The 144,179-nt window shown below is 45.9% G+C and overlaps 1 protein-coding gene across 2 annotated transcripts; it reads right to left on the bottom strand.

Annotated features, from left to right (window-relative positions):
• Window positions 1-38,293: 38,293 nt before the first annotated feature.
• DICER1 (dicer 1, ribonuclease III) lies at window positions 38,294-110,984 on the bottom strand. 2 transcript variants are annotated; one of them, XM_040641480.1, is made up of 29 exons: window positions 109,340-110,984; window positions 88,142-88,205; window positions 87,129-87,229; window positions 83,077-83,265; window positions 82,016-82,178; window positions 81,136-81,266; window positions 79,832-79,966; window positions 79,234-79,394; window positions 77,224-77,392; window positions 75,579-76,051; window positions 69,360-69,492; window positions 67,652-67,894; window positions 66,920-67,074; window positions 64,144-64,276; window positions 63,319-63,394; window positions 62,351-62,490; window positions 60,459-60,638; window positions 60,007-60,220; window positions 59,650-59,803; window positions 58,556-58,738; window positions 58,203-58,308; window positions 57,638-57,813; window positions 55,943-56,726; window positions 51,980-52,135; window positions 48,002-48,890; window positions 45,958-46,226; window positions 43,315-43,477; window positions 43,149-43,224; window positions 38,294-42,795 (listed from the first exon to the last, which is right to left on the bottom strand). In XM_040641480.1, exons 4-29 carry the CDS (start codon window positions 83,218-83,220, stop codon window positions 42,630-42,632), a joined length of 5,772 nt encoding a protein of 1,923 aa, XP_040497414.1. In that variant the 5' UTR covers window positions 83,221-83,265; window positions 87,129-87,229; window positions 88,142-88,205; window positions 109,340-110,984; the 3' UTR covers window positions 38,294-42,629. The 2 variants fall into 2 exon arrangements, with proteins under 2 accessions (XP_040497414.1, XP_040497415.1); XM_040641481.1 differs by lacking the exon at window positions 51,980-52,135.
• Window positions 110,985-144,179: the final 33,195 nt, after the last annotated feature.

The raw sequence follows: 144,179 nt of genomic DNA, 5'->3' as shown, positions 1-144,179 counted from the left end.
CTGCTTCATTGTCCCAGCAAAATATCTGCCTCCATTTGCTTGCTCCAAAAGCAGACCCTAAGGTAGGACTTGGGTGCAACTGTTCATTTGGAGATTGTGCCGTGAAGAACAAGTAAGGGGCTAAGGAGCAGAGGGTGTGCTAATGAGTTAGTCACTCCTGCGGGGCATTGGGCTTCACAAATGATTGAATGCCCCTTGGAACTGTCCCATCGGAGGACGTGGAGGCTGGTGCATTCATCCACTGACCCCTGTCTCCGTTGGTGGAGGGTTTCCCCCAGGGCAGTAATTCCCCTGCCATTCTGAGTTGCAATGTCCAGCTGGGAACAAACCCTCACTGTGACCTGCAGACAGAGAATGTCCTCAGGCAGAGCGGCCAAAAGACCCAGGCCCTTGAGAAGGGGAACCGTCCTGCACTGGAAATGGTCCACCGCAGCTGCAAGCAAACTCCGAGATGGGCCCAGGAGGTAGGGGGCCCGGCATGCACAGACTCTGCGCAACGCTCCTGGGGTAAGGGGTTTTCACTAACCCCACTTGCCATAGATAAAACTGACGCACAGAGACGTGGCCACATCTTGTGCAAGTGTGTCGGCTAGGAAATGTCCCCAAACCTCAGCAAGATATTTACTCACCATCTATGACGTGTCTGCTGTGGTCTGAATGCCAGGCCACAGATACGATTAAGACACGGTTCCCAGGGTTGTCCCTAAGGACCTCCTGCAGGATGTAAGCAAGCAAACCCCCCGTCCTGAGTGATGAAAGTAAGCCCAGAAGGACCATGGGGGAGGGGGGGCTCCTAACCCTGCCTATGGGGGCAGGAAAAGCTCCCTGAAGAGCTGACTCCTGTTTGGGGGGTGGATTTTTCTAGTTTTTCTAGTCTTAGCAGAACGAAGCGGGTACCGTGTCATGCGTGCCCTGACTTGTGCGCAGAGCCTACTGAAGTGCCCGCACCCTCCCTGCCTCAGGCCAGAGTCAGCCTTGGGCCATCCAAGAAGGGCAGCCGAGATGGCTCAGATCACTGAGGGCCCTCCATGGTCCTGTACCGTTCTGAACTCTCCAAGAGAGCCCACGCAGCCTGACAGGCTGGCAAGAGGTCCCCAAAGGGAACCGACGGAGGAAGAGAAAGGACTTGGAGCAGCGAGTCTGGGCTTCCAGTTCTGGGCTCCACGATTTCAAGCAGCCAGGTGACCCCCTTCCCACTAAGCCTCACCACGCAGCTCTGCCTCCACCCCAAAGTCCTCGGGGCGGGCACTACCTCAATATGAGCCCGCCCCCCCCTCACTGCTCCACATGCCTTTGGGTGCAAGGAACCCAAACCAATTTGTACAAAAAGAGGGTTGACCGGGGCCTGTGAGGGAGTTCAGGGATGGCTTCCCCCCCAAGCACAGGCTGACCCAGGAGCACCCGGGGGGTTAGAAGAACTTACCCTTCATTCTGGACTCTGCTTCCCCCGTGGGGGTTCACTGCATGCAGCTCTGGACTCTCAGTCTAACCAGTGCCCCCAAGGGGACAGCTTCCCTCTGGAAAGTTCTAGCCTAGTGCTCCCACTGGCCAGATTGGGTCTGGTACTCATCCTGCACTGTGGTTGAGACCAGAAGGAGGCTGGCCTCCGCATTCCCGTGCCTGACTCACTCCCTGGGGTCCAGAGTGGGGTCGGCCCCAGCTGAACCCTGTTCGCGGAGGCCAGAGAGGGGCAGGTCCCCAGAAGAAATTCAGGCTGCTGACGTCGGAGAAGCACCGTTGTGTGTGCTGGGCCGGAAAGGGGACAGGCAGCTCCGCAGGTGAAATGGTGCTCTCAGGTGGGAGCGTGCACCCTACCCCTCCCTGGGGAGGAAAGCAGTGAGGGGCAAGCTTGTGGAGGGCTGTGTGTGCGCGTGTGTGCGTGTGCACGTGTGTGCGTGTTCGCGCATGCACCTATGAACAAGGGGAGTGTGCGGGACCGTGCACAAGACTGCGCGTGTTGGGGAGCATGGGGGCCTGTGAGTGAGCACCTGGCAGTGGGCGGAGCATGGGGGGGCGTGTGGGAGCGGGGTGGGTGGGGACTTCAGAGGGGGCTGGCTCTGAGTGGGGCTGCGGGGTGAGAATGGGGGGCTGCCCACCCAGGAAGACACCACAAGGGGGTCCTGCTGCTGCCTTTCCCTGAGGGTTCTCGAAGCCCCAAGGGATGGGGAACAGCAAGTGGAATCAGTGTGGAGACCGACAGGCCACCCAAATGGTCCCCATGAGATAGGCCACATAGGGAAGGACCTGAGCCACGCCGGCCTAGGGGCCCAAGGATGGAGATGTGGCCCCGCTCAAGATGCAGCCGCAGGACAATGGCCCTGGGCGTGGAAACAGGCCATCACGCACCCCTTCCCAAAAAGGGACCGCGCGCAGCGCTTGGTCTCAGGCTCTGGGCCGGGCCCTCTTCTGGGGCCCCGAGGTCAGTCAGCGCCGCCACTTCGCTTCGCCCACAACCCTCGCTTTTTCTGGGGAAGGTTTCAGCCTCTGCGGGGAGGGCCAGCTCCAGTCAACCCACTCCTGAGCCGAAGACTCAGCCTTCGCTTCTCTTTAAACAGCTCTTACCATGCCCTCGGGCTCCTCCAGTGTTTACAGGGCAGAAGAAAAATCAAACAAACATTCTAGGAAAGGAATTTGGCCCAGGCTGGGGCCGGGGTCCAGGAGCCTTTGGCCTCCCAGAGAGTTTAGGCCTAGGGAGTGGGCACCGGCCTGGGGGAGCCCGGCTGCCAAACGTGAGGCGTGTGTGTGTCAGGACGTGCGGCGGGAAGTGGAGGGGGTGAGGGGGTGCTCGGGACCATCCCCCAGCTGCTCGCACCCTGACCAGCGTCTCACAGCCCCGGTCCCCTCACAGGACAGCGACATAGAGGAGACAGGGCACGCACTGCGTTGGTCAGCCCGACCATTTATCCTGCCTGGCCCAAAGACCAAAAAGAACTTGGGGCAGCAGGAAAAGATACATACCATGTAAACAGAAACGATGTGAAGAAACCATCCAGAGGGGAACAGGGCAGGAGGAGCAAGGGGAGGCCCAGAGTCAGATCGGCAGTGACCTGCTGAGGCCCCCACCCTGGCCCTGGAGGATGGCAGGTTAGCTTGCTCTTTCCAAGGAGCCAAACTTTCTTAGAAGTCCTTTCACCAGGAACCACCACAGAGAAAACAGATGGAAAGGGGCTTCTCTGGGCAGGGGAGGGACGCTCCCCCACTCCGTCCCCCACACCCCCACAGCTGCCCTGAGTCCCCAGGCCCCAGCTTCCACCGTCGGGACACCCCCGCGCTGGCCCGCTGGGTCTCCTATGCATTCACGGCAAGCCCGGCTCAGGACCAAGCTCTGCTGGGACTGGGGCAAGAGGAAAATGGGCTGATTGGATCCCCACGAGACATGCTGCCAGGCCCCCACGGTGTCCTCATAACATCCTGGCAACACAGAAGTAGCTTCTAGAGCTCCTTCTCTGTCCTGCGAGCCCCGCACAGCACCAAGCCCCTGTCCACGCCATGAGATGTGCTCCTCATATCAGAGCAGAACATATGGAGAGTGGCAGTGGGGGCTCAGACCCACGCCTGGCACCGCCACCTCTCTGAAGGGCTGTCCTTAGGGGAAGGGAGGGGCTGGTCCAGTGTGTCCCCAAACCACAGACCTGACACCAGGAGGGCCAGCCTTGCAGACAACCGTGTCCACGATCAGAGCCTCCCAGAGACAAGTGGGCGCCCTTATCACCCGGGCGTGCCATGCCCCTGCGCGGGAGCAGCCCAGAGGAACCCAGGCCGTGGGGTCAGGGGCTCCCACCCACCCTGACCCCTCTGCACTCAGAGTTCAAAGAGTTTCTCCCGCTGCCTTCCTCTGCCTCCTCCACTCCGCACATCTTGACCCCCGTGCAGGAACTTGTGCTCTGGCCAAACTGGGTACTGGATACTGAGTCGAGTTTGGTCAGCCGCCAGCCTCTCTGATGTCCAGACCCCCAAACGGCTCATTGGAATAAGAGTGCTCAGGACCAGGGCCCAGGGTGGGAGGGCGTTGTTTTCATCTGACGCTGGTCTTGCCATGGGCATCTCGCTTGTACGTGCTTCCTATGGTGGGCACGTCCAAGACAGCAGTTCTTCTCATGCAGGGGTTTGCGCTGTCCAAGGGTAAAATCTGGTGCACAGCAAATGTCTCTGAGTTCACCGGTAATAACCCCCAGGAGCCCACGCTGAGGAAGTTGTATGCTACCAAATAATAAAACATCCCCCTGTACTTTCAGAAGCTTCGGGCAGCAAAGGCAGACCACCAGGGACTCTGAAAACCTTCAGACAGGATCTGTCTGGCTCGTCCAGCCTAACTCACAGTGACTTCATACATCAGCGGGAGGGGGTGGCGGGACCAGGAAGCCAAGCACGGCCGGAGTTCCTCGATATAAAACACCAGCGACTGAAAGATTTAACAACAGTCGGGGAGGGGCCCAAACCCCCCCAACGCTAAGCGTACGCGCAGATGCGAGATCTATCCTGACTTCAAAAACCCGGAACAGTAGGGAGAAAGAACATCCATTTCAGATGAAGGAAATATGGTAGATTGTGGCCCCGTTGGACCTGCAGAGTCTTTGCTTCCAAGCCCTTTCCCTGGGGGCTGGTGTTTTTAAAGCTCCGATGGTCAACATGTAGTATGAATCAGGCACTCTGGAAATGAAAGAACTCTCCAGGCCCTACACATCAAAGGGCCCCAGGCAGTGCCCTCTGTCCCCTGTGCCACCTGCACCGTCATCTCCAGGCCCCACAGCCACCCCGCACTGTCCACGTGTCCCTGGACATGCAGACCCTAGAGGAAATGCAAGGGAAGGGGAGAAATTCGCGAGGCTTTATGGAGCACCCGCCCCGTGTCGGGCACCTGCTAGGGGCTGGTGCAGTCAGGCTACGCAAAACCCAGCTCGTGTCCTCAGTGAGAAGAGGTGGGACGATGGTTATAAACTTACTGAGTGCCTGCTACTTCGGCCACGGTGGGTGCCAGGCACATGCCACCCCATTCGGCCCTTGCAGGCGCTCCACTGGGGGAGGAGGAAGGAGAGGCTGGCTGAAGCTAAGTCCCCTCGAGCACAAGCCACTCATACATGGTTGAGGCAGAATCTGGACTCAGCCTCTCAGCCCTGAGCCCATCTGTGCTTGTTCGGCCAGCTCACGCAGCCCTCTCCCCATGACCTGAAGCCCAGACCAGCGTCCGCAGGCCCAAGACACGGATGGGCCTTGTGCTTGCCCCCCGGATCACATCGGGTCCACCTCCTGACTGTCAGCCTCTCACCTGTCCACTTCCCTTAGTCCCCCTGCCAAAGGCTTAGACCAGACCACCACGGTCATGGTCCTAGGAGGCCACCATGACCTCCCAACGAGTCTCCCAGCTTCTGTCCTCACCCACTATGGTCCAATATCTGCACCGCAGCCGGTGCGATCTTTGTAAAAACACCAGCCATACGACGCCTCTTCCCTGTTTAAAATGCTCTAATGGCTTCCCCTTGCCTGGAGGTCAAATGCTGCACCTGCGAGGACCTGCATGACCCAGCCCCACCTTAGGCGAGACCCTGGATCGTGTACAGCACTTCTGCCTTCCTTCCCTTCTTCCGTGTGTGCCCCCTCCCAGGCTCAGAGCCCACGCACATGCTGTTCCCGGGCCTGGAATGCCATTCCCCTCCACAAACCCATGCCTCTTCATCTTGCCCAGCCGAGACGGCTCTTCTCCTCAAAGCACCCATCGCAAATTATAGCTAAGAATTTACCTGTTGATGTATTAACTGTTGGTCTCCTCTCCCGAGCCGTAAGCTCACGGACATCCGGAACTGGGGCTCATTTGTTCACCATTTTTGCTGTGCCTGTGGCACGGAGTTGGTGCCAAATACCTGTGCTGAGTGACTGCGTGAATTGCTGAACACGGGGCGCCTGGGTGGCTCAGATGTTAAGCATCTGCCTTCAGCTCAGGGCGTGATCCAGGGTCCTGGGATCAAGCCCCACATCAGGCTCCTCCGCTGGGAGCCTGCTTCTTCCTCTCCCACTCCCCCTGCCTGTGTTCCCTCTCTCGCTGGCTGTCTCTTTCTCTGTCAAATAAATAAATAAAATCTTTAAAAAAAAAAAAGAAAAGAAAAGAAAGAATTGCTGAACAGGGGCAAGGATCGCTGATCACAGCGGAGTGGCGTCCATTGACCGGGATGAGACAGTCATTGCCCTGTCCCCGTGTCTCAGGCCGCCAGCGCCCACTGGACAGACTTGACAATTTGGATGGAATTTGGGTGAAACCTGCTGGTATGTCCACACCCCGGACAACTGTTCATTAATCAGGAGAAACACACTGGCTGGATCTCGAGGGAATGACAGCCAACAACAGAGACGCGGGAGAGATGGGAGGTACCAGGCATTGGGCACGGGGAGGGCGGGTGTGACCATCGAGGGGAAGTAGGCGGGAGTTCCTGGAGGGGAACAATCCAGATCGCCATCACGGTGGCAATCACACGAATCTACGCAAGGGATAAAATGTCGCAGCACTAAACGCAAAGGCATACAAACAATGAAACAGGAGTGTGTGTCAACACAGGCAGAATCAGCAAAGCCTATTGTCCGGTTCGCTGTGTTGTGCCAGGCGATGTCCTGATTTTGATCATGGGCGACGGTCACACATGGTGTCACCTTGGGGGAAAGCTCGCACAGGACCTCTTAGTCCTGTTTTGGCAGTGTCTTATGAGTCTGTAATTATTTCAAAAGAAAGAGTAAAGGAAGATAAAATTTCTGTACCACCCCAGGCTCAGGCCCTCCCTCCCCACCCTCCTTCCTCCATCCTTGGGATACCAGGTGACATCTACACTGGGTGGCTGCCTCTCCACTGGGAAACCTGCAGGCAGCCCAGCACCGTGGACCAGTGGCCTGCACTCCCAGGCCTGGAAGGGACTGGAACCCCCACGCATACACCAAGCACCCTACCCAGTGTCTCAATGCTGCACCAGATTCTGAGCCATGATCCTGTGTGTTTCCAGTGTGATCCGTGCTATAATAAGAGAAAATGCTACCTGGAACCGTTGTCGCTCACACGCACGGCCTCGCAAGAGAGTAGCGTGTGGGGAGATGGCTCTTGGAGACTTGACGCCGGAGCCCTTCCTTGTGGAGCCATCCGCAGCCATCTGCGAGGAGGAATCTTTCCTTGTGCCATTCTGTCCCAAAGAGGACAATTTCATCTGTCAGTCAGGCCACAGGCCGCAAGCAGAAGAACCTCTGGTTTTCGTTAAGGGTGGAAACCTTGCCAGTGTTAGACCATAAGATAGACGCACCAGGAGGCCTGCGCGGGTTTGCAGCTCAGGAATGGGATGGCAAGTCTACTCAGAGTGCCGTCCAGATTCTGGTGGAGAAAGCAAAAAGGAAAAAAAAGAAAGAAAAAGAAGGAAAGAAAGTTCCCGTCTTGCAGCCACACAGCGAGCAGGAACTGTGTCTTCCTTAAAACAAGGCTGTGGGCACAGTGTCGTCTTAACCCTTGGCTAACCCTGAGCACTGACTGTCTACACAGGCAAAGGGCTGGAAGCGACCCGGGGTCTCCAAGGTGAACCAGGTGACTGAATGGGCCTGGGCTAGGGAAATGAGCACTGGCTGAGGAGTCCATGGGATCCTCATCCTGGCTCTGCCCTGATTCACCACCATGTGAGACCCTTCCCTTCCCTGGGCCTCAAGGAAAGGGGGGAGAAGGCCGCTGCTCTGATCAGTGTGGCTCACACCCCAGGCCCAGCACCTTGCCCCTACAGCTCGGAAGAGACGTTTAGGGAGATGACCACAAGCCCATCTACTTCGGTTTCCCGACTTCGGAGGTCTTCATATATCTGCACCAGGCTTTCTCAACCACTGTTCCGTGAGCGCTTCGAGCCCGATAATTCTGCATTGTGGGGGCTGGAGTGAGCTTTCCAGGTGTTTGGCAGCAGGCCTGGCCTCGCCCCGCTAGATGCCAGGAGGAGTGCCCCAGCCCCCACACGCAACATAACCACCAAAAATGTCTCCAGACGTCGCCAAATGTCCCCTGGGGGTAAGATCAGCCCCTAGACTCACAACACTCAGATGAGGGAGGAACGAGTGGTCCGGACTCTGACCTGATGGAAGAAGCCCCCGTACCCCTCCTCCATCAGACTGTCCCCTATGTCTGTTCCAGGGCCTCCTGCTTTGGGAGCTCTGGAGCAGGGTCCTTCTCTCTAGGACGGCGCTCCTCATTCAAAAGTTCTCTTTGGTTTGAGCTACAGGGTCTGCTGCTGTTTGGAACGATCTAGAACTGGGCTGGGCCTTCCCTGTGTTCCAGGTCATTGGCTATTTGAAGAGAACCAGGATTTCCCTTCTCTTCTCCAGCAGCACACCCGTGGAGGACAAGTATCCACCAATGGGGGGACAGAAAGGGAAGGGGAGCAGATGACCCACATTAGGCTCTGAGAAGGGGGGCCCCTTCCTGAACCATGCTGGCCCCACCTGTCTCCTTAGCACTCACTGTCACCTGACACGGAGCGGACATCACGTTTCTGCACCTCACTCGCGGTCAGGCGTCCCTTTGATGTCAGCTGCGTGAGGTGGGGTCTTCGCCCTGTTCACGGCTGTCTGCCCAGCAGCTCGGCAGGGCCGCACCAAGCAGAGGCACAACACACTTGGCTGCAGGAACGCGGGGCCGCCAGCCTTCACCGGAGGGAACGGCTGCTGGAAGGTTGCCGGCTGAAAACGGATGACCCCGCCTGAGGTTTGAAGACCCCAGGGAGCCCGAGTGGTGAGGACCGGGGCAAGTAGACCAGCCACGTAGAACCGGGGTGCTCAGGGCTGGAGACACCAGGGCAGGAGAAATGAGTAAACACTCGAGTTGGCAGCGGACTTAGAGGTTACATCAGCCACCCTATGTGGACGTGGTAATAGATTTACCAACTACTACGCTCCTATAAATGGATACGCTAATCAATACGTAAAGACAACTTTGCGAACTATTTCATTTATTCCAACATGCACATGTGTATACAAACCAGATGATATGAATTATAGCAGAAGGTACTCAACCATCCGTTCTAACAAGTCCCCGATAGGCAGTTGGCTTTCAGCAACGACTGGGCCATCACTAACTCAAGGACATCGCCGTCTGAGCCGTGATTTGATGTGGGGAGCCCCTGGTCTTAGTCCATCCGGGCTACTGTAATGGAATACCACAGACGGGGGCTCAAACAACACAGTTATTTTGAATTCCTCACAGTTCTGGGGGCTGGAAGTCCAAGATCAAGGTGCCCGCACATGTGGGTCCTGGTGAGGCCTCTTCCTATCTTGTAGGCGGGAAATTTCTCACCGTGTCCTCACATGACCTCTTCGTGTGTGAGCACAGAGGGGGCTCTGCTGTCTCTTCCTCTTCTTAGAACGGCACTAATCCCATCATGGGGGCTCCAACCCGATCACCTCCTCTAAACCTGTTACCTCTCACAAGCCCCACCTCCTAACACATCACCTTGGGGTTAGGGCTTCAACTTACGGATTTGGGGGGCGGGGGGGACACAAACATTCAGTCCATAACACCCTCTGAATGCTTCTAGCCGCCTGCGCATTGAGAGCCCCTGGGACGCTGGTGGCCAGCCCTGCGCTGCCCCCAGTGGGTGGATGTGACCAGCCACACCCCCAGCTGCCCCTGTCTGACCTCGCCATGTCTCTGACCTCATCCCTATCACCGTCCCCTCCCGCCAGCCTCAAGCAGCTCTGACTGGGCTGGTCCCCTTGTCTGGGGCCCTTTTCTCCCGAACGCTTACATGGAGTTTACGGGGAAAACAACTCTGGGTTTTTACTCAAAGGTTAATTTCTCACTGAAACTTTCCTTGGCTGCCCTTTCCTAAAACTTTAACGTCCCCTCTCCCAGCAGCCCATTTCCCTCTTTTGTGTGGTTTTCTCCCGGCACCTGTCCTAGCTGGCATTCCTCGCATCTTGAGCGAGGAAGCAAGGAGCTGAGGGCATGGCTCTCTCCCCTGGGGAGGCTAAGCGGGCTCCATAAAGTGGCCCGTGGTCAGCCTGAGAAGACCACTCCCTGAGAGCCCTGAGGTCCACCATCACACAACTGTAACGGGCTTTTTCAAGGAAAGGGGCGGGTGAAGGAAAGGAACTTTCTCAAGCGCCCGGCGCCTTCTACTATCTCAGGGGCTCCTCACCAGAACCTAGGGGACAGGTGTTTCCACTCCCGTGTTCCAGAGGCGAAAGCTGAGGGTCAGAGGGTCTCAGTCAAGGTCACAGCATCAGTAAGCCCTGAGCCAGGACCAGCCCCAAGTCCGCCCTGCTGCAGAGCCTGTCACCTCTCCCTGCACAGCCTCGGTGTCCAGGGGGCAGCAGACATGCAAGACGCACAGCCCACCCTCTGGGGCTGAGCGCCTGCTTCTCGGCCACGTCCAGCCCGGGGACCCCGCCGGCCTGAAGCTCAGAGCCTTCAGAAGGAGGGTGGTGGCGGGGACTTGCCACTGTGGAGCCACGGGCTTGTGTCCTCCCCACCCTGAGGGACCGTGCCCTGCTCTGCGTGCCTGCCCATCAAAGCTGTCTGCTCCCATCAGGACGGGGCCTCTGACGTACAAAACCCAGGCCCTGCCCCGGGCCGGTTTCAGGTTTCTAGAACACAGTAAAGCGGCGGTGTTTTTATTTCTCCATCTGTAAACATCTCTCCTTCTAACACGGGGACTGCTGTTTATACAGAGCTATAAAAACAGAGGTCAGAGCACAATAAGATTATAGTCTTACTTCAATACATCCAATCCATAATAAAATAAAATCTTACAAACGATCCAGAGGACCCGTTTAGGGGTTCTCTGAGAATTAATGTCTGTCGTATGTAAGGATTCTATTTGGGCATAATATTTTCCACAGCTGTCAGGGTCTATTTAAAAGGCAATATCCTTTCGCTGGCATTCGATTTAGACTCTGTTTATACCACATGGAGGATTGTTAATTCTGCATCTGACTCAGGGCTGTTTGATTACACGGAGGCCACCGCCAAGGGGACGACACGTGATGTAGTGGGAGTCCGGGGTGCGGGGCCGCGGCCGAGGAGGTGCGGCCGCGGGGCTGGAACCCGGCAGCAGGAGATGAGGGGCTCTGCTCCCCAGGCAGCCTGGGCGGGCGGCAAGCACTTGGGCAGGAGAAGGCTTGGCCCTGGTCATGAAGCCAGGGGTGGGGGGCTGGGATCGGGCGTCCTGGCCCCTCACCACCACCCCTGTTTCCCTGCTCCGCTCCTTCCTGCTCTAGAACCCACCTCGCCCTGCAGAGCTCGCTGGCTTGACCCCCCGCCTGGGCCACCTGGCATGCCTAGAAGTTTCCACTCGCATTAATTTCTGGTTGTCCAGTCCTAGACTCTTCTACTGACGTCCACTCCTGAGAAAGTGTATTAGTCAAGGTCCTCCATTGAAACTGGACCATAAAGAGATTTGTTTTAAAGAATTGGCTCCCATGGTTATGGAGAAACTGGCACGTGCCAAGTGTGCAGGGCGGGCTGGTTCAAGTCCGTCTGCCGGCAGAATTCCCTCTCGCTCCACGGAGGTCAGTCTCCTGTTCTCTTTGGGCCCATCAACTGATTGCAAGAGGCCCATCAACTGATTGCAAGAGGCCCATCAACTGATTGCAAGAGGCCCATCAACTGATGGAGGGCCATTTGCTTTCCTCAAAATCTATCGATTTGAATGTTAATCTCATGCGAACACACCATCACAGAAACATCCCAGAATCATGTTGGACCACATATCCGACATTGTTGTCCAGCCAAGTTGAGATGTAAATTAACCATCTCGGAGCTGAAGACGTCCATGCCCCACGCAGCCCCTTGGGTCCTCAGCACAGCAGCTGGAGCACAGGGGCTGCGGGCAGCTCCGCCCTTCACCAGCTGCAGGACCTCGGACAAGTCCCCTCGGGTGTCTGGGGTCATGCCCTCTGCTGACCGCGGGAGTCAAAGTCCTGCCCCTTGAGGCTGGGGCCCGGACTGAACAGGCCGGTGACTGTGAGGGCTCAGCGGGGAGGCCAGCGTGCAGGACTGGCGGGGACATGCTCTTCTGTGCCAGCAGCGGCGGTCTGGCCCCATTGGCTGCCTCGCTGAGGGTGTGCCCTCCCCCTGCACCCCGTCCCTCTGCTGCAGACACTCGCCTGCCCTCCTTTTTGGAAGCAGTCGGGCCGCTGCCTGCCGTCTCCACTCACTGCCCTCTGCTCCGACCACCAGCTTCTGACTCAGCCAGGCCCTTGGACCCCTCCTGAGCATCTGTCCCTGTGGCTGCCAGCGCAGCCCCCCAAGCGCTGATCTCCATCCCCCACCCCTGCACGTGAATGCACAGACACACGCACACGCTCACCGATGCACCCAACACACACACACGTACCCCAACACACACATGCATCATGCACCCCAACGTACACACATGTACCCCAACACACACACACACACACACACACACACACACACCCTCCTGACATATATACATATACATTCCAGGACTGGGCAGCTCCTCTGATTTGTAAAAGAAAATGTCTGGTGCATCAAATGCTCTTTGTGTCCGCGCTGACCTCTCAGAGGGACATCATCCCGGACGACATGGTCCTAAGCCCTGAACACTTCCGTTCAAACATTGTTTACCCCCTCGGTGTCCAGCACTGTGCCGTGCTCTGGGGAAACAGAGACATAGTGAGAAATGTGACATGTTCTTCTGGGCGTCGTGATGTCAACTGCAGGCACGAGGTGGCTGAGGGGCAGCTGGGTGCCTGGCACAGACAAGGGGCTGACAGCCGAGCACGTTCCTTCATTCCACGGTTACTGAGCCCCCCGCCCCCGGGTGTGCTGGGGGCTTGACCGACCCCTCCGACAGCTTCCAGCTGAAGATGTCGTTGTCCCAGCTGTGAGCTGCCCCCGGGACAGGCCCCACGGGCTGTCCTCCCCTGTCCCCACTGTCGCTGGGAGCTCCAGGCGAGGTCTGTGACCCCCAGAATACTTCTGCACAGAGCCAGAGGCAGGGCTCCATCGCTCTGCGGGCAGCAGGACCCTAGCTCCATGCCATCTGCCACCGAGCACCCACGAGCGGCGAATCTGTGCCAGGCCCGGGGACACCGAGCGGAACCACCATGGCCCTGTCCTCCAGGAGGAGACTGGTAAACCCACACCGTGGATCTCGCCCTCCCACGGCTAGAGGCTACAACAGCACAGATGACAAGAGTCACGAGAGCCCACATATACACCCCCCCTCCCTCCCGGGCCCTCGGGGTGCCCCTACCGGCCTGGGGCTCACCACTGCCCCCCAGCAAGCCCGGCCCGGCCCGGCCCGTTCCCTACTGGCGCCCCAGCGGCTCACACTTCCCCACCTGAGCACCAGGCCACCGAGTTGGCAGGCGTCTGGAGCCACATCGGAGGAAAAAGATGCGATGCGTCTGCGGGTCCTGGGAGCCGGAGCGGAGGCAAGGTTGGTGGCGGCCCTAGCTCGGCCACAGGCATCGTCCGTGGGCCTGGGGGAGGGAGGGAGGAATCCCCTGAATCATTTAACTTGCGTGCTCAGGTGTTCCCACTGGCTGCATACAGTTGAGTATGAACAGAAGATGAGTCCCCAGATCGTGGCTCAGAGGGACAAGTTCCGTGACCGGGGATGCGGTCCTGCGCGGCTCTGTGACACGTCCTGCCGTGTTTTTGTGCATAAATGTGTGGGTCAGGGACTTCAGCTGCACAGCAAAGCCCCATGGGCTCCGTTCATGTAAAACATCTGGCCTCACAGGGCCGGGCAACGAGGACGGCGTGCAGCTCGGGGGCGGCCACGTCCCTTGCCTCGTCTACACTGACACAGGAGCAGCGGCCAGGGGTCATCTTCAAAGCCTCTCTGCCTCAAACAGTCCTCTACGCATGGAATGTTCTGCGCTCTCTCTAGATTGGCAACAAGCTGTAGTTGTGAAACTTTGCACAGATGACTTCATCTTAGAAAACTGCTGGAAACCATAGTGACACAAAGAAGGTTGAGGGGAGACCCCAGGGCGTGCTCCACACTTGAATTAGGGCCTCAGAGGTGCACCATTCTAGGCAAGAACCCAGACTCGGAAGCCAGACAGACCTGGGTTCTGCTCCTGGCTCTGCCCCTGGCAAGCTGTGTGATCTTGGGGAAGTCACTCAACCTCTCTGGGCTTCATGTCCTTCATCAGCAAAACGGAACTGATGACCATCACACTGACCACACAGGGATGGGTGAGGGTGAAAACATCACATAGAATTTACTGGCAAAATGCCACATAGTAAGTGCTTGCTACATGTCTGTTACTATTATTATTGAAATGGGTGCCCGGGGTGCAGCTCTGCAGCCCCATCCCTGGTGGCCGCCGGTCACGGGGCTGTGCAGCACACAGCAGCGTTTTGCCTGTGAAAACATTTTGGTGCAATTTTCTGACCCGCAAAAATATTTTTACAATGAAAACGCACGTCTGGTGTGGGGCTGCTCTCCCTGGCTTACTTAGCTTTTCAGGAAAATAAACAAAAGTGAATTTGCGGACGCCGGGGATTGGACTCAAATCAGTCACAGCCCTCGCCCGCCCCCAGCGTGCCCCCTGCCCCGCCCGGGCAGAGCGGCAGAATCTCAGCCTGGGTCACCCGACCAGCTTGTCACTTGTCCAGGAGGCCACTGAGCCCAGAGCCCGGCAGCCTGGGGGGCGGCCGGGACCCCAGGGCGCCACCCACACCTCACTGCTCAGAGGAGGTGACCGCCCGCAGTGGCAAGGGGACCGGCCCAAGCTCTGACTGCACAAGTGTGTTTGCTCGCCTGTTAGTGTGTTTAGATATTTGCTATTACTTGTTGAATGCACCCCAATTCTTTCAGGAAGCCATTCCATCCCCATTTCGACAGGAGGCAAATATGAGGTTTGGAGAGGTTGGCTGGCATGACCAAGGTCATCAGGCGTCAGGGCTCCAGATTCCTTAACTGGAGAGAAAAGGCTCCTGGGAAGGCTTTGGCCTGCCCTAGGTGAGTGCTCTCCAGGCAACGTACTTTGTTCCGGAAAGGTGGAGGGAAGTTGAGGAACGAGCACTGGGTTGGCAGAACTCGGGATCTCAGCACGGCCATCTATTAACTGTGCAACATTGGACATCCCAGGAAATGTCCCTACGTTCCACCTTCGTCCGCTGTAAGATGACCGGTCGGGCCAGGGAATACTGCCAGGGACGGAGAGGAACGGAAGGTGCCAGGCGGAGAAGCGATCTCTGGGTGGGTCCAGGAGCCGACAGAAGGCCCGGGGCAAGAGGCCAGAACAGTGTTTGTCTCTGCGGTGGGGGAGGGGCTGCGATGGGGGCACGAGGGAGCCCACCGGCGGCTGCAGACAGCTCACCGCTGGGTCCGGGTGCTGGTTCCCTGGTGCCCACGGCTGCACCCCAAAGTGCCGGGCACGTTAATATACATGCACGAGGCCTCGACGCAACCGAAGTTAACCAAAATGAGGATGCCAGGCGTGCCCGTCTCATGGAAGGACGCTGTCTGGTTCACATGCCGTGGGTAAGGCAGAGGGAGCCCTTGCTTCTCGTCTTGGTGGGTGTGACAGTGCACAGCTCGCTCCCCTCGCTTCCAGGCGGAAGAACCGCGTAGATGCGTTGGTAACTCAGCCGTCCCTTCACCCCCTCGGCCGTCCAGGGGCCCACGGAGGGAGTCCGCGCAGGCGCAGGCCCCCTCAGGCTGGCATGCCCGCAGAACCATTCTGGCGCCAGGGGAGGGGTGGCTGGAGGGGCGGGAGGGACACGGGTCAGCGGGAGGAGACCCCCCCGCCCTCTGCCCGCGGGCCGCTCCCAGGCAGCCTGCAATCAGGGAACTCCTCGGGCGAGAGTTGGACGCGGCTGCAGCCAGCTCACCCAGAAGTCTCGGGCGGCTGCCCTGGCCAAAACTTAGCCACCCAAGATGTTCGGCGAGGTCGGCTCCCAGCAGAGGCACCAGACGAAGCCGCTGTCCTCACGTGTTCCCAGGCAAAGGCCTCTCTCCTGTGCCTGTGGCCTTTGATCAGCCACAAGGCATCCGGGAGTAAAGGCCGGGCCCCGGAGTAGAGAACCGATGGAGAGCTCCTTCTGTACAAAATGCCAGCCCTGATAGTTGACTGAGCGATGCGGGACACCTGGCCCCCGCCCTCCGGCACGCGCACGCGGCCCTGTGCCCACGATCACCACAGCGACAGGTGCCGAGGAGAAAAAGCGCGGGGCCCGGGGCGTAGATGTCAGGGAAGCCTGGCCTTATCTGGGGTGGGTGGCGGCCTCCCGGGGGAGGCAGCATCTCAGGGGTGAGGTAGCAGCCGAGCAGGAGAAAGGGGTGTGTGGGGAGGGTGTGCCTGGCGGAGGAGACCGCATGGACAAGGGTGCGGGGAGGGAAGGGGCACGAACCAGGGGAAGCTAGGGCCCGCCGAGGAGCGAGTGGGAACCGGTGGGGCCGGCCGACCCGGGCCAGGCCTCCAGGCCTCGGAAAGGATTTGGGGCCTCCTGTGAAGTTGAGGCCAGAGGGCTGGGGGCTCTGAGGGTTAAGCCAGAGCCTGACTTGCTGGGAGTTACGGGCATTTACCGTCAGTCCGGCAGCCAGGTGGAGAGAGGCTTAGAGGAGGCCGGTCTGGGAGCGGACGGGAAAGCTTTAGGGCCCCTCAGAGCTGTCCAGGCTCGAGGCAGAAGAGACTGGCCATGGGGGTGGAGTGACGACAGGCCTCCTGCCTTCCTGGGCTGGGTGACCAGGCCAGGGAGGAGGGTCACGAGAGGGAAGGATTCCGGGTGACACTGGGTTTCTGCCTGGAGCCCCTGGCTGACAGCAGTGAAAGAAGACACGTCCGGGAGCCCCTAAAGTCCAGACTGTCCTCTTCTTTCCTTGACACCGGCACCCGCAGGCCCCAGGCTCGGAGCGCTTGCCCAGCTCCTGTGGAAAGGCCAGCGGAGCCCAGCGGCACAGAAAGCAAGCCCAGCCCCCCGTCACGCTCCCCGCCAACGCACATGTGAGTCACCAGGCACCTTGGTCAAAGGCAGGTTCTCACTATGCAGGTCTGGGGAAGGTCCCCGAATCTGCAGTCTCACGGGCCGCTGGTCCACGGCCAACCAAGTAGCAGGGGCTTACGGAGACTCTGCCCGGGCTCGGGTCAGAGACTTGATGGCTGCATGCCTGGGGGAGGACCTCTCGCCCGTCCCACCCTCAAAGGTGGGATCTCGGCTTCTCTTCCTCTGTGCCATCCTCGACTCTCTCAAGGGTCCTGTTGTCACTTACCTCCTCAGGACTGTGTTCTCTCGGCCCCCAGGTGGTATCTGCCATTTTTGGGCTCACCGACTCCAGGATCCAGTGGTTTCTGCCAGGCCACTGCAAGGGCACGGCCAGGCCCTGCTGGGAAGCTGAGCTGGAGGGGCCCAGGGGACGGCCAGGGGGACACACCCAAGCGGCACTCAGGTATACGTGGGTCTGGAGCCCAAAGAGCCTCGGGTGGGAGTGTGCGATGAATGGATCCTAGCAGAGGCCCTGGGGAAGGACGGGTGCGTTCGTTTCCTGGGGAGGCCACAATCAAACCACAAGGGGGGCAGCTTGGTAGGACAGAAATGTAGCCCCTCACAGTGCCGGAGGCTAGAAGTCCAGAGTCGGGTGTCACTGGGCCACTCTCTGATGGCTTTAGGAAGGAGTACTTCTTTACCTCTTCCGGCTCCTGGAGGCTCCCGGGGATCACGGCAGCCCTTGGCTTGGGACGGCACGACCCCAACTCTGTGTCCACGGTCACATGGGCCTCTCTCCTCTGCGTGTGTGTCTGGGTCTTCCTATGGCCTTCCTATGGGGACACCCGTCGTAATTGATTAGGGCCCATCCTCATGACCTCATCTTGATTCCATCTGCAAAGACCCGATTTCCAAGGAAGGTCATATTCCCAGGTGTCCGGTTGAGGACTTCAGCATGTCTCCTAGGGAACGCGCACCCATGGGGGAAACAGCGCGTACGTACAGCGAGGCAGGAGCCAGCAGCCTCCCCCAGTGCCGCCCAGCGAGGTGGGCCCCTTGGCAAGCGCACCCCCCAACAGCTCCCAGCGTGTGGGGAGCGACGGGCTGCCTGCCCTCTCTGCACCCTCCCCGGGCCGCTGGGCGCTGAGCTCTCTGCCTGTAAACTGTGCTCCATTGGCTGTAAACTGTTTGCAAGGTTTTAAATAAACAGCCACAGTCCTTCTGAAGTCTGGTGGCTTACCGCTCACCCTGGGCTTTGGCAGTTGTCCGCAAACTGCGCGGCCCCAGCCTCTGAAAACTAACCGGTGGGCAGAGCCACCCACAGAGGCCTGCAAGGACGTCCCCGCGGCAGCGGCCCAAACCAGGGCACCGCCCACCGCCCTGCCGGGGCCAAAAAGCCCAGGAGGCCGGGGAGGGGTGGGTTCCCGGCGGAGGCTGTCTGGAGGGTGGGAACTCGGCACACTCTCTCCCCTGTCAGCCTCCGTTTCCCCGGGCTGTAGAGGGAGATCCAGCTCAGCTCCTTAGGCCGGGGTACTTCGGTGGAAAGACTTCAACCCCTCGGGCCGCCTGGGCCCAGGACGGGTCCCGCCCTTTACCGTAATGGAAGTCGGGGGACCTTGGTTCCCCTGTGGAAAAGACAGACGGCCCGTTTCCCCTTGTCGCTTCCAGCGGGTATCGCTTCACAGCCTGGCCAGCAGGCAAACTCCAGTCTCCGCATGGGGTTAACTGGGCGCCCCCCCCAAAGGGTGGATTTCCAGTGTGTGTACGTAGCGGCCCATATCTGAAGGTGGGGAAATGCCATAGAGAGATCTGGATTTTGAGCCGTCCTTGAAAAGCCCACGTGGCAGCATGGAGCCGACGTCTTCTGGGAGGGAGGCCACAAGCATTCATTCTTGGGCTGCTGTCTCCTTCTAGAAAGCTGAGAGGCGGTGAGCTGGCTCTTGTGCTCAATATTTAGCCAGTGGGAAGATGAGAGATCAATTAAAAAGGCAAAGTGTTTCAAAAAGAGCGGTGAGACATGCGGGATTTAAGAAACAGGACAGATGAGCGTAGGGGAAGGGAAGGACAAATAAGATGAAAATTGAGAGGGAGGCAAACCAGAAGAGACTCTTTTTTTTTTTTTTAAAGATTTTATTTATTTATTTGACAGAGAGAGAGACAGCCCCCGAGAGAGGGAACACAGGCAGGGGGAGTGAGAGAGGAAGAAGCAGGCTCCCAGCGGAGGAGCCTGATGTGGGGCTCGATCCCAGAACACCGGGATCACGCCCTGAGCCAAAGGCAGACGCCTAACTGCTGCGCCACCCAGGCGCCCCCCAGAAGAGACTCTTAACTGTAGGGAACAAACTGAGGGTTACTGGAGGGGCGGGGGATGAGGGGCTGGGGAAACCGGGGGACGGGCGTGAAGGAGGGCGCGTGATGTGATGAGCGAGGGTGTTACGTGCAACTGATGAATCACTAAATTCTACTCTGAAACTAATAATAAACACATCAATAAACATAAACACGCAAATATCAGATGTGTTAGTGCATGGAAAGATTTATATTTCTGCTTTCTTTCAGAACGCTCGCAGTTGTTGAATCTACGGATGTTTGTTGAATGTAATTATTTGCTTTGCCTGAAGGGATTTTATCGTTTGTGTTATAAAAATAACTGATTCTAAGAAAATAAAGCTCAATAACATTGAAAAAAAAAAGCAGTGAGACATGAGGGACGACGGCCTAGAGATTTGTTGGGCTCGTCGGACTCCTCGGCAGCTGCCTGGCCCACCCAGACCTCCTGATTACAGTCCACCAGTGCTTTCCCCAGCAACAAGCTTCTGGACGGTTCCACCAAAGGGCACCAGCTAACATGACTACCTGCCTAGAGGTTAGAGCGCGGGTGCCAGACTCTTCCAGAACTGGAATTCCAGCGCTGCGCTCATGAGCTGTGAGGCCTGGGCAAGCGGGTAACCTCCCTCAGCCTCAGGACCCTCATCTGGAACTGGAGCTCCTGCTGGGGAAGGAAAGGTTGAGTGAGGATGATGCGTGAAAGACGATTAGCGTGCTAATTGGAATCTAGTTTTATTATCGTTATGGTTGTTTCTCTTGCTGTTGCTGTTGGTAGGTGTCTCATGTCTCAGTTTCATTCTCCCAGAAACAGACTCTGAGGCCAGGAGACAGTGCGGAGGTTTGTCTGTGGGAGACGAAGGACCCCAGGACGCACCAGCAGGGAGCTGGGAAAATGCGACAAGGAAGGGAAGGGTAGCTGGAAAAGTGAATGTGAGCAAGCCTGTTACCACTGTGGGCAACTGCCCCCCAATCCTGCTGGGGGCTCTGGAGCCAAGGCAGCCCACACACCTCAGAACGTACACACCTTGGAGCCCATGTGCCTCAGAGCTTTACACACCTCAGAGCTTACGCACCTCAGAGCCCGTACACCTCAGAGCCATGCACCTCAGAGCTCACAGGCCTCAGAGCTTATACACCTCAGAGCTTACACACCTCAGAGCCCGTACACCTCAGAGCCACGCACCTCAGAGCTCACAGGCCTCAGAGCTTACACACCTCAGAGCTTACACACCTCAGAGCCTACACACCTCAGAGCTTACACACCTCAGAACGCACATGCCTCAGAGCTTACACACCTCAGAGCTTACACACCTCAGAGCCTATGCATTCTCAGAGCTTATACACCTCAGAGTCCACATACCATAGAGCCCACATACCTCAGAACCCACATGCCTCAGAGCTTACACACCTCAGTGCTTACACACTTCAGAACCCACATGCTTCAGAGCTTACATGCCTCAGAGCTTACACACCTCAGAGCTTACACACCTCAGAGCTTACACACCTCAGAGCCTATGGATTCTCAGAGCTTATACACCTCAGAGTCCACACACCTCAGAGCCCACACACCTCAGAGCCCACGCACCTCAGAGCCCACATGCCTCAGAGTTTACACACCTCAGAGCCTATGCATTCTCAGAGCTTACACACCTCAGAGTCTACACATCTCAGAGCTTACACACCACAGAGCCCATGCATTCTTACAGCCCACACACCTCAGAGCTATCCAACCACCCTACCCCTACCGCTACGAACATGGGAGCTGCAGCATTGATATACTAACTCTAGTCACTCATTGGCTGAGGGCTGTCAGCAGAGGCTGTTCCCCTCCCGGCCCTCTGGCCCGCATGGAGTAGGAGTGAGCTTCTCCAACCACAGAAATGCTGGTGCCAGCGTTTGGGACGTAAGCATGAGACCTGAAGTTGTCTGGATGAGGAGATGTGGGCAGGCCACCAATGGCGTCTGCCAGAGCTCATGTTTCTCTTTTACATGGATGCAAAATCTGCGTTTGATTCCATGATATGTCCATGTTTGTTTTAATATAAAAAATATATTGGAAAAATAGATAGATAGACAGACATTGGGCCTTAAGAATTGAGTAAAAGTAATATTATAAGAATGTGCCTCATGTTTACTCTGCAATTCTTTGTACTCCCTAGCGTACACACACACACACACACACACACACACACTGAGATGACCATGACCGTGTTGGTGAAATTGAACCTTCTTGACTTCATTCAAACCTCCCAACAATCCTGTGCACAAAGCACATATTGTCCCCATTTCACAGACCAGGAAATGAAGGCCTAAGGTGCTAAGTGACTTGCTTCGGCCTAGACTGGTAAGTAGGTGAGAACCACTGGAAGGCGGCCCTTCAGCAGCGAGACCTCCCTGGAGCCCGGGCTTCATAGGGGCTCCCCTATGGGCCTTATGCAGGGAAATAGCCTATAGGACCACAGGTCTCCTGGAAATGAGGGGGGGTGGAAGCAGACTTGCATTTCAGCAAGATCATCGTGGCAACATGCAGAGGAGTCGGGAAAGGCTGAAGTGAGGGCAGGAGAGCAGCGGCGAGGCTGCTGGGTTGTGCCCTGGTGGGGCTGAGGAAGACAACCAAAGCCAGCAGCTCTAACAGAAGAAGAATTGGCAGGACCAGGGTTCATTGGGAGGCAGGTGAGGAGATAGGGAGGGAGGGGAGAGCATGACTCCCAGGTTTCTGATCTGGGCAACTGGGCGGAAGGTGGTGCCCTTGACTAAGACAGGACTCACGGGAGAAGGAGTGGCTTCGGAGAGCACAGGAAGATGATCTGTTCTCAACAAGTTGATGCTAAGGGTCATCCGAGGGGGAGTCAGGGCCAGACAGATACCTGAGACCAGAAGTGAGCACGACTGGTCCGGACTGGAGATTTAGATCTGGGGAGCGAGCCGTCTGCTGCGAGAGCAGTCAAGGCCATGGGGGTAGAAGTTGTCGCCCAGAGAGAATGAGGAGAGGGGAGGAGGGAGAGCAGCAGCCAGGGCAGAGCTCAAAGAACCCTCACAGCCAGGGTCAGGCAGAGGAAGAGCCAGTGCAGGAGACTAAGCTGTGGTCACAGAGGCCAAGGGAAGAACCTCTGAGAAAGGCAGACATGGCGGCCAAGGGCAGGCTGGTAGGATCCTGTCGCCTCCCTGGGGCTGGCTCACAAGGGGTGCTCTGAGAAGACTTTCCTGACTGAAGGAGTGCATGAAGGAATTGCATTTCCTTAGTGCTTTGCAGCTTGCAAAGTTCTACCACAGCTCTGGACCCATGTGACCCTTGTAAGAGGCGAGCAAGACTGACCCCATGCTATAGGTCGAAAGAATGAGCCGTCAAAAACTTCCGCAATTGGTGGAGAACTGAACTTGTAGGTTCTTCACGAGGTAATTTCTCCTCCCTGGCTCCCCATGGCTCTGTCTGGCCCTGAGGGCAACTAATTGGTGCCCTGGGGTTAAGCGCTTTCCCAGAGCCCCCTCTGTACCCCTCCCACTGCCTCTCGAACCCCGGCACACCAGGCTGGTGGCCTGCACCAAGCAGGGATATTTGGTGTGTGAGAGTTGATTGGTTTTTGACAAATCCAGCTTGGCCTCTTTTTAGCACCTACTCGTCCCCCAGGGGCTGGAAACCTGATATTTTAATGATTTGCTCCAGACCCTTTGGGGGTGGGGCAGAGATTCGTGAGGCCAAATTCGGTGGAGGCAGGCCTGGTAGATGTAATTAGCAGGTGAGGGCTCGCCAGGCTGGGAAATAAGGTACAGTCAGCACACAGTGGGCTAGGCCGTGCACCCAGCTTCATTCCAGCGAGAGCGACTCCCAGTCCCCCAGAGGCAAAGGAGCAGCCCTCCCAGGCCAGGGGGGAGAGAGACTTCAGGAGAGGTCTCTCTTCTGTCTGGTGACTGAAAACACACTTCCCTCTGCCCTGGTTTGCTCCCAATTGGTGTGTGTTCCTCCAATCCCTTTTCTTTCTTTCCTAAAAGATCTTCCTACATCCTCTGATCCTCTCATCGGATCACAGAATCTCACAGAAGGAAGAAGGATGAAGTTCCACCTCTTTGTTTTATTAATGGAGAAACTGAGACCCAGTGAAGAGAAAAGTCTTACCCAAGGTCATGCAGTGAGTTAATGGCATCATTATCATCCTCACTATTGTTATTGTCATCTCCACCACCACCACCACCATCACCACCACCATCACCACCACCATTATCACCATCGCCACCATCACCACCACCATCACCACCATCAACATAATCAAGACCACCATCATTATCTTCATCACCATCATCACCGACCTCACCACTGCCATCAACATAATCACTATCATTACCACCACCACCACCACCATCATCACTACCACCATCATTACCATCACCCTCATCACCATCACCAACGATATCACCACCACCATCATTATCACCACCACTGACATCAACATCGTCACTATCATTACCACCATCATCACCATGATCACAGCCACCATCGTCACCATTACCATACCATCACCATCACCACCGCCACCACCACCACCACCAATACCATCGTCACCAACATCACCACCACCACCACCATCACCACTGCCATCATCATCATTACTATCATCACCATCACCATCATTACCACCCCCATCATCACCATCACCACCATCATCACCACCACCACCACCACCAACAAACAGGCCTTTTACTGCCTAAGTCCCATCCATGTCTTGAAGACAATTACACATCTGCTACCAGCTAGGCCCCACCCGGAGTGAGGGGAAAGGGTGCTGCTCTTGGCTGCACGCCCATTATTCCTTTTTTGAAAGGAAATTCAGATCTTGGAGGCATGAACGCCAGAGTAGTCGGGAATCACCAGGCCAGGCTGGGGATTGATTGCTGGACCCTGGCATCGCAAGGCATGGTGAGGCCACTCGTTCCATGACTTAGCCAGTCCCCTGGATGTCATCATTGTCATGGCCTCACCTCCTCACGACTGCTCCCTGGAAGGGCTTCTGTGCTGGGCATGGAATCTACTTGAGATTCTCTCCCTCTCCTTCTGCCCCACCAGGGTGTGTCTGGCCCTGTGCTAAGAAACAGAAGAATCCAACCGTGCTGTGGCCATGGGGACTTTTTTGTGAGAAGGTCATACAGCTGCTAAGTTTAGGCACAGTCCGGGTTCAAACCCAGCTCTGCCTGACTCACCAAGACTTCACCAACTGATGCAAAAGCCAAACGATGAAATAAAAGAGGATGTGGTAGGAACTCCCTTCCCTGCGTTTCTCAGGTCTTTGAACCGGAGGGAGGTGGAAGATGGGGTGAAGGAAGAGGGCTGGAGCCAGGTGACAGCTCCGATGGGCCAGCTGAGGAGCCAAGCGAGGAGGGTGCGGGGGGGGGGGGAGGAGAGAAAGGGAGAAGGACAAAGCCATCTGAGGGCTGGGCACGGTCTGAGCTATGTTTGCCTGACAGCTGCACAGAACGGGATTGGCAGGACAAGAAGGCTAGATATGGGGCTGCCACCTAGGGGCCATGAGAAAGGTCCAGGCAGGCCAGGAGGGGAGGCAGAAGTCGGATGATGGTCATGCAGGGATGGCGAGGAGAGGCAATTCTAAGGGAGAGGTGAGCAGAAGGGAGGAGGAGGAAGGGTCCTGACATTTCGAGAGGAGAAAAACAAGGGCATCAAGCCAGCAAAGAGAAGCAGAGGAAACAATGCGTCTGCTGTGCCCGGGCTGGGCTTGGGAAAAGCTGGGTCGGTGTGGGGAAAATCAGTCAGGGCTCAAAGTCAGAGCTGGAATGTCCATTCGGGATCCACTCAGCAACGTTATTCATTCATTAAATAAATACGTACTGAAAACCTCCGGTTTCGGGCTCCAGACTAGACACTCAGGGAGGCAATGATTTTTGTAATGGTCCTTGCATGGCAGGAGTTCAGACTGCCCCCATCCCAAGCACCAGGGATGAAGGCGAAGAGGTTCCTCACCTTCTCCTTCCTCTGATTAGATCCAGGATGCCCCTCCCCCAACTCGTGCGGGCGCCTGCTCCTCTCGGGAAGGAAGGAAGGAAGGAAGGAAGGAAGGAAGGAAGGAAGGAAGGAAGGAAGGAAGGAAGGAAAGAAAACAAAACATCTGAGGGAGGGAAGGAAAGATTATGCTGGAAGGTCTGAATGCCCTACATGGCTGCCACACTGCAAGGTTGCAAGAGCATGAGGATTAGGGAGAGAGGAGGGAGGAAGGTCTAGCTGGACATTCCCTGAAGAGAGCAGAGGAAACACTCATCACACCCCCAGCCCCTAAAATCTGGCCAATCCCAGAGCCTGGGCTGCATCTCCAAGTCCCACTGGGGGATTAGGGTTTTAGCTGCCAACTCTTCTGACAGGCCACCCCTTCTTCCAGATGCCTCTCACTGGAGCCTCTTAGGTGGAGTCCGGCAGGCTCACGCATGCAAGGTCCCAGTGCCCTGATCTCTGCCGGGACAGTCACGCTGGCAGTGCCCCCTTCAGGGCGTGCTCTCCTGGGCAAGCTCCTGTGTACATAATTCCCCAGCCTCCCCTCTTCCAGTCCACAGCCCCCTTGCCATGTCCTCTTCCCCATCCTCTATCCCCCCCCCACCCCCACTGCCTTGCCATTTGCAGCCTGACACTTTGAAATGTGGGTGCAACTTTGGCTGGGTTTGGCCAGAAAATATTCTATCCATCACAGCTGTGCCTTTGGAAGGAGAATGAAATTCACAAACCCTCCTCCAAGAGCCTCCCAGCAAGGAAGAAGGCTGCGTGCACTGCCCCCGCCAGGGTGACAAGCGAAGGGACACAGATGGCTTCAAGTCATCCAAGGGCCCCCATGCCTGGCAGAGCGAGTCTGACAACACAGGCAGCCAGGCTGCCTTCCCCACTACCATCATCACCATCGTCACCATCACTGTCATTACCATCATCCCCATCATCATCACCACCATCATCACCATGATCATCACCACCACCACCGTCACCATCATTACCATCATCACCACCACCACCGTCACCGTCATTACCATCATCACCACCACCATCATCACCATCATCATCACCACCATCATCACTACCACCACCATCACCGTCATTACCATCATCACCACCACCATCATCACCATCATCATCACCACCATCATCACTACCACCACCATCACCGTCATTACCATCATCACCACCACCATCATCACCATCATCATCACCACCATCATCACTACCACCACCGTCACCGTCATTACCATCATCACCACCACCATCATCACCATCATCATCACCACCATCATCACTACCACCACCATCACCGTCATTACCATCATCACCACCACCACCATCACCACCACCGTCACCGTCATTACCATCATCACCACCATCATCACCATCATCATCACCACCACCGTCACTACCATCATCACCACCACCATCACTACCACCACCGTCACCGTCATTACCATCATCACCACCACCACCATCACCACCACCACTGTCACCGTCATTACCATCATCACCCCCACCATCACCATCATCATCACCACCATCACCACCACCACCATCACCGTCATTACCATCATCACCCCCACCATCACCATCATCATCACCACCATCACCACCACCACCATCACCGTCATTACCATCATCACCACCACCACTGTCACCGTCATTACCATCACCACCACCATCACTACCACCACCATCACCGTCATTACCATCATCATCACCACCATCATCACCATCATCATCACCACCATCACCACTGCCATCCTTACAATCACTATCACCACCATGGTCATCATCATCACCATCAAGACTAGCTCCACTGTCGTCAACATAATCATTGTCATTACCACCATCACCTCCATCTCTTTGGTCCAGGTGTGAGTTTCTTTTCACTGCATTGTTCTGTTTGCCTCAGTGCATCACTCCCCCAGCTGGACTGGCATCGCCTCCATCACAGGAGCCACCAACCCCCGTGGGATCCATTGTGCAGCAGATGTCCAGCAACCAAATAAGGTATGCTTGATTACTACACTGATCAGTTATTTAATAAAGATACTCATTGTCAAATAATCATTAAACCACACCAAGTTCTAATTAAAAGTAAAAATCAAGCAACCTAACTTTTGAAACTTGTGGATGAAACTTTGGGATCTGTTCCTCCATTCTGCTTTCTCATTCATTCAACAGACTGTGGCCACCCCAGGGGAATCAGAGATGATCCTGAGCTCAGCCCCCAAGTGGCTCACAGTAGGTCTCCAGGAATGCAGAGTAAGACTGATAACACGGGGCAGATGTATATGGTAGGCAAACTCAGGAAACAGTTCTACCAAGATGGGGAATGCAGGAAGGCTTTCCAGAGGAGGGGTTGCCTTGAATGCTGGGCAGGGCGGGCCACGTGGAGAGAGAAGGTGGTTCAGCAGAGCTGGGGCAGGGAGATTGAGGCCATGACAGTGGGCGTGTGTGGGGAGGCTAGAGTGTATGAATTTGCTTCTTTGGGAGCTGGGGGGCAACTACCAACCTGTTCATAGCTCATGGACCAGGCTAGGCTGTTAGGCCGATGGGATCCTGGAGTTTCCTAATCATATCATCATTTCAAATCAGGAGTCCTTCTGGGCAGCATTCCCAGCCCTTAACCCATCCGGCACTGGTGCCCAACAGACTTCTGGAGTCCGAGCTCTGCCGGGGAAACCTTGCTGCCACCGCTGTCCCAGAGCCCTGCCCAGCCTCAGGGGCTACTTCCCTTCCAAGGTACCCCCCTGATTCCACCTCTACCCACCTCCCCCAGGACCCACCACTCCCTTCGCAGTAACTTTGTGACTCCCTTGGTCCCTTCCTTGGGGTGCAAACCGTGTTCTGGTCAGTCAGGGGGATATTCAAATGCTTCCTCCCCCCTCTGTAGGAGAGGACAGCGGACTGGCTGGTCGCACAGGCTCTGGAGGCAGAATGCCTGGGGAGGGGGCAGAGGAGCTGGATGGTTTCCCAGAGGAGGTGACCACACTCTCTGAAGGCTAATGAGGAGGTAGTGAGACGAGGGAGGGATGAGCAAGGGGAATTCAGGCAGAGAAAGCACAAGCAGAGGCTGGAGGCATGTTCGGATCATGGTGGGAAGTTGGGTGAGGTAAAAAGGAGGTGCGTGGGGGTGCAGTGGGTGGGGCTGGCTGCAGAGGACATGGAATTCCGCTCATATAGTGTCCAAGAAGGTAAACAGAGTCCCTCCCAGCCCCGAGAACGCAGCGCACGTGGGAGGCCATCAGCAGATGCGGGCTGCTCACCCACCCGGATGACACACTCCTTCAGGTGACAAAATCCTGCAGAAACACTGAGGCATCTCCTACAGGCTTTTCTAACGGACCCCACCATGAGGAGCTTTCCGGCCGGACCCAGCTTAGCCCTCCCCCTCCCCTCCTTTCCCCGGGCTCCAAGGCTGCCAACCTATCAACCATCAGGTTGGCATTTTTTTTTTTCCCTCATTCATTCGCTCACTGATCATTATCCTCGCCCTTCCGAAGCTTCAGACAGGCTGTCCGTTTAATTTCGTAAAACTAAACAGCGTGCTCAGTTCTTTCAGGACGCGTGATATGTTCTGGGGAATGTTTTTCAGAGCAGTGAAAAATTTAATTTTTTCCCCCAGCATCGAGATGTGTCAAACATAATTTATGCCTGGACATAATTCATCCCTAAAGATAAATATTGAAACCCAAGAGAGGAGAGACGGCTGCAGAATTTCCAGGGGCAGGCGGGTAGGAAAGGGGGTCTCCCTTCCTGATCCCACCACCGGAGAGGTGAAAAAAGTGTAAACGAAACGAAAGTAAAGTAGCTAACTCCAGGTCTGTTCCCAGTCTCCTTCTAGAACTGCTGCAGACTTTTTTTTTTTTTTTTTTTTTTACAGGCCTCTTTTGTGTCTGTTGAACTGTTGCTCTGTCTTGCATAAAATCTCTTGCAATAGAAGTCCTCAATTAAAGTCACCTGCTGGTCTTTGTCAGCTGAGCTTGACGCTGTCAAATCACGCAGAGCTCCTTAAGCCAATACAAGTCATTAAGGAGGAGGTGAATTAGAGATCCGACATGGCGGACAGGAGCCATCCATAATCAATTGATATCTTCCTCTGCTGGAGGCGGGGTCTCGGGGAGCCCCCTCCCCACTCGCCTCCTCGGCAGGGGCCGCTACCCCTGGATCTAATTAGGCTGAGGCTCAGCAGGTCCGAGGCTGCGCTGAAAGGCCATCAGTAGGCGAGCCCATTAATAACTCGCCGGTGCCCTGCGGATTGTAATTGTCAGGCTGCAATTTACAGTAATCCTCCGATGCGAACGTCGAAACCGCTGCAGCTGATTGGAAATTCATACACCCATTTGAAAGAGAAAAACACAAGATGCACGGGCTAAAAGGTCAAAGCATGCAAGTGTGTGTGCTGAGTGACAGACATTTTAGTACTAGCCTGGGACCATATTTTAAAAGGTCACTGAAAACTCTTGGCTTGGGTCCTCTGACAAACAATGAACGTTCCATATATTTATTTGCCATCTCTTTGTTTTTACAGCAAGCAGAATAAATGAGTTAGGTGACGTTGTGCGGGCCTGCGTATTGTCAGCACAGGCTATAAGTCACTATTAAACTCCATCAAATCAAACCAAACCCGGTCAAGGCAATGAGACTAAAAGTTATTTGCATTCCTTCTGTCATAAAAAATCATATCCCCTTACTCAAGACTTTCGTTTCTTTATTAAATGCAGCCACAAGAGTATTTCAGGTCTGGCAATATAAGCTCAGGAAAACCTTCTCGGTATAACTCAGTGTAACAGCTTAGACCCGATTCCACTAAAAAGTCCCAGTTGAGCGTATCTGGGCACTCAATCAAGACATACATATTACTTTTAAATAAGATTAGCCTTTATATTTTGCTGCTTAAGTTAAAACTTTTCATGTCATTCTCTACTTTTATGTAAACTCCAACATAATTCTGTTTTAGCAAAATACTTCAAACAAATTAAAAACCTCAAGTCGAACGTGTCCTTAACAAAAACTTTCTTAATGGCATCGCAATGTGTTTGCTGACACTAAAACACTTTTAAATAAGATGGATTTTCCCTCCATTTCCCTGCATTTGTAATTACGGCTGCGCGGGGCGCGCCTTTGGTTACAATGGCAAAAGCAGTTATCTGTGCTCCAAATATTGGAGCCACAGCAACTGTGTAAAAACGTCTTTCCCTATCTGCCTCCTGTTGGCTTCTCCGTTAGTTGTGAAATGGAAAGTGATCAACGGGACTTTGGTGGGGGAGGGGTACTGGGAAGCCAGAGGGTAGGCGGGAAGGAGGGGGTCGTGGCACCGAATGGACCTCATGTGGGAAATCACGGGGTTGTTGATCACCGTATCTTTCTGATCCCGACGAAGGGCTGGGAGGAGATCAGAATCAAAGTCAATGATGGGACCCTGCGTCCTATTCCTAATCCGAAAAAGATGTCAGTGGCCATTATTAAGAGTGCAGGGATTTGGAAAGGCAACTGTTTTGAAAAGTGAACTGTAAGCAATTCCAGTGCCCGCTCGGGTCACTGAGCAAATCAAAGGGGATGGAAGATTTGCCTGTGGTGTCTTCACTTTTACAAGCACTCGGGGTATTTGCTGGTGTCTTCAGCCCGAAGTAGAACCGGAGATTCAGAGCACTCCCCACGTCTGCAGGACGACTCTTCACTCAGGTACCTCCTGCCCGTCCGAGGCTTCCCAGCGACCCCCAGATTTCCCACACATTATCTCATCGAGGCCATCAAGATCCTTCCAAGACAGGTAGGACTTACTCTTCCCATCCGACAGCCATCGAAGGGAAAGCTCAAAACCATGCAGTGTGTCTAAGGTCACATCTGTGGTGTGGCAGGCAGAATTCCAAGACGGCCCTGACGATTCCCACCTCTCGATGTACACGCTGTATGTAACACCCTCCCCTTGAGCGTGGGCTACTTGATGGGATGTCACTGTCATAGGTTATGTTAGATGACAAAGGTGAAATGATTTTACAGATGTAATTAAGGTCCCTAATCAGTTGACCTTAAATTAATCAAATCACACATTATCCTAGGAGGGCCTGACCTAATCAGGTGAGCTCTTAAACAACAACAACACAACAACAACAAATGGATCCAAGCCTTCCCTGAAGGAGACTGAAGTGGGAAAGCAGCTCTCCTGCCAGTCTCGAAGAAACAAGCTCCTAGAAGTTCTGCACCTGAAGGAGATGAATTCTGCCAACAACCATGTGAGCTTGGAAGAATCCCAAGCCCGGATGACAACACAGCCCAGCCAACACCTTGATCATGACCTTATGAGGCTCTGAGCAGGGAACCCAGCTCAGCTGTGCCTAGACTCCGGGCCCACAGAAACCTGAGGGTAACAAACGCATACCGTTTTGAGCCATCAAATATATGTTCATCTGTCACTCAGCAATAGAAAACAAGTCCACACGACTTGTAATACACTCGGGGCCTCCTGGCCACCAACCTAGTAGACATGCCCCAACAGCCACACCGTGGCCACATTTCAACCCCATATGTATACTCCTTTCTAATATTTGCAGTCTAAACATCGAATATAAGCTTCCTTTTAAGTAGCTTGTATTCTCTTTTCTAATCCTAAAATACATTCTTAAATATACTAAAATCTGCTTCTTGATTTGGCGATTACTATGAAATTGTGTAAGGGCTGTCTTATAATGCAAAAAAAGAGCCTGTAATACCTTTGCCTATTTCATTTCAAAGTCCCACAAACAGCAGCATACTTGACACCAATATGAAATTTTCTTGGTAAGCCCATAAAAATTAGTACCTTATGAGAAAAGTCGTACCTTTAAAAACACCTGACTAAATATTTCATAGATGCAACACACAGCAAATTCCTCCAGTAGATTCACAGGATTTACAACCATCAAACTATATTAAACTTACAATATCAAGATTTATCACCTATTAAATGGAGTCTCGTTTTAGTAATATCTTGCATTTGATCCCAAAAGATCTCAAATACCTTCGACCCTTCACCAGGGCACTCCGCCGTAATTCATAACGAGGTAACAGAAACCCTCACTGTAAGACCGCCGCTGCCACATTTGGGGATTAGCTCACCTATCAAAGAAAGGTAGCCAGATCTGGGGTGGAAGCAGCGGCCGCTTTACGGAGTGCAGTAACGGTACCGGGATCCAGACCGGGGCGGGGGGGCGTGCCTGGGGAACCACAAATATGGTCGGAGGGTCCTAGCGGGCTGTCCCAGGGGGTTTCAAACATTAGTTTTTGGCAGTAGAACCCCTTCTTCCAACATGATGTTGTAAGAGAGTGCTATAACTAAAACAGATAAACCTGGAACGGCACTGGCTGCGGTGGGAAGAAAGGAGACCCCGGCCCCACCAGCCATCTGCAGCACACAGTGGGAGACCGTTTCCACTCCCGCAGCTCCTCACGCTGGCTACACGTCAGGACCCGCCTGGGCCTCACCCCGGAGATTCTGACTTTGCTGCGATTCTAACTCAGATGTGCCAGTCTGGCTGAAACCCCGCCTCGTGTCTGAGGAACCTGAGACTCAGAGCAGAAGAGATGTGCTTAAGGAAGTCAAGATTGAAAACTACAGCCCAGAAAAATAAAGCCTGCTCTCGGAATGTGTGCGGGGATGTCATCATCCGCGCTGAAACTGTAAATTTGGGTTAAAATGTGAGTTCATTTTGAAGATTTATAGTGATCGCTTACCTTAAATAATTCCTCAAAAGCATGCAGGGCTTTATGATGCAGGCAAATAACAGGGATGGCAAAGAATAACGTGGTTTCCTGAAAGACTTCATGTGTCCTCGGCACCGTGGACCAAGAACGGTTGGTTCTATGTAGATATCCTGCAAGAGCTTCTACTCGTCCCTCAACACCCAGTTTACCCTCCCAGTAAACCATCCCTTAATCATCCGGCCTTCTTCTACCGTGCCTGGTCAACCCTTTATCGGAGGGGACACTGGAGTGAAATGATCTGGTTATACACACTTGTCACCACCATAACTTGAGCCCTGAACACAGGCCCTGTGCTTTGTTCGTTTTCAAGGGTGTCTCTGGCATCCCCGCTTTTCTCTGCTCATCCGTAAAATGAGAACGGCAGTAGCACGTACTCTCGCGTGAGACCCAGGGGAAGTGCGCAGGGACAGGAAGCACTCAACAAATGTTACCCATCACTATTATTAAACTCGGCCATGCCGCTCCGCCTTGCACTCAATTACATTACCGTGTTTTATTGTCTCCCCAGCAAGTACCATTCTCCAAAACGATCAGCTTTCTTTGATTACGATCTGTCTCCCACCCCCCTGGAATGTAAGCTTCCGTGACCATGAACGTGAGGGACTTGTCTGACAGGACCTCACTCACTTCACGGTGCCCAGTGGGCCCCGACCGCAGGGGGTGCTGAATCAATGTTCACGGATGGATGCACAAATGATGTGTCGAGCAAAAGAGCGAGGACATGAGCTCGGCTTCTAGGAATCCACGGTCTTAACCAGCCATGATTCACATCTCTATTGCTTCTGCATTTGCAAATTAAATGTTTGTGGCTTTGAGTATCAACCGTTAGCAGATCCTGTGGGCCAACTCCTTTACCACATAGGAGGAGAGAGAAGCCATGGGAGGCTAATAACTTGGCCAGGGAGTGACAGACCCAGGGCGGCCATGCTGCGGTGCCAGCTCCTGGACACTGGCCGCCTGGCTCCTCCGGGCATCCCTGGTACAGGAGGGTTAAAGCTGGCTCGCCCTGGGGGGCGTGTCTGGGACTCAGGAATGCCAGATGCCTCGAAATGCTCAGACCACTAGTCGACAGTACCTCCCCTTTGTCAACAAAATTGGTTTTAGTGAGCCTAGCTTCTGGAAAGCCTAGATTTTCTATTTATAAACATAACCTCAAGTTGGAATTCTGGCTTGTTAAGAGGACTGATTCAGCCCTTTATTCCCAAATAGGTAAATACAAGTAAAAATAACTAACCACCAAACAAAACCCAAAGTGGCCTTACGGCTCTTAAGAGAACTTAAAGCTCAAACACACTTTCCCATAAAAGCAACTTCTGTCCCACTGTGTCTGCCCACATCGGAGCCTGGGCTCTCAAAGGGAGAAAACAAAGAGCGCCACGCCACCCCCCTGCCCCCCGCCCGAGTCGCTATGAAGTGTGGCCCTACCCATTTATCACGCTGGCTGGCTGGCCTCGGCAGCAAAAGCCAGCGCCGAGTTCAAAGCTGTGACTTGAATGCTCTCTGCATCCTCGAGAACCACCTTACTCATCTAGGTCGGCCCCACACCCAGTACTTAGTAGCTGCTTCCTAAGTATATTCGGGACCAAGGAGTGCCGAGGTGTTCGTTAGGGCCCATCTCGTTCCCCAAAGGATCTGCAGCAACAGAACAAGAGTGATGGTACAGATGCTGTTACACGACAGGGTGGAGGCGCTGGGGAGAAGCTGCGCACACTGGGATTTGTCCCCAGACAACTGTGGGGGACCTGGCCATGGCCTGGCTTCCCACGAGGATCCACCAGAATGTAACTGCCCGTAATGAGGCAAAAGCTTCATACTCTTCATTGCTCTGCTCCCAGCACCCAGGAGAGTGCCTCCACACAGAAGGTGCTGGATAAATGAGTGAACACATGCACTGGACATCCACCAGAAACCTGGCTCGGAGTGGCCCAGCAGTCCAAGCAAATAGGGGAAAGTTCAGCTACAACGTCCCGTGTCCATATAAACTGAATCTTCAGGAAAAGTGCAGGCTCTGCCAGGTATTTCTCTACTGGGTCTTCAACTCTACGTGAAACCAAATGTGTCCGAGTGACCAAGAGGCCCAGCCCTCACCCAAGACTATGACACAATATTTAGGAGAGACCCTGGTCTGGGGCACCCGGGTGGCTCAGTCGGTTAAGCGACCAACTCTTGCTTTCGGCTCAGGTCATGATCTCAGGGTCATGAGATGGAGCCCCGTGTCAGGCTCCCCAAATCTCCTTGAGATTCTCTCTCCCTCTCCTGTCTCTCCCCCACTTGTGCTCACTTGCACACTCACTCTAAAATAAATAAAATCTTAAAAAAAAAAAAAAAAAAGGAGACCCAGGTCCTATTCTCCTTGGGGAAAACATGGTAAAAAGCAGGGATTTCCCCCCTGTGGTGCTGGTACCACTCCCCCGCTCCCACGTCCCTCCCGAGCCCACACTACATCCGTGCCCTGAAGAATCACTGACGTCTACGGACGGCAGATCAAGAACAGCGTGGCACTGAACTGAGATCAGCATCTACTGTAGTCCAGAAGCTTTGGGGACTTGGGCCATGGGGTGGTGGCTGCATTCCAGTAGCTCACAGACATGGGGAGAAGTGGTGGGGACCAAAGGATGGGCACAGGCTGCAAGGTGGTGGGAAGGAAGCATCCCGGGGGGGCTAGGTGCCCAGCTCTGTCTGCAAGGATTGGGTAGTGTTGGGTATATGGAGGTGGGGAGCACCAGGATAGTTTTAGGCAGACTCAACACCGAGAAAGGCCTCTCTAAAAGCTGCAGACTTGGGCTTATAGGGAAGATAATGTCCATCAACCTGAGATGGGCAAGGTGCACCCCTCCGAGGGAGGCTAACTTCACTCCTCTGTGCCTCGCTTTCCCCATCTGTAAAAGGGGAGATTGCAGCAGTAACAATTAGCATCTATTACGGGCTCATGACATGCGGGGCACTGCGCCGAGCACTGGACACGAACTGTCACTGAATCCGAATGATACGGTTCCTCACTGTAGAGGCAAGGACACGAGGCCAAGAGAGGTTGACGACTTACCAAAGGTCACACAGTGCGGGAAAACCAGATGGGCTGACTCCAGTTCTCAGTGTGAACCTCCAAAAGGAGTCATTTCCATACTTGCGGTGGGAGTAAATGACAAACGTGTATAACATTCAGCAACGATCAGGCACCGGGTACATGTTCAATAAGCCGGGGCTACCACGGGCCCACAAGCTCCACAAGCCTTGAGGTCAACGTGTTTTGCAATTCAGAATGTTTCAACAGAGTAAAAGGCAACCCACAGGATGGGAGAATACACTTGCAAATCACAAATCTGGTAAGGGCTTAATATCCAGAATACATAGGGAACTCTCACAACTCACCACCACCAAAAAAAAAAAAAAAAAAAAAAAAAAAAAAAAAAAAACAACTCAAAAATTGACAAAGGACCTGAAGAGACATTTCTCCAAAGAAAATATGCGGATGGCCGATAAGCCCATGAAAAGATGCACCTCATTACTGATAATTAGGGAAAGGCAAATCGAAACTACGGGATGCCACCTCTTACCCCTGAGCATAGACATGACAGAAAACCAGCAAACTGAAAACAAGAGTCGGTGAGGATGTGGAGAACCTGGAACCCTTCTCCACCGCCGACCAGCACGTCAAATGGCGCGGGATGCTGGAAAGCAGGATGGCGGCTCCCCAAAAAAATCACGGATACAATTCCCGTATGACCCAGCAACTCTACTTCTGGATTTGGACGCTGAAGGACTGAAAGCGGGATTCAAGCAGGTGTGTGCACACCGATGTTCAAAGCAATGCTCTTCGCAACCGCCAGAAGGTGGAAGCACCCGGCATCCACAGGCAGACGGACGGGCAAACAAAATGTGGTGTATATACACGTCGGAGTACTGCTCAGCCTAGAAAAGGAAGGAAATTCTGACAGCTGCTTCAGTATAGATGGACCCTGAGGCCCTCATGCCAAGTGAAATAAGTCCGATGTCAAAAGACAGATGCTGTCTGATTCTACTTGCATCGGGGAGCTAGAGTAGTGGAATTCACAGAGACCGAAAGCAGGAGGGTGGCTGCCAGGAGCTCGGGGAGGGAGGCAAGGGAAGTCAGTGTTTCGCGGACGCAAGGTTTCAGTTTGGGATGAAGAAAAAGTTCTGGGAATGGACGGTGATGTTGGCTGCACAACGTGGACGTGTTTAACAGTACTAAACTGTATGCTGAAAAATGGCCAAAACGTTAAGTTTTATGTATAACTGACCACAAAACAAAGAAAGAGAAAGAAAAAGATCGAAGGGTTCTCCACACATCGCCTTGCAAGCAGCTTGAACAGCAAGCTCCTGGCCTGCCCGTTCACCGTGAGTGCACGCCCTTGCTCCCAGAGTCTTCGCATGGACCACGAGTCCGCTCGCAGCCCGGCCGGTTGTGAACCCGCATCTACCATCCCATCTAAAGCACGCCTTACGTTATGCTATGGAGCTGCACAAAGAAAACACTTCACTTCCATCTGGATTCTTTCCATGCACATCGTGATGTACACACTCATCTGCTTGGCCGGCTGCTCTGTCGCTGGCCAGGGGAGGGCAGGGGCACGGGGGCAGGAAGGCGCTGGGGCACTGACGCTCGGCCTGCACTGTCAGGGGACTTCTGGGCCGTAATACCAGCACGCACAAGCCTGTGGTGCTGGGCCAAATTCCTCAGGATTAAAATACATAGACTTTTTCTCCTTCAGTTTAGAGAAAATGTTGGAAGGGAGGAAAAGGAAGGGATTAATTTGGACTCATAACAGAAGAAAACTAAAAATTTTTTTCTCCTTCTAAAAGACTCATACTTACCATCTTGTTCCTACAGCCAAGTCATTTCTACTAGTCCTTAGTTTACTAAGCCACAAAAAGATTAGGTCAAATCTTGAAAGACAAAATTCTTACTTAACCAACATTAGGAGTATATCCTAAAAACCTGGAAGCTCAACATTCTGTCCATTTGATTTTAGAATAACCAAATTCACTTAAGGAATGTGTCAAATATATCGTGTATAATCCAGGACCTGGAACACATCAGTCAATGTGGCAGGATTTCAGAAAAACACACTGGTATTATTTAAATCTCGAAAAGAAAAAGGGACTGCTACTACACAACTCTACCAGTAAACGTGAAGCAGAACTCGGCCAGCACAACTTTTATCGTACTAAAATAGGCATTTTCGTAGGACCGTGGAATTCGAACACTTGAAAGATCATGTCTGCTACAACCATTTCAGCGTTATCACCCGCTTGAACGGAACCAAAATGAGAAAAGAAAAAGATAGAAGGACACAAAATGAACAGACCATAACTTTATTGGAGCTTGACTCTGCTACAATTATTACAAAACAAACAACTAAAGGTAATTGGGGCCCGTAAGGTGCGGGCGGCACGTTCCCGCAGCACAATTACTGTATGAATGGTTACAGTACGTCCCTTAGAACAGCTGCAGCATGTGATGGTAAGTAGGTTACTGTCAATCAAATTGTGTTAGTTTTTCTTGATTTTAGTCATTTTCCTTCACTCTATTTACAGCAGAAAAGCCAGAAGTTTACTTGCTGCTCACCTTTGCGTTTTTGCTAGGTAACCTGCTGATGCAGTGAATTCTGAGTGCATCTATAAAATTTAAATTGTCTGTGGTTGATGTCCAAATAAAAATGGACCAGGAGAAAAAAAAACCACTTAATGATTGAAATATATTTACAAGTTAGTTTTGAAAGACCATTTTCACTGCTAGTGGAAAACAGCAATGCAAGTCTCAATGCAAGTTCCTGCGAGATCGCTCCTGGCGGCTCCGACAACTGGTAAAATCGCTTTAATATGCTTGGTCTTAAACGTATCTTAAAAGCTTTCATGTACAATAGAAAATAAAGAAATTTATTTGGAAATAATTAAACTCCTGAAAAAGTAATCAGTGGTTGAAAAAATATACCTAGAGAAATGCAATTCAACTGAGCCTATAGGCACCGACCGCCAGGAATGCGAGCAGGGCGAGGGCTGGGACGGAATCCCGGCTGCGGCTTCAGTAAAGATATCCGGGCCTCCGTTTGGTGGCTTAGATCTCGTGTGACACAAGGATTAAACAGCCTAAGAGAGGAAGATGGCGCGTCTGCCACTGGCCGGGCCCTCAGCCGCACTGTGCCAGGGCTGGGTGTCGGGCACTCCCCGCACCCCGGTCCCCGGCGGACTGGGAACGACCTGGAAGGGCGCGGTGCTGGGTGAGGGGCCGTGCTTACGAGCCGCAGAGCAGCGTCGGGCCTCTCGGCAGTTAAGGAGGGCAGTCTGAATCGTTCCGAGGGCGAGCCATTATGAAGAACGTTAAAATATTAGTATTTTAAGAGATCATTACAGGAGTGTTAGAGGTCGTTCTAAATTTAATCACTTCACATGACGTAAAAGAAAGAAAAAAGTAACAAAACATATTTAAAAAAAAAACATAATTAAGAGTTCGGTTAACAAGTCTTTGTCATACTTTCACAAACAGTAAAAATGCCACAGACAAAAATGACCTATTTAAGTTGTGCAAGTATATGACACATTGCAGGCATTATAATTATCTTTTTCAAATCCGGTAAATCAAAACAGCAGCGAGGCCAAACCACATTTTTTTTTCTCTCCGTTAAGCATATTTTCCTTGAAATGAGGTAAAGCGTGGTACAAGTGCAATGCTTATCTGTGCTACACGAACAGAACAGAGGGGGACAAAGCTATCACACAACGCAGCATAGTTAGGACTGTTGAAAGTATATTATCAAAGAAATCGAAACTCTTTATAACGAAGGTTCATGCCGACTAACCTCCACACAATCATCCTAAGGAACTCTGTAGTTGCTTCTTCCAGACACACTTCCCCAGTCCTTCACACCCGTGCCCGCAGGCACCACCACACCTCCCACCAGCAGGGCCTCCGTATTACATTCGGTCTCACGCTGTAATCACAGGAACACAAGGATGACACACACACAGACTGATTTCCTTCCTTAGTAAATGGATGCAAAACATTTCAACAAGCTAAACTGGGGGAACTCCACAGCATTTAAAAATCAGCAGCACGAAAGCGTTCATAATCATCTCGTATGTCTCGCTCAGAGTTTTTATTTTTATTTTTTAACTTAGGAACCAGGGGATCACAGAATGTGTCCAAGTGTGAGTCACAAATTAAAATGAGCTATCTTTCTCCAACAACAAAAAAATGAAATAGCTAAAGTTTGCCTTTGATAAAACATTTTGAATGGTAGCAGGAAATTTGAACCCCTGAGAATGTATGACCTAATCATATCCAAGTCTGAACTTTTTCGTATTAACAAAAAATACTCTTCTTAAGGTTACAAAATATATTGAGGCATTTTTCTCCCAACGGGAATTGTAACTGTGAAACAATCTGGTTTTGGTGCCAGGAGGCGAGAGAATCCCTTAACACTGGGATTAGTGCATTAGACACAATGCAAAGCCCTAAGCTCCTGGCATCAGGTAGTTTATAAATTAAGAAGAGATTTGCAACCTATCTTGATCACAAATCACCCTCACAAGTAAAATTCACATCCAGCCTTACTTGTTAATTGTACACGTTTACAGTTAATATAATTCAAGAATTGCTTGGTTTTAACTTGCTAGGAGATCTTACGTTGAGGTTTTTAAAACAAAAAACAAAAAAACAAAAAACCCCAACAGAAATCTAAGGTTTCCAATCAGAAATAAATATTTTAAAAATGAGTCTACCCAAATTAATTTGCTCAAAAACTCATTTAATAATTTAGATCGCAATTTAAATGTAAGATTGGAGACAACAAATAACGTTGGAGAAGCTTAACACCCCCTTCACTCAGGTCTCCTTAGAAAGCGGAGCTGACAGTTTTCTCTGTGCACACGTGCAGAGGTGTTTCTCTGGGGGTGGGTGGTGCAGATAAAGCAAGAAGTACAGTATTCAACTGTAACTGAAAACAAAAAATGCAGCATTACATGAAGCATCGAGTTCAGAATGATGTGCTGGAAAACATTAGACACCTCTGCTCGGCTTTCTTAAACTTCAAGCATAATTAATGGGGCAAATTGCAGCAAACCTCTACTGGTATGTTGGTGGGAGTGCAAGACCGACCCACAGCTTTTAAAAAGGTAAATTAAGAGGTATTATAGTTACAGTGCAAAAAAAAAAAAAAAAAAAATTAAAATTTCAAGCATAATACATAAACATAGCACCAAACGGGGGGAAATGCATGCAAAAGAAAAGAAGAACTGAGGTATTTAAGTGAAGAGTGCCTACAAGTCTAATTAAAGAAACGTTGGCAAATGCCTGAAAATGTCTTTTTTTTTCTTTTTCGAAGACGGAAATCATGAGCTTGTTTTCCTAAATTAAAGACCTAAATCACAGATGTATCAAAATGACGGCAGTTTGTCGCGAAGGTTACGCTTCCGCGGCACTAAGAGCGCAGCTTTGGTAGGTGAAGAATGCACGCGACACTGTGACAAGTACAGTAAGACGTTAAAGTGAGAAGACTAAGGGTAAAGGTGCTCTGTTTTGCTTCTTTAAATAAGTAACCAATCAATTATAAAATCTGCAGCATATTTTAGGTGTGATATGTCTAGAGTTTATCTTGTTAGAGCAACAGCCTACAGGGCGAAACTGTTTGCCACAAACAATTTCTATCAGTGGAACTACCTGGCAGGAGGTTTTTAGTAAAATTGGGTATTTAGCCAAAGATCATTTTTATTACGGTGCTTAAAAAAAATCCATAGACTACATATATAATATTCTGGTTTTTAAAATGCCTCCAGGACACATATGACAGAAACTCTAATATAATCCTGTAATAAGTTAAGTCACAACTACACTAGTGAGTTGCAAATATCACACTGTCTCAACATCTAAATGCATAATAAAAGGAAGGGAATGTAGAACAGTTTGTTCCAAAAAGATCAGAAATTAAAGAACATCTATGAGGGTTTTAATTTTAAGGCAAGAACCTTTTGTACGCAAGACTACGTGGCATGAGAAAACGAAAATTTGATTCACCAACATGCCAGCCAATGTTCATTAAAAACCTGTCCCTTACTACTATATTAAGTGCAATGGCGACCAGGAGACATCCTCTTACGCAACAGGACGTGGAAAGAAAAGACGGCACGGGCACGCTTCTCTTGCAAACCACACCATTGTCCTGGGTGCCCCGGCCACGGCGGGACCGGTGCCAGCGCCCACGCTGAGGGCGGGAGGGCGCTCCCCAGAATCTAGGGGCTGTCTCAGCTGTAAGCTCCTTGGCCTCCTAACGCTAAGCAAAGCTGATGGAAATGAAACTAAAAAACAAAAACAAAACCCCAAAACAAAACAAAACAACTCTCAATAATTCTCTTGAACACTTGCTAAATGTCATCATTAAAGCACTCTCGTGATTTAAACAAAGCAGAAGTGAGGAAAGAAGACAAGATTGTGTTTGCGCAAAAAACTAAAACTACAATTAGTTCCAAAATTTTTATACATATGTTAAATGTTTTATTCTGTAATCTATCTTGTTATCAAACAAACTTTAAATTCTGCCTTCGATTCATTCCACTCCCTATGGACTTTAAATCATCCTTCTCATTTTAAATAGTTTTCCCCTTAATTCTGCTTTTTTGTTGTTGCTGTAAAAAGGGGTTTCAGCTGTTGGGAACCTGAGGTTGATTGGCTTTGAGGCTGCGTAGGGCTCTTCTTGCTGCTGCAGACTTGGCGATCCTGTAGCTCCGGCCGACGCCTTTAAACTTCCCCTTCCCCACCACTTCCACCGTGACTCTGACCTTGCCGTCATACGTCCTCTCAGCCGGGCTATAAAAAAGCCAAACAGCTTGAATCAGAAGTCAGAACTATTTATTATTATTGTCAATCAGCACGGAGCACGCGCTCTGAGGCGGAGGGGCCGGGGCCGGGCTGAAGGCACACAAAGGAAACGTGCATGACACGGCGGCAGGGCCGCCGGCGGACGGGGCTGAGGCTCTTCTTTAACTCGGCGTTACTTTATCAAAGCGAAAGGGAAAGTCAATCCGACTACAAACGGAGAGTGCAGAGTGCATGCCCCAGTGTAAATATTTCTCAGAATCATTAGTTTATGGCATCTTTGACAATTCTTGCCCCTCTTGTTTTTAAGGAACTTAATTTTTTCCATGCACGGCTTTGCTTACCTAAATTTGGCAGTTTCTGGTTCCATTTCGAGCAATTCTCGCACAGGGGAACGGGGCACGTTTGCAGAAAACTTTTCTGCAATCAAAATGAAAGGGTGATGTGAATAACATCCTTATAGTTGTTTTTAATTATGACTGTGTTTCTTTCAAAGGGAACGGACAGTACCTATTAGCGGCCGCATCATAGGATAGTACACCTGCCACACCGTCTCCAGGGACATCCCGCTGTCCATGTAAATGGCACCAGCAAGCGACTCAAAAATGTCCCCCATTGCCTTTGGAACTTCGATGTCCTCCTCCTTCTCTTCATCCTCCTCAGACCTCCTAAGCTATTTACACAGGGAAAAGGGATTTGTAAGCAACAAGGCCATATTTAAAGGCATTCCACAGCGGTGAGTTTCCTTTCTTGGATGGGACTTTTATTATACCCTTGAGCGAGGGTAATAATACCAGCCATTTATGGCAATCACCTACTACATTGTAATAGCTTCTTCACAAACATCTAAAAAAAATTTTTTTCCAATTTCTCAAGGGATTAAAAAAAAAAAATCCCTTCCCCAGTCAGTATTATTCTATACTCAGCAAAGGGGAAAAAAAAAAAAGTACTTCTAAATGAAAAAAAAAAAAAAAAAAACCACAAAAATTAGAAATAGTTAATAAATGTCCGAAAAAAAAATTCCAAATCCACTTGTAATCAAAGAACTGCATCTTAAAACAGTTCTACCCCCTGGCGGTTTGGCACGGATTAGGCTGAATACCAGTTAGTGCGGCTGTGACAGGCGCGTACACGCTGCTTTGGCAAGTGTAACTGCCACGTTCTGCCAGGGAAATTCTACTCGACGACAGATGCCTCCGAGTTCCCTTTTTATTAAACAACTTGATACACACTGACTATAAGAGAGAACCTGACACACAAGAGGTACTCAAACTAATGTAACGAAAAACTTAGATATGTAGCAAATGCCTTTTAAAAGTTCCTAATTCTTTGATGCAACAATCCCGTCTCTAGGAATTTATCTTAAGGAGATACTGGATAGATTTACTGTACCCATGCTTATTAAAAGCCCTAAGTAAAAACAATGTAAATATCTAGCCGCAAAGGACTGTTTAAACACATTCCATTACAGGTATATATTGACAGCGTGCGGCCACTGAAAGTCAAAAGGCCAACTGATACACAGAAAGTTGTCCTCAACACAGCAGGTGAAAAACACACATGACGGTATATTCTGCATAATGAAATTCCATTTTATGTGTTATGTACGCTCATGTTTCTCTACATTAGCAATAAACCACCACAAATGTTCATTTTGGTTATTTCTAAGGTAGCATATTTGCAGAACTTTAATTTTCTTTTTGCTTATTTGTATGTTCTAAAACAAACACAAATTACCTGTGAAAAAGAAAAAAAAAAAAGAGAAGGGGGCATTTGGGTTTTTTTTTAAGCATTTCTAAATGGATCGTTCAGCCGCACAGAGCTCTATATCAAACACGTGTAGTGCTGGCTACCGGGAAAAAGATACTTCTTGTTTGTACATCACAGTTTTAAAGTAGAGAGGAATTTTAAAACTTATCAAATTTAATTCTCTCCTTTCACAGATGAAGAAACTGAGGCCCAGAGAGGTGGAGAGACTTGCTTAAGATTCACCAGGAAGTTAGAAAAGCCAGACCACTGACATTTCCAATCAGTTTTTGTAACTTCTGTTTATATAAACAAAGGAAGCAAAAGAATGAACAAAAATTAACAGAACCAGCATGTCCCACCGTTATCAAAAGAGAACTTAAATCTAATTTTAACTAATTCCTCAAATTCTAAGCTTAAACACTTCTAAAGAACAAGACCAGAACTCATACGAGTACGCAGGAGATAGTTCTAGTTCCTAGTCCCACTGCTAGCTGTGCTCCGACGCCGACCTCCGTCCGACGCCTCGGAGGAGTGTGCACCGGGGGAAGCGGATCCTCCTTCGACACCTGTGCAGTACCGTTTACAGGGTGGGCTGCTTCGCCTCACAGCTATGCCTCAAACGCCTCTCACAGCAAGTCAAGGAAATGCACTAGTCCCCAGCCACGGTTCGGTGCAATTTTTAAAAAAGGGAAGGTACAAATTAAACAAAGAGCGATTAAAACGGCCACCAGATTTGAGAACAAATTCCCTGACTCCTTAGAAGACATCTCCACAAGTAAGGGAAACAAGGGAATCCGAACGGGGAGAACGGGACCGAGGGTGCTCTCCGGGACACAGGTATGCAGATGGATGGCAGCGAAGGACGAGAGGTGAGTGGAAAGATCTAAGTGAAATTCTCTGCTACAAAACTCCAAAATAGCTCACAAACACATTAAAATTAGCTCCATCACCAAAGAACCTCTGGCTGAACTTATGACAGAAGCCTCTCAAATTTCAATGGTTAAAATTTTAGAAAGTTGGTTTTAAATGAGATTTTATTTTCAAGTAGAAGCAGAAAATACATTTGTGAGGCTTACCTGAGATCATATCAGCGAATGTTTTCTGACCCATTTCAACAGAAAGAAAGGCAGAACAAACCGCAGGGAGCCCTCACTAAGGTTCAAGCGCCCCCGGGGGCCGGGCCAGGCAGGACTTCTCTGGCCGCCGATCAGGAGTCGTGGGGGAACAGAAAAGAGCCCACAACCCCTGGCCCCCACTCGCCCCGGGAAGGGCCGCAGGCACCCTCCGGGGGCAGTCAAGTTTTTAAAGGGCCCGACCTGGAGAGCACCACCGTCCCTCCGCCCCAGCACGGAGGAAAAGCGGCAGGACCCCCGTGCACCGGCCGTGGTCTCCTGCAGCACTCACCTCGGAGTCCATGCCCTGCATCTCGTTCTTCTCCAGCTGGAACTGCACGAAGTCGTCGATGACGTGGAAGAGCTCAGGGGAGACGGCTTTGAAGTACTTGTGGTAGTCGTACTTGACCGCCAGCGACGCGAAGATGGTGTTGTTGACCAGCGCGGACCGCAGGTCGGTCAGGACGCCCGGGGAGTGCTGCCGCGGGTCTTCGTAAAGGTGCTTGGTTATGAGGTAGTCCAAAATCGCATCTCCCAGGAACTCCAGGCGCTGGTAACAATCTGCGGGCGGCCCAGGGCGCAGGCGTCAGCTCGCGCAAAACCCGCTCCCCCCACACAGCAACCCACCGTGGGGTCCGGCCCCAGACCCACTGCCGAGAATGGTGCTGGGCTTCGTTCTCGTGTATATTCTTCAATGACAAACCATGTGACATGTCACACTTACTAAGGCCTCTGCAAATTCAATTTGAATAGCAAATTAAGCCTATTTCTTATGTATAAACTGGGGTCATAAAAGCCTTTGGTGGCCCAAAGGCTACTGCTCCTGCAGACCAGACACTGGCCGGGGGGTCTCATCAGGTCAGACCCTTCCCTCCAGCACAGTGCTGGCCAAGCAGGTGCTGGGCACCGTCGAAGCCACAGCCTCGCTCACATGCCGGCGGTCAGGGGCCAGACGCTGCACACGCACCCCGCCCTCTGCCCCCCCACAGCCCATGCACCCCATGCTCTGGCCCCATGCACCCCATGCACTCCAGGCTCTGGCCCTACACTCTGCCCCCCCCCGCAGCCCATTGCACCCCGCGCTCTGCCCTCACGCACGGCCCCCATGCTCTGCCGCTGCCTCTGCGTGTCACCTCGCCCCCGCTAGGGAGTATGCGCTGGGGCCACCCTGGGTCACCACTCCTGGGTCACAGCTGCCACCCGCCCAGGAAGTACGAGAAAACTCTCTTCTTCCCCTGAGTGAGAACTGTTGAACTGGACACGAACAAGGGCCTGAGAAAGGAGGTTGTGGCTGTGCGCAAAGACCTGAGCCCGCACGGGTCGGCTGCGCACGGGGGAGAAGGCGCCCGTGCGGGCCAGCGCCCCATCTCCTCACCGTGCCGAGCAGAGCCCATTCAGGCCAGGAGGCTGGCGCAGGGACGGCCCAAGTGGTGCGTCCCGGACGCCCAGAGCTCCGAGGCAGGGGCCTCACTCGGCAGAGAGCAGGAACCATGCCTCGCGGCTTCTCCGCAAAGACAAACAGCGCTCCGGGCTGCCAGCCCTTCTAGTCCAGAGCCGGATCGGTTTTCACTTTTCGGTTTTACACTCTTCTGATCATCTTAACCTTTCTCGTTTTTCTTATACAAACTTTATACTCTGCTGTGGTATTCTAGACTCCAGCACTTATTCTTCCTCTGATAGAGAAAAAAGTACACAGGCTTTTCACAAGCTGAAGCTGACTCCAGTTCCAGGCGCCTCACCTCCCTTCTCATCTCACGGACTGGCCGCCACTCCGTAAAGGAGGAGAAGACCTTGGAGCACGAAACCAAGTGGAAGAGGGCAGCAGCGTCAGAGCAAGGGCACCGAAACCTCCCCCGAAGAAGTTTCTTTAAGCCCACTCAGATTTAAAACGACCTTAAGAGACGGGCCTTTCTGTTCGGGAAGAACGATAAAAGGCCGTGGAGATACATCCAGAATATGCGAAGTCAAGAACCACAAACAGTGCTAAACGGACATCAGAAAGACACCGGGGGAGGACAAAAATGGGAAAAACACAACAAAACAGGGAGGCCCCAATGTCCCCAGCTGCGCAGCCCATGAGATGACCTCTCTGCGAGTAGGTAAGGTGGCCGCTGCCAGCTCTCAGCGGCGAGGAGCCGTGCGTGCTCCCAGAAGGAGGAAGGAAATAAAGCTGCCTTCTTTTTCCTTTTGCTCCCTCCCTCCACCGTGCATATTAACCACCAACTCTAGACATGCACAGGTCGCTTTTTTTTTTTTTTAACAAGGCAAGAATAGCGCAGTTAACAAACACGAGCTCGCAGTGTCAGAGCAGCGGAGTTCGGTGTGGGGCTCCTTACCAGTAATGGTGTTGTAGTGGTAGGACGCGTGGGTAAAAGCCTGTAGCAGGTACGCCTTATTCTTGAATCTGTAGTTGATTTTCTTTTCGAAATTCTCAAAACCCGATATAAGGTGATTCAGTGTTTTATCTGCGTCTGGATGATCAAACATACATCTTGGTGGAATCTTCAAACAACCGTACTCCAAGTCCTTCAACACGGAGGAGCGCGAGCCGGCCGCAGAGGCAGGAGCACGGCTCCCTGAAAGGTTCTTTTGTTGGCTGCTGAAATTCTCCCTAGCAGGGCACACGGCCTTTTCCCGGTCAGTCCTTTTGATCACCGGGAGCACCTTGAGCCCCAGCGAGCAGAGGAAAAGCTGCGCAGCCCTCTCGCCGCAGCTGGTTAGATAGCAGCCCAGCAGGGCCTCCACGCAGTCGGCTATGCTCTTGTCCGCGATGCACTGCTCCGTGTGCAAGTCGTAGGAAATGGACTGCTTCCCTGTGTCAACACCACAGTTTTCCTCGGATGGATTCCAGAACCCCACCACAAAGTCATCCTCTTCAACAGCTTTGCTAGGATCCAGATAGCACATTGCATCCCAAGAGCTATAGTCAAAATCCTCAAAATCTGATGAGAATGGCATACTACCTAACGGGGATTTTTTGGGCATTTTCCATTCGTATGCAGAATCAGTGGTTGAAAAAGGAGAAAGAGAAATTTTCTTTACAAACGCTCCTGACCCCATTAACATGTTATCTATAAATTTGATATGTTCCTGATCATACTCCAGGAAATCGTCTTCGTCGTCGGCGTCCTCCTTCGGAGCCCTCCACGTCAGCTCCTCCTCCTCCTCGTCGTCCTCCTCAAAGTCCTCGTCCAGCTTGCCATTAGCCAACATGCAGTCTTTTGTCTGAAACGAGGAGGAATGGGGAAGGAGGGGAGACATAGCTGCTGCTCTTAAAAGGGTTTGAAACTCAATAAAAGCAAGGGTTATGGATAATTTCAAATGACAACCACAAATACTAAAAGGCAACTTTAAAATCATGGCCATTTGTTTTCAATTAACATAAAATAAGTTATTTAATCATATAAACAAAGTAAAACATGTTCTTTGAATGTTCATTTTCTAAGTTATAAAATGACCTTTATCCAGTATGAAGCTTTAAGTTAAGGATTTTGAACATGGATATAAAGTTAAAATTAATGTCCACGAGGCAAAACTTTAGCTAAGAAGTCTTACTCCAGCAGACACACAATGAAAGCACTCACATGCCAGTCACAGAGATCTTCAATTTGGCTGACAAAGTTTTAAAACACTTCAAAAAGATTTTCAAATTAATAAAAGTAAATTCCAGATGCAGAAAAGCATCATCTGTGCAATAAAGAGTATAAATAGGGAAAAAGATAAATTACCTTAAAAATCTGTAGAATATTAAAAATAGGCAATAGGGTTTCATGCTATAAAGGTTTTGTCCCCATTTCCACTTCAAATCAAAGTACATTTGCTACAATGTAAAACTAGATTGCTCTGCTTGAAAACTAAAAGTGATCACTGAACTAAGCTACGAATCTGGGAAATTATGCTTTCCCCTCCACTATGCTACAGTAATCAGAGGAACAGATTATAGCATAACTGACAAAAATAGAAGAAAATTTAGACTAACATGAAACACAACAATCCAATTTCTGTCAGAAGATCTTTGCTAATTCCAATTTCTTTGGCAAAAGCTTATTTGTGAATGACAACCTTAATAATGGGCTAGGATTCAGTAATGATGTAACTTTTTTGCAATGCGAAAAGATGCCAAATTTCTGTTGCGCAAGAAATAAAAAACTAAAAAATAAAAAAATAAAAAAGACTTGACTTTGGGGGGGAAAAGACAGGAGGGTGTGCTTCAATTCTGATAGTGACAACTTTCCAGAGATTTCCTGACAAAAAAGTTTTCAAACTTGGTCAAGTATTTTTTAAATACTGCAATACTTCATGTTAAGCCAGACTCGAAAGTCATAGTGTATTTGTTTGAAAGTAAAGAAGAGCAGTGAACCAGGCCATGTATCTACAACTACGGACCTTTATGGATTTGTGTGGGTTTATGAAAAAAGGTTTATAAAACTTTTCCAAGAATGTGGAAGAACGTGAAATGAGACTATAGTGGCAGATCTCTAGGAACTATTTCCTGTTAAAAACCCTACACCTTCCCAAGGTAACATGAGATGTTTTGGACTACTGTTTGGTCCTTAACATTAAAAAAGGGAAACTGCAACTTAAAAAAAAGAAAAAATCAGAGTGAATAATTTTTTAATTAAAAAAAATCCTTACACATCTTTAGTAAGATGCTACCATAGTCTAAAATTGGCAGGATACACACACACACACACACACTCTCACGAGTAGGTTTTATCACAGATAAGCTATGTGATCTTGGACAAAGTTCTTTAATGCCTCTGGGTTTCAGTTTTTCTATCTGCAAAATAGCAGGACTCTACCTCACTAAATGGTTCCTGAGAACACTTCACGCTCCTAAAAAAAAACCAAAAAAACACTGCCATAAAACTCTTTTCTCCTAACGTTCAAATCAACTTTCTACCTGAGTTACTACCACTTCGGCATTCGTATGCAAAGTTTCTCTGAAACCTATCTGCTGAGGAGCGAGGCGGGCAGAACAGGAACGTAGGCACACCCTCTTTCCGGTATCAGGGCCTATTTCAATAAGTATAAACCACTATGTGAAAATATGAATGGTATGTTTAATGTAGTCCCCAAAACCAAAGTGCCACGTCATCTGAAATGTTAAGGAAAACAAGAAATTTCTGTTGTATTTTTAAAAATTCTTTTTTAATCAAAAGGACTTGTCATGTCACTTTTATGCTAATTTTTTAAAAAGCCAATTATATTATGGAACTAAAAGGCAGAATAATTATTACTGGAATGTTTTTCATAGATATGCAGTATTTTTTCTAACGTTCTCAAAATCTATACATTGTCCTCTAAGGTTACCTATGTCTAAGTTAATAGCAAATGTAATTCTTGTAACCCAGCCTGCATTAAAATATTCTCTTAATGATTTTCTGGAGAAGTTCAATTTCTGTAAAACATCGAATACTGCATGAGTTAAAAATTTACTCCAGAAAGTGGTAAAAATCAAAATCGGGGCACAGAGTGATGGACCTGGGAAAACTTGAGACGGAGAACCAGCATAGACGTGTCAGGAAGAGGACACGGAAGCCTGCCTACTTTGAAAGCATGACCTGCGAAAAGAAACCATATTCTCACTGTTGGCCTGAGGTAGAAATTAAGTAACACTGATCCAGTCTCTCATTAATGCAAAATAAACGGCTGTGAAATGAAAGTGGCCGAGAGATCGCCTTCAGCTGTGAGAGAGAGGCGCCCACCTCCAGACAGATGGCTTTTCCAGCTCTGAGGCCCTCCGAGGTGCCCTCTGGTGGCCTTCAAGACAGACAAAATGAAGCCGCTGCAGCTAGTATCTGGCCTGAAGCCATCGGCCAGATTTAAACTATTTCCAGAAAACTATAACCTTTATGACTTTTTTTTTTAAGGTCACTAGAGAAGGCCAAGTCCTAACCGAAAAAACCCTGACCTGCAAAGCAAGGCCTTAGTGAAATTAATTCTTTCATAGACTGGAGATCATAGTTCATTGAAAAGTCATTGAACAGAGCTAAGGATCGAGGGAGCGTGAACTGTTACACATAATAGTAAAATGAAAAGTTATGGAGTTTTGCTTTCCCCCCCCCCTTTTTTGGGTCACGACATCAGATATACATCTGCCTCTGAAAAAAAGATGACAGAATTGACCCCCATCAAAATTAAGCACCATTTCTAAATTCAATGAAGAGAGACAGTCTAGGTAAAGGAATTATTTCAATATACCAAATACCTACTCTATTATAAATAAACCATGGAAAGGAAACACAAAAATTAATAACACAAAATTCTCCCATTCACCAAAAAACAAATGCTTCCAGTTACTAAAAACTTACCATTTCATCTTTTTCCCACTTATCTGTGTTACTTTTGTCTTGGTTTACTACATAACCAGGAGGAAGCCAATTCACAGGGGGATCAAATATTGATACCACCATGCGGCTGGGCAGTCCCTTCTTTTTTCCAAGCCGATACAGATTACAGTTGCTGACCTTTAGCAGAAAAAATTTATAAGATACTCATCTGCAAATGACCACTGCTGGAATTCATACCAGGCAAATAAACATATTTTTAGCTAAATGTTCTCCATATTACTACAACTGGTCATCAATTATTCATGACAGCAAATATTATATTCCCATATGGTCTATATCCTTGAGTGTAGTTCAATGAGAATTTCTGATTTTAAAAGGAGATCAGAAAAAACTGATATGCAAATTCCTTATAAAGTCAGAACAAACAGTTCGTACAATTTCAAACTTTTGAAAACACAACCTGATGATATCAAATGCAAACTGCCAACTGGGACGATCAGAATAGGAAAGAACCCACACAAAAAATCTAAGACGCCACAATATTCTCAATGAAATAAATGGGGGGAAATGCCACAAACTCTAGCTATAAAGTGGAAATTGGCACTGAACAGAGCTAAAAGAATTTCATACTCCTAGAATCTAAGCCACAAATACAATTTTAATTGTAATGTTTTCTCAAATATCATTCCTTTGTTTTGGATGGCATTTCAAGATATTTTTGTTCAACCATTTTAAAACAGAGCAAAAGGTAATAACTCCATGTTTATTCACATCAATAAAATGGCTTCACTGTTTACCTTCTCGTCTGTTTTTCCTAAGGACTCCGTGTCCTCCGGAACTCACTCAAATCATAATGTTTCTAACCAGAAATGTCTAGTAAAAACTTGGAAACCAGGATCTAGCAGTGTCAATCTCATTTTCATTTTTTTTTTTAAAGATTTTATTTATTTATTTGACAGAGATAGAGACAGCCAGCGAGAGAGGGAACACAAGCAGGGGGAGTGGGAGAGGGAGAGCAGGTTCCCAGCAGAGGAGCCTGATGTGGGGCTCGATCCCATAATGCTGGGATCACACCCTGAGCCAAAGGCAGATGCTTAACCGCTGTGCCACCCAGGCGCCCCTCATTTTCATTTTCTGTAAACTGGGTTCCTTTTTATGGAAGTACTTCATGAGCCCCTTTTCCGGGGAACTCGGTACCACTGAACAGGTACCCACCCGGGGAGAGGCACCTGGCCGGCCATCCCTGAGAGAACACTGTCAGCAAGACTGAGGAGCAGTCCCTGCGGACAACACAGCTGGGAGGGACAGGTGTCTAGTCGCGGCACTGCGTGCAGCATACGCTGTCGGAAATGGCACAGCTTAGATCAATGCTAGTATCCCTGTGCCTATGAGGAGATCACAGCATCACCGCAGATGGCATCGAGAGGAGGAAGATGGCAATCGCATTCACAGTCGGACGGCACGGTGGGCAGGACGGGATGGAAAGAGCGAGCTCAGGGCTCCTGAGGTGCAACGTGGGCCCAGCAGAACTGGACACTCGGAAGCAGGGAGAGCACTGAGAGAGGAACAAAGTGGGTGTGCGTGTGCATGGAGCTCGTAGGAAGACCAGCGAGGGGCCAGGCCTGGTCAGCACACAGGACGTGTCCAGGGCGTGGGCACAGAGAAGGCTGTCTTTCAACACCGGGCTGAGGGAACAACGATTCCTACAGGACATACGGAGTCAAAGCTTTCCCGGCAGACAAACAGATGACATTTTTTAAATGTACACGAATTTCTTTCTTACGTAACAGAGTACTACTGCTTCCTACTCATCCTCAGTCTCTGACATTTTCTTCCTACAACCACCTTGTGGCAATCTCATTTGTTCTGACAGCTTTGATTATCACTCTTACGAAGACTATTCCCCAAACCAGATCTCAGTCCTAAATTCTCAGTTACCTGAACATTTCACTGAATATTCCACTTCATTTTCCAGGAGGTCTGAAAACGCTACACCTGACCCTGATTCCTACCTTTGTGCCTATGTCACCACGAGCACCACCATCGCCCCAACTTCTGCAGCTTACACACGGTCACCCCAGCATCCCAGGTTTCTCTGCCCCTAATCACACTGACAGGCAGCAAGAGGGGTGGTGAGTACAGGCTCGCACCTCCAACACCTCCCTGACTCTCTGGTCAGTTAGGTGACCTTACACGAACCAATTCTCTAAACCAATAAACTCTCTAAACTAATAAACTTTCCCCATCTGCAAAATGGGGCCACGTTATCTACCCCCCAGGGGCTCGCTGAGAAGCATAAATGAAGGCTGTGAAGTGCTCGGGGTAGTGTCTGGTGTTACAGAGTGACTTCGGAGGTAGGGGAGAGTGACATCGGAGGTAGGGGAGTTGTGATGGTGAAGAGCAAGGTCTCTAAAGCCAGACTATCTGGGCTCTGCCACGGAGTGCCATGTGACCTGGGGCAAGTGAGCGTCTCCTGCCCCAGTAACTTCATCTGTAAACTAGGGACACGCTAGGTATACGCAATTATAAATAAAATGACAAAATAAATGAAAGTATACACAACTAAATGAGGTGGCGGGAGTAGCGTCCGGCTGTGAGCCACAGCTCCTATTCCCTCTGCAATACTATCACCTCAGCCCTTTTTTCACTGCCACAACTCTCCAACTGTACCATTTTCCGCTTGCTTGAACTTCCTCGAAGGCCCAACTGATCGCTCAGCTTGGTTTGGTTTTGCTTTTCAACTCAGGCTGCGCTCTGCCACCAGAGCCATCGCCTGCAACTACCGGATCGTGAGCATGAAGAGACCCTTATGGGGGGGGGGCGCCCGGGGGCCTCAGTGGGTTGAGCGTCCAACTCTTGCTTTCAGCTCAGGTCATGATCTCAGGGTCATTGAGATCGAGCCCCGAGTTGGGCTCGGCGCTAGGCGTGGGGCCTGTGGGGATTCTCTCCCTCTGCCCCTCCCCCGCCGTGCTCCCCCCCCCCCAAAAAAAAAAAAGAGTCCCTGGTGCAAATTGTATCTTCGACATTCAAAGTAAGTGCAAACCCCTCCACCTAGCATTGAAGATCTTCCACAAGAGAGCTTCGCCCGCCTGCCTTTTTAACCTTTTCTCAGGTATTTCCACACTTCTGACGCCTGCCACAATCTATTCACCGGGTGCGGACACGCTCTGCCATTCGTTCACTGTGTTTATCCGCTATGAGCGCACCGCTTCCATTAACGCCTTCTGATCACAAGCCATATTCCTTCCTTCTGAGTGTTTAGGGCAATTAGCAGCTTTAGGAGTTATTTTCAAGAAGGTACATGTGGCTTGTGATACCTCTTTTAGCGTCATTTAAACATTCTAACTTTGTTGCTTTTCCTCCTTAAATCCTAATTCCGCACTGGTTTCAGAACACGCCCTCCCTTTGGGCTCTCAAGCGCCGCCTGCTCGGAGCTCCGGCATCACCCCTTTGACACTGCAGAGTCCCTGAGCTGGGGGAGTGCACCCTGCACCTTGACACTGCAGAGTCCCTGAGCTGGGGGGCTGCACCCTTTCCCTTGCTCACGCTCCAAAAGCTTGAAGATGAGCTCCTCCATGCAAGACCTGTGTTTTAGCCGCGTCTCTATGCGTCGTGTGCTAAGACAGCACTCTCCCAAGTAAATGTTAAACTGGATGAAATTAAAGCACGAGCCGCCCGAGTAACTACGCCACGTTATTTCTTTATACTCCCCTCAGGCTTCAGTAAGCACGCAATTCTCACAAACGGTCCTGGGAGAACTGAATTCCTACCAATAACTAAGGCACATACGGATCAGCTAACACCCACCCCAAACCTGAGTGGTGGTGCATCAGTGAAAAATAGATTTCGGTCAACCCCGGGGCGGGCTGCACCACAGGCCCTTAAACAATCCCTCATCCTCTAAAACCGTCCAACACCTGAGGCCACTCTTAGGCACACTGAATAGTTACTCGAACTGTTCCAGATAAAAACCGTCTCTCTTACCTTTTTGCTTCTCATATATGAAAGGCGGCCCTCGTGAGCATCAGGGTAAGTGCAAAATAGATACGTGGTGATGGCGTGCTTTAAAAAGGAGTCACCAAGCATTTCAAGCCGCTCCAGGTTAAATCCATCACTAGCATTGGAAAGGGTCAAAGCCTGCAGAATAAGTCCAGGATTGGGGCCGAGGGTCCTCGAGGAGTACCCGGGACACGGGCTCTGCTCAGAACCCGTCCTGTCCTTGAGCGCTCGAACAGCTTCGGTAGTACCAGGCGTCGTGGCTGTCATGGGACTTGCATCTGAGGTAGATTTGTTAGCATTTCCATCAAGGTATTTATTACTCAGTAGAGTACATTCATCGCTGGGCTTGGGCTGGTTCTCATAATTGTAGAAATTCTGAATGGGATATGAGGTAGTTGGTTGTACAGGTATTTCCTGCTTGTAGTAATTCAGCTGATTTCCTTGGCAAAAGTCTCTGTTAGCTAAATCGTAACTGCCATTGGCAAGATTTTTATTGTAAGAAAGACCATTAATGGCTGTAAGATCGGTTGAAACTTCAATTTGGAGCTTACCAGGTGACTCACTGAACAACGCTCTGCAGTTCACAGACATTTGGTCATGATTTTCTAGAGAGGAGGTCCTATTAGCACCTTGACGTGCAGCATTTTCAGGGACTACAATTGTGCTGTGCTTACAGTAATTATCATTGTCAGCTGAAGAGGAGTTAGCAATTGAGATGAAAGATTTGCTGTCAATAGATTTTTTCCACCCGAAGTCTAGGTTGGGGTATCTGCAAAGACATTTTCATGACTTCATCAGATCCTTCAGAAGGGCGAGGCTTAGAGCAAGAACAATGTGAATAAAATAAATAAAATAAAGATCCCTATAAATCAGCTCCCACTTCAGAAGAGAAACAAGTTCCCAAGGCAGAAATCAACAGTACTGGACTTCCGCAGCGTCGATCAGGGAGTGGGACATGGTTCACGAGGCTGCTTTCATCGGCTGCCCCACGGCAAGCACGGTGTGGTGGTGAGGTTTGGGGTTGGCCCCTGGGGCCTGTGTGGGCTAGAATCCCAGGCCCTCCAGCTAACCAGATGGTCATTTATGGAACCCCTCTGCGCCCTGGCTTCTCACACTTGGAAGAGGGGCTGACGACTCCTACTTCATAGGGGTGCCCTAAATGATTAAGCGACCTAATAAAAAAGGCTCCAGCATTTAAACCAGTGTTGGACACTACAGTAAGTACTCAACAAATGCAGTTGTGACTATTACTATTACATTATCACATTCCTTAATCCCTAGAGCCATTGTGGTCTTGACAACTGGACAACCAAAATTAATCAGAGAGGTTAAGCCAATCATTTCCTGAGGATGCAGCCACTCTCCTAGTGGGAAGAAAATGAAAAAGCCAAAGAACACATTGAGGCAATTGCCATTTAATATATATTTATAAAAGAGGAAGCAGCCTTAAAAGGTCAGCGTGGTTACAAAGAACTGTTTCCGTTTCACTGACTGCCCTCTGTGACTTTACAAGGACACAGGGGTCAAAGGATGCGTTTATTGCATGTATTAGACATCCGCGCTTCCTTTTTAACCTCTTAAGAATTATTTTATATAAAATTAAAACTTGAACTGAATTCAGTTCTTTTGCAAACAGGATTTCACGACCCATGTTCTTTCCGGCTGACAGCATAGGCGTACCTAAAATCCACGGGAAGGGATCGGACTCCCACGCCAGCATCGCTGGCCGTCTGGGCTCTTAGCTCCTCTGCAGTCAAAAGGCAGTGAAGGCGATAGAGTATACTAGGGAGACAGACTGCTTTTCTCCACAGTGACGCTGGAATCGGATGTATAGCACAGAGCTCTGGAACCAGTATCTTTGAAGGAGGAAAAATGTGGATAAATACAAAGCAAACACACAAAAGAAAAAAAAATCAAATTTCAGGCCCATTTCACTAATGGATAAAGACAATAATCATAAATACCAGTAAAAATTTAACTTTTAAAAATAATCCTTTAAGGCCAAATGGGATTTATCCTAGGATTTATAAGGATGAATTTTACCAATGGACGAAGTATAAAAGCAAACCTCTCATACTTCCAAAAAGGCATCCGAAAACAAGTTAACACACAGTATTACCTAAAACATAACAAAACCTAAGGGTTGGGAAACTTCCAAAAAATTCGTACGTCACTCAGTTCACTTGATAATATGAAAGCCAAACTTATCTTTCAAAATATTATCTAGTAACAATTAACACATTACCTGTTTATTCTGCAGACTTTCCCACTTGGCTTTTCTCTTTTCAGCACTGCTTAGAGGAAGAGCTTTCCCCTTCTGATTCAAATGGCGAGGTGTCAAAAGATTAAGTCTGTAAGAATTTCAAAATAATTTTATCAAACGGAAATTCAAATAGGTACATTCTTCACAGTGGTTCCACACCTTCAGTGTGCAGACTCCTTCCTGGGCCCCACCCTGGGCAGTTTCGCGTGCAAAGAGTCTCCTGATTTCAGAGAGTCTACAGGTGGGCAATGGGGACAGTGAACCCGTTAGTGTCTGCTGACCCTGTAAAGAATGCCTCGAGCAGAATTTCAGATGTCATTTCTGAAGCCCCTCACCTTGAAGATGTGTGGTCCACATCCAGCAGTGGCTGGTTGAGATTGGTCAGGTCAAGGTTGTACTTTGTTTTATAATATTCTGCGAAAGTTTCATACTCAGGGGAAGGAAATTTACTCAGCGGGGTGAGATCAGTGTACACATCAGCTACATAAAATCGATGAGGCTGATCGAAATTACGGTATCTAAAAAAGAAAAACAATACACTTAAAGACAACTATTCTCAACAAATGTTTTCCATATGAAAATGCAAATGATGATTTTAAAGCAAGTTCAAAGGTTAAAGATAAGTAGCACAAATAATTGAAAATTTCAATTCCAAATAATATATTTCAAGTGGGTGTAAGACAAAAAGTACATTTATATTAAGTGAAAACGATTCTCGACTATTAGCCGCATTCTAAATAACCGTGCTTTGCTAACACCTCAACGCTAACAGCACTTTATATATCTCTGCATTTCACCAGTATGAACAGGGTAGAAAGCTTTCAGTGTCCCACCAACTAAGCAAGAACCCTGCATTACTAATAGGTATATGTGAAAGGCACCGGCCACATAAATACACTGAGGCACCCACCACTTCCGGGATTACTAGTTTGATGAGAGCTAACATTTAAAATATGGCCTCAACAAAGACGAAAAAAGAGAAAGACTGAATTATAGCCAGTACTCTACTTTTATGAAAAGTTCCTATAAATTTATTGCTCAAAAAATTTATCCCCTAAATTTTTATGAAATAAGGAAAAAAAGCATTCTGATTTACTACTTCATTGCACTTAATACAATTCATTACTCCTTATTAAAGGTTTAGGAAGCTATTATTTACAGTCCGACCCTTTAAGAGGGGATTAACAGGATGAAGATTTTAAGAAAGCCTTTCAACATCACTTAGGTGATCCGAGCTTCCCAAGGTAAAACCCCTCCACCAATAAGTGTTCCTTCCAAGTGTTGTTTCTTACAAGAGGAACTCAGGAAGAGACACCCCAACTTCCTACTAGGGACCTCAACGCCAGAGCCCACTGACGTTTCCACACGAACCAGTGAATCTCATGAAACAAAATACCACCAACCCTTTGCTTTCCACTTCAATACCCACCTTGGAATGATAACTGCATCCTGGTAATCTTCTAATTTAAAAACAAAGGGTGTTTCTTTTGAATACTTTGTACTGGGAATGCCTATGCGAGCTTCAGACTTCTCAATATCTTCCATGAATTTGAAGTCAATGTCCAAAGTGCTGGAGTCATTCACTTAGGGAAGGAAAAGACTCTTTAGCTGGTTAAAATGTACAACAGAGAAGATTCTCACCTAAGCCATATATTCATGTATGTGTCTAAGATAGAGCTGTCCCCAGTAAGGGAGTTCTCTAGCATCCACGACAAACTAACGGTGAGCAAACGTCCCTTTTCTGAGCTACTATCAGTGGACACTTTAGAGTCTGGGCCCTTCTTACCAACATTAAGAGGTAGAACACAGTATGCTGAATCAGCGTCTGTGGGTTTAAATTCTAGTGCAGGTTTCTCAAGCCGAAGAATATGTGAGAATATATACTGGTGAAGTCTTGTAATCAACTCAAGCATTTGCAGAGACAACGTGAAACCAGACTTCTTCAACTCAATGGATATGGTCACCTCTCCAGAGCGCGTGTACACAGGGAAGTGCGGGATCTTAGCAAAAAGACAGACAAAGCATCCCCAAAGTCAACAGGTATTTTATTCCGTTAGAAATATTTAACTTCAGAGGAGTAACGACGCTTTCAATCCAGGAAACAGAAGGGACACCTTGATTTTTAAATACTAAACATTCTGAGGTAACAAAAAATAGTTACTCATAAATAGCTGTTCCCTTAAACACAACAACTGCAACAACAAGGCATTTTTATCAGAGTCATAAGGAGCCGGCTACCTGAGGTATGGGTTTGGCTGTCAGTATTCCAAAGCATCTTGTGGTGTCCTCAGGGGGATAGAGCTTCCGCCTTCTAAAGTTGAGCTCATCGGGTAAGGGTGTCGTCAGAACCATTCCTATCACGTACAGGTAACAGGGCTGATCGGGTTTGGGGTAGCTATCCCTCAAACATTCCGGAATCTAGAATTGGAAAGAAAACCTAAGCATCGAGATCACGTGTAACAGCCTCTTTCCCAGATACCAGCAAGAAAACAAATTTCTTCCTAGCTTTACTAAAAGCTGATGAGAAAAAGGTAAGAAATACCCAGGAAGGGAGACTGAATTACTTAACCCCGCTGCAGAGCCAACACTTCTCAGGTCTGGGCTGCAAGGTGGCCCGCGGTCACCTACCTCATGCTGCACTGCTGACGAGAAAACTAACACCAAAATTATATGAAACAATCAAACCCCGTAGGGTCTCGTCTTGAAACACTATTCATTTATTTCTTTTGATTAGAGAACTCTTTTCCTTCTCGATTTTTAGTCTTTTAACACTGCAGAGTATCAGAAAACAAATGCAAAATTTCAGAAGTCCTACGTGATTGTATAAAGATAACCTGGATTAACTTCTGATACACTGCGGCGTCCTGCAGACCTTCTCCTGCGTATAAATGTAGATAAACATATACACGTGTGTGTTTTTTCCATTACGTATGGAATGGTACAACGAAGACTGCTGTCACCTGATTTTTCTCTCCAGTTACTACAATGAGAATATCTTTCTTGTCTGTATCATTTTTAATGGTTATCTAATCATATGGGTAAACCATAATTTAATGAATCTGAGACTGTTTCTAAACTTTCAATATTCATACAACCCCATGCAGGAGAGTCGTGCAGTTTCTGAGCCACAGGGACATTAATGATTGCATCTGTAGTTAAAAGGCATAGAAAAGCTGGCTAGGAGATGGTTACAGTAACAGAATATCAGATAATCCAAAATGTATTTGTTAATTAAAACACTTATTATTAATGATGACTTCTGCCCTACGAAACAAGTCTGGTGGTCTTTGGGGTAAATGTGAGAGGAGGAAGGGTGGGAAACAAGCATTTCAGGGAACGGGCCACAGTCATAATTTTTAAACGAACGACATGATTTTGAATCTTGAAAATGCTCAAGTGAAACTGAGTGAAAACTTTTTTAAAAGTAGAAACTCAATGCAACTGCGAAAATGAAACAAAAGAACCGCACTTTTAGGCTAAGATGAAAATACACAGCAAAATTTTTGCTTTTGTTTGAGATTCTTATGGGGGACAAATACGAGCAAATATTTTTAAAATGAGTCCTTCAACCTGGTAGGGCTCTAACTAGAAATCCGACTCGGGGACGTCGTAGTGCACGAATCCTGCCAGGATGCGACACACGGAGCCAGACAGCATGCTGACAGGACGGGTCTGACTGCTGGCGGGCCACGGCCTAGCTCCGGACAAATCCTTGCCGTCACCGTCAGCCGGGCTGCCCACATGTGCAGTGGGCACCCTTTCGCTCGCCTATTTTATCATACAAATCCTCTTTTGTCTTAGCCCCGAGCATAAGGAAAGCAAAAATCTTACCACTAAAGTGAATGAAGCAAAAAAAAATAGACTCATTCTAGATAGAATGTGACAAGGGTCCGCACTCCTTTTGAGAAGAAAAACGAAAGCAGCGTCCTTAGTGGGAAAGTGCACACAGAGCACGTGGGAAGGGGGGCTGGCTGATCGGAGAGAAGCGGTCATGGGAGGAAGTGAGCGGAGAGCCCAAGTGGGCCAGATTACAAGGTCTGGGAAGGCAAGCAGAGGAATGTGGATTTGATGTGGCAGGAAATAAAAAGTCAGAAAGGCTAGCTTTGTATTCGGTGCTAACCGATACTAACCGCTTTTGGGTAGCACTGTCTTCGCTTGGTGGAACCCGGCCTTCCTGGAACGCTGGTCTCCTCTTCATCATGTAAATCGAGCTCTTCTTCGTACTTAACAGTCTCTTTCCCAACTGGCATCAAATGGTCATCCAGTTCACCTAAGGAATGTAGACAGTGAACATAAACAATCCAGATGTTGCCTCTCTCATTCCTGAAGAGTCCAGAGCAGCAGTACGTTAGAAAGCACGGGAAGGGCAACCAAAGCTAAAGCCTCTATACTTTTCACATCACAAACTGATCGGACGTCATGCGTCAGGCAGTCGACTTTGGCGTCCACATATTCAGTGTGAGCAGGGCCACTAATTCTGTTCTACGACGCAAACGATGCGTCTACACAAGGCACAGCACGGGGACTGCAGCGCAGGGTACCGGGACAGCGCCGTACGCTGACGTCGGGGTGGGGGGGGGGCTGCACGTCTGGTGAGCAGAGTATCATGCAGACTCTGCGGGACACCGGAAACCACGGTACACTGTGTGTCAACTCTACTCCAATAAGGAAAGTTTCTTAAATAATACTGAAACAGAAAAGCAGCACATAACCATTGTTTTACAAAGTCTACGGAAAGGAAGACTTCTATTTAAAAAAATGGATGAATCTGTAAACCAATTTGAGAGCCTGACCCAGTGAAACACAAGTGTCTGTGATTCAGCAGTGACAGGAAGACCTCTCTGTATTGACGAGGGCTCAGTAAAGGGAGCAAACACACCGCAGCTGTTTGCAGTGACCTGCGGCGACTGGAGAGCTGGTCCGTGTCACAGGACCTTCGGGTTACATCAGATCTCCAGCCGTCTTCACCACCGCACAGCGAGAACAAAGTTCACAACGCCACAAAATCCTCAGGGACCTATCAAGTCCTTGATACCCTTTTGTTAGACAATGTTTTCAACTTTATTCTTATCTGCATGTGCTTTTCAAACATTCTTACCAATTTTGTGCAGTTTTTCACAGCAAATGAGAGCTACAACTCTTTCGGCCAATCGGACACAGCTCATTGGTGGACCCTGAAAGTAACAAAAAACATGTCCACTGTACGTGCGCATAGCTATCTATCATTAACACACAACATTTCTATGAAACCAGTATCTTTAAACCTGAATTTTATGAGAGCAAAGTGGTTTATTTTGAAAAATGCCAGCAAGTTTGCCAAAACCCTAATCTCCACAGTTGAAATAGCCATTTTTAAAAGTCCTGCCCAGCAAAACCTAGGTAACTTATAATGAAGATCTGACAATTTTAATGTATACAAATTTCAGTAAGATTTTAATGTAGCTTATTTTCACTAATCTACAAATAAGAAAAAAACAAAGATGTGTCAAAACGTGGCTGTAACATACACGTTAATAGCACTCACAAATTTTCATGTGCAACAGAAATTAGTCATCTTGGAATATCTCGGAATCAGTACTGGGACCAAGGACGGCAGTTACGCAAAGGCAGATTTTCGACTGAACAACAAAACAGCTAGAGAAGCCCAAATATATTTAATAAATAAATTCTGTCCCTGTAAGTGTCTAAGCCACAGCTGAATGTTGATATCAGTAAGATCCTAGAGGGAACTTCAGATTATCTACTCATACAGTCTACGGAAGGTCTGAACATGTAGTGGACCACAAAAGAGATTTATAAACCAATGCTTGAGAACAGATTTAAAGCTAAATTTCCCTATAACTTGGGCTGGCGTAGAGAAGCTGAAAAACAATCCATTAATGACATACTTTAAAAGCACAATCGGTTCTTTTTCTAAACTTACAACAATGGACGCTCGGAGAGGTGAGTTAATTGGCAGATAAAGAGTTGAATAAAATGTACCATCAGGCAACTCTCGGGTCCTACATTTAGGAGCTAGATGAGTAAACGGATCACTTGGTAATCTAGCACAGTATCTGTGAAGAAAAAGAAATTCTGATGCTAAATCTACACCTGAGAAAGGGAGGAAAAAAATCTGTATTGATATTCACAGCCTCAAGTTTAATTTCGCATGTCCCTCTTCCCCTCTACTGGACTGGTTTTTATACGTGAAGTTTGAGCTTCACCACTTTGAACTTTCAATAAGATGGAACAGTGTTGTCCCACAGAATCCTCTGCAATGATGTTCCGTGTCTACACTGCCACTGAGCCCTTGGAATGAGGTGAGGGAGCTAGGAAACTAATTTTTAAATCTTATTTACTTTTAATTAAAATTAAAACTTGAATTTAAGTAGATACATATGTCCTATGCGACCACAGAGTACAGAAAATACTGTTCAGAATCCACTAAGAGAACACGTCACCACTGTTTGTTCCTTACTAGCGTCTATGCAGCCACAAACTCTCAGGGCCCGTTCAAGGAAGGCATCAGAAGAGGCTGGAAGGACAGCCCAGTGCTGACACAACTGAAGGCATCAGAAGAAGACCACCCCCGCTCCCCCACCACATCCCCACAGCAGGAGAAGGTGCTAGCAATAGCAGGGCAGTGCAGAAGGCTAGCTTCAAGGGTACTGAGACTGAGCAAGGAGTGTGCTGGAACAGGAAGGTCATCAGTGGGGGCAGGACGCGCACAAGGAGGGCACTGGAATGAGCAGCCGCCCTGTAAGGTCAGGACCTGCGCAGTAAGGGCACCCAAACACAGTGGGAGCCCTGCAGAGAAGGAGACTGGCTACATTCAGGGACATTGGACATAAAAGTAACGATTCTGAGGACAACGGGAGTCCTATCTCACTATTTAAGAAGCCAGAAATAAAGACGAAAGAGAGGAAAGCTAGAATGAACCCTGTGGTGCGACAGTAAAAGTGAAGGGAAGACGACATAGGTAGTCAGACACAGAAATAAATAAAGCTGTATGTGAATACGCACACACACGCACACACACGTGTGCGCACACACACGCGTGCGCACACACACGCACACGCACACACACAAATGTAGCTTCTAGATCTGTCTAAGGAGGCTGGCAGCAGCAATACACCAGGGGCAATGAGCACACCCAGCGCTCAGCGCCCAGATTTTGGTTTCTAAACACCAGTCATTTGCCACTCCAAGAAACCAGAACCTTTTGGAGAAATAGCCAAGGCTGGGGCAGGGAAAATAGAAGTTGAGGCTAGTAATCTTAGTATGCCATAAAATAGGGAAGTGATCGAGAATAATGGTGACGTAAAAAGACAAGCTTGAAGGGGCTCCCATTGGCCAAATCTGACATAATTTTAACATCAAAATAATAAATGACAGTAGCCAGACTATAACCCATTGAATAAAACAGAACTCCATCAGTTCATACTATATACAAAAATAAAGAGAATAAGTGGAGAAAAGAGAAAAGCTCTTCGTTCCAGCAGAATGCCAACAAACAGAAAGAATAATAGAATTAGAAGATCACCTTTTTGCAGACACTACAGCAATAATCAATTAATGCAAGATATACCAATGGATACTCGAAGTAATGGGTGACACTGGGAAGAGGAATAAATGTTATACTGTCTCAAACTACCGCCTCATGAAATAACACACTCATTACAAATGGAGAAAAAGCAACTTGACAGCAGAGAAAGCTGGCAGACCTTTCGTAAGTGATCAGAGCCGCCACCACCACCACGAGTAAGAGCACAAACCAACATCAAGTGCACCCAGGAGGATGGATGAGAAGAAGTCGGCATCACTTCTGTGATACGTAGCCCCCAGTGCATAACCTGCAGCTAATTATCAGCAAATATCAGATAAAGCCAAACTGAGAGACAGACTACAAAATGATCGGCCTATAAATCTTCAAAAGTTGCAAGGTCATTCAGGTCAGGGAACGACAAGAATGGTTCCAGGTTGAAGGAGACTAGAGAGAGAGAAAAACTCATATAACCCTTGATCCTGGCTTGGAATCCTTTCACTACAAGAAAACATTCTCGTGAAACCTGAATGGGTCTCTGCAGGTGAGTTACGGGTAAATGGGAGTTCTCTGCAGTATTCCTGCCACATTTTAAAGTTTGAAATTATTTCAAAATAAAAAGTAAAAAAAAAAAAGAAAATCTTACATCAGTTGCTCCTTTATTTTGCCTCTGCACGAAATTTATCCTGACACACAATCTAGGTATGTATCTGCTTTTCTTCGGTCTTGGAAATGTTATTACCAATTCAGGACAAAGTAAATTAGAACATAATTTAAAAAGTGAGTTAATTTATCATAATCTTTTATCATAGCTAATGGAAAATTCAACATCCTTTAACATTCATGGCAAAAAACAACAGATTTCAGAATAAAAAAAAATTAGTGAGCACTACAAAATTATGTAAAATCTAATTAAAATAAGCATGCCTTAAGCCAGCCTTGCCAACAAAAACTAAACATTTATTGCTGCATAATACTGTTTTTGCCTTCTGATCAAAAAGAAGAACGAATGGAAAAAAGCAACTTCTTTTCTTTCTCCCATCAAAATAGTACAAGCCATAAACAGAAAGACTGGTGAATATTTGCAAAAGGTAAACACTACAATACTCACAGGTTTAGACTTAAATCTTGCAATACTCCTAGGTTTTTCCATGCAAGTGATTTCATATCATACCTATTGATGTGTCCAATGGCCGTGTTGATTGTGACTCGTGGACCACCATCATCGGGCCTCAACACGTATGGTGGGAACACATCGTCATCATCCACGACAGGTTCAACGTCAGGCTCTCCAGTGTCAACTGACTTGGAACACTTGTTTCTCAAGATCTGAACGTTGTAGAAACAGATTTTATGATGAGAACAGTATTTTCTTTGCCACATGTCAGGAATCTGCCTCTGTACCTACAGAAAAAGCTCTCCCTACACAAAACCGCTCTCTCTCCTAAACACACTTTACTACTCCAAGTCCCCTGATGCAGAAACTCCCTCTCAAAGCAGTCCCCCAGCTCCAATCATGTAGAGACACTTGCTATATGCGCACAAGATCTGCACGGTACCGTACCTACACGCACCCACACACCCACACACGTACGTGAGCATACATGCACACAGGGACTAAGTCATCACCCTCCAATCACTCCACAACTCGGACACTCAACTGTGACTACACTGTCCACACTAACAGGACATTTTCCACGCTTCTCCCCCCATAACCCACATGACCATTTTCACTGTGAGCTTTCAAACACTTTGTAAAATACTGCTGGCTCTGTAATTACTTGACTTTCTTATAATGTACACACTGGGCACCCCTGCTGAGACTGTTCTCCGCAAATAAAAAGCTGTTTATTTCTCTGCACATAAAATATAACTTAGAAATACCATATTGACTTTTGGACCTTACCTTTTCAATAGCTTTGTATGTTTTAAGGTCTTCTTCAAAACTTTTTATTTTGTCTGTATCTGCTAACATTATATAATTAGAGATCGGTGCCCTTGCTCTTCCCTTAGACTGAACATAGGATCGATACTCTGTGGGCAAATCAAATCGAACCACCAAGTTGCACTTTGGTATATCAACACCCTCTTCCACAATACTTGTTGCAATGAGGAGGTTGGTCTCATGTGCTCGAAATTTCCTAAGGACCTGAAAAAAATCCACCACGAAAAGCAATTCTAAGAAATTTCCAAAGGAACAGCATAGTACAAATAAGTGACAACTGTCATTTCTTTTTTTTTTTTTTTTTTTTTAAGATTTTATTTATTTATTTGTCAGAGAGAGAGAAAGCACAATCAGGGAGAGCTGCAGGCAGAGGCAGGCTCCCCGCTGAGCAAAGAGCCTGATGTGGGACTCGATCACAGAACCCTGGGATCATGACCTGAGCGGAAGGCAGATGCTTTACCGACTGAGCCACCCAGGAGTCCCACAACTGTCATTTCTGACACATACTCTGGATACACTAAATCTTTCAGCACAGGCTAAAGAAAATGACAACACTATATACAAAATTCAAGATGCGTGAACACATGGGCAAAGAGACTCTGATTTAATGACAGTTTTCAACTGAATAGGACTTAAAAAATCAAAGTGACTTTTTACCATACATAAGTATGTACAAACCACAGAAAGCCTTCGGGTTGAAGAGGCTGGCTTCTTCAATGGCCACAAAAGAATCTAACCAACAAAATGACCAAATGAATCCACTTCTGGAATCCTGCTGATACTCTGACCCTCCGTGGTAGTGTCTTATGTCTGTGAGACTGTGCCAACATCCCTCCAAAGACATCAAAACTCTTTTACTAAAAACCCTAAAATGCTTGTAACTTAAAAATTACAAGTAAGGCACTACTTATTTTCTGGCATCTTGGGACATTCGCAACTTAAGGAATCAGAACTACTGATTAAAATATTAAGTGAAAATTTTTTCATACTAAATTTAAAATAACATCATTTCTCAATCCAGGATAAGTAAAGTAAGCTGGCTTTTAAGCAGATCTATCACACTGGCTGGCTATTGGACTCCCCAAACTTGGAATAGTATCAAAAAGCTATAACATAGAAAATGAACTTCAACGTGACTTATTCTACCTTTAAGTTAAATAACAAACTTCAAATAAAAAGTTTTTGTTTGCCAGCCAGAACACTATATTAGGTTTCACATCTTTACAATGCTGTCTCCTGTATTAAAATCTTAAAATGCATGAAAAAAATTAAGCCAGAATCTTTAACATATTCAACCAAGGCAGGACTTTAAATGGAAAACAAAACACTTTCTAGGAAAAAAAATTCATTTTGTTGCTCAGTCATACGGAGTCAACAGGAGTTATGGTTATACATGGTTTATTTTTCTATGAAATGCCATCAGTCCAATAAAGGAAAATGAAAAGGTCAATGGCAATTAAGAGAAAATTGATTTACCAGACAGCTCTTCTAATTCTGAACATATGAATCACTATATAGCTACTTCATAGGAGACAGCTGGTCCATCTACGAGCAAATATTCTATATTACAAAAAAAATGCCGAGCAACTATGCAGAAAGGGAGTTCTATGAGCAGAGTTTATATATATTCTGAAAACTGTTATTGTACAATTATTTCAACTTAACTTACCTCTTCCTGTTTTCTGAATTCTGCTTCCATCTGTTTGTTCCGAGGCTGATTCTTTCCAATGCCATGTCCAGTTATAAAATTGCTGCTGATGTAAGCCAGCTCTGGATCTTGTTTGCCCGCTTCCTTTATCAATCTAAGAAAATTATATACATTTGGAGGTTAAGCATTGCTGAGTGAAAAAAATTTACACTTTTGTTTGTAAGGTCTCCCTGAAAATGGAAATACACGTATGTTTTGCCAATATACCTAACAAAATGGTCTTGGTGCTTTTTTTCAACTGGCTTAAACAGAAATCACTGCCACTCTTCCCCGTGTAGATCTGTGGACCAAACACTTTACAACACCAGATACAAGGCTGATTTATACTGACGAACAAAATGGTCCTGGTACTTCAAACTTTCTAATTTGGCTGTGATGATTTACTAGAAACATGGCCCGGTAGGGGACAGAGCTAGGCAGAGAGAAACACGGAATCCTCATAAGCCTTGGCTTCAGGCCAGGACCTATGATGAAAAAGCCACGCACACTTCTCTGAAAGCTCAGTGCACTTTCCCGCACGCGCACACAACTTGCGGTGGCCGTCCCGCCCTTGTCTCCACGGCCGGGCTTAGACACAGTGAGTACCAACACCAGATGCCAAGGGGCGAGTTTACAGCAAGGGAACCTTCTTCTCCTGCTACTCAGACGAAGAGAGCTCCTGCTGTGTGTGGAAAATAGCATGGTTATTTCTTTTAGTCTTACCCCAATACCCTTTTTATCATGGAAGCAGAGCTCTGGGGCAAGAAATGCCCATCTGCTGAGGAGCACCTCCATTCCCAACACTTCCCTGCCCCCAGGCCGCCGACCAGAGTTCTGCACTGCCCGGCAGCGCCAGAGTCCCCATCCCACCCTGTCAAGAAAGAGAGAGGCTTCCCAGCTCGTCCCTCTTCCTGCCTGTTCCTCTGTATTAATCCAGAACGCTAGTAACCTCAAGCTGGCCCTTCTAGCAAAGCAGTGGAAAAGAGCTACAAGGATGGGATCACATTACACGGGGACAGAAGGTTAACAGTTAGTGTTGCCATTACAGCTATTTTGGAAATATCCACATTCAAAAACTCAGCACACAGGATAAATGGTTCCACACCTGACATAAGTGATTCCAGATGGTTCTTCTGAAGTCATACACATAGTATAAATTCCTAATAGAAAATTGCGTTTTTAAGTCAAACCATTTTTTTTAAATACATGAAACAGACTAATATCAAAGAGCTGGAAGAAACCTTGAGTGGCCATCTAGAATATCTTCCTGCCTCCAAATCAGCCAAACACTTGCATGTCTAGGTTAGTTTAAGAGTCTGCTCTACATTCAAATACTTAAAATGTTCAGAATCAGGAACTTCCTTAATATGTTCCAAGCTTTGTTTAGTTATTAGAATAAACTTATGATGTCAGTAGCAGAAAGCAATGTTACACGCAAACAAATCGCACGCCCCAAAGTCTAAATTATGAAATTAATTATCTTTGAAATATGTACTGCCAAATGTTAGTTCACGTAAATAAGCATCGATGTGAGTGTAATAGAGGCTAAAAAAAGAATGCATTTCATGGCAGGCATTAGGCAAATTAATTAATTAGGCAAAGAATGTATTTTACTTTGCCAAAATGATCAGTCCAGCCCATTTCAGTTAACTAAGAAGCAGAAGCACTAAGAGTAAATGCATTTCTCCTTAACGAAACACACATCAATACTGCAGAGAACAGAAGAGAAAATACCCACATTAACAAACCAAATCTCTTATAAGCAGTAACTAAATGCTATATATCCATGCTGATGATGTTTAGAGAGAAAAATGTCTTTTTCCGATAAATTAAGGGTTGTCTAACCACATTCCTCAGACAATACTATAGGCTTCCAGAGAAACAACAAGGTCTACAGTGGTAAGGGGATTACAAGTGAGTAACACAAACTGCCTATAGATTTCACGGTACCATGAACCAATAAGACAAAGTCTTACTTGTTTCTTCTGATTTTTACACTGAGTTTATGTGAGCTGCTCTGCAAGCAAGCGATCCGACAAACCCAGCTGATCTCTTGTGCACAGAGCTTCTGAAACTATCAGCAGCTAAGAAGCAGTTTTTTTTCCTAATTTCAAATCCACCAGAGACCAGCATTTTTATAAAATTCCATGAAAATTTACAAAGAAAATAAACTTAAAAACATGCAAATTCAAGAGCCAATTGTATTATATTCAGAGGACATAACTTGCTGTCAAAACTACGAGCTTCGAGATGTTCACCCTCCCTCTGGTCCCTCGCTCACTCAGCCGATGGGCGCGCACAGATCGCGTGCTCTGCGTGCACACACCGCCTCCCCAGTTACACTGGGAGCAGCACGGCCAGAAACAGCAGATATGGACGCTGAACCAGTAGATGTATCAGAGGGAGCTGGGATTTGACTAAATGCGCTAATTTACACAGACAACCATAAGGGGAAAAACATTCAAAGACACAAACACGTCATTTGCAATGTCTGCCAAGTACTAAAGCATGTTATCAACAAGAGCTTTTAATAGTATCCTTACTTCTTTTATTTCCTTATCAATGTGAGAAAATCAAATGTAATTCCTCTGTGATCTTAACAACAACAACAAAAACTATAACAGTTACAGTACACAGATCCTATATGCCCAAATGTGTACATAAAGCCCAAAAGAAAATAGCACCTACTGTATCAGGTGATAAATTTTTATATACGTTAAAGAGACAGACTACTACTATTTTTCAAATGAAGAGGCTGACAGAGAAAAATTTCTATTTATTTAAAGCTTTAAAAAGTTAAAAAAACTTTCACAAAATATACATCTAAATAAGTGGGTAGAAATGAACCAGGGCTCCTTTGGGAAATGGTTGATTCTACGGCTGGGGCAGCAAAAATACAAGAGCCTGGATTATTTTGTAGGGCCAGAAAGTCAGGAAGTGCTTAAAAAACAAAAAACAAAACAAAAACAAAAACAAAAACAAAAAACCTAAAAACCCCAGGCTGAGGGCCTGTCCAAGGAACATAGGGCTAACCTCAAAGAGCACCCCCACCCTCCCCGTGGCCCACAGTGGAACAATCTAAACAATAACATAAATCATCTACTATCAGATTATAACCCCAAGTGTACAATAAACAAACATGAATCCACAGTGATAAAAGAACATAAGTCAATAATATTAATAAACAGGTTCAAAGAGGTGGTTGTCCTTACAGAAGAATTCCAATAATAAACATAAAAACACCCCTCTCCAGGAATGGGGTTCAAGCCCTCCCTCCCAGGATGAGCTAGACTGGGTGACTTGCTTCCAGAGAAGTGAGGAATAAAACACTAATAGTGTCACAGTGGAGAAGCCTGGCAAACACTGTCATAACCATGTGATGAAGTTTCCCATCACCAGTGATGTCTCATGTCCATACCACGAGTCCCCCGCCCCCCACCCCATACAATGTGACGGGAAGGGCACTTCAACTCTGCGGTGTTCTTCCAAATCCTAAAACCCTCTTTTAATCCTGAGAAAAACATCAGACAGATTCAAATTGAGAGCCATTCTACAAAATACCTGACCAGTACTCCTCAAGACTGTCAAGGTCATCAAAACCAAGGAAAACCAGAAAATACAGGAGACCAGAGGAGATCAGGGACACGCAACAACTAGACCCAATATGGTACTTTGGATTACTGGGAAAAGTGGTAAATGAAAATACAGTCTGAAGTCTGGTTAATAGTAACGCACTCAAGTTAGTCTCCTGGTTGTGAGAAGGTACATAGCAACATACAATGTTAACAGGTGGGGGAAAGGGGAGCTCTGTATGCTCTTTGTAACTTTTCTGAAAACAAAGTTAGGAGGGCAAATAAATAAACAAAATCTTAAAAAAAAAAAAAAAAAAAGTTAGGAGGGAAATGGAGGGGGAGTGGTAGAGGCCGTGAACCCAGGCTTGTCAAACGGACGCCAGTGTCACACAAGACTAGTAAATCACACAGTTAAAAGAGCACCAGACTTGGGAGACCGGAAGCCCTTTTCTGCCTCTTGATATCTGTGTGATGTGGGGAGGGTCACAAACTGAGTCTTGGCTTCCTCATCTATAATATAGTGAAAACATCTATACCTCCCTCGTGGAGTTGTAAAACTTAAAAAGATACCTAAAGGCAAGTTATAAACCATAAAGCCCTACATACATAAGGCAAAAAGGAAATCTATAAACCTAAGACTGTACGCAGAGATTATCTACAGAAGTAGCTATGATTTATTTTTTTAATTAGGAGAGGACAAAACTGCCCATGTATCCCAATAGCTGAGACTCCCATGAAACTGTTCACTGAGGGTTTTCCTCCTATTAAACTGATGGAAGGAAAGAATCTGGATTTCAGGAAGTTTTTCTAAGCTTATTAAAAAGCTTACTGGAACAAGACCTCTATTGTATATTTAATTAGCTGCCCATAAAGTCAACCCTCAAACCGCTCTTGATTCATCATCCGACAGTAAATTCCAGCCCCATTTTATGAAAGTTGATCACAATTAATCTGATCCTCAAAGTCAATATGAAATAACTGATTTTTGATAAACCTTTTCAGGCTAATATTCCTGCCATGAAAACTGGCACATCTCTACATTTAAGAATTCATGCAGAGAAGAGGGAAAAGAAGAAAATATGCCATTTCTTCTTTCCAAGTGCCATAAAATGTATTTAACTCTTAAACCATCCTGTACAGGGGCAGGGAGCATGTCTAAAACAAGGCTTGGAACTGTGCTGATATTAAGCTTCTCTGACCCCTGAAATGCCTTTTTCCCCCATTCTAAGAAATAATCCTGATGGTCAGGCTCTCCCTGGTCTGTCTCCTGGCCGTCTTCTGCATGGATTTTCAGTGTTCTCTGACGCCCAGGGGCATTATGACTGCAGAAGGAACTGGAAACTAGGAGGTAGGATATCAGGATTCTAGAATTGTCTCTGCCACTGCCTAGCAATTTAACTCAGAGCAAATCACTTTTCCTCCTGAGGCCCTTTCTCTTTTTTTTTTTTATAAAAATAAGTGGGCTGGATTAGATAGTCGATGAGTCCCTTTCCAACCTTAAACTTCTGATTCCAATGTAATTCACTACCTAAAGTTATTTTACTTTGTATTCATCATAGAGATCAGGCCCAATGACTATGAAAATTACCAGACTAAAAACTGCCAGATGACTACCCCAGAGTCCAATTTCTCATTACTCCAGTAAGTTTTCAAAGCCCCAAAACAGTCAGAAGCAGTTTAGGAGAAGAAAAAAAAAAATCCCAAATTACCACAGGAACCAAAGCTCAATTTCTCCTCAGAGATGACTACTTGCACAACTGGCTCTTAGAGATCAACTCTGGCCAATTAATGGATCTCACAGAGAAAGAGATCACGGTCTGCAGTACAAACTAAGGACCCTTTCCGGCCCCTGTATACTGCAGCGTCGGTACACACACCAAAGGAAGCATACATTCCGTGACCATTTGGGTTTGGAGTACAGCTCCTTGGCCGAGTCTACATTCAAGAAAAATCAACCTCTACTAAAGAAGTGGGTGGACACGGGAAGCCACATCCTAACAAGGATGCACTGTCATCTTTTGCCAATAACCTCTGAATTTTTCCCTAACGTTCTTATGGTCTTCTGATTCCGAAAATTTAAATATATATTCTATGAACCAGTCCAAATTGCAAATCCAACTGTTCTGAACTTTTTCCACTTTGAACTTGCAAACTTGAATCAAGATAGCCCCAGTAACTCCTGGGTACAGTTGAGCCTCAGATTACCTGAAGGAGAAAGCTTGGTGTGAAATGCTCAAGACAGGGCCTAATACACAGTCGCAGATGAACCGTATCTGAGTTGAATCTAACAACGAAATGCAAAACAAAACAAAACATGCTTTACCTTAACATAACTTCATCTTTCTACACTCTCTATTTTAAATGGATTAGAACAGATCGCATCCTCCCAAGAAAAAAAATATCCCAGGTCCTGTCAAATCCAGCCTCTCAGGAAAGCTACAGTCGTGCCAACGTCCTCCTTGTCGCTCCCAGCGCAGCATCACACATGAATTACGATGGTACCACACGGAGGACGCTCACCGAAGCCTTCTGCCAGCCTCAGAGCTGTAATTACAGCACCATACTTCACGAAACCAAAAGCTGCCCGGTGCGCTATGGGAAAGGGTGTTCCTTAATTTTAGAGATTTACCTGTTTAAGACAACGGCCGTGTATCTTCTTTCCACGAAAATGATTCCACATAAAATATTGGTAAACGGAGAAGGAAAATTTGTCTCCGGCTTTTCTTTTTCTTCAATTTCTTCATCCTCATCGTCATCCTCAGAATCACTCCAAGACACATAATTATCCTGATTCCTATTATTATACCACTCAACACTTTCAAACTGCTGTCGCTCGTACGGTTTGTATTTGCGTAAGATTTCAAGCAGTTTTATTACTTTAGGAGTCACAAATTTCAGGTCAAGTGAGGCAGGAGAGAAGTGCTCTTCACACAGTGCATGTATTTTCCTTAGGAAGGTGTCTGTAAACAATAGAAATTTCCTGTGCAGCTCCTCTTGCTCGTGTTTGATGTATTTCTGCAGTTCTCTCACCATCATTCCGGCTACTTTATCCGCACACCAGGGGCCCAGAACCACCAATACCGCACGACAGTCTGAGAGGATCTACACAAAAATGGAAAGAACCAAATGCTGAACAGTAGCATTTTCATATGAGGTTTAACTGGGATTTAAGTTGTCTTTAATCTGCAACTTCAAAACAAATTTTCCCCACTAATATGAACACCGAGGTCAATTCCTCAAGTTTGGCGGGGGAGGGGGAATGGCCAGGGGTCTTTTCAATCTTTTTCCTATATAAATATGCCCAGAAGCATCCTTTCTTTTCCCCCCAGAAAAAGTAACAGAAAATAAAAGATGCAACTGTATAAGGTTAATAAAATTTAATTTCGGGTCTGTCATTAGTTACAAGTAGAACGGAGTCATTTACTTCCAGGTAAACATGCAAGGAATTACACAGTAATTTTATTTGAGGCACGTAAGAAGAGCAAGACGATTTTCCTTGCACCTTAAACACGGAGTGCCACATCTTACAACCCCAGCTCCGAGCAGGATGTATATCCACATGGAGGCTGTAACCGAGGAACTGTGCGCTCCGCAGGCAAATAAAAGACAAATTGGGTGGAACACAGACTTAATGAGAAATGAAGGATTGAGAAGAGTCTAGGCATTGCTGCTCCAAAGCAAATCAGCAGGAGAGAAACTGAGACTCAGATTCGACAGCATTATTCACAAATGGCTGCAAAATCCTAGGACGACAGGTCTCAAATTTTAAGGAGTTGGGATAACTGGAGAACTTGTCAAATCTCGGACAGTTGGACCCCTCCACCAGGGCTTTAGCAGGTGAAGGACGGGACGCCCGATCGGCTTTTCCAACAAGTTGCAACTCGGACACTGCTGAACTGGAGTCCACACTTTGAGGACCACTGATCTAAGGATCTCCTCCCAAAGCTGTAGCACTCAGAACGACAGGCTCATATCCAGTTACACACATGGTAACAGCAGAAGGATTCGCTCAGTCCGAGGGTTCGAGCAGGGACTTACGCCATGAAGCCCAACCCACCTCCTTAAATCAGGGATCTCTACATTTAATTATCTGTTGGGTAACCATAACCTCAAGCCAACACGATGTGTTTAATGAAAAATGTCCAAGGAGATAAGAAGATAAGGCCTTAAACTAAAACATACAATAGTCTCATCAGAAACAAGTTTTTGTTTCGATATTAAAAATAAACAGAAGCCTTTTATTACGCTTTCTCTACTTACGTGTACACGCTTACCTGTTTAGAAATTAAAGTAGAATCTCTCTCTTTCGAATGCACAGGTATGTTACAGTCGTTGATAAAGTTAAGTGCTTCCTCTAGCTCCAACAGCAGTCTGCCATAGAGGCCACTTCTGTCCGTGAATGGCCCACAGTCTACCACGATCTCACACGGTTGAGAAGTGTATCTTTAACAGGGGAAACAGAAGTAGTGACTGCCACCAGAAACTCACTACAGCACGATGATCCATTATGACGTATCTACACCTTGGGGTCACAGGCAGGCTCGCAGGGGTCTTCCTAACAGGGAACACTTTTATCTGTGCCTGTGCTTGCTTGGAAGGGCTCGAGGAACGACTGCCTAACGCCGACATGCAGAGAATGTTGTGACTCTTGCCATTACCTTATGATGTCAGGATTTTTGTTTTGGTTTTTAAGTTTAGACTTTCAACTTTTGCCTCCTTGGGCATCAAGATACTCAAACAACTCAATAATGATTACTTCTCAGGAGCAGAAACGGATGGGGGGCAGATCCTAGAGGGAAAGTATTATTTAATCTATCCACTTCCGTACTATTTGACATTTTTAGCATTTGCAAATATCAGTTTTATTTTAATGTGTTTTTAACGTATCCTTGTAAGGAAAGCTCACCTAACTTTCAACCAATTATGGTATCATCCTTGGCTCTCTTAAGCCTTTCATAAAATATGACAACCAGAACAGCACTAGTATTCTAAAAGTACTAACAATGATTAAGGAAAAGAAATATACTAAAGACAGTTCTCATTATTCTCAATCAGAACTTATACTTAACCAGAAAGCCACGCTTAGAGAACTAGAAATTATCCGATTCAACAGATCACTTATCAGTTTTACTCTAATGCTCTAACACCTCTACTTCCGAACATTTCAAGCGTGCGAGCCTACCAAGCTAATTCGGGGCAGGGAAAAGCGGAAGCAAAGCCTTTTTCTTCCACCTCAGACTGTTTAGGCTCAAGAGTCAGAACAACATGTCCATGAGTTCCTGAGGTTTGTACTTCATATGGCATTTGAATCCTTAAGTTCCATGAATCTGAAGCATCACGTTTTCCTCTCATTCTACAAAGACAACTTTCCCCAAGGTCCTATTAAATGGCAGGTGCGCTGCAAGATGTTTTCCACGTATCGACGTGATGATGATCGCCGAGGAATCCCCTAAAACCACCATGAAGGCCATTTTTCAGGATCCGGGAGAGCACGCGACTCACCTGAAGTTACACAGCTGCTAGCTAGTGGAGCCGACATGTCAAAACCCGCCTGGTTTAGCTCCACACCCTGAGAAATCAGCTTCTCTAGTTATTATAACTGTTCCAAGAACCACCACTTGATAATCTCTAGCCCTGCTAAAGACTATATCTAAGAAGGATATAAAGATACTTTAATATGAACTGAATTGTATTTATTTAAAAGCCTAATTTATTTAAGCTCCCTTCCACCAACTCAAATCAAAAGTGTGTATGTGTGCACGGTTTACTGAAACACAAAACAGCCACCTTCTCAAAAAGACACAAACCTGGAAAGCATACACGACTTTCTCAGACACTCACACCCGTTTCCAAAACTACAAGGTGTTTCCAATCATTTTAAAACATACTGTAAAATACTGAATTCTGTCAATAAATGAGTGCTCTTTCAAAGTGCCCCATGGGACACTTAGGTCGGAACAACCAAGCACACACGGACGGAAAAGAACACACATTTCCTGTCCGAGTTCCTAGTCCTCGTCAATATCCGCGACCAGGCGGGCCCGCGCTTCTGCAATCTGCTCTCGGACTGAAGAAACCCCTCCATCTGCTGCTCTCTGTGGAGACAAGGTCAGATCCTTGCCCTCGTGGGCGACTGTCCTGACAGAACTCCCCCGCTCGCTCATTTCTTGCGGCAGCCGTGCGTCCACTTGAACGGGCGCCCGCCGGGAGAGCCCTCGGAAGGTACCGAAGGCCGCACCTCGGGGGAGCTGGCCGCGCAAGAGCCGCCGGGCCCCAGCGCCTACCTGTCCAACACCACCAGGTCAGTTGCGGTCTCAGCGTTACTCTTCAGAATCTTCTCCAGTTTCTGAATCTTTTCTTCCAATTCCTCAGGATCGCATTTCCCATTTAAAATGGAAGCAGTTAGTCCCAAAATACGAGGACACGATGGACAATTCTCACAGAGCTAACACAATAAAAGATACTGACAGTAAGGACTGCGTTCTGCCAGGCCGGAACAGAAGAGACACTGCCAAGTTAACACCGGTCGAGAAGACGGACGGATACTAAAAATATGACTTATGGAATTACTGTAGCTTGTTTAAAAGACCTGTTTATCAAAAAGGCACATTGAAATATGCTATAAGAGCTCATCATCAACTTATCACAGACTATGTACTGTCTATTTGTATCGCTTTTAAAATTTTATTCTAGGTTTAGATTTACTGTAGGTTACTTATGATAGTTACCACAGATTTAAGTGAAAATTAATTTCATATTCATTCATTCATACATGGAACCAAGTTCCCAAAATCAGTAACTAATATCACTGCTTTTTATAAAAACACCGCTCACTCTCAGTAATTTGACTTGAATTAAGACTGATAAAATCTAGAAATTTACCTTCATAATTTCTCGGTAGGGGTGGTCTAGGATCGCAAGATGACACTCATCAAACACCAAAAGGTTAATGTCGGACAGTGATAAGTAACCATTTTTCAAAACATTCAAGGCGACATAACAAGTCATAACGAGAACCTAAAAGAAAACTGGCATCAGTATACAAATGTGCCTGCCTTTCACCTGCCTGGATACACTTACGCACTAAATCAGATTATGGAAACATTATATTATGGGTGAGAATTAAGAAATTCATTAGTCAAATTAAAACAAAAATTTTAAATGTATGGAAGCTTAGACTTTGGAACCAAGAAGCAGAATTAGGAAAATATGGAAAGAGATTATGAGAAAAAAAAATCCTTGATAATAGAGACCATGTTTTTATGATAAATCTACTAAATGTACTTGAGGTTTTCAGGCTCCTATAGCCATATTTTGACTGATGAGATCTATCAGTGTAATCAACTCACAAAACAATTCACACTGTTTTCCTCTCTTTCCCCATTAAACTGACAAGGTTTTTGGAAGACTCAATATTCTTTTATAGTGCCATCACTCGTCACTGTGTGGACACTGAAGTGCTTCGCTGATGAGGACTCAACCCCACAAGAGAGACCCACTCGTCACTGCGGACCGCTCCAGCTTTAGGAGGAAGCACCTCTTAACCACTTCCCACCGCCACCCTCAGCACGAGCCGCCTCCGCAGAAACGGCTCAGTTAGAGGACGTCTCTCAAAGACCCAAAGATCTCAACCAAGAAATGTCTCCAGTTTCAAGACCTTCAACATAAATTTTCTAAGAAGCAGGGGCGCCTGGGTGGCACAGCGGTTAAGCATCTGCCTTTGGCTCAGGGCGTGATCCCGGCGTTCTGGGTTCGAGCCCCACATCAGGCTCCTCTGCTATGAGCCTGCTTCTTCCTCTTCCACTCCCCCTGCTTGTGTTCCCTCTCTTGCTGGCTGTCTCTATCTCTGTTAAATAAATAAATAAAATCTTTAAAAAAAAAAAAAAATTTTCTAAGAAGCAGGTTACCTACAAGTTGGAAACAGGTCATCAGATTTTGTGTTTTTCAAGCAAGGAAATCAGAGTATAGAGCCGATTCTCTTCTATGCAGTAAGACAGCCATATACGTGACTCTTTATTTGGTTTTGGTGTGAGCCCTCCAGTGAGAAAGAGGACGTAAGGGCTAGTTTCTAGGAGGACCAAGTACAGGGAAGTAGAGTTTTCAAGGCTACAGGTGATCTCACGAACGAAGCCAAGGACGTGTAGGGATTTAAAAAGTAAAATTTCTCTAAAAAGTGAAAGTCTTACCTGGTGCTTCATAAACTCCTGGTTCCATTTCTCTTTTGTCCAAGATGCGTTTACTTCGAGGTTTGAGTATTCCCCGACCTTGAGATCTGAATGAGTTCTGACAGCGGACACTTGCTGAGCAACCTGGTTTGCTAATTACAAATGGAATACTCCACGTAAATATACCAAAGCTTTCCTAGTTGGCTCTCCGGGCGACCAGTGATTAAGACAGCTACAGAAATCTTGATTATTATGGATCATACCTAACCCCCAATTTTTCAGGTAGCCAATTTAAAATCCTATTTCCAAGGGTATCCCCCTGAATGCATTTACTAGACTCAAGGTCCTACCCTCTGTCATTCCCTTCAGAGAACCTTATGCCACCTTCCTTCTTTATAGCTGATTTTCCCCAACCTAAGAATATAACTTCTAGGCTAGAACGGGAACTACTCCAGATCCACCCCTCCTGGTTTCTTCAATAAAATCAGATTGTTTCACCAAGAAATAAGACCGTTTCATATGTATTTAAAGTACATGAGAACATCACAAGCTGAAACAATCTTAAAAAAAAGAGAGAGCGAGCAGTGGCAGGGTTATACGAGTGCCCTAGCAGCTGAGGTTCACAGAAGCAGAATTAAATGCAATTACAATTACAATTAAGGAAAAAGCTGAAGTTTAACCTCTGTGGAATAAAATGGCTGACACTTAAACGAGGCATACTATAAAGTTAAGAAATAAGTCAAAATGATTTTTCTGCTACCAGAATTTCAAAAAACACATTATTTCTCAAACTCTCTATCCTTTCAATAATCTAACTTAATGCCCACAGAGAAAATGTGCTTCATCATAAAATCTCATCCAATTTCCTCCACGCAATTTCATAAAATATTTTTTTTATTACCAGAGTTGACCAAGAACACCGTCCTTTTTCCATTTCTGCTGAAGTCTCCCCTGATCTGATAGGACAGCTCTTTAGTGAGTAGTACTGCAATAAACGTCTTCCCTGAGCCAGTGTTTAAACAGACTATGGTATTATGATCCAGAGCTGCTTCAAGCAGTTCCACCTGGAAATACAGTGGAGAGAAAAGATTATACACTTCTCATCTAGGGACAAAGCTGGGAAAATTGGGTTTTGTTTTAATCCAGGAAATTTCACTGTTTTCTACCATCTCCCTCTGATAAATCTGCCAAAAAACAGACTTTCTAGATCTTTCCATAAGAATCATCATCATCACAGGCATTAAAATGCCTGTTATTGTATGGCTGTGTTGTGTAAATATGCCTGGATGCATATTTATTAATTAAATTAAATTAGTTAAATTGTAAATATGCATTTACAATTTCTTTAAGAATTATTTCTGTAGAGGGGCGCCTGGGTGGCTCAGACGTTAAGCATCTGCCTTCGGCTCAGGGCGTGATCCCAGCGGTCTGGGATCGAGCCCTGCATCAGGTTCCTCTGCTGGGAGCCTGCTTCTTCCTCTCCCACTCCCCCTGCTTGTGTTCCCTCTCTTGCGGGCTGTCTCTATCTCTGTCAAATAAATAAATAAAATCTTTAAAAAAAAAAAAAAAAGAATTATTTTTGTAGGGGACGCAAAGCTTCTCAAGAAGAATCTGGATGACCGAGTTGACAACAACCGGGCCTGCCGGTTCATGGTTGTTCAAACCAATGTCAACTCCTACTCTGCTCATGAGGACAGACACACCCAAGTGGGTATTAAGGAGCAGTGGAGGTTTTCAGAGGGGGAAAAAAAAATAAGGAGCTTCACAAATAAAACTATCAAATCAATTACCCGGCAGATGTTAGAAAAGAAAAGGACTATTAAGAACAAAAGTATTTAGAATGAGAAAATTAATCAGAAGAGGAGAGCTTGAAAAGGTAAATGGGTTTTATATAAGTCGTGTCAACTATATGCTAATTCCATTTTAGTGAAAATGCTCCAGTATTAGTGTTCTCATTAGTACCTGATATTTTCTTGGCGTATAAATGTTATCATGAATTGCTTCTTGTTGCCATGGCAGTCCAAAGAAAGGACCCATTGGTGAGGAGGCAGGGGTCATGAGCTGCAGGCCTGCCATGCTGAGGGGCTGCGAAGCAGGGCTTGTCATTCATCCAGTGCTTCTTTCATTGCATTCTGCTCTAGCACAGCTTTACTACAAAAGGGAAAAGGAATACCGTTACACCAGCGTGCGGGGCTAAGAACAAGAGAGCACAGAGACAAGAGAAACATCACAATACCATTCCTATGGAACCTTTCAAACTCTTCCTATAATTGTTAGCTTTTTCTTGATCTAAGAGGATCATTTTAAAAAGTCAAGTGCTCTACACTCTCCAACCCAGCAATTCTATACCTAGAAACTTACCTAAAAGAACTAGGCGACTACACGAAGATATACGTACTGCTGCATTATTACTTGAAAGCAAGAAACACCTTTCGAATGTATTAATAAAAACATGAGCTACATAAATTATGGTATAGTTATACAATGGAATACTCTGAACCCATGAAGAAAATCCATATCCATATTTAGTGATACAGAACTATGCCTTTTCTCATGCACCTTTAAAATACAAACATGATGCCTTTTTAAATATATATGTATACACGAAACACGTCGACATGTGCATATATTTCAAACATTCTTTGTCAATTCTTTGATGCCATTATTGATAAACTTATGAGATAATGGAAGGAAGGCGCTTAGCACTGCGCCTGCACAGAAGCAAGATTCAAATGCCTGCCAACATTTTGTCATTTTATCAACAGACCATAAACACACAAGGTCTTTTTCTCAATTGACTACCTATCACAATGGCACAGCTGACCAAATATCTAAATATGTATTTTTAAAATTACACACATCCTAGATAAATAAGATAGTGCACGATTCTGTGAGATTTTCATGGTACATAAGTACTTCTCTGTGTTTCATGTTTGCTTTCCCGAAAATAAATTTGATTCTATAAAATGACAGACTGAACCTGAGTCTTTTTAAAAAACCACCTAACCTGCAGACAGAGAGTTAGGATCTCAAACCTCACCATCAAAGTCCACCGGCTTTCTGACTGCCAGCAGAACTGACTTGGCCCCCAAGGAAGTTTTCACCCTCGTGCTGCTTCAGAGTGTTCACTGTTGTCACTCTATGAAACTGGGAAGAAAGAAGCCCACTCTTTGTTCCTTGACAAGAACCTTCGAATCTCCCGACACGTGAAATGTACCACCAGGATACAGCACAGTGACTTAAGCTGTCCCACCTAATCCAACAAGGAGTCTGAAGTGTAGCCTCTTTCAGGCACAGGCACAGCAGCAGTCCTGACTTCAGAGATTAGCTCGGCTGACAACCACTCAGCATCCAGCTAACAGCAGTGCGCTCTCAAGTCAGCGGCAGGGGCACAGGGCTGTAGCAGCCCAGGACCTCAGCAGGGCGGCTGCCGCCGGACCAGACCGCATAACCATTCTCATCCTTCTCAGAGGAAGACGGCAAGCCAAGGATTCCAGAGTCCACTCTGACAACTACCAACTCCGTTCATGCAACACAATGTGTTCTTTCTCTACTCAACCAAAGCCCCGACAGCCATCTTTTCACCCCACACTTGGCATTCACTTTGCTCAACTCCTCAGGCCCACTGGTCGCACACCCTCAGGTTCACCACTCAAGCTTTTTAACTCCATTCGGCAGCCCAGAACCCAAAGTCAAACCCACTTGACCTACCCTCTGGAGATCCACGGCTGACACCGTGGCACTTGCCACCTGACTACCGTCTTTGTGATACCTCTTGACATCTTCGTTACTACAGGCTGCCTACTGTCTGGAATTATTTATGCCCAAGCCTGACCCGCTCACTTTTCATCCAAGCCAAATGCTAATCCAAGAGCAATCCAAAACATGGCAAACGGTGTCAGGAAGTAAGCCTAAATCCTGGTAGCTGAAGAGAGCAGAACAGGAAGAAGGCAGCAATGTAAATCCCCAAATACCTCTTCCTCTACCTCCAAACACCACGTACAGCTAGGAACCTGCAGCACGCCTCCTCCTGACACTGTCACTGCTGTCACCACTTCTTCTCATAAGGATAATAATAATAATAACAATAACTCCAGAAAGACAATCTAAAAGAATGAGAAGAACACCTGTTTCTTAAAATGGAATCTACAGTCTTCAAAAACACATAAAATTCAAGGAAAAACTACAGGAATGTTGCAGATTAAAGAAGACTACAGGGGCGCCTGGGTGGCACAGCGGTTGGGCGTCTGCCTTCGGCTCAGGGCATGATCCCGGCGTTATGGGATCGAGCCCCACATCAGGCTCCTCCGCTATGAGCCTGCTTCTTCCTCTCCCACTCCCCCTGCTTGTGTTCCATCTCCCGCTGGCTGTCTCTATCTCTGTTGAATAAATAAATAAAATCTTTAAAAAAAAGTAAATAAAAAAAATAAAGAAGACTACAAAGAGACACAACAGCTAAATGCAGTGAGTCGTCTCAGACTGAGTCCTGTACTGCAGGACAATGCCATAAAGGGCGTCACGGAGCCCCTGAGAAAACTGTGCAAGTCACTGAAGCTGACAATGCACTATGGCTGTTTAAGGAAAGATCCTTATTCCTAAGAAATATACCCCAAAGCATCTAGGGGTAAAGGGCCACGACACGTATGCAGCTTATTCTCGAATGAGTCAGAAAAAGAAACCACATACATGTAGAGAAGTGTGCAACCAGTAAAGCAGATGGGGCAAAGCAAGTATTCTTTGTCCTACGCTTGCTCTTGTCACTTTGCCATATGTTTGAAATCGTTTCCAAATAAAGACTTTTAAAAAGGAAATAAATAAAAATGACTGGTTGGACTGGGATTTCCCTGCATACAGGAGCTGTAGGTCTCACACACCTGGGTCACCTGCTTACCAAACCACACCCAGAACATGACAAACAAGCAGTGCAGCTCTGGAGAACGAAAACGGTCATAAAAACCTTCCAACAGGGGGGCGCCCGGGTGGCTCAGTCGGCTAAGCGTCTGCCTTTGGCTCAGGTCATGATCTCGGGGTCCTGGAATGAGCCCCACACTGGGCTCCTGCACAGCGGGGAGCCTGCTTCTCCCTCTCCCTCTGCCCCCCCTGCTCGTTCTCTCTCATTCTTTCAAATAAACAAAATCTTAAAAAAAAAAAAAGGCTTTCAACAACTTCTGCCTGCCTTTCAAATTTTACATCATCTTACGCATACGTGCAGAGACACACTCGTACACACCTTATTCTTCACCAGCACACATGCTCCCTAAGAGCAAACGCAGGTCTCACTTTCTGCAGCTCTTCAACTTCCTGCTACAACGTTTACATAAATATCTGATAAACCCAACAAGAGATTCATGACTGTCACACAACAACGTACAGAACAGAATCGTCACAGTTCAAAAGCCATTTCTCTACGTTTTGGAAATCCACGCTCTCTCCATTTCTACTCGCGATGAGGGTAGGGGGTGGGGGGCGATGGGCAGCAGAGGACCTGCAAGGAAATGGAGGACGGCGACTGAACCCTCTCAAAGAACTTCTCCGTAACGTCATAACTGCTCAATTAGTCCTCCTTCATTTCATATACAGTGGCTGGCCCCAGAGATACACTTTCTATTTAGGGAACACAAAGCCAAGATGAAAAATTCAAGAGGTAATCGATAATGTGAAAACAGAAAAATCTATAATTTTGCCAATTTTTATTTTCTTTGACATGTTTAAATAGATTTTTTTTCCCTTAACTTGGTCTTAATGAAAAGTTCCGAATCCCTGCTGGTCAGGAGAAGTCCCGTCATCTCACAGATGAACTGACTAATTGGTTAGCTGCTTTCGCAGAGCCAACAGACAACTCCCCGTGACTGTTTTTCAATCACAGATTTTAAATTTCTGGCCAGACAATTTACATTCATGAAATTGGTGAGACTGTTTCACAACTTCCATATATTATTCATTCAGAAATACTGGAGTAAAACACACGAATAAACTCTCTTTCTCTTTCCACATATGATAAATCACAGATTTACCGTTTTAATGTTTGAGATCTCTGTGTTGCTGTTGTCTGAACTGCATTTTGACATTGTGATAGCAGTGTATTGGAAAATCACAGCATGCCCAAGCTTCTGCTCTAAAAATAAATGCAAAAATAGCCAAATGTAAGATTCCTGCACTTAAACAGAATATAAACACATCTACAAGAAAGCCCTATTGATATGAAGAGTTAAATAAAAGACCATTATTTTGTATTAAATTTTAAACAAAAGACATCTGGGTTATTTTAGGATACGAAGTCTGCACTCTCTGGAACAAAGGACAAGAGAATGAGCTGTAACAATAGCATGCCTAATTGCCAGAGATCTGGGGGAAAGAAAAAGTTCGAGGCAAGTCCAAGGAAAGATTTCAAAATGAATACAAGAAAATCTAAAGACGGTGACTAGGATAATGGGGGGAAAAAAGAAGACAACAAGTATGTGTTACTTCCTAAATTCACGTACACAAAAGAAACAAAGATCACCGGTGGTTAAGAGGCACTTCGCTGAGAAATCCAAATCACCTTGATGCATGTATGCAATAGGTGAGCAATTCCAATTTCTCAAATGGAATTAAAAACACCACAGTTAAATCCACACTACAAAGTCTTTTACAGAATTCATTCATGAATGAAAGAATTCAGAACACAGTTCAACAACACTGTTACAAAGAAATATAAATTTAGTGTGGTTCTCCTCAAAGATTATAAATCAAAAATGAGGGAGGCGTGTCAAGTATTGAGACGGAAAGCTTAATTTAATCACCACATGTTGACCTGGTTCGATTTGACCCCGACTCTCTGCTTGTGCTCAGGACGCGTGGTAGCAGTGCCTTCACTACCAGCAGCTCGGGGACAGCAATCGTCACGCACGTCTGTCTCGTCTAGTCGGCGCAAGGGCATGCAAGCACAGGTCACACTTTCTCATTTCAGAGACAAGTCTGGTTCGCTAAAAGGTTAACAAAGCAGAATGGGGAAACCTTAGCACTATTTCAGTATGTACATATTTACCTCAAAATGCTGATTCTAAGTTCTTTCAGTTTCCAAGTCTGTATTAATTCATACCCAAGGTAACCTAAAAGCAATCAGAGAGAGTATTTTAGAACATAAAACTCATTTTAAAAAAATCAACTTTAAGAAAATTCCTATTTGACAAAATGTTCACACTTATCAGAATAAGATTCCCGATAACATATTTTTCTACTGAAAGTCAAGAAAACAGTACATGCCTCAAAGAGCTGCCTTTAAAATTAGTATTTATTATGTTCTAATACAAGTGAAAATATTTGAAAGTTGTTAGTACAATCCAATGAGATATAAGGGAGAACTGTTGAAAGTAAGTTACATCTTCCCGCAGGAAGTCAGTACACCACGCTCCACGAGAGCCGATCTTCCCTCTCCCAGTGTCAGTCCGTGTTTCTAAACCTACCTCACACTATGACGCTTAATTCCATTCTGTACCGCCACCTAGTCAGATGCAAACTCAAGACACCAACGTGGCCTGATGCGTCATGCCCTAGACTGTTGGAATTCATGTTCACGTCTTTTCTCGAAACACCATAACTAAAATAAGAACACTGATGATAATCCTTTAAACTTCAATGGAATTCCACTATTACAAAAGTGCTGGGTTATCCAAATTATTTCCCTATTCTGTATAGAGATACGTCAGAGAGTTAACATGCCAAGTACAATGACAACTTGTTTTATGTTCATGAACACAGAACCAATAGGTCAAGTTTTCTCATTTTAAATGACGATCATGACTTAGATTACAAACATGCACACTCCCGTTTGATAAGCCCCTTTACGATAACTGAAAAAGATGTGCCACATCCCAGACACTCAGCCCAGTTTTAGTACAAACCAACAAACGTCACTCACATTAGCACTAAATCCAGTATTCGGCTGTAGACCTTCAGACAAAGGCTTAAAACAACAGGCCCCTTAACCCTGCTCATCTGAAGTCTAAAAGCATCGAGAGCATCTTTGTACACATTTCCAAAACTGGCAAAAAAAACTCCCAACTTGGTCATTGTATTATAACGTGTCACAGATGCTGATACTTTAACTTTACATGTATCACTGTCCAGATTTCCTTCCTACTCTCATGAAGCCCAAGAGGACTACCACGAAGTCCCCATAGTGAACGAAAGACAAAACACACACACGGACACACACAAAAGTAACACTGTGATATTAAAACAGTGTCAAAACTACTTCTGTAAGCTAACAAACTAAGAAAGGCTTGAAAAGCCTTCAGTTCCTGGTAACGAATACGCTATGGAGATCTAGGGCATTATTTTAACCAACCAAGCCTAAAATCACTAAGGGAGTTTTTGGCTATAGATGCAAACAGGTTTATATGATTATTGGCATTAAGGCAAATTAAGAGGCTTAATTCTCCCAGTCGATAATAAAGGGAAAAGCCTCCTTCCCCCTCCCTTTTGTTCACAATTTCTCAATCCTCTCCAAATGTAAGTGAATCTTTTTAAAAGCTAAATAGCCTCTAGCCAGTCTCACATCTCAGGAATGTCTCCCTAAGGACCTGAAAGCCATCCCTGAAACATGAGCATCAAGAAAGACAATGCCCAATCTCCCAGTTTCCTAGGAAGAGCTGGGCCTCATTTGTCACTTGACTCCAAACCGCAAAACCTACCTCCAGTCATAAAGATGCGAGGAAATGAGCGACTCTACCTTGAAAAATATGGATGTTGAGGGTCTAACCAATTAGCTATAAAAAGAGTAGGGGTTTTTTCTGTCTTCGGAGTCTCTTCTGTGGACAGCCTGTGATGTACATCACACTCTGGTTTAATGCTTACCCAGTAACAAAACTGTTTTCTTTCCTCTACCTTTGTGGATCAGTTTTTGGGTGGGGAGGAGATTTTGTTTTTAATTATATTTCCTCAAGACTGGCTTAAAAAAAAAAAAAGACATAAAATACATCCTCAAATAATATTCACGCCAAATAACAAATCTCCATTTCTTGGAATTTAAACACTGGAGAAATCTTAAAATACGCTGCCCAACTATATTAGGGAGACGAGCTTTTAAAACGAAGACGGAGCTAAGTGTGCAAACACTTAACTACGTTAAAAAGGAATCTGCACACAGAAAGGATCCAAGTTGTTTCCAAACTACTCCCACCAGCCTTCCTTTTCTAAATTAAAGTTGGAGCGGGAGGAGGCTCAGCTGTTTCACCTTCAGAAGCCAAGGTGATGCCCTCATCCCTTGATACTTTCTCACACACAGTCACCCCTCACAGAGGCCTGCCACGTAGGAGGGGCAGAGGAAGGCCACCCAGGATCGAAAGCAAACTCTTTTTTTTTTTGTTAAGTATCTTTCATTTAAAAATCATCTGAAAACCAGCAAGGGGTCCAGTGTCAAGACCACGGCTTAACAGGCTACCTCTAAGGTGGCTTCCTTGACTGTAAAATAACCCCGGGCTACTATGAGAATTCAGTAAGACCACGTATGTTAAGCTTGGTAGAAAAAAAGTTCTCACAACACAGAAAATGCTCAATATATGGTAGTATTTACAAAACCACACTCCTATCTCTATATAGAACCTTTGTTTTCAAACAATTCGTAAGACTTCAAGAAACTTCTTTAAGAAAATCTAAAACACTCTATTAATCCTAGGATTTGGCATAGATAACTAATTATCATATACATTTAAAGTATACAAGATTTTATATAGTATTTATATCCAGGGGAACCTGAAAACCACAAACCATGAACTACCTAGCCATCATGAATTTACAGTAGAATGAAAATCAAACATTTAAATCACAAAATAGGGTATACAATGTGAAATAAAATTAAATAGCTTTGTGTCTACTAGTTCTCTTTAAAAGCAAAAACCAAAAAATACTATACGCTACTTCTGTTTGGCTCCACAAACATCACTGAAAACATTACTTCACTTAACTATTTCTTAGGCAACAAAATGGTACACGATGGGCAAGAAGTTATCATCATCAAATGGATAAAGTCTGAGAATACAAAAATACCCAAAAAGATATGAAATAACCAAAATATCTATAGTATATAAAATAAGTATTTCAAGGACTTCTCAACTACCATTTGGTGAACATAGATTATGAAAAGACTAAGGTGGAACAAAAGATTGAAAGACCAAAGAGAAAAGAAAAGGGATAATAATTTCAAGAATTTAAACACTGGTATCTTCAGAAAATGAAATACACAGCACAAGAGAAATATTTCCATTTTTACTTTTAATTGTTAGGTAGGGGCCAAGGACAGGCCACCCCAAGATGGGCCACTTTGGCATGGAGATTCTTTTGAGCTAAAGACAATCGAGGCCCTGTGTGGGCTCAAAAGAAACTTCTGCCCTTCCATTAAGCACCTAAAAAAATCTAAACCAAGGGTCTTTCCCGGAATAAGGGTTATTAGCAGGGATCAATTTTATTTAAGTGACCCATCTATATGGCAGGACAAACATCTAATTACTAAACATCTGCTCTTCTCCTTAGGGCCCTGTGAAGTGCTTTCCTTTCCTCTGCAGTCTGGGACCCCTCGCCTCTCCCCTTAGTTCTGGATGACCTATAACCTCTCACTATGCCTTCCTGTCTTTGGAATGTCCACGTCTGCGTGGATCCCCCGTATGTACACACTATTACATTTGATCTTCTCCCGTTAATCTCTTTCAGTCAGTTTGAATCTCAGCCCAGCTAGAAGGACCTTAGAGAGGACAGGAATTCTTACTCCCTGACAGTTACATCTGTCATTATTAATTTAAAATCCTTGCATATTAATCTATCCTAAAATATTAATACACACACACACACACACACACACACACAAAACTCATACAGAAACGCTCCTTTCATCATTACCATTTATAAATAGCAAAAATGCTCCATGTCTAACACTGAATGAGGGAACAGTGTCGTCAACTGTGGTTCATTTTACATGACACAATTCAACTGAGCCATTAAAAATGATGACAGCTTATAATGAACAAAAACGCTTAGGGTATGGCATACAATGAAAAAAAAGCAGAGCATTATTATTTACAGGAAGACCATAACTAAGTCAAGTTAAAAACTAAACAAAAGAAAAAGAGGAATGGAGAGAGAGAAAATTCACCCTAAAATTGAGGATGGGTTTGGATTATTGCCATGAGCAATTATTTTCCTTAAAACTTTTCTACATTCTAAAATTTCCTACAATTTGAACAATTTACTACATTTAGAATTGGAAAACAAACTTTCAGACTGAGAATGACTTGTAGAAAGACAATCGTTTAGCGAGAAATGATTCTGGGGGCACCTGGCCAGCTCAGTCGGTGGAACATACGACTCTTGATCTCAGGGTCATGACTTTGAGCCCCATGTTGGGTGTAGAAATAAATAAATAAATCTAGAGAGAAATGATTCTGTTTTAGGTTAAAAACAAACCAACAAAAACAAAGCAAAAAAAAAAAATTTTTTTTTAAACTTCTCCCTTAAGCCATTAAATGTGGTTAAAACTCATCCCAGTTTCTAGGACTTAAACCACAAATTCACTAGCCTTCTTTTCTTGCACTACTCTATGAACCAAATAAACTTCTGGGTTTCTATAAATCTATAACAAACATATTATGTTTATATTTCAATGTCATTATGCCTAAAATTAGATTTATCCAAAATTGAAATTGAATACAGGTCAAACAGCATTTTAAGAAGTATCATCCATCAAAATCTCTATATAAAAAGTATCTTTAGGCTGCCAGCCAATGGCCCACGTACTTGGAATACTTCTTAAAAAGACAACATTCCAACACATCAAAATGGCACCCAGAACCATCCCTCCCCTTCAAGTTACCTACAGTGGCATTTACCCTCCGTTTTGTTTCAAGAGAGGCAAACACTGAATACACCACTAACTTTCAAGATGAGTTTTAAGGTTAATGTTTGATTCCAAGTTTCTGTACTTTACTCAATAAAAACATTGTACAACAAATGCCAGAATGTACTCAATTCACGACCACCTTCTTGCCTATCTTTTATAGACCCTATAAGAACATCCATGAAGGGAAAAAAGGCCACAATTTTCTGTATTAAGCTGTTTTAATACAATATAATGCATGTATCTTTTAATACTAAAGAGAGGTTAGTCGAGACAAAATGAGTCTGAGAGACTGCTGAATATGATGAGCCTGGAAAGCAAACATATTAAAAGTTCCAGGCAAAGGGTAAAGTGCCGCATTGTAGCTATGTGCAAGATACCGAACCACTCAAGTTATCTGCTTTCCCTAGAGCACTGTGACAAGTATATCCCAACCTTCACATAAGCCTCTGCTTCTGGGCTCCCACCTGCCACTTCCCCCTTCCCCCAAGGAACCTAAAAACCTCTATTATTTCACTCCCCTTTCATGCAATACACAGGGGCCATCTGTACCACCCAAATCAGGGCTTATCTGTATCTTCTGTCCCATATTAGATATTATTGCTACTGCTATTTCCCCCCCAAACTGTAAGATTTTTCAAAGGAAAGATAAGCTCATATTTGACTTAACACGGAACTGAAGGAAAGCTGGAAATACCCACAAATATAGATATTTATTCTATGTTCAGTATAAACCTTATTGATTTACCCTTAAATTAATATGTATCTTTTTTGTAAGTCAAACAAAAAATTCAATTTAGATACTTCTTACTTTTCAAAGATCTGAAACAACCCAGATTATTTTAACAAGTTTAAGACCCCCATGGTTGCCCCCTTCTCCAACAAACAAAAGTTCTGGGTTGATCTGAAAACAGCAAAGCTAGACAGGCATCCATTGCATGATGATAATTCTGACAGCATCCCAGCTATATCCATCCCTCCAGCCTCATCCTCCCAGAACTCCCAACCTCTGCAAAATCGTCTTCCACATTAATGCAATCTGATCCGATACAAACCTTGAGAATGTTTCAGCAACATGTACAGTTCTAAAGTTACAATATAACTGGGAAAACCCAAGGACTTATTTTAGAAACAGTCAACCAATAAATGTAGGAGGAATGACAGAAAAATCACCATTTTTAACCATCACATTAGTAATGAAGGCAAGAGTCATTAATGGATGCTAAAACTATTGGTTTACAAAAGAATATTTACATCAGCTCAAAGTATCTCTGCAGATTCCCTACAAATCCTCACAAAAACTGATACATTCACACTGGGAAAACCTGACAGATACCACCCTCCACCAAAGTGACCTCACCAATACCGGGACAAACTGACATGCATCTCCTAAACGTGATACACTGAGAAGGAAGTACCAGTTACGCAGCTGTCCTGACAACAGTGAGAACCCTGAATCCAATCATGAGTTAGCATAAAAACCAAATCTGAGATGCATTTCACAAAACAACTGGCTCATGCTCCTCAAAAAGGTCAGGTATCACAGAAGCTAAAAGCTGAGAAGCGATTCCAGATTACAAGAGTAAACAAACACGACAACTACACACAATGACCCTCCTGGACTGAATCCTGTCTCAGAGAAGGCACACCACTACGAAGGACAAGACCGGCATGAAGCAATCAGAAGAGGCCACCTGAAAATATGCTGCCTTGGCATAAGGATTATTCTGAGCTGAAGGCAACAGAGAAATAGCAGATACAGGAGGAATTCTTTGCCCTTTCCCTTCCTGCCTAAAAGCAGGACATAAATGTCGCTTTGTGAGTGTCCCTCCGCCCCACTCCAGTACCAGGAAGAGGAGATGATAATTATCACTAAAGATGGCACTGACTTGCATCCGCACAAGCAAACCTTGCTAAAATAATCCCTATGGTTTTCCGTCATCTATTCCCACAATTTACCACCCCTAGAAGCCCAAACTCCCCTGTTCCTTTGTCTTGTCACTTGTCCACAATATATGGCCCTTTATTAAAAAGGGTATATAAACTCTCGAGTGTAATACTTCCTTGGGTCTGGATGAATCTCCAGCGTGCACGCAAAATAAATCTTTTCTCTTGTGCATCTGTTGTTGATTTAATTCATAGGCTCTACTCACTAAGAGCACAGAGGAAAACCTTTTTTCCTCCCCCGACAGGAACACTAGTGAAATTTAACTATCATCATCGATGAATGCTAAATTCTCTGAACTCAATAACTATATTGTGATCATGTAAGAGAATGCTCTCATTCTTGGGAATTATTCAGTAGTGAAGAGCATAATGCCTGCTACTTTAAAAAGATTCAGAAAAATAACGACATGCAGGGAGAGAGAGAGGAAAGAGAAAGAACACACAAATGTGGCAAAATGTTAACTATTGGTAAATATAGGTACCGAGATGGGAGTTCTTTATACTATTCCTACAACTCAGAAGTTTAAAAATATTTTAAAACAAAGTCAAAAGTAAAACTCTACTAAAAACTGATACATACGTTTGACTACCAGTACCCAGAAAAATGGAAATTGTCCAATTGTATTTTGTGGTAGTCTAAAAAGTAATATTTAAGGTGATTTTTTTCCCCTTAAAAGACCTTTAAGTCCTGCTCCTTAAATGATTTATTCATTCAACAAGTATTTATTGAGCAAAACATACGTACTGCAAACCTGTATTCTGGAGAAGACAAGAACTGGGTGGAGGTCAGTTCGGCAAATGAGCAGTAACAGCCCCCCGTCAGGGAGGGGACAGTGACAGGGCATCATATGGGTGAGGAGTCAGCATGTGGAGAAGCACTATAGGGAAACCATGCGAGTCAAGTTGCAGAAATTACAAGCAGTGTGCCAATGCACTCGTCCCACACGAGAGTGGTGAAATAGTGCAACAGGTTAAGATAAGCCAGAGCTCCATCCTAAAGGACCTTAACATACAGCTCCACAGGGATCCGAAGATCTGGGCCTCTGCTTTTCTATTCTCAGCATACACCAAGGGCTCTCCCTTAGTTCATCTCAGCCAAGAACAAATATCTACACAAGGCCCAGAGACAGGAACAGTGCAAGACGATACAAGAGACTTCTGAAGTTTCCTCTCTCCACTAAAGAAGACATTCCTCTTCCTGGTTATAATGATTGGATTATACCGGAACTTCCCCTGTTTGCACATTGAAAGTCCCCTGTCCCAGGCACTATCCACTCACTTACCCCAACCCTAGAGGAACCAGGATGGCTGGTTATCCTACCTCCAGCTATGATTCTCTAACCTTGGCCACCGATCGCACATTTCCACTTGGAGACAGATCCACACTTAGCTATCAAGGGAACTTCGGGCTATTCCAAAAACTGAACTAATCTAATAAGAAAGATGAAGATTCATTACTGCTAAATATAATTTCAAAAAATATATCCATGACAGGAATTAGATGTTTCAAAAAAGAGAAGCAGAATCAGAATAAATGCGGCCTAAGGTAACCACCCTTGTTTCGCTCAATTATGTCACAATCAAACCCAGTACACACACATTACATAAAGAATCCAGGAGAGAGAGGAAAAGAAGGGGGCTCCAAAGTCGGGAGTGCTGATGGAATCCTTCTGTGAGCTACAAGAATCTTGGGCAAATGACCTTGTCTGCCTTTCCGCCAGCCTCATCTCTACCATAGGACCTGCGAAGATGGTGGACTCCGGCTCTCCTTCCTCCCCTACACAATCCCGTAACATACACACTGAATTCATTAGCTAAGTCAAATATGCAAATCACTAAAAAGACAGGTCTGACACTGGGTGTGAAAAAGGGAACTTCGTGTCCTGGAGGGAAGGGGTGAGACGCTGCCAGAGCCCCGCTAAAGAACACTCGGCGTCAAGGACAATTAAGAGCACGGGACATTACTACCATATTCTGGGACTACAAAGAATGGGAAAGGAGCAGGAACCAAAACTACAACCAGAGGCTCATATCTTCCAGAGTATTCATAACCCTCTTAAAAAAAAAAAAAGAAATTAAAAGAAAAAGAAAAAACACAGGAAAGAATCCACACTAGACCAAAGGCCCAAACTGGCAGCTACCGTATCCTGCAAAGCCGGCGTGCTGTTAACATCCTACACTGCCTGAACACGAGCAAAGCCACTGGGACACCCAGTATGTTCCAGAATTTTCCACATCTGCTTACACCTCATCGCATGGATCAAGTCTGGCACCTGCAAGGGACCTACACGGTAAGTAAACCATCTGAATGACCATGGACAATGTGATACACACAATATGAACGCTAAAAGCGTAAGTAAATATTTGTCATTTGCCAGACCCAAGCTCTTGCCCAGGACTACCAACAAGCACCAGTCCCAGAAAAAAAAAAAGAAAGTGATTAAAAACAAAAGAAGAGTACTAATGGATCTCAAGGCAGTGTGTAATTAGGTATGGGGAACATGAATCAAACCGGTATAGCAAGACGGCTCAAAACCTTCAATGGATTCCCCTGGCACTCAGGCTAAAATGCAAAATCCTTACTATGTATGGCCCTGCATCTCTCTCTAACTGGGGCTTGTGTGACTCTGTCACCTCCCCGCAGCCATGAGGAACTCTCAGCACCTCCACCAACTCTTTCTTACCCCAGAGCCTTTGCACATACCACCCCCCCGCTAGCTGCCCCCCAACCTGTAGGTCTCATCATCAGTGCCACTTTTTCAGAAAGTCAACAGTTTCAGTGAAAAGACAGTAAATCTGTACGTCCAGAACCAACTGGGGTGCCAGGCACAAGCAGGATGCTTCTGAGTAAGTGAATAAATGCTGACAATTCTCACTCCTAATAAGCAATACTTAGATAGAGATTAACTGAATACTGACTGCCCCACTCCCAAAGAGTTAAGATACTATTATCTCATACTTTAACCACTTTTTATTTTCACTATCCCTTAGAAACAATCCTGCAAAGAACCAAGAACATGTTAAATTATAATTCACTAGTCAAATTAATCCAAAATGAATCCAAATCTTTAGAAAACAATGAATCTAAAATTAATCCAAAATTAATCCAAAACGGAGCAAAGTTAAAAACTTAGCTCCAAGGGGCACCTGGGTGGCTCAGTTGGTTAAGCGTCCAACTCTTGGTTTCAGCTCAGGTCATGACCTCAGGGTTGCGAGATTGAGCCCCGTGTGGGACTCTGTGCTGGGTATAAAGCCTGCTTAAGATTCTCTCTCTCCCTCTCTCTCTGCCCCTCCATCCCCTAATTTAAAAAAAATTAGTTCCAAATCTAATTACAGATTTCACATACCAATAGCCTTTGAATATAATTTGTTTTCAGGGAACTAACTTTGTCCATATAAATCACACTAGTATAAAAAACCTAATTCGAGTAGCATCAACCACTGTTTATTCTCCCACAAACCACAACAAAGAGTATTCTTTATATTAAATCACTTAACAATCTCTAAAAAAATTGTAGTTTTCCAAATGGAGCAAAGTTTTATCTGGTTATTTCTATTTTTAGTATCAATGACTTCTTAGTAGCCACTCAAGAAAGTATTTTAGAAGTGGGCAAATTCCTTGAAAAACATAACCTACCAAAATTAACATCCAAAGAAACAGAACATTTGAAGAGGCTTTTAAAGAAAACAGATTCTTACACACTCCCAAGCCCAGACGGCCTCACTAGAGGGAATTCTTCTACGCATCTAAAGAAAGAACTACAATCTTAAAAACAAACCCTTCAGGAGGACTGAAATGAGGGGAATACTTTCTACCTCTTTCCGTGAGGCCAGCATAAACGTGACACCAAAACCCAACAAGGACACCACAGTAAAGGAAAATTAGAGACCTACCTCTCAAACTCAGAATGTAAAAATACTAACCAAAATATAAGCAAACTGAATCCAGGAATATATAAAAAGGATACTGCATCACGACCAGTTGTGGTTTATCACAGCAATGCAAGGATGGCTTAACATGCAGAAGTCAATTGATGTATTACTATTTAGTATAAAGCATCACTACTTAAGACAGGGTGGGTAATGACACAAGAAAAGACAATGCAACAGAACAGACTATGGAAACGACCCACCCATGTAAGGCTATTTAATTAGTGACAAAAACAATACTGCACTGTAGTACAGAAAAGGATGGTTTCTTCAAGTAACAACTGGGTTAACTGTGTATCCAGATGGAAAAAGTGAGTTTTGACTCCTTCCTCAAGTCGTACACAAAAATCAATGCCAGTTGGATTGTAGGTCTAAATGAGCAAAGTAAAACTTCAAAGTCTTTAGAAAACAACGTAAGAGGGGCGCCTGGGTGGCTCAGTCAGTTAAGCATCTGCCTTCGGCTCAGCTCATGATCCCAGAATCCCGGCATTGAGTCCCACATCCCCACATCGGGCTCCCTGCTTAGCCGGGAGTCTGCTTCTCCCACTGCCCCTCCCCCTGCTCATGCTCTCTCTTTCTCTCTCTCTCTCTCTCAAATAAATAAAATCTTGAAAAAAAGTTAAAAAAAAAAAAAAAGGAAACAACATAAGAGAATACCTCCATGTCCCTGGAATGAGCAAAAACTTCTTAGACAAGACGTTAAAAGCACTAATCATTAAGGGAAAAAATTGACAAACTGGACTAGATTAAAATTTAAAATATCTGTTTATCGCATGATCTGATTACGAGAGTGAAAAGGCGAGCCAGGGTAGGAGATACATAAACAATCTCTACAAATCGATAAGAAACAGGCAGACAAGTAAATGAACAGTGGGCAAAGGACTTCACCACAAAGGATATCAAATGGTCAATAATCTTCATAAGCAATTAGAAGGATGCACATTAAACCACAATAAACCACTACCACATCCATCAAAATGGCCAACATGAAGAGGACACACAAAACCAAGTGTGAGAAAGGATGTGGAGCTGCGAGAACTTTCATACACGGCCGGCAGAACTGCCAACTGGGAGTATCTGCTCTGAATATACACAGACTCTAAAACCCAAATAATTCCCTTCTATGTGTATACCTGACTGAAATATACACATATATTCACCAAAAAACATGCACAAGAATGCACTATCCCTAACAGCCCAACCCAAAACCAAGCCCAATGTCCATCAGCAATGTAACAGACAAGTAAATACTGACATAGTCATGTAACAGAATAATCCGCATCACCAGAGGGTGCAATGGAATGAACCTCACCCACTTAAGATGTGCAGTGAAGAAACCCAACACAGAAATCATACCACACAGCTTCCACTACATAGACTTCAAAATCAGGACAAGTCAGTATGGTGTTTTTGGCCGGGGGGTGGAGGGTGTAATTGCCTGGATACACTCTGTATATCCTTGTGATTTATGCACTTTCCTGTTTATCAGCTGAAACTGATGCCACTGAAAGTTTATTTTGAAAGAGAAGTACACAATCCTTAATACAATATGTAAAACTTCTTCATTGGCCATGTGCATATGTGAGATGGGAGGGAGAAGATTTACTGAGCACTCGAATTCTATTATCTAATTTCATCCTCAAAACAACCCTGAAACAAGGATCATCGCCATTTTACAGGGATGTGAAATAACTTTCCCAAGGCCATTTGCCCAATAAATGGGAGAGGTGAAATTCTACTTAAATTCCGACTCCAAGCTTATTTCCATAATCCACAATAACACTACGGTCTCGGAGGAGGTGTCTATTCACACTGATTTGCCAGTAAAAATAAGCTGCTTCTGGATGTTCCTTTTGATCTCCCCAGGGGGGTGAAAAAGAGTAAATGCAACTTAAAATTAACAGAAGCAAACTAATATTTTAATTTTAGCAGAATCTGCACACACATATAAATCATTACTGCCTTAATTTTAAAACCTGTGGCAACCAAAATCAGCCCTGTCCGCTGACATTTCCCTTGCCCCTTCTAGCCTAGGAACGTAGGTGCTCAATAAACACACAATAACTGACTATATCTCACCATATTTCCTAGTCTCTCTATTCCGTTCAGCTGATGACTAAACGTGATGTACTACCTGCTACAAATACTACATAATGACTCCTTCAGTGAAACGAAAAGTACTACCTTAAAAGAGATTACTATCATAAAGGGGGTTCGGACATGGTGAAATAAACTAGATAAATTAATATTTTAGAAACTACAACGTGCTGTGTAATTTTGTCTTCGCTCAATACAGACAACACAAGTAAGCAGTTTAGCCGAGTATCTGCCGCAGATACACAAATACTACAGACTTCACACATGTATAGACGTGTATGTATGTGCATATACGCACAAGTGTGCATATGTATGCATGTATGTGTGTGCATGTATGTGCACACGGGTTAAAAAGGCTTCAAGAAAATTACTTATTTCCCTATTCTTGGCCAAAGTACAGAGCCAACTCACAACTAAAAAAAAGAAACAAAAACTTCCCAGAATTCTCCCAATGTTTAGCAACACAAAAGCTAGGTGTTTGCAAAGACTGAGTGTAAAAACGATATTCACCTTCAGAACTGCATCATGTCAGTGGAGATCTTTTACAAACATATCCCAAAAGAAAAGCACTGTTTGGCAATACCTGTTTTCACACATTTTATTGAAGAAGGGCTGAAAACTAAAGGCCATATATTTGATAAGCAAAAAAGAATGATCCCTTTGAAGATACTAATTGCATTTAGACAAGAAATTATACCTTGTCTTAACTCCCGTTCAATTTACAAACTGCATTCAAATGCTTAATTTAGGTTGTTTCATCATTTGTTCACATATTTTTTATCAACAAAAGCCTGTCTTTTCCTTAAAATACCCAAAATTATGTTTGGTCTAAGACTAACAGGGGCACCTGGGTGGCTCAGTCATTAAGTGTCTGCCTTTGGCTCAGGGCGTGATCCCGGGGTCCTGGGATCGAGCCCCACATCAGGCTTCTCCGCTGGGAGCCTGCTTCTTCCTCCCCCACTCCCCCTGCTTGTGTTCCCTCTCTCGCTGTGTCTCTCTCTGTCAAATAAATAAACAAAATCTTAAAAAAAAAAAAAGACTAATCAACAGTTTATTGGATGTAGCAGGTACATACAAAGATTTATAAGTCAGAGATCTCTCCTCTTTAATACTTAGCTATACAAGACAGAAAAGTTAGGTAATCTCAGCAGTGTTATGCACAAAATAAAAGCTTTTAGATTAAAAAAGCAGAGTGTCTCCTAGACACTTGTCCCCTCATTCACAGTACCAGAGGCCTCTCCATGGGTTATCTGCTTTTCACCATACTGATCAGAGAGAAGGCTTTCAACAGTTTGTTAGATTTTCCCTCATTAACAAGCATTTAATAAGCTGTACTAGGAGCAGAGACAGAACATGAAAAGACTCCACTGTCTCTGCTGTGCCATCCGTTCAACGTAAAATCTGGCTCTCTCTACTTTTCAAGACGATTTCGCAGGGGTTTTCATCTTACGTTCCTCTCTCAGAACAGCTCACAAGGCCATCGTCTCCTTTCTCATGGTCACTGTGCACAAATCTTATTACGCAAAAAAATGCAGCCTCTCTTTTCCATGCCTCATATTTAGTTAAGATTCTCAGCTTGAAACGGAGAGGTCCCAGAATTATATGGCTGCTTCAAAGATGACTGACTCTAAGATATTTAGAGACTTGTAAATGTTCTCAATTTTACTAGTGAGAAAATTAAAGCTAAGTCTAGCAAGGCCAACGTGACCTGTCCTTAACATGCAGCTAATTATTTAGAAGTAAAGACAAACTAGAACAGAGGTTTCTTAACCACACGTTACCTTGCGCTATTCATTCCATTCCATCAATCATGTGGAACCTGTGCCTCGATCATCCAGAATTGTCACTTCCTTAGTTAACCTATTACTTGTCTTTACAGGCGTAGACATAGCCTAATCGAGCATCTACAGATAGGATTCAGGAAGGGTCCCTGCACCTGCTATAATTTTATGTAAAATTATGAGCACGTACATCTTTCTGGGAATAAGATTCACATCTTTCATCAAATCAGTAGTCTCCAAAGACCAGAAACCACTGGCCTACACCAAGGGCATGTGATAGATATATAAAAAGTTCATGTCGGTTTGAAATACAGATACAAGGACAGTGTATGTATTCATGCCTAATAGAAGAATAATGGCTATTTAGGGAGAGCTAGCAATATTAAGGCACTATTACACTTGATATCACTATTACAGAGAACCAAGACAGCTGAACCATTTGATACAATGTAGACAATTTTTAGTGTAGAACTTCGCCTTTGAAATATTGCTCCCAAGCCCTCCTCTCTTTCATCTTCTATTATGAATGTATTGGACATACATCTCTATAGTAATAATTTTGGGGGAAAATCACAATATAATCACATTAGGAACATAAGCAAGATTTTCTCTAATGCAGATAAAGGAAAAATAGTATCAGCTAAATGTTATCAAATAGAGTCATGTGCCAGAAGTGGGCTGAGAGTTTAAGAAACTCATTTTTTCCTCACAACGTCAAGTAGGTAATATTATGACCAGTTTACCAATGAGGAAGCTGACACTCAGAAAGGTTGCCATATGCCCTGGGCTCCTCAGCTACAAACCGGAGGAATCAGCATTTGAACCCTGGTCTCTCTGACATCAAACACTTGCTCTTCACCAGCCCTACAATGCTCTGATATAATACTAATATTTAATTTTGCAAGGTGGAAAAAGCTTAAAATACCACCGATCAGAGCTCCTCATGAGCGACAGCTGTGCAGCACGGTGTGTAACAGGAGGCCAGGCCATTCAAACCTCTGGGTTCGTCATGTTAACTTTGCCTTCCTGGGCTGTTACCAACAAAAAGACAAAAATCCTGAAATCTCAAAGTATTAGACAAGTCAGTAGACTTTCTTTGCCCCTTAAAAAACAGGTACTGATCTAACTCCTTAGTCAAAGAACCTTTCTAACATTTCCAAGATCAATTTTTAAATTGAGATCCTTCTCTCATTATTTGAGTTCTTTAAGTACGTTATTTTTAAAATTCTGAACTGGTTTGCTGACATTTTCTCATTCCCAGAAGACTTTTCAAATGTGTTTTTTAAATCGCTACTTTATTGTATACATTGAGTTGTTAGCTAAAGGAGCACGGCCACAACTACCAGAGTGAGGCTGCTTCACCACTGAGAAAGCTTCCAATACCAGCAAAACCCCCAATTCTTAGAGCACTTTTCTTTCTTTCTTTTCTTTTCTTTCTTTCTTTCTTTCTTTCTTTCTTTCTTTTCTTTCTTTCTTTCTTTCTTTCTTTCTTTCTCGTCTTTCCTCCCTCCCTCCCTCCCTTCCTTTCTTGATTTTATTTATTTTAGAGAGAGAGCAAACTAGCACAGGTAGGGGGAGGGACAGAAGGAGATGGAGAGGGAGCACACTCCCCACTGAGCAAGGAGCCCGATGGCAGCACTCGATCCCAGGACCTGAGCCGAAGGCAGATGCTTAACTGACTGAGCCACCCAGGGGCCCCAGCACATTTTTTCTATGATATTTAACACTTCTCTCGGTCTACAATGTTTCTACGCACCTAGTCATATGGACATCACAAATAGAGGAGAACCAAGAATCAGACAGCATACCTGGTCCAAAATCAGAAGAGTAATGATCTTTTTAAAAGCCTTACTATACAAGTAATATTATTCTCCATAAATCTACGTTAGCTTCTAAGTACTTTAAGAAATTAAATATAAACTAATCTATTCATTCAACAAATCTGAGCATCTTCTACTATGCCCAGCACTCTTCCATCCTTACTCTCATAAACCTTTACACAGCCAAGACACTTAATATCACCAGGAGCCTCAAAAATGAAAACACTATGGCCAAAATGTAATTACTTTCTAGTAACAGTCTTACTGACATCCTCAGACAATGTTTTCTTGTGGCACCTCTTAGTCACTTATTTTAAATGTAAAGCAACTTGGTATTTTAAAAGAGTACCAACAATTCATTGACAATTTCAGATAAACAGGAAAGCCACTTTGTACTCAGGATTTACTTTAACAAAGGCCTTTTTACATGACTGAAAATTTAAATTTCATCAGCTTGGCCTCAAAAATACTGCTTTTCTCTCTGTAGTCATTCACGGAGTATACACCACCACATAAGAAAGGCGACCAACACACATTCCTAAAGAGGGGCAGAAAAAATCCTGACTGCCTATACTGTCCAGAAAAGAGCTTATTTGCGAATGGATTATTATTCAGCATCTGTCAAAAGCCTGAATGAGACAATTGATATTTCAGGGACATCAGCTTAAAGATAAATTAACTAAACTCTAATGAATCACATTACCAGAACGATGCACACCTATATTACTAAAGCTTTTCTATTATGTCTGAGGCTTTTATCCACTTTCTCTAAAATGGCATGTGAAAAATGTTTCCCTATCATTTGTAAAATGTAAAACATTTTCTCCATATATACTTAATGTCATTTTATCCAAGAATCCAAATGATTATTCTTCATACAAGAGAAAAGTCTGGTATATGTCTTCTCATTAATCAATGCCAACTATAATTAGTTTTGCTTCCTCTTTTGCTTTGACTAATACAAATTAAAACAAAACAAAACCTCTTTAGTTACACACAGATGCTGAGCCATCCTTGCCCTAAGCCATCTTCTCTAAATTCCCTCTAGCAACTTCCATACTCTACCCCTGAAGCTCTGCCATTATTTTCAGTCTTCTCAAACTTATAATTGTAAGACAATCTCAAATCCTTTCTCAAGTAGATAAGTAATAAACAGTTGTCTCTACATCGCTGTACTAATACTAGAATTGCTTTAGTAGAAATTAGTTATAACTAAAAATCAGCCTGGATCATGCAGAAGATTTGGTAAGCATCAAAGAATCAGAAAATAAGGACTGAAAGACCCACCTCCCAGGCTAAGGAGGTAGACTCCCAAAGAGAGAATGCTGCCTCCTGAGATTCTTGTCTACTTTGGCAAGTCATAAGTGCATGACAGAAAAAATACTGCAAAGAAACCTGTGAATAAGAGCTAGTATAATACATATCCATCCACTGGGGTTTCTGAAGTAAACTCTTGAACGTCCAAAAAGCAAAGCACAAGGTAAACAAGATAAATCACCTGGCTTCAACTTCATATTTACACGAGTTAAACACGGGCCTTGCCAGTCTCTTCCTCTAGCACCCACCAGAGCACGACAAAGCCCCAGGACGAAGCACCTGAATGACCTCAGTTCCTTGAACACCCACCTGCCAGTGGTAGGAAGCAAGATCATAAAAATGAGTAAATCCTGGGCCTCAAGGAGATTAAAGTCTTTTATTAACACAGAGGAATTTTTTATAGGATAGTGTAACTGCCTGGAACAACCCTCAGAAAACTCATATTGCAATAAATTCTGAATCTAGTGTTTTGACGACTGAGAAACAGCCTGCCCACTTCTGAGTATATACCCAAAAGAAGTGGAGGCAGGGACTCAACGGATACCTGTACATCTACGCTCAGAGCAGCATTACTCACAAAGCCAAAAGGCAGAAGCACCCCACGTGTCCATCCACAGAAAAACAGATACACAAAATGTGTGTGCGTATGTACTGAATACTATTCGGCCTTAAAAAAGAAGGAAATGCTGACACGTGCCACAGCGTGAATGAACGCCGAAGACCATGCTAGGTGAAATAAGCCAGTCACAAAAGGACAAATACTGCAGGACTCCAACGACAGGAGGTTCCTAGAGCAGTCCGATCCACAGAGACAGAAGAATGGTGGGTGCCAGGTCTGAGAGGAGGATGGAATGGGGAGTTAGTGTTTAGTGCAGGCAGAATTTCAGCTGAAGATGATGAAAAGTAAAATATGCATCACAAAATTTACCATTTTAACCATTAGTAAGTGTGCAGTTTGGTGACATTAAGTATGTGCATGTTGTTTTGTAACCATCACCACCCCGGAAAAAATCTGAATTATTCAGATAATCAGAAGCCACCAGAGTGTTTAAGGCTAGAAAGAGTTTCATTCATTCAACAGATATTAACTAAGGACTTTAAGGCTAGAAAGAGTTTCATTCATTCAACAGATATTAACTAAGGACCTGTTATGCAGGTTTTTCTCCTAAAATCCACTTGATACAACGATGCAGTGCAATGCAGTGCAAAAGGGCCTACACACAGGCCAATCAAACCATGATTGTACCGACTGCCACTTCTAGATTCATAACCCAGGTCAATAATCTGAGTCTTCGTTTCCTTGCATGTAAAATAAAGACAATATTGAGTTTGCCTCAGGGTTGCAGTGAGGATTAAATGAGAATGTATATAAAGGCAACTGAAACATCTTGGCACAGAATAAGGAGGCACTTTTTATTAATAAATGTGTCCCTTCTTTCCCTTGCCACAAGTAATGACCACAGGATGTTAAGGTCATGAGTGAGAGATCCTCTATGAAATATCTACTTTCTCAAATGAAACCGGCAGCTCACTTGTCAGACAGTAGCAGGGAATAAATCATCTCAATGCCATAAAAGTCATCCTTCCTAGAAGGCAGCGCAACACCAAAAGAACTCCAACTATGAAACACCGCAAAATCACTATCAAATATGAATCAAGAGCCACATCAAAATAAAATGTCTTCTAAAACAAAGACAAGAAAACTTAGCAACGGCCAAACCTCACTATACAACTCATACAAGAGCCACAGGCAAAATACAGTAGATGGTCTTAACCTTTAATGATGAGATGATAGCATAAACCTAAAATAATGGCAGCAAAAGAAGACCTTTTCTCCCCAAATTAAACTAATACATCTTTTCTTAAAACAGCATGTTGATGCCATGAATAAATCCATTAACCCATGTTACCATTTAAATGTCCACAGTGACCGTATTAAAGACAATCTTTATAGTACTGCTAACCTATAAACAGAGTAAGTTTGATATGGCCTAAAATGAAGTTCTAGAACAGTTACATGCACGTGTGTGTGTGTGTGTGTGTGTGTGTAGCATATGCTCCATAGGATACACATGTGTCACAGGTAGTAGCTGGCTCTAAAGACAACACTATGCAAAATAAACGGATTATTTCAGAGCCTAGATAGTAATAATATTCCCCCAAATATTAATAGTGCTAAAATCACTATCCCTAGCAGTCTCATTCAGAATCCTGTACCATCATCTACCCTCTAATAAATTACTGGAACTCTAGGTTAAGATGCATACTCATATTTAGGAAGCTTAACGTTTGCAGCAACACAATTTCAATTTAGTGAACCTTTTATTACAGCACATTTTAAAATACATATTTTCGAAGTTACTTAACTCCTCACTCCTGCCCTTTCCGTTCACTGAGTGTGTTGCAACTTGACAAACAAGCAACTGAAAATCGGGATTGCAAAGATTCGGAAAACTCAAAACCAGAAGCACCTCCAGGCAGCACAGACTTGAACGTAATTACTCTTTAATAAGATGAATGCTTTTTAAGTGTGATAGTCCTCAGAGTGTTTAGACTTTTCATATGGATCAGGAACGGGTCGCCAAAGAATGACTTCCTTCACAAAAGCACTGACTGAACACTACAGAGCAAAGGACTCCTCACTCATCCCTGTTTTTACAAATCTCTATGCTATTAGAGATACATTACGTGGTTTGTTCAGCTCTGCCGCGGGCAGAGCCTTCGGGGCAGCTCAGCTTTTCGAGACAATTCACTTAAATCTGATGTGCTAACCTAAAACATACACTGACTTCCCGAAGATTAAAAACCCTCACGAAAGGCTCCTTTGCAGGGTTCCGGCGTTCTGGCAACAAAAACAGCGGAGGGGAGGGGCGAAAAGATGGCCTCGGCCACCCGCCCCGGGGGACCCAGAACTGGTCACCTGCCAGTAAACGCTAACAATCCTCCCCGGGCGGGACCCGAAGGCTCGCGCTTCCCCGCCAGCCCCGACAGCCAGCCTTCCTGCCCTCCGAGGAGGCCCGACGCGGGGGGCGGGGAGGGGGGATGCCCGGCCGCCGCAGGTCCCGAGGATGCTCCCCCGACGCCGGCGCGGGTCCCGCACCGCTCCCGCGTGCGTAACCGGACCTGTCAAAGGCTGCTCTCCACGGGCCCGGCGGGCGGCAAGACGGGCTCCACGCCCGCTGCGGAGGCGCCCACGGCCCCGGCCGCCGCCAGCCCGACCACACCGAGTCCCTCCAAGGCGCAGAGGTCGGGGCAGCGCGGAGCCCGGCGCGGGGGACGCCCGGCCCGCAGGCCGCGCCGCCCGGCACCAGGCGAGGCCGCGCCATCTGGCCGCGCCGGCTCCCTTCCCCGGAGGGTCCGGGCCCGGGAGCCCACGCGGGCCTCGCCGCGGAGGCGGGCGCGGGGGCCGGGCGGAGCCGTTCCCCGCCCCGCACACAAAGCGGCTCCGCGGGAGCCCGCCTCACCTGCAGCACGGGGCGCCGCGGGCCTTCGAGAACCATCGGACCCCGCTCCGGCACGCGCGTCACAGCCCAGGCCTCCGGGTGCCGCCTAGCGCCGCCGCCGCCGCCATTTCCTCCCGCTCGCCGTCGCCTCGTCCCCGCTGTCAGGTTACTCCATTCACCTGGGCCTGGAGCAGCCTGCGCCGCGCCGCCGCCTCGACCCCTCCCGCCGGCGCCTGCGGAGACTGCGCAGAGCCCGGCTCGCCCGCAGCCCGCGCACGGCCCGCGGCAACGGCGCACAGCCGCTTGGAGAATCCCACCGGCGCCCGCGCCGCCCCCTCCGCGCCCCCACGCTCCGCTCGCCTTGCTCGCCCCGTGCCGGCATGAGAGCGAGCCTGTGATTGGACAGGGTGCGGCGGTGAAAGGTTAATCCTGGCCCCGCAGCCACTCAGGAGCCGGGAGACAGCGGACGCGGGAGGCGGAAGCCAGGCGGCGTTTGCGGCCCAGCGCCGGGAGTGGACCGGGGCGATCCACCGCCTGTAGCCCCGCGCCTTCGCCGCCCTCCCGGGCCCGGGCGCCGAGACTGCGGGCGCTCGCTCAGCTCGGCAGAACCTCCCGGCTCTCGGAATTCGTCAGCCTCCATTGTTGCCCCTCTGGCACCCACCGCCCCCTAAACGTGGCCCTGCCCCATGGCCGGAATTGTTCTCCCGAGGCTCAGCGCTCCTCTTACCACTGCCTCCCCTTTTTAAAGGGCCTTCCCACGCGCCTGCTTCCCCGCCGTGGTGGTGCAGGGCACTCCACATTTGGGGAGACAACAGACCCCACCCCCGCCCCCGCCCCGGAACTGGGATAACCGGATAATGGCATGGAGATGGCAGCCCCATTTATGTAAATTGATCATTTGCATAGGTCGCAACCCTCTGCCAACCCTCGTGGCTGTGAATTAAAGTATGGGTGGAGGTGAAGTACGTGATTGGCTTAAAGACAATCCTATTAATTTTTCCCAAAATGTAGGCATCTCTTGCAGAGGACTCCCCCTGATACACCGGAGGACGTATGGTGACAGAGACCAAGCTTCAAATCTTAAGCGTTAGCACTTAGCACCTACTACGTGCTAGAGACACGGTTCCATAGGACAGCCACCAGCCCCATGTGGCTCCTGGGCACTTAAAAAGTGGCTACTCCCAATTGCGATGTGCTGGTTGGAACTCAGAGCAATGTGTTCTTTACAAAAACAGAATGTAAGACCTCACACTAATCATGTATTGATTAGTTGTAATATTCTTATATGTTGGGATAAAGTTTCACTTGCTTCTTTTTCTTTTTTGAATGTGAGTAGTCTTGGAAGAATTTTAATGTCTTGTGTGGCCCACATTTTACTGCTATTGGACAGGCTGCTTTATGATTCACAGGCCTGTGATATGAATGTGGACCCTGTGGGATGGGCGTTGTAACTGCCCCCATTTTAGCAGCTGAAGGAACTGACTAACCTCCAGCAAGTAAGCAGCTAGTAAGTGAACAACCGAGATGAGAACCCCAGGTAGTCTGGCTTTGGGACTGGTGTGCTGTCATTCACTACTGTGCTCAAATTTTGATCATAGGGGCACCTGGGTGGCTCAATCAGTTAAGCATCTGCCTTTCGCTCAGGTCATGATCCCAGGGTCCTGAGATGGAGCCCCATATCTGGCTGTCTGCTGGGGGTGGGGGGAGCTGCTTCTCCCTCTCCCTCCCAGCTCCCCCTGCTTGTGCACCCGCTTGTGCACTCTCTCTCTCTGTCAAATAAATAATTTAAAAAAATTTTTTTCTGATCAGACATCTACCATAAATTGGCTTGAAGTTTCACTGAAGCATAGAATGTTCATGGGCAAAATTAGGCAATAGAATGCTTTGAGCCAACCTCCATAAAAGCATCTCTTATGTGTTAAACACTGTGGGCAAAAGACCTCCTCAGTAACACACGTTAAGGCTTTACGGAGATAATCCTTTGCAAGAAGGATGGCTTCTCAGGGTGAAGATAGGCTGGGATCCACTAGCAGTGGGAATTTGTGGGCATGTAAAACTTTTAGCCCCTCCTGCTGTCTTTTCAATCTGTCAAGACTAGCTGAGCTTCTCCATCAGCAGGTTTGTCTGATTTTCACCAATTTTTTAAATTTTAAAAATAAGTGGTACATACATACGGTTCACCCATCAAACAGCATAAAAATGTATACGGTAGAAAGAATCTCTCTCCCAAATCTATCTCCAGACAGGTAACCAGTGTTTCCTGTTCTTCTGCAGAATTTTTTTATGCATATATAAGCCAAGACTTCCTCATTTACAAAAAATGGTAACGTGCTACACATACCTTGCTTTTTTTACATAATATATCCAGGAAATATAGCAATTTATACAGAGCTCTTTGCTTTTTTTTTTTTTCAATCCCCATAACATTTATTGCTGGGATGTGCCATAATTTATTTAACCAATTCTCTATTGGTGGACATTTAAACTTCCAGTCTTTTGCAATTAAACACTGATCCATTTGGAACTGATTCAGTATATGGGATGACGGATGGATCCAAATTATTTTTTTTTCCAGATGGCTACACAGTTTGCCACTTCTTGGCCATTTGTTGAAGAGTTCACTTCTACACTCTGCATTTTGTTCCAATGATCTATCTATTCATGCGCCAGTTGCTGGTTTGTTTTTAAATCAGGAGACCTCAACTCATGTATGGGATAGAGTTTCACACTTTGTTTGGATCACTAGAAATCTTAGAGCTAATATTTCAGGCCATGTTAAGCAACGGTACAGTACCATGTGGTATGCATTTTCTGTGGGCTAATTTTTATTTTCCCTTTGCCCTGATTATTTCCATAATTTGCTTTATTTATTTATTTACTTTTTTTGTAGGACAAGCCAGGATATAAATATACCTTTGTTTAAGACTCTCTGTTTGCAAGTAACAGAAACCAACCTGAAGTAGCTTAACCAAAAGGGAAGAATTTTATCATAAGGTTATGGGAGCTTCCCACAAAAGCCAGGAGCAGGAATACAGCTATAGCAAAGAACTAGACCCAGGAGTTGGAAAGCTTTCAGAAACTTAAAGGTACTTTCTGTGTCCTTCTACTGTGATTTTTTTCTCTGTCTTTGCTTATCTGTGTATCTTTCTCTACTAACTGGTTCTCTCTGCTTTTCCATCGACACAGAAGAATATAGCCATTCCCCTATTCAGCTGGGAAGTCAGCCCACTGTGGAGGTCAGAGCCCAAAGAAAGGAAGGTGGGGTGCAGACCTGCAAAGTTAGGTGGCTGATTATATACACAAGGGGACTACACAAATTAAAAAGTATATTGAGGATAATGGAAGCCAGATTTCTCACTGTTGGAGAAGGGGGTTACAAATACAGAAAGCGGACAAGCCGCTCAAGCCTTCTTGAGTGGTCAGATTGGAATTGGAGGTATTGATGTGAACCTAAGGCTTTCAGTATACATATAAAAGTATATATATGGGACTCCTGGGCTCAGTCGGTGAAGCATCTGCCTTCGGCTCAGGTCATGATCCCACGATCCTGGGATGCAGTGCTGCATCGGGCTCCGGGCTCGGCAGGGAGCCTGCTTCTCCCTCCGCCTGCCGCTCCCCCTGCTTGTGCACTCGTTCGTTGTCTCTCTCACAAATAAATAAAATATATTTTTTTAAAGTATATATATGCATATATAGCTTTGGAGCAGCAGCACCGTCACAACCAGAACACCTCACACCCGGATCTAAACCTCATTTTCCACCAAAAGGAGCCAGGGCTTCTTGAAGAAAGATCTGATTTCCGGGTCAGGACAGAGAAGGTATAGATGAGCCCGGAACTTCTTATTGGGCCAGAAAATATGAAAATCCCCAAAGAGTGAGGGAGACATTTCAAAAGGACATAGGAGTCAGCTTGAAGGGGCTCCCACGGGCCAAATCTGGGAAAGTGGAACATGAAAATAAGTACTGATAGTAGGGAATTATGTCCCACGGAGGAAAGCAGAATCCATGAGTCCTCGCTGATGTTGCTGCTGTTGTTGTTTTAATGAGTAAATTAATGAGGGGAAGAGACGGGTCGTCCTTATACTAGAATGCAACTAATAAATTTAGAAGGAATAATGGAATTAGAAAATCACCATTTGGGGAATGGAAGCTGGTGCAGCCACTCTGGAAAACAGAATGGAGGTTCCTCAGAAAGTTAAAAATAGAAATACCCTACAGTCTATGGATTAAGAAGTTGTGGTCCATATATATGATGGAATATTACTCAGCTATCAGAAAGAACGAGTTCTCAACATTTGCTACAACATGGACAGCACTGGAGGAGATAATGCTAAGTGAAATAAGTCAAGCAGAGAAAGACAACTATCATATGATTTCTCTCATCTATGGAACATAAGAACTAGGATGATCGGTAGGGGAAGAGAGGGATAAAGAAAGGGGGGGTAATCAGAAGGGGGAATGAAACATGAGAGACTATGGACTATGAGAAACAAACTGAGGACTTCAGAGGGGAGGGGAGTGGGGGAATGGGATAGACCGGTGATGGGTAGTAAGGAGGGCACGTATTGCATGGTGCACTGGGTGTTATACACAACTAATGAATCATCGAGCCTTACATCGGAAACCGGGGATGTACTGTATGGTGACTAACATAATATAATAAAAAAATCATTAAAAAAAAAAAATACCCTACAGTCTAACAATTGCACTACTAGGTATTTACCCAAAGGATACAAAAACGCAGATTCGAAGGGGTACCTGCACCCCAATGTTTATAGCAGCACTATCAACAATAACCAAACTATGGAAAGAGCCCAGATGTCCATCAACTGATGAACAGATAAAGAAGATGTGGTATATATATAATGGAATATTACTCAGCCATCAAAAAACGAAATCTTAGCATTCAAAATGATGTGGGTAGAGCTAGAGTGTATTATGCTAAGTGAAATAAGTAAGTCAGAGAAAGACAAATACCATAGGATTTCACTCTTAAGGGGAACTTAAGAAACAAAACGGATGAACATATGGGAGGAGGGAAAGGGAAAAACCATAATACACTCTTAAAGACAGAATACAAACTGAGGGTTGACAGAGGGAGGTGGGTGGGGGATGGGCATTAAGGAGGGTGCTGGTTGTGAAGAGCACTGGGTGTTGTCGGGAAGTGATGAATCACTGAATTGTACTTCTGAAATCAATATTGCACTATATGTTAACTGACTAGAATTTAAATAAAAATTTGAAAAAAAAATCACCATTTGCCAATCATCAGACAAGAACTATCAGGGTTTACTAAATCTAGTGGGTAAAAGTTGGACAAGGAATGAGATAGTTACATAGGTTCAAAGCATCTCCCCTCAAAATTCTCATTTTAGGGGCACCTGGGTGGTGCACTCGTTAAGCGTCTGCCTTCGGCTCAGGGCGTGATCCCGGCATTCTGGGATCGAGCCCCACATCAGGCTCCTCCGCTGGAAGCCTGCTTCTTCCTCTCCCACTCCCCCTGCTTGTGTTCTCTCTCGCTGGCTGTCTGTCTCTGTCAAATGAATAAATAAATCTTTAAAAAATAATAAATAAATAAATAAATAAATAAATAAATAAATAAATAAATAAAATTCTCATTTAAAAAACAAGAACATCACAAAAGAGAATCTAGCAGATATCACCTTATTCAAATGTTCAATGTTAACCGTCACGCAAAAGGTCATAGACACATCCCACTAGTGCTACATGGTGCAACTATAATATGGGCTTTATTGGGGGACACTTACATGCACACACATACACGCTATCCCCTGAACTGTCGTCATGACACAGAACAGGCCGAGCATGACTATTGTGTGTGTACCATGTCGAAGGTTCCTACAGGTTGAGGCCTGCTTCGTCCAGAGGCCAGGAATAAAACAGAGCCATGGTCCAAGACAGAAAGTGGGCCCTATTCCACCCTGCATTATGTGTTTATATGTTAGCCTAGTTGGGGCTGGAAAATTCCTAGTTTCTCCGGTTAGTAAGAAATATATCATGGAAAACCCCAGATATGGTGCTAGGGAGCAAGCATACCAAGGACCAAGTTCTGCTCAGAGGGCCCTGGAAACAGCCTTGCTCACCAGGAACACTGACCCTGGCCCAAGGTCTTGTCTCTTCATAGACCTGCTCAGTCCAGCTTAACAAGCTCTTAGCTCTGTTACCAAAAGAGGGAAGGAAATGAGCTTCTAGGGCCATAGAGGTTTGTCTCTCATCAGTCTCATCGCCAGTAATGCGATAAATTCACGTCAGGTGCTACAGCATCACTTCTGTAATCTTTCTGCCGGAAATGGGTGTCTTGAATCTTATGAGGAAACATCAGACAAACCCGAGTTGAGGGACGTCTACAAAATGACTGGCCTATAATCTGGAAAATTTTTAAGATTATGAAGGTTAAAGAACAGTTTCAGAATGAAGGAAACTGAAGGTATATGACAAGGAAATGCAATGCGTAATCCTGGTTTGGTTTGGATCTTGTTGCCCTAACAGATATCCTTGGTCTAGCTGGTGAGAAGTGAATGGAGTTTCAGGGTAAAGGACACATGGAAGTTCTTTGTACTTTTGTATTAGTCAGGGTTCTCCAGGGAAATAAAATCAGTAGGATATAAACTATAAGAGGAGATATTTTTTTTAGATGTATTAGAGAAAGAGTGTGTATATACTCACGGGAAGGGGTAGAGGGGGAAAATCCCCAAGCAGACTCCCCACTGAGTGAGGAGCCCGATGCGGGGCTCGATTCCACAACCCTGAGATCATGACCTGAGCCAAAACTAAGAGTCACTCAACCAACTGAGCCACCCAGGCACCCCAAGAGGAGATTTTTTACGGGAATTAGTTCATCCTCTTATAGAGGCCAAAGTCTCACAGTCTTCCATCTGCAGAACCAGGAACGCTGGGGTTGTAATTCCGTCTGAGTCCAAAAGCCTGACCAGGAACCATTGGTGTAACCCTCAGAGACCACAGGCCTGACAAGCAGAAGCTCTGGTGTCCCAGGGCAGAAAATGGACATCCCAACTCAAGAAAAGAGAGAGAATTTACAGTTCCTTTGCCTTTTTGTTCCATTCACGCCCCCAGTGGATTGGATAATGTCCATCCACATTGGTGAGATTGGTGAATTTTTTACTCGGTCTACTGAATCAAGTGCTAGTCTCTTCCAGAAACATCCTCACAGTAATAGCCAGAAACAATCTTTTACCAGTTATCTGGGCATCCCTTAGGCCAAAATGCTGAGACATAAAAGTAACCATCACAACTTTCTTGCAACCTTTATTTTGGAATTATTTTCAAATAAAAAGTGAAATTAAAAACAAGAAAAAGAAGTAACACTGTAGAAAATTCTAAAGAATCTGCAAAAGGCCTACTGGAACTAATATATGAGTTTACCAAGATCACTGGATACGGGTAAATATGGAAAAATCATTTCCATTTCTATAAATAAATAATAAACAGCAATTGGAATTCTAAAATATAATGGCATCAAAAGACATGAAATATTTGGGATAAATTTAACAAAATATACACAATAATTTTACATTGAAAACTAGAAAACATTGATGAGAAAAAGTAAAGAAGACCTAAATAAATCAAGAGGTATACTATGCTCATGGAATAATGACTCAGTATTTTAAAGATGTCAGTTCTCCACAAATTGACCTATAGATTCTATGCAATTCCAATCAAAATCCCAGCAGACTTTCTGGGTAGAAACTTCCAAGTTGACGAGTTGGAAGATGTAACTACCTGACTTTGAGATTTACTATAAAGCTGCAATAATCCAGATGGAATGGTACCAATGTAAGGACAAACACAGATCAGTGGAAAATAATATAATATCAAAAAAAATCTATTCATGCATATATGGTCAATTGGTTTTCTGCCAAAGATGGCAAGGATGGAGAAAGGATAGTCTTTTCAACAGTGATGCTAGAACAATTAGATACTGATGTGCAGAAGAAGGAGAAGGAGGAGAACAACCTCAAATCATACCCTGTATTCATACAATTAACTCAAAATGGATCATAACCCTAAATGTAAAACCTAAAAATGTAAGACTTCTAGAAAAACTCTAGGAGAAAATCTTTGTAAACTCAAGTTAGGCAAAGATATCTTTGATAGGAACAAAAAATATGAACTAGAAATTTTTTTTAATTGATAAATTTAATTTAGACTTCTCAAAATTTAAAATTTCTGCTCTTTGAAAAAAACACTGCTAAGAAAATGAAAAGCACAGACTGGTAGATGATACTTTCAAAATCTATATCTGATTAATTTCTGTATCCAGAATTTATAAAGAACTCACAACTCAACATAAAAACACAACCCAATTTTTAAAAGGATTTTATTTATTTGAGAGTGGGGGGAGGGGCAGAGGGAGAGGGAGCAAGAGACTCAAGCAGACTCTGCTCTGCGTGCAGAACCCAACATGGGCTCGATCTCATGACCCTGAGATCACGACCTGAGCCAAAACCAAGAGTTGGACACTCAACTGACTGTGCCTTCCAGGTGCCCCAAAACAACCCAATTTTTAAATATGAGTAACAGATTTGAACAGATGTCTTACCAGTGAACATACATAGATAGCAATTAAACATGTAAAAGTTCCCTCAATATCATTAGTTGTTTAAAAAATGCAAATTAAAGCTACAGTGCATACCTTCTAGAATGGCCACAAAGATTGAGCTTATAGAGCGCTGACTTGGGCATAGAGCAATTAGAACTCTCATGCAATGATTTCTCTCATCTATGGAACATAAGAACTAGGATGATCGGTAGGGGAAGAGAGGGATAAAGAAAGGGGGGGTAATCAGAAGGGGGAATGAAACATGAGAGACTATGGACTATGAGAAACAAACTGAGGACTTCAGAGGGGAGGGGGGTGGGGGAATGGGATAGACCGGTGATGGGTAGTAAGGAGGGCACGTATTGCATGGTGCACTGGGTGTTATACACAACTAATGAATCATCGAGCCTTACATCGGAAACCGGGGATGTACTGTATGGTGACTAACATAATATAATAAAAAATCATTAAAAAATAAAAAAAAAATTAAAAAAAGAAAAAAAACAAAAACAAAAACAAAAACAAAACAAAAAAAAAAGAACTCTCATGCATTGCTAATAGGAATGCAAATAACCACGCTGGAAAATACTTTGGCCATTTCTTATAAAGTTAAATATATACTTTCTTTATAAACTAACAATCTCAATCCTAGATATTTACCTTTAAGAAATATAAACAAATGTCCACACAAAGACCTTTACATGAATGTTTACAGCAACTCTCTTCGCAATCGCCCAAAACCCGAAACAACCCAAGTGTCATCAGTTGGTGAATGGAGAAACCAATTGCAGTTCATCCACACAGTGGAATACTACACAACAATAAAAAGGAGTGAACTACTGATCTAAGCACCAACACTGTGAACCTCAAAAGTATTACGCCAAGTGAAAGAAGCCAGACATGAAAGGTTTCATGCCATAGGGGATTCCATTTACATAACATTCTGGAAAAGACAAAATTACAACATACAGGAAGAAATCAAATCAGTCGTTGCTAGGGCAAAGGATGAAGGGAAGGGATTGATTACATAAAGGTACCAGAGAATTTTTAGGGGAAATGGAAATGGCTGATCTCCTAACCACGGTGGTGATAATACACTGTATACACTTGACAAAACTCATTGAATTATACACTTAATTTTACTGAATTCAAATTAGACCTCAATAAACCTAACTTTAAACCAAAATCTAGGACTCCACAGTCGATCTCACTTACATCTTCATGGTCACCATAGGCTCTAGGCAACTAACGCACACACCATCTTTGCCTCATACCACCTTGCCTCAGACATGAAACCCAGCCTTGCCTCCATTTCTCCAACAAGCTCATTCGCTATCAAGCGTTATGACCCAAAATGCACAATGGTGTTAGGCGGCAGGGAGGGAGGCGGGATGGGGCAAAGGAGGAGGCTTTGCCTCTTACCAGTGAAAACAACTTCAGTTGAACAGAAGACATTGTCATCCTCAAAATAACTTCTGAACACCCCATCACTGTAGAGTTCCTTTACGTCTTCGCCCTGTTCAACTCTTTCCCTGTCTCCTCTTTGGTGGCGTTTCTGTTCATCTCTTGGAGTCTGAGAATAAAACTATATCTCACCCTCCGCCCTCTCAGTACAACTGATTGCTCTTTCTCTGGTATCACATGTGACTCCCAGAAACAGTCTAAATTGATCTACTCCACATGAATACACGTGCTCCTGAAAACCAGCCAGTGACAGCCCCTACTTTCTGAAAGTCAATGAGCCTCAGTCCCATAACCACGTCTCCAGAGCTAATGATCCATCAATCCCTGGACACTCTGGTTTCTGAAAGTCCCCCAATCTCTGAACTCCACACTTCCCAAAGCCTGTTTAAGATCAGCAGCTTGCTCTGATCGGAAAGACTGTGCCAAATACAGCTCTCCGCCTCTCATGCAAACAAGAAATTCAGCTCTGTGATTCAAATAGTGAGAGGTGGCCCCTTCCTCAAACAGGTCTTAGTGCTTGCTGACATTCATAAGTAGCAAGGGCTCACCCAACCGCATCAGCTTCATCAGAGTATTGCCCCCCGCACTGGAAGCGAGTTCCTTTCCAAAGAGGAATTCTGAGTATCAGCTGCTGCTACAATATTTTTTCTCACTTTATTAAAAACACTCATTTATTCACTAAATATTCATTGAGCACTTCCTTTGTAGAAGACACTATTTTGGTGCTAGAGCTACGGAGTTGAAAAAGGTAGAGACGGTTCCAATTCTCATGGAATCTTACACTCCAGGAGAGAATAGCAAATACTATCAATAAACTTTGATGATTGCTTCTAATGGCAAAAGCATATGGGTATGAGGCCATACAATAGGGGAGCCTAACTTAGTCCATGAAGTCAAGGACGTTCTTCCTAAGTAAGAAATCTTCTTACGAGCTGTGACCTGGAGTACTAGCAGCCAGGTAAAGAGTAGGGGGATTTCTAGGTAGAAGGAACAGGATGCCCAAACCCAAAGGCAAGGAGGTATGGCTCATTCCAGAAACTGAAAGAAGTCCAGTATTGATCCACACATAGAGCAAGAGATGAGGAAAGGCAAGAAAACAGCACCAGAACACAAAGGAACTTGTGTATTATGTTAAGGATTTGTGCTTCATCTCAAAGATGGAGAAGCCATAGAGAGGTTTTCAAGCCAAAGGTGATCAGATCAGATATATATTGTTTAGTGTTAACTCCAGCCAGTGTAGAAAATGAAGAAGAATAAAATTGGAGAGTTCATTTGCAATCGTGTAAAAGACGTGATGGCTTTTTTTTTTTTTTTAAGATTTTATTTATTTGACAGAGAGAGACACAGCGAGAGAGAGGGAACACAAGCAGGGGGAGTGGGAGAGGGAGAAGCAGGCTTCCCGCTGAGCAGGGAGCCTGATGCAGGGCTCGATTCCAGGACCCTGGAATCATGACCTGAGCCGAAGGCAGATGCTTAACGGCTGTGCCACCCAGGCGCCCCAAGACGTGATGGCTTTGACCAGGATAGTTCTNGGGGGGGGGGGGAGAAATGTAGCTGAATTAGAGCTATTTGCAAGGTAAAAACATGTGTGTTTTCCTCTCCTCTTTTATAGTGGTGGTTTCAAGCTCGCCAAGAGTCTGTTTTCTGGGAATTAGAAGGGGTGATTCGGACAGAGCACTGCTGGGCTTCAGACCTTTGGGATCTGAACAAAGGGGCTTGTTAAATGGGATTAAGATTAACAGTCTTTACCACAACGTTAAACTTCCATCATTCTTTTGCTTTGTTTTTATCAAAATAATGAAAACAGCTAAATGTGAACCTTCGTCTAGTCAAGTAGAATTTTCAGTTAAAACACAATGTAGAGAAAAATACGCCGGTCACGCACACTCCGTACCTTTTTCCACCCTCCCAGATCATCGTTGTATCAGGCCTCTCTTCAGACTCAAGTAAAATGACTCGAGTAAAATGAAGTCAATTTCTCTTGGCTTCTCCTTTTTTGGGATGACTTTTGCTCAATCACATCTTTTGCCCTCACATCAGTACTGAATCCCTGTAGCTTGTTTCATTTAGAAGGTAAGAACTCCAACCTTCATACTATTCAGTATTTTATCAGGAAAAGTTACCCAAAACTACCTGCCACTTTTCCCAGCACCCCGAATAGCTCCCCAATAGAGTTTCAGTATCTTTTCACTCTGACAGGGGAAAATAAAACAACAGAAAGATTACAGCCATGTGGTTACCCTATCCGTTTCACAGTATTCGATTGACTTCCCCTCCCCCCATTGGATGACAATAATTTTCCCATATCTTGGCATTAGCACTTTATCCTCTGGAAAAAAATGTGAAGTATACTCTTAATTTGTATTGAATCATTACTCAGTAAACAACATTCATGCAGCATTAGAAAATTGAGCTACCCTATGATCCAGCAATTGCACTACTGGTTATTTACCCCAAAGATACAGACGTAGTGAAGAGAAGGGCCATATGCACCCCAATGTTCATAGTAGCATTGTCCACAATAGCTAAATTGTGGAAGGAGCCGAGATGCCCTTCAGCAGATGACTGGATTAAGAAGATGTGGTCCATATATACAATGGAATATTACTCAGCCATCAGAAAGAACGATTACACAACATTTGCAGCAACGTGGACAGCACTGGAGGAGATTATGCTAAGTGAAATAAGTCAAGCAGAGAAAGACAATTATCATATGGTTTCACTCAGTTAACATAAGAAACATAGAGCATAAGAACATAAGAAATAGGAAGATCGGTAGGAGAAGGAAGGGAAGAATGAAGGGGGGGGTAAACAGAAGGGCGAATGAACCATGAGAGACTGTGGACTCTGGGAAACAAACTGAGGGCTTCAGAGGGGAGATGGGGGTTGGGGATTGGGATAGGCTGGTGATGGGTATTAAGGAGGGCACATATCGCATGGTGCACTGGGTGTTATACGCAACTAATGAATCGTGGAACATTGCATCAAAAACTGGGGATGTACTGTAGGGTGACTAATACAATAAAATAAAAATTATTTTAAAAAAAGAACTTGTATAAAGCAATTTTTTTAAAAGATTTTTTATTTATTTATTTGACAGAGATAGAGACAGCCAGCGAGAGAGAGAACACAAGCAGGGGGAGTGGGAGAGGAAGAAGCAGGCTCATAGCAGAAGAGCCTGATGTGGGGCTCGATCCCAGAATGCCGGGATCACGCCCTGAGCTGAAGGCAGATGCTTAACTGCTGTGCCACCCAGGCGCCCCTAAAGCAATTTTTAAAAGAGCTTAGAATGATAAAATCAGGTATACCCAGATTTTTTTTTAATGCTGAGCTTACTTAAACAGAACTATAGACTTGAACATTGATTTTAGGTAGACTTATTGTTCATTCCTTCTCTCCACTACCATTCGCTTACCTGTTTTCCTAGACAAAGCAAACTTATCGTGGGTTCAGCTTTCTCATGCGATATGAGCCAAGCAGATCAGAAAAAGGCAACTGCACGGGGTCCCTCCCTGCTATGGCCTGACGATTTGGGTCCCCCAAATTCAGATGCTGAAACTCTAACTCCCAAGATGATGGTATAGGAGGTGGGGCCTCCGGGAGGTGGATTAGGTCATGAGGGAGGCGCCCCCACCCGTGGGATTGGTGCCCTTGTAAAAGGAACCCAAGAGAACTGCTCGCCCCTTCCACCATGTGAGGACACAGCAATGGAGTCAGCGGTCTACAACCCGGAAGAGGGCCTTCTCCAGAAGCTGGCCATGCTGACACTCTGCTTTTGGGCTTCCAACCTCCAGAACTGGGAGAAATAAATTTCAGCTACTAATACGGGTTTGCGGTATTCTGTTATAACAGCCTGAACAGACTGAGACACTCCCTACGCACACCCAGCACCTGGAGCACTTGGACACGATGTGTTAGCTCACTAAGCTGCCGTAACAAAATACCACAGATTGGCGGGTGCGGGGGGAGGGGGGAGACAACAGAAATTAATTTTCTCCCAGTTCTGGAGGCTGGAGGTCGATCAAGGTGGCAGCAGGGTTAGTTTCTTCTGGCCCCTCTCCTTGGCTTGTAGACGCCATCTTCCCCTCTGTCGTCACGTGGTCTTCCCTCTTCACACTCATCCCAGGTGTCTTTTCGTGCATCCACATTTCCTCTTCTTACAAGGACACACTGGACTAGGACGCACCTATACGACCTCTTTTTACCTTAATCACCTTTTTAAAGGCCTTTTCTCCACATACAGTCACATTCTGAGGTTGGCAATGGGGCTTCAACATATGAATTCTGTGGGGACACAACACAGCCCATAACACTCCAGAGGGCTTCTGCTGTCCCCGGGATCTCAGACGTCCGCAGTGTCATCCCAAGCTGCACGCTGGTGCCACCCACCATCCTTGCTTGTTTCACTGTCCATTTATGACCTTCTCCCTTACCTAATAATTCAGAGGAAACTGACAGGCTATTAGGTGTGAATCTCTCAGACTGGATCATTCCACTGCTCAAAATCTTCCACCACTCCTCACCCAAACTTGAGTGTGGCGCTCAAGTTCCCCTGGAACCCAGCCTCTCCCAAGGTTTCCGACCTCAGATCCTGCTTGGGGCTCTGCTGTCTCTGCGTGCTCTGGGCACACCAACCTCCTGGGCTGCCATGAAAACCCTCTCCTTTCCAGAGGCAGGATGTCCCGGCCCCTCCGTTTTGACTTGAGCTTGTGACATGGTTATTTTACAGCTATGGGCTGGAAAGCCTCCTCTTGGCCTTGTCAAGCGGTGCTCCTTGTCCTTCCCGCTTAATTCAAATACCACTTCATCACGCCGCCGCCCCTGACTCTCCCGCAAATAGTTAATGTCCACCCTTGGTTTTCTCACGGCAACTTCACCCCTGAGTATACAGCACTGATGACATTACGTTTTGTCTTCGCTCTGCCTCCCTGCCTTCACGCCCCGGCCACATCCCCGCTAGGCACGAATAGTGGTGTCTGTGTCATACCCATCTCTTATGTCTCCACCGTGCGCATAGGGCAAACGTAAAAAGGAAGAAAGAGAGTGGGGGAGGAAGAAGTAAGAGAGGGAGAGAGAGAACAAAACCGAAGACTGCGTGATTCCCCATGATTGCAACATATAATCGCTTATCACACCACCAGTGTGAAGATCCCGTCGTCCGTTTAAAGTTTAGCAAAACATACCTTCTCCATGCAGTTTCAAGGCAACTTACACCCACAGTAGCTTCGGCAGGAGGCCGTGGCCCTCGTTATGTAGCAGACACATTGTTTTGTCTGTCCTGGTGCGGCACACGCTCTCTTAAATAGGAATTCCTTCCCCCCCGCCCTCCCGAGATCCCACCTCCAACAGTGTAGCTCTCCCAGACGGCCAGCCACGGACTCGACCCCCTAATCCCAGGGCGGGACGTGTGAGGGCTGGACCAATCACTGTTCACGTTTCTCCAGGCCACATGACACACCCTGACCAATCAGAAACCTTCTCTAGAATTTTGCTGCCTGGAGTTGGTGACGATGAATCTTTGCCTCACTAGTCAATGTGTTCTAAGTGTGTGATCCTGGAAGCTGCTGGCACCCAAGTGTTCCCCAAGTGTGGAGAGAGCCCATTTCAGGGGAAGCAAATGTCACCAGAAAACAAAACAAACAAACAAAACAGAAAAACTGAGATGAGAGATGGAGACAGGGAGTGGAGGAGGGAGGAGAAACAGAGACAGAGACATTGTAAGATATCCTTAAAGCCAGCTTCATCCCATCCTGCCCCCAATACTTTTAAAGCGATTCGAATTGCATCTCTGTCCTTGCAAGCAAAATGACTATGAAAAATAGTAAGCTTGAATTTTCATTGATCCTTGGCAAATTTTCCATAAAATGTGGTCAGAGGACAGCATCTATAGTGAGAGAGAGGTCAGGCTCTGTCTCCAGATAATCTAGATTGGAATCCAGCTCCGTCTCTTACTCGATCACCTTACTAAGCTACAGTTCTGTCTTTCATAAAGCGTAAATAGTAATACTACCCATGACTTGGGGTTGAGAGAATTCAATGAAATATTGTATGTAAAGTGATTAGCACATAATCGACATTCCACAGGTTGTAGTTATCATGAATATTAGAGACACGTGGGAAGAATCATTGAAATCAATTAAATAGAAGCAGCAACACGTACTTGAGTACATCTTAAGAATGAGGATTCTCTACCCTCATAATCCTGTGCTGGGCACCCCAGGAAATGAGAGGATTGCTCATGGTCTGTGCCCTCTAGAGCTGACAATCCCCTAGGTGAGGGGATTTTCAAAATTCGAGATGCTTCCTAGAGAAGCAGCCTGTTTCTGTGTGTCTCCCACCTCAGCGATTGGCCCCTGAGAGCCGGAAACATGCCACATCCTCTTTGTACCGCAGGCACTTTGCCCCATTCCAGGTGCAAAGCAGTAGTTCAATAAAAGTCTGCTGGATGAATGAGCCCTAAAGTAAAAGACACCTGTTCTTTGGAAGTCACTGTCACTGAACTGGCTTTTGAACAGACGCCAAAGAATATAGAATAGGCTAGTTACAGAAACAAACTCACTCCTGCCCCAGGTTTCAGCTACAACGTTCTCTCTTAAAGTGTCCACACTTCCCAGAGCTCGATCACATGCTGAAGTAAGCGTGAGTTTTTCAGACTGAACTATCCACGTTTTGGATTTCCCCCCCACGTTTGGCAACTGGGCGGTGGGAATGCTTCTTCAGTTTCCCCCCAACCACAACCTCTTAGTAAAAATCCAGGAACGTGTCAAGAACATGCAGCTCAACTCAGAATGACATTTCTTTGAGGCTTCCCTTTGACCGTGCCAGGCCAGGGTGAGCTGTCTTCTCGGCAGCCCTGGTGCTTCGTCGGTGCACCGTTCAATTGTCCTGCACAGTATCTTCTCAGAGACCGGGCGGTCTGCTTTAAAGCCACAAAAGCCCGAATTGCTGCTGCCACAAAGGCTGCAGTCCAGGGGCTCGTTGCAGACCATGCAGTTTTCTTAATTGATTGTTGATTACAGCTTGTCTGTATTGATGAATTTCTTGGGGTGACAATTAACCAAAACCAAAGCTAGTTACCTTAATTGATAAAGGGATTTTGTTGGAAGGATACTGTTAAATCCTACAGTAGATCTCCCTGTTAGAATCTGAGGGGGAGTTGAATAATCTAAGGGGAGGGCACGAAGCAGGACAGGTGTGAAGCTCATGGACCATCTCGCTGGCCTTCTCCATGATGTGTCTCAACACCGATCAGTCTAGATGAAAATTCCAAATGCCTGGGAGGAGAAGAATCCGATTGGCCCAGCTTAGGTCACATATCAAGTCTTAGACCAAGTGAAAGAAATAAGGCTGTTGAAATAAATCATGGAGATGTAATGTACAGCATGGTGACTATAGTTAATAATACATTATTGCACATTGGAAAGTGGCTAAGAGAGTAGATCTTACAAGTTCTGATCGCAGAAAAAAACATTTTTAGGTATGGATGGTGTGGAAGTGAACGACTTACTGTAGTGATCCTTTTGCAATGTATACAAATACCAAGTCATTAGGTTGTGCCCCTGAAACTACTGTAATGCTACATGTCAATTACATGTCAATTAAAAAAAAGAAAGAAATATGGCGGTCCAGAGACTGCCACTATGGGCGAGTGTCTTCCTTTCCTGTTCTTTCTGTAACAAATTACCGCAGACAGTGGTTTTGAACAACAGAAATGTATTCTGTTACAGTTCTGGAGGTCAGAAGTCTGAAATCAGTTTCATTGGGCTTCAAGCCAAGGTACTGGAACGGCGGCTTTCTTCCGGAGGCTCTGAGGGGAGAATCCATTTCCTTGCCTTTTTCCGCTTCTAGTGGCTGTCTGTGTTCTTTGGCTTGAGGTCCCTTCCTCCATCTTCAAAGCACAACATTCTGCTTCCAACACTAAGTCTTCTACTCTTCTGGAATCAAATCTCTCTCTGCCTTTCTCTTATAAGGACACTGGTAATTACCCCTAGCATTTACCTGGATGATCCAGATAATCTTCACATCTCAGGATCCTTAACTTAATCTCATCTGCAAAGTCCCTTTTGCCACGTAAGATAACCTTCGCAGATTCCAGGGATCTGATACGGATATCTTTGAGGGCCACCTTTATTCGGCCTACTACAGTGGGGCAGGAAGTTTTCAGAGAAGGACAGCTGGACAAACTATCCGTGAGATACCCACTACTGATATCACCCGATGAACTCGAGTGACTGCTGTGCCCCGAGCATTATACCCTACATACATTAATATGTATTTAGTCTTTAGTGCTGCTCGAAGAGTGAGTGGTACAGTTATCTCCATTTTACAAATAAAGAAATTAAGACTCAAAGAGAAGGGACAGAGATTATCAATGGAAGCCTCAGTAGATAAGGGACACAGTCTCATACCAGTTAGTAGTGAATCTGGGATTTAAATCCAAGACTGACTGACTGACTTCAGGCCTGTGTCACTAGGTTTGTATTGCTAGGCTATGCTCCCAAAAAGCCAGCCTGTACTATTTCCAGGTGCACTGACAGGTGAGAGCCTAATACACACTGGGAGATTTGTTAAGGCCGATTCTAGAGTCAGCAAATCTTGTCTGCAACACCCTCTATGGCATTTTCTCTTCTCTGACAGCTGTTTCGCAATACGTCCTACTGCTTCCCAGTAAATTCAATCCATCCTCCAGATTTCCCTCCCCCCAATGAAAGCACATGCTCCAGACCCATCCCACGTAGTTAAGTGACTGATTATTGTCTAAACCTAGGCAATAGGGAAATAGGACACTATTAAAATAATATTGGGGGGTGCCTGGGTGGCCCAGTCAGTTAAGCATCTGCCTTCAGCTCAGGTCATGATCCCAGGGTCCTGGGATCGAGCCCTGGGTCAGGCTCCCTGCTCAGTGGAGAGTCTGCTTCTCCCTCTCCCTCTGCCTCCCCCCTCCCCCCCCCACTGGTCCTCTCTCTCTCTCTCCCCTCTCTCTCTCTCAAATAAATAAATAAATAAATAAATAAAATCTTTAAAAATAATAATATTGGGACACATAAATTAGAATTGTCCCAGGCAAGCTGAATGTGTTTTTGACCCACACTTAGGTGTTTGGGACTTATCTCCTCAGGGCCCCATTTGCGGACAGCTTATTAAAAGCAGGGAGTAAAGAAGACATCGTAAAGTGTTAACAGGTAATAATGGTTTATCATCTCTCTCAGGGGTATGTATTAGTAGCTGAAAAAGATTGCAGAAATCGCAATGATTTTAACTCCAAAAGGAAAAAATCACAAATGGTACTATTTGCAGTATTGAGAAAGCCTGGAGCTAAGATATGTGTCTGAAGTTGCGGAACAAGGGAGCAGGGAATAAAAGACGGAAATAAGAATCTTTTAGGTGGAGGAGTTTCTAGACTCTTCACCCAAAAAATTCACATGGTTGGGTGGGGTGCCTGGGTGGCTCAGTCGGTTAAGCAGCCAACTCTTGATTTCTGCTCAGGTCATGATCTTGGGGTCTTGGGATCGAGCCCCGAGTTGGGCTCCAGGCTCATCGGGGAGTCTGCTTGGGGAGCTAGATGCTTCGTTTCCCAGCGTGCTTTGGAGCCAGCGTGGCCACGAGACTAATTTTGGCTAATGCAATGCATGCAACTTCCGGGTCATGCCCTGAAAATGAAGATGTCCTCCTCCCCTCTATTCTCTATTCTCTATTCCTGGGGCTGGAATAAGGACACGGTGGTGGGGAGCTGGATCCGTCATGTCAGACGAGGTACCGGAAGCTGCCTGTAGATCAGGCAAGAGCTACGAGATAGAACTTAGAATCCTAAAAGCTTGGAGCCACCGTAAGAGCCTAAAACTCTTAGGTGAGAAACATGACCTTGTTTAAATCACTAGTATTTGGAGGTTTGTACCTGAAACAATATCCCTGCAGAAAAAAGTCTATGAAGTCTGCAGAAAGTCTGAAGGATACTAGAAACCGAATACAAATGATTTGGCCTAAAACCTGCCCTCTTCGACGAGTCTATTTAGCAGGAAAATGGTTATGGAGAGGGAGGATGTGGGTGGCTGGACTTCAGCTGCCTCTGGGTGGGAAGCGAACCGGCCCTTGTTCACCGTGGGTTCCATTGTGGCTCGGTGTGTCTGCCAGGAGTTCCTTCTACTCATCCCTTGCCTGGGTCATTTGGGCAGCTCCCAAGTATGATACACATTATATTTAGTCCAAAAGAAGGGATTTCTTTCCCCAGGATTTCCTTCTTTTGTTTCCTCACCCATTCTTTCCTGCATTTCTTCCTTTGTTCTTCAACAGAGGTTTTCGGAACACTGGCCATGACTGTGTTCTGAGATTCCCCTAGAGCGTGGGGACATAATGGCCAAGAAGCCAGTGTCTCCGGTGAGAGGGCAGGAGACAGAGGTGAAGCAGGTGTGGGGAGATCTTAACGCTTTGCAGCTGCTTTCCAAGCAACATTGAGTAGACGACATTACAAAGGTTCTGATTTAAGGGTTAATGAGCTTAAATGCAATAAGTTTTTCTAGTAATCTCTGGTATTTTGCTTAATACGAAGAAATCCAGTTATGAAACTTTTCTAAAAATTATCTATGAAAATGAGTGTTTGAAGAAAGTCAGCAAATGATGACTCCGTTTTTGAGATCTGCAATAGTAACAATAGTAATAATAATAAATAACATGAATGGAACACTTTTTATGTGCCATTCGGTGTGTCTGTGGGTGGACAGTAACCAAATGCTGGATCAGCCCTTCTCCAATGTCCTGTCTTGGTTAGAAATGCCACACAAGTCCAGTTGGTGGCCCCGTACTGTCCATTCCAAAGGTGAATTTGAACTTCCCCTTGTGATTCCGTTTCCTCCTCTTTATACCGCCACTGCCCTGGTTCTGATCTTCCATTTCTCTTCTGAACTCGTTCCAGTAGCTTCCTAACCAGCCTCTCTGGTCTCCAAGTCGTAACCCATGATGATTCACTCTGCTTTGCTTCGGAATGATTGTTCTCTTGTCTCTGCCCTGCCTCAAAGCTCTCAGTATCTGTAGATTTTTCGCCCTGGAGTTTAAGGTCCTCAGAAGCTTGTCCCCACGTATGTAACTTCTTGCCCTGACATCTTACGAAGCTTTAGCCACACCAGGCTACCCTGTGTCCTAAAGACATGACGAAATTTCACACCTCTATGCAGGTGTCCGCGCTGTTCCCTTTGCCCCAAATGCCCTTGCTCCCTTTCCGTGCCCTTAGAAATCCTACCGTTCTGTGTTTGTCTCACCTGCTTCCTCCTTTGTGAGGTCACCCGTGCGACACCTGGTGCCCCACTGCTCCTGCGGTGCTCCCTGCGGCAAAGCGAGGGTCTGCCTGCTCCCTGCTGTCAGGGCACATTGCAAACACGTATGCTTATCTCGACACCCTCCACCGGGCGTGGTTCTTACTCGAGCACCTTTTCACCTACTACATAGCAGTTGCTCGAGGGTTCTTACATCCGGAACATGCTGTCTGGCCTGTGCAAGGCACACCTGCTCTGAACGAATGACCTGCTCCGTCGTGCAACTGTCACCTCTGACTGTGTCCTTTCACTGGCTTGAAATGCTGGTCAGCTGGGGATAAGTGAGAATACCACTGGCCTCTCTTTGTCCTTGCCCCTGGCCCTCCATTTCCCTACCCACCTCTCCAACCCTTTCCAGAAGTCCTTTCCCCTCTTGTCACTAAACTCCACTCCCCTCCAATGATCACAGCTTTAGGTAAAGCAGAGTAATTCCTCTTAAACCCTAAAACCTCAGTCCTTCCAAGGCAGAACAGGGTCAGCAGGTCACCAGATGTCAGCCTGAGTTAAGGGCGGCCTTAAAACCCACCGTTCAGCTAGGATGGGGCACCTGGGGGCTCAGTCCATTAAGCGTCTGCCTTTGGCTCAGGTCAAGATCCTGGGGTCCTGGGATCAAGCCCTGCATGGAGCTCCCTGCTCAGTGGGGAACCTGCTTCTCGCTCTCCCTCTGCCCCTCCCCCCTGCTTGTCTGCAGGAGTGCTCTCTTTTCTCTCTCTCTCAAATAAATAAACAAAATCTTAAAAACCAAACCAAACCAAACCAAACCAAACAAACCAGCCGTTCAGCTTGGAGATCCTACGAGAAGCACCCTTTTGTCAGTTACATTTAAATCCCTTCAGTCTAGCAAAACGCTCTGAGCCTGACAAGGCTTACAGAACTCCCAAATTAAATTCAGGATGAAAATAAAGTGAGGTCCATAATCGACGAAACCCAGAGATGTCCAATTCAAAATACTTACAGTAGATGGAGCTATATATTTCACGGTGATTTTTTCTGTATTTCACGTATCATGTGAAATTATTAACATTTTGGCATCTATTAATCAATTCATACTTTTTGTTTAACTACATTAAAAAGCCATGGGACTCACTTGCCCTGGTTATCCTCGTTAGCTATATATTGTCAGAAAATGTTTAATTAAAGAGTTTCCCTGAAAGTTGTACCGTGACTCAAAGCAATTGGTACAAGTAATAGACATTATTAAAAGCCAGAGATAAAGCCTAATGCAAACTGTGAACTTTGGGAGATTACGATGTGTCTCTGTAGGTTCATCAGTTGTAACAAATGTCCCACTCTGGTGGGGGACGTTGATAATGGGAAGGTTAACTGTGGGGGGGAGGCAGGGGGTATGTGGGAAATCTCTGTACTTTCCTCTCAATTTTGCTGTGATCCTAAAACTGCCCTAAACAAATAAAGCCTGAAAAAGAAAAAGCCGGAGATACAGCGACAGCTTCAGGACCCCGATAGATAACATGTGCAGAGAACAGTTACATTTCATCGAAGGGCGGTCAGCTTTCAAATAAAGAGGTCAACCCCATTTGTAACCTTAAAAAAGTAAAAAAAAAAAGAAAAGAAAGAAAAAGAAAAAAGACATACTTTTATAAATGTATTTCTTTCTTTTTTTTAAAGATTTTATTTATTCGACAGAGAGAGACAGCCAGCGAGAGAGGGAACACAAGCAGGGCGAGTGGGAGAGGAAGAAGCAGGCTCCCAGCGGAGGAGCCTGACGTGGGGCTCGATCCCAGAATGCTGGGATCACGCCCTGAGCTGAAGATAGACGCTTAACGACTGTGCCACCCAGGCGCCCCTATAAATGTATTTCTAAAAGGTATTTCCTAAGTTAATCAAAAATGTATATGAAAATGCCAAATGTGGTGACATTCTGTTAAAACTGTATTCCTAGCAAAAATAATTGGTGCACTTCTTTTGGAAATCAACTTGGCAGAAAACATAAAAATAATCACTCCTTGAACTCGTGATTACATTCCTGGGAACTTTTGCTAAGAAATACTCCTAAAGGAAAAGGTTAAATTCACGAAGTTGTTTATTACAGCATTTTTTTTCTTTATCATAGTAAACTATTCAAAACAACCTGAATAACAAACATTAAAAGATAGCAACTCAGCAAATTATGCTATCAGAACAATGGAATATTCTGCAGCCATCAAAATATGTATGCAGTCCATATAAAAACATGAAAAATGCTTGAGAGAAAGGAGGGTTGAACCAAATATGTCCAAGTATAATCTTATATATAATGCTCCGGTTAGGCTTTCTAAAAATTGTACATAAATATAAACAAGTACCTAAGTAAATGGAATTTAAATAGTCTGTGTATTAGGTGATTACCAGTGGGATTGTCTCCTTTAAAATATTTTTGTTGTTGTTACAATGTTTTTGCAGTTAAAAAAACTTCTGTATAGTAACTCCATTCTTTCACAGCTAGATTGAAGCAAGAAGAGATTTGCTGAGATTCAGAATTTTACATCTAATCAGAAATAATAGCATTGTGCTTAGTCTTGGAAAGATCTATTTTCCATCAATAGTGCACATATTTCTGTCTTTAATCTCGTATAAATTAAATCACCAGACAACACCAATCTTTAAAAGAGGGAGAATTAATCCCTTATTAATGTTTTCTTCAGACTTTCACAGTGCTTGGCACATAGTAGACACTGCCTACAAATTTTCCATAATCTGTATTCACTAAGCAAGTGGCAAAGAAGATCCCTAAATAAAGCTGACCCTAGAAGTTCCTAGCTTGTGTCTGTGAAGGTCATGGATGCCCTGTGATTTACTGCACCTAAACTAAACTGGTGAGAGTGGGTTTAATGAGTGACTTCCGAAGGAGTACCACTTGATGTAGTCCTAAAAATTGGTCCTGAAATCCAGGGAAACAAAGTATCCTTCACTCTTATCTTTATGCAATGAAGAGGAGGGGACAACAAAAGGGTCAGGATTCCTTGGCTCCTTCTGACTTTCCCAGCATAGGTGTGGGAAATGGCAAAGATCAGGGGAACAAGTGTACATGGAGTTTTTTTAAAGAGCAAGACCTATGACTAGCACGTGTCACATGTCACTTTTTCTTGCATCTTATTGGTCAGAACTTCATCACATGGCCACACCTAGCCACGAGGAAGTCTGGGAAATGGAGTCTTTACCAAGCAACTAGGTGCCCGGCTAACTATCTAGAACACGTAGTAAGGTACAACTAATTGTCTGCTGTAATGGGATCGTTTAAAACTTTTTATTATGGAAAATTCTAAGCATATAAAAATGTGTAATAAATATCTATGTACCATCATTAATCTTCAGCCACTGTCAACATTTATCAAGCTTATTTCATTCCGACACCCCTCTTCCCCACCACTACATATATTTATGGATTTTAGAAAATCGTGGTAAAATAAACATACCATAAAAGTTGGATTATTTTTAGCATGACATTTTACCTATAAATCCTTCAAAATGCCTCTCTGATCATGACTTTTTAAAACATAATCATCTGCCACTTTTTACAGAACAAAATTAACAATTTGTCAATATCACCTCATTTCCAGTCCATATTAAAATTTCTCCATAGGTCTAAAAAGAACCTTTTTACGATTCATTCAAATCAGAGTCCAGACAAAATCCATACATTGCATTTGGCTCTTATGCCTTCTCAGTCTACTCTATGCTCTAACATCTCCCCCCACCCACTTCTTAAAATGTCATCAATTGATTGGAGACACCAGGGCATTTTTCCCGAACGATAATATTGCTCAATAGTTTTTTTTTTTTTTTTAAAGATTTTATTTATTTATTTGACAGAGATAGAGATAGCCAGCGAGAGAGGGAACACAAGCAGGGGAGTGGGAGAGGAAGAAGCAGGCTCATAGCGGAGGAGCCTGATGTGGGGCTCGATCCCGGAACGCCGGCATCACGCCCTGAGTCAAAGGCAGACACTTAACCGCTGTGCCACCCAGGCGCCCCTTGCTCAATAGGTTTTTAACTTCTGTAGAATTGGGTTCTCAGGAAACATGCCTTAGAATAAATTTCTAGAATTTGTGGTGAAAACGCACGAGCATCTTGCTCAGCACACGAGCCAGTGGAAGTGTTTATCAAGGAGACTCCCACGTGTGGGGAATTTTCCTATCACACTCCTCACGGCTTTGGCAACGCCAGGTGGCATTTGGAATTGTACGCTGATTTAGCGTGTGTACAATAGCGCCTGGATTTGCATTCTGTTAATTTAAAATGTGTAAAGTAGTACTTTTAACTTACATTTCTTTAGTTGTCATTTCCCCCCATGTGTTGCTTTAAGATTTCTTCTTTGTCTTACGAACTGGACGATTGAGATCTCCCCCCCCCCCCCCCGCCCCGGGGGCCAGCAGTGTACTTCTAACCCCTCGAGGCGATTCTGCAATAACTTCCTGTTATAATCGTGGTTATCATTCATCTTTTTTTTTTTCATTAAGCTAAAAAGAAATTGAATAGACTTCATTGTGTAGGGCAATTTTAGGCTTAAGGAAAAATTGAGCGGAAAGTACAGAGTGTTCCCGTGTGTGCTACCCGCCCCCCCCCTACAGTTTTCCTATTTTTAACATCTTGCATTTGTGTGGTACGTTTGTTACAATGGGCTAACTTGCATGGACACATCATCATCACCCCAAATCCATACTTTATGGTGGGGTTCACTGTGTTGGGTAGGGCTGGGGGTTTTGACAAATGCATAATGACATGCACCCACAATTACAGAATCGTACAGAAGAGTTTCGCTAAAAATCCCGTGCTCTGCCAATTCATGCCACTCTCCCCTGTGAACCTAGGAAACCACGGATCTTTTTACTGTCTCCAGAGTTTTGCCTTCTTCGGAATGTCATGTGCTGTAGCTGGACCGTAAGGTGTGTAACCTATACGCTGGGTCTTCGTTTACCGATTTGCATTTAAAGGGTCCTCCATGTATTTTCATGACTTGATAGCTCATTTCTTTGTATCGCTGAATAACATCTCATTGTATAAATGTATCACGGTTTGTTTATCTACTCACCTGTTGAAGGATATCTTGGTTGCTTCCAAGGTTTGGCAGTTATGAATAAAGCTGCTATAAACATCTGTGTACAGGTTTTGCATGGACAGAAGCTTCAACTCATTTGGGTAAAGACCAAGGAGCATGATTGCTGGATCATTTGGTAAAACAATGGTTAAAAAAGAAAGAACACGCCCAAATTGGAGTCTTTTGCCCCCCTTGATAGCAAATGAAGATTTAACTACAGTTTCAACCGCTTCCAAGAACTTGACCTTTTTAAAAGTCCCCCCAGGACATTTCGGATCAGCAGTAGTGAGATCATCCCTGTGATACAAACCCTGCCCTTCCATCCCCTCCCCCAACAAATGAAGATGTGCAGGCTGTAACAATCCTTTCTTTTCTTTTGCTAATAACTTCTTGCATCACCCTCCCGCCTGTGAAAACCTTCCATTTGGTGCAAGTCCTCTGAGCATCTCTCTACTTGCTTCATGGGCAGCTGCCCGATTCTTGAGTTGCTTAGTAAAACCAATAAGACCTTCAAATTTACTCAGTTGAATTTTGTGTGTGTGTGTGTTTTTAACACTATGCTTAGCTGGGTGGGAAACTGCGAAACTGTCTTCCAAGGTGGCGATACCGTTTTGCATTCCCAACAGCAACAAATGAGTTCCTGTTGCTGTGTGTCTTCGCTGGTATTTGGGGTTGGCAGTGTTCTGGACACCGGCCATCCTGATAGACGTGAAGTGCCGTCTCTTTGTTTTAATTTGCAATTCCCTAATGACTTACGATGTTGAGCATCCTACTAAATACCTACTCGCCATCTGTAGATTTCTGTTGGTGGGGTATCTGTTCAGATCTTTTTCTTACTTTTTAATTGGGTTGTTTTCTTATTGAGTTTTAAGAGGGTTTGTTTTTTGGTTTGGGGTTGTAGGGTTTTGTTTGTTTGTTTATTTGGGGGGGTATATTTTGGATACATGTCCTTTTTTTTCAGATATGGCTTTCAAATATTTTCTCCCAGTCTGTGGCCTGTCTTTTTATTCCCTTAACACTCTTTCACAGTTAAACTTTTTATTTTGAGATAATTATAGATTCACACATAGTTGCAAGACATTGTAGGGGCCGAGAGCAGTCTGCCCCCAAATGGGCCACTTTGGCAGACTGGTTATTTCAAATAAAAGTCACTTAAGAGACAGCCAGTGCAAGGACACTCAGAACTTCCTCCATCCTCTTGAAAACAGGAAATAAATGTCCCATGTGAAAGGTACCCTCCTTGTACCAGGAGGTAGAGAGACATCCTTATCACCCGAGGTGGGAAATTTAGAGCCAGGAAGGCTGAATAGACAACCCTTGTTACTTTTTACTACTTTACTACCCAGCCCAAACTAGAATTCCCTACTAATTAGAGCTGTCAAAGTTTTCTTTGTCCCGTCAATTCCTCACAGATGTATTGTCTATGTCTAAAACGTATAAAGACTGCCTCCCTTGGTCATTTCTTTAGCTCCCAATTTCATTATTGGGCCTCCGTGAGCACGTAATAAAACTTCGGGTTCTTTTCTCCTGTTAATAGGTCTCATGTAAATGTAATTCTTCGTCCAGTTAGAAGACCTTGAGGATAGAGGAGAACTTTTCTTTCTCTTCAAAATAATACAGAGATCCTCTGTACCCATCAGTTTCCCCACCAGTACCATCCTGCAAATGTATAGTAATATATCACAACCAGGATGGTGACATCGATACAGTCTCATACGGAACATTTCAATCAACACAAGAGTCCTTCATGCTGCCAGTCCCTCATCTTCTGAACAGTCTTCTGGACTTAGAGAAATCCCTGCACATGAAGTCCTGTCTCCCAGTATGAGATGTGGGGGTGGCGGGCACCTGGCTTTGGGGGAGGCAGCGGCAGTAGAAGTTTGCGAAGTTGAGCTCCTGGTGCTGAAAGGGCATCAGAGGGGTATCGCTGGTGCTTTTCCCCGGGGCTTGAAGGGGCAGCACAAGTGCAGAGATTTTCTCATCCGACAGGCATTGTTCTCAAAACTGTATATTCAAATTCCCTTCTCTCCCTCTGCCAACAATCCTGTGGGTGAGCCCATATCCTTTTATTTACTTATTTAGTTGATCTGGGAGAATGCATAGCCTTTGATTATACAACAATAAACAAACAAACCCCTTCATCAGTATTAACTACCCCACCTCTGTCCTTTCCATTTATTTCTTTCTGCTTCATCGTCCAGAGTCACTTGGCTTTTGCTTGGAACGAAGCATTTTGACTGATCAATTTCCTTAAGACCCAGGTTCCCTTAGACTCCAAGAAACAGAGGCGAACTTCCAAGCACTTGTGTTTACAGGAGTTTTGCTGCAAAAATATTCACGGGAACCAAAAATAATTCAGATGGCCATCTGAGACCAGATAGCAGATTATTTATATCAGTGAGTGAACCCATGGGACAGGCAGCAGAGGAACAAACAGAAAACGAAAGATGCTGAATTAGAAGAATGATCTTCAGCGTGAAGCTCTCTCAGCACCAGCCCTTCCTCTGAGGCAACAATCAACATGTATGTTGGGCTATAGCGGGAAGTTCGATTTTAAGGAGACCTCAGTGTTACAACTTAGATCTTCTCGTTTATTGCCTGGGTGATGCCTTGAACAAGACCCTTGACATTTCTCAGCTTCCATTTCTTCATCTATAAAATGGGGGTGAGAGGGGTGCATGGGTAGCTCAGTTGGTTAAGTGACTCTTGATTTCAGCTCTAGTCATGATCTCAGGGTCCTGGGATCAAGCCCCGCATCAGGCTCCAAGCTCAGTGGGGAGTCTGCTTGGGATTCTGTCTCTCCCTCTGCTCCCTCCCCATTCTCTCTCTCTCTCTAATAAATAAATCTTTGATAAAATAAAATAAAATAAAATAAAATAAAGTAAAATAAAATAAAATAAAATAAAATAAAATAAATAGGGATGATAATAATCTACCTTCAGGGTTATTGCAAAGATTGAAAAAGAACACCAAGGGTCTGACAAACTTCCTAGCTCATAATAGATACTTAATAAGCAGTCCTTATTATTTGGTGTTCCATTGGAAAAGAATGAAGTAACCCCATTCCCCAAGATGGACGAGCAAGGGGAGGCTGGAGCAGAAACAACCAGCTGCCTCCCCACTGTTCATTCTCTCCTTCTCCATTAACAGACAGGTCCTTCTTTTGCACAGGAAGCAACAGTCTTAACTGCAGAACTACATTTCCCAACCTCCCTTGCTGCCCAGGGCTGGTTGTGTCCCACAGTGTCAGCCAACGGGACTTACATGGAAGGCTACCAGGACTGTTCTACTTTCTCCTTGGGACTTCCTTCTGCTGTCCTGGCACAGAGATGGGAGCCTGGGGCTGTAGAGACTGTCTTTTGACCAAAAGAGACCATGAGGGCAAAAGCCACATGCTAAGACTGGCAGAACAGAATAAATCATGGAGCCATTGCTCCTCAGGACCACCTACTTCGATGGCCTGTGGGAGAAATTAAAGCCTACGTGGTGAGCTCCTGTGGCCAGGTTTCCGTAACGTGCAGCTGAATGGATACCCTAACTGATGTGGAGACCCCACCTACCCGGCCCACAGATCAACAGAAGTGGATTAACTTTAGTAACGACTTTAAACCACAAGTTATAGACTGTGCTGGGGAGGAAGGGCAGCCTAGACTCTTACCCCACTTATACATAGTAAAAGTGAAACCTCTTTTTTTTTTTATATAAATTTAGAAAAGCTGAACATTTTCCATAGCACCTAGGTGATGGGGTGTCTCTCTCTGGTTTGAGGTCTCATTGGTCCCAGGAATGCAGGGCCAGCCACTATTTCACATGCTGTACATAGGAGGACATTTGGAGATTCGCCCCCTCACCCTCACCAGTTGGTGTCCAGGGCTTCTGGAGTGTTTGAAAGAGAGGGAGAAGTCTGATTTGGTTCAGTCCTGTCTGGTGTTTTGACAATGTTGGAGGATACAGGCTTAGTGAAGCTAGGTACTCACCTGTGTCCACATGACGACAGCTGGACAAGACCTCCTGAACCTCTGGCAGCCACAGGCCCTAGACGGTGTCTTTCCTTGGCTGGAGTATTCTTCTAGTCGCAGGTGGGCCTACCTGCCAAGGGCTGTGCTCAATGATGGAGGCTTGAAGTGGAACTGATCAAGGCCAGTTGGGAGAAAGCTCTTATGGATTCTGTGGGGGAGGAGAAATTTCTTCCTACCCTTCAAGATTCTTACATGAAACAAATTAAGAGGAAAAAAACCCCGAAGTATAATTGCTTGCACACAGAGGCCCAATAATGAAATTGGGACCTAAAGAAATGACCTAGGCAGGCAGTTTTTATACTTTTTAGACAAAGACAATATGTCTATGAGGAACTGATGGGACAAAGAAAACTTAACTTTGGGAGGTTCCTTTCGTAAGGAATTCTAAACAGAATTTGGGCTGGGGTAGTAAATTAGTAAAAAGTAACAAGGGTTGTCTATACAGCCTTCCTGGCTCTAAATCTCCCACCTTGGGTGATAAGGATATCTCTTTACCTCCTGGTACAAGGAGAGGATCATTCACATGAGACATTTCCAGCTTTCAAGAGGAAGGAGGACGTTCTGAGTGTCCTCCTTGCACTGGCTGTCCCTTAAGTGACTTTTATTTAAAATACCCAATAGGCACATTTTGGGGCGGCCTGCAATTCTTTCACCAGCCACTTTCCAGGGCACATGGCCATCCCCGCACGGCGGGGATGGCCTGGTGGGTGTCAGCCACCTCAAGTGTGCCACAGTGGGGCTGCCTCTTCCCCTTCTCCTTATCACCAAATGGCCCTTCTCAGTCCAGTTACACCCTCGGTAACATAAGAAATGCCACATGCCTTTAGGACGCATAGAGGGATACCACGAACATGAAACTAGACCACGTGCTGGCAAGTCCCTTGTACCCTCTGCAAGCAAACTGAAAAATTCTAGGAAATACACCAAGAACCGTGATGTGGAAGTTGAGGTAAGCGGTACCTATTTAGTTAATCATGACTGTGGTTGCATAGACAAAAACAAAGACTACCATGTCCCTTTTGAAGGTGCAAGATACAGGTGGTTGAAGGCGATGCGACTCAAAGAGTAGGCCCTGGTTTGCTGCATGCCCTTGGGCCTCTGTGAGGTGCGTTCAGAAGCTGAGAGCATCGAGATACTTTTTAGGGATGTGACAGCATAACTGTTATGTCCACTGAATCTAGTAGCACAAAACTGGGGCTTCTATTTTTTATGTCTTTTTAAAATTTCACTTTTCGGCTATTAATTTATACCATATGGTACAAAAGTCACTCCATGACAGATTGGAAATACATTTTTTTTTTTTAATGTCCTTTTCCCAAGTAGTTTGGAAGACCGCGTTGAGAGTTTTTGCCCATGGACTTTGACTTTAGGGAACTCTGTCCCCGGCTGGGCAAGGCTCCAGCCCGCGGTCCTAGGATGCACATTCCCCCAAGGAGTGCCACGTGGGATCCTCCGAGGATCTCCAGGGACCGAGCTAAGGCTTCTTAGCAAGTAATTTTGCCTAAAATGGCACCTATGTGATTTGAAAGCTAACTTTACCTAAGCCCCAACTCCCAATAGACTATTAGAAGGAGGAGATTAAGAACAATACGCAGCCTCCAGCTTTCCCTGTGGTCGGTACAGCCAGGCCAGTCTTTCCCCCAGGAAGGCTGGAGGACGTCCCACAGGGATTCTCCATCCTTCGGCAGAGGTGAGCCCCCATGTGAATTAATTCTGCCCTTTCGCACCAATTTCAGTAGCTGGGGCATCACTGCCTGGGCCAGACAGAAGTACTGCTGTCTGTCTAGAATAGTCATGGCTGTCAGGACATCCCGAGGGTTACAGCAATGGGACACAAAGTCTGCAAATGATGAATATTGGCTAGGAGGGGGTTGAGTCCTAAGAAAATACAGTTGGAGCTTTGACTCTGTTGTTTAGGAGGGAAAGAAATAAGGACGCTATTCTAATAATATGAACATCTGTCGTTGGGTCATTTCTGGGGGATTTTCATAGACAGTCGCTCGTTTCAATCTTCACAGTAGGGCTTTGCTATTTCCATTTAGCATCGGAAGGATCTGAGGCCTGGGAAAGTTAGAGACTTCCCTGAGGTCTCTAGGAGAACCGACTCCTGGCACAGGGCAGCGGGCGAAGCTCTCCTATCCAGTTTTCTTGCCCATGGCAGGCTGTGGCAGGCTGTCGGCTTCAGACCGGAATCCTGGGGGCTGTTCTTTCTGGCAGCAGCCATGGATCCCAGGCCTCAGGTCACGTCCTCTTGTTGGGGGCATGGGGGGCACAGCTGGGGGCATGGAAGGCAGGCTGATACAGTGGACAAAGTCTCGTGGCTCCAAGTTCTTATTCTAACCCCACTGGCCAGCGCGTAGGTGAACTTATTTTATCGAACCTCAACCTTCACGCGGGCAGGACAGGGCCTCCCCGCTCCTGGGCTGTTGTGAGTTTGAGGATGGTGTCAAGGGTCCCTATGGCCCTGGGAGAGCGCTCAAGAAATGGTAGCCAGTGGTGGCCACAGACACTGCTTTGCTCTCCGGCTACTTGCTGGGTCCTTCAGGGGCTGGGCTTTACCTTATTCCTGCGCTCATCACCAACACGGAGCCCGGGCACCCAGGACGCCTTCCATAGCACGCTGAATGGAGAAGTTGCACCCAGGCGGCCCAGCCTGACAGCCAGGACTTAGGCAAGCGTCGCCGAGGCTGCTAGTTGCCTGTCCCCACCTACATCCCCCTCCTGTTAGAAGTCCAATTAGCAGAGTGTTCAGTCCAAGGACACCTCTCCTGACGCCCTAGCAGCTGGGCTCGTGACCGAGCTCGGTGATGTCGTCTGGTTCTCCCAGGGAGTCCTAAAAGCAGGGTGGCCGACTTCTGCCCCTTCTGCCATCCTACAGCCCAGAACATGCCTGCATCCTTTGTGGGGTGGGATGGACAGCATTTTGAAGCGTGAGGACAAGGATGGCAGTCCAGGGACGAGGCAGCGAGAGCGCTGGGAGCAGTGAGGAAAGGGAAGCTGCCGAGCCAGGCCTGCATTGATGGCCTCTCCCCTAAAAAAGACGACCTTAAAACGTGGATGGTGTTTAAGCCAGTGCCTTTGCAGGCTTTCTGTCAGAGGCAACTGAAATTAATCCTAAACGTTACAGCCATTCACGGGAAGGAAAATGTCACCCCGTCTTCACATTTGACCTTTTCATGGCACAGTCACGCTGTCCAAAATAAGGTAGAAACGTCAAGTTGAAACATGATTACGTGCAGCTGGTTATAGGCTTTGGCGAGCCAAGCGCACGATCTATCTTTCTGGCATGTTCTGCTTTTTAACGTGGCCAGATAGTTGGATGCGTTTTCACCCTGCATTTGCTCCTTGCCTCCGTTCAAGCAGGGAGCAGGCTCCGCATGGTGCCAAGGAGATCAGAGATTAAACCGTGTTCAGAGGATTAAAAATGCAAAGACAGCAAGATGTGAGGAGGGAATGCCCACGTGGGGAGCAGGGGGGCGCCGAGGTGGAGGCTCTGCGATGCCGGCAGGCATGACTGGATGGTGCGCTGGGGACCTGGGATCCAAACCCCATTAGAGATTCCCCAGCCCCAAGGTGGGACAGTGGCAGAGCAGGGAAGGGGCTGTCAGGGCGGGGCCCTACCCAGCTTGACCGATGATGGGTGACCCCGGGGCATTCCCCCCACACTGGGCGGAGGACCCTTGGGCAAGGAGAAAGAAAGGAGTATATTCAGCAGGCATCCCAAGTTCACATGCTCCAAACCTGCCCCTTCCACATCCCCCAACCTTGGTGCACAGCGCCCCCCTGTTCCAGCCGCTCAGGCCAAACCTCAGAGCCTTTCTTGACCCTCTTCTCTCGCACGCCACACTCAGTCCATTAGCAACTCCAGAGGGTCTGCTTCCAAAATACATCCAAATTCAGGTGCTGCACACCAGCGTGGTCCGTAGCAGTGTCCTCTCTTTCCTTCCCTGCCGCAAAGGCCTCTGAGCTGCCTCTGCGCTCTGCTCTTGTCCCCCAGCATCTACTCACGGTGGCAGGCCAGCCTGCTAAAACGTAAGTCCCATGTGCTCAAACCTTCCAGTGGGTCCCAGCTCACTCAGAGCAAAAGCCAAAGTCCTTAGGACATCCTACAAGGCCCTGCCTGACCTGATGCAGTGGGCTCCGATCTCCCCTCCCACCCCTGACTCACTGCTTTGGCCCCGAGGGACTCGAAGGGTCCCTTAAGAACACCGGCCCTGGACCCAACTCCGTGTCTTTGTAACCGCTGTTCCCTCTGCTTGGAAAGCGCTTCCCCAGACGTTTGAGGGTCTTGTCCCTGCATCTCCTTTGGGCCTTTAGTCAAACGTCGGTCCCTCAAAGAGGCCTTCTTGACTCTTCATACTGTTCAACTCCCCACCTGCTCCCAACCTGATCCCCCTTCCCTGACTTTCTTCTAGCCCTCACCGATTCGTACGTGACATGCTGCATATTTCACTTA

The sequence above is a fragment of the Ursus maritimus genome, unplaced genomic scaffold, assembly GCF_017311325.1.
Source record: "Ursus maritimus isolate PB19 unplaced genomic scaffold, ASM1731132v1 scaffold_25, whole genome shotgun sequence".
NCBI lineage: Eukaryota > Metazoa > Chordata > Mammalia > Carnivora > Ursidae > Ursus > Ursus maritimus.
Note: the sequence above shows the minus strand (reverse complement) of the source record. Positions and strands in the feature narration are given on the sequence as shown.

What these genes read in the sequence shown, in the direction of transcription:
- DICER1 (XM_040641480.1), bottom strand. Translation starts at nt 83,220, where the DNA reads ATGACAAGCCCTGCTTCGCAGCCCCTCAGCATGGCAGGCCTGCAGCTC. An exon ending in CAGCCAAACCCATACCTCAG is followed by an intron (nt 60,221 to 60,458) that starts GTAGCCGGCTCC and finishes CTTTTTGCTAAG; the next exon opens with ATCCCGCACTTCCCTGTGTA. An exon ending in TATGATGCGGCCGCTAATAG is followed by an intron (nt 43,225 to 43,314) that starts GTACTGTCCGTT and finishes TTTTGATTGCAG; the next exon opens with AAAAGTTTTCTGCAAACGTG.